Source organism: Hyperoodon ampullatus (genome assembly GCF_949752795.1).
Source record: "Hyperoodon ampullatus genome assembly, chromosome: 6".
In the NCBI taxonomy this organism is placed as follows: domain Eukaryota; kingdom Metazoa; phylum Chordata; class Mammalia; order Artiodactyla; family Ziphiidae; genus Hyperoodon; species Hyperoodon ampullatus.
The window spans coordinates 9,115,519-9,257,808 of NC_136919.1; the positions used below are offsets into that span (position 1 = coordinate 9,115,519).

The window sequence follows — 142,290 nt, forward strand, 5'->3', positions numbered from 1 at the left end:
GTCGCTATGCTTGTCCCTCTGTTTACAAAGAAACCAAGGCTTGGAGTGGTTAAGTGACTTGCCCCAGGTCACATGGCCGGCAACTGGCAGAGCTGGGACTGGAACTCGACATCATCGCACTTACCCCCATTCTCTGAAGCTTGATGGGATGGGATACCCTCAGAGCCCCAGGCCCCCACCAGATCAGTTGCCCCCCATTGGTAGGCCACAGGGATTGAAAGGATCAGAATGAAATACTGACCCTTGAATCTGGGGCTCCCAACTGTGACCTGCATCCCCTGTTCTGGAAGCATCCACAAGGACCAGCACACACTGAGAGTGGAGCTGGATCTTGCACTGGTGAGGGAGCCCCCCCTTTATGTGCCTGGGGAACGAGGCTTCTCTGGGTACTGAAGGAGGGGTGGAGAAGGGGCCAGGCGGGACTGTGGGGGGTGCCTTGCAGTCCTCTATTCAGCCCTGCGCTCCTCCCTCTGGGCTCAGGGAGGGTTGATTCCCCAGCAGCTAGGGCACTGAGGATAAGAAGACTCCCTGAGCCTCAGTTTCCTTATCAGTAAAATGGAGGTAGTGCCAGTAGCTGCCTCCTAGGTGAGTGTGAGGAATCAGTGAGACGGACAGACAAGGCTGGAAGTCGCTGAAGCAAGGGCTCAAGGAAAGGCTGCCATTTCCCCCCTCCCACCTCCCCTTGTTTTCCTCCTCCTTTGTCTCTGTCACTGACCCAGCTCTGGTTCAATTCGCAACTTTGCCATTTCCTAGCTGTGTGGCCTCGGGAAGGTTCCTTAACATCTCTGAGCCTACTTTTCTGTTCTGTAAGATGGGAATGCTGAGAAATGCATGGTATCATCCTTGTAAAGCGCTCACACAGGGCCTGGTGCACAGAAGCCTCCCAGAAGGAGAGTTTCTTCCCTCCTTCCTTCTCTGGCCATGATCTGAAGCCTGCCCCCATCTCTGCATTGTTTCTTGAGCCTAACTGATGCTTCAGCTGTCACCTGCCTGACTCCCGGTCGCCACCTCGTGGCCTGATGGGTGACTGCAGGTTCAGAAGCAAAATTCAAACTAGTTTCTGGTCTGTGCTGGGGATTTAAATAGCAAAGCACCCCAAGGGAGGTAAGGAGTGAAAGTGGGGTGCTGCACACAGAAAGGCGCCTGGATGTTCCGTGCAGACAGGAGATGAACGAGGGGCCCCCTGCCACTGGGCCCGTTCTTGCTAGATTCTGTGCTGAGAACTTCCTGCACTTCATTGCAGATTTGGCTCCGATTTGAATCCGAGTTTTTCAAATGAAGAAACGGGCTTCTGGGACCATGGTGGGGTACCTCAAGGGCTCCAAGGAATTGAAAATGTACGTTTTTGGTACATTTTTGTAACCTAGGGAGCGGATACAGAGGTTTTTATTATTCCTCTTTAGGCCACAAATAGGTACTTTACATATATTCCTCTCTATTATTCAAAATCTCACAGTGTGCTCACTTTATTCTCAGCTAAATCAGAGTATGGGATGTGTCAGTTGTCCTGTCACTGCCAAGGGCCTGACACCTGGCATGCCCAGTGTGGGCATCTCACCTCCTGCTGTCTCTGGCCTTTGGACCCTGAATTTAACCTGGGTGTGCCCCGCCTCATTGGTCCTCCGAGGCTCCAACCTCTGAGCACTTGTTCTGGCTGTTCCCTCCTCCAGGAGGCTTCCCCCGATTTCCCAGGCACAGCTGATGAACCCCCCCTCCCCCAGCTTTGAGTCCTTTGTGCTTGTCTCGCAGCTCCTTCTTAGCTCTTCCCAGGCAGGCAGGGTCCTGGGAGGGTCTGCCATGCAAGGGATGAAGACCAAAAGGGATGAGCAATCCGGGGGCTGTCTCCATTCTCCATTCAAGCCCCAGGGGTTGCCCTGCAGTCAAAGCCATAATAGAGCCCCCTGTCCATCCGTCAGTGCCCGGGGTCAAGGTCTGCCTGGCGTGGGGTCTGGGACACTCAGAGGCCAAAAGGGGGCATCTGAGGCAGAGCGGCCCTGGCCAGCAGGACAGGAGGAACAGCAGAGAGCAGAGTGTTCACTGTCAAGTGGACATTACAATTGTTTTCGCCCCACGGGGCTTCAAGGAGAAAGTGGAACGAGACATGCAAGGCTTAGCACAGCGTGGGGTGCACGGTGAGCATCCCTGAAGGCTGCTCCCAGAGGCAATGGGTGGAACCCCTCAGCCACCTAATTCTCTGCCTCAGTGCCCATCGAAACTTCCAGCAGGTTAGCCATGGGTGAGCAGGCCAACTGCATTGCCTCAGCCCAGGGGGCGCCCCTCTCATCACAGTGGGGGACTGCAGGGCTGTATGCAGCCACCCTCCTTCAGATCATCCTCCTAATGCCTGTTGGACCGCCCATCTAACCGCACATGCATCAGGTGGATTCGTATTCCACGTAGCTGCTGCAGAGACCTCACCTTCTCCAATCCAGCCTCACAGCCCGCAGTTTTTCTCAGGGAAGAATATGTGCCCTATTCCATGTAGCTGCTGCAGAGACCTCACCTTCTCCAATCCAGCCTCACAGCCCGCAGTTTTCTCAGGGAAGGCAGCAGTGGTGAACTCCAGAGGCAGGACCAGGCCGGGCCTCAGACTCTCGAAGACAAGTTTTGTAGGGTGGGCTCAGAGTCACGTTCCTCTCCTGGGACCACCCCTCTTCTCAACTCCCACAGAACCGTGATCTAGACCCTCTCCAACCCCAGTTTTCTGGGAGGAATCACCCTGGAGCAAGATACTTCTCTCCAAGCCTCAGTTTTCTCATCTTTGCAATGGGATAAGAGCTGTTCTTAGTTGTTGTGAGGGTCAGTGAGCTAAAGTCTGTGACTGGCAGTGGCAGGGACTTGGTTACTATTGGTCCTCTGGAAAGAGGGGCCTGGAGGGAGACCTTCTCCCACACCCTCTCTTGTCTCCGTACTCGGCCTACATTTCCTCCCCCTCCCCTGACTTCACTTTCTGGGCTGGGGGGAGAAGACAGGCAGGAGAGTGGGGAGCAGTGGATTAGCTCAGCCCCTCCCCTCCACCCCCCCCAAACATTTTTTAGTGACAGAATTTTGTCGGCAAGAGAGCTGGCAGCCCACTGCTGGGAGTGGGGTGGGGGGTTTGAGCTGGGAGGCTCCTCTCTCAGAAGCCTAGGCCTGGGGCTTGGTTGGAGGACCCAGTTTAGTCCTGCCTCTGTGCTGTGCAGGCTAGGCCAAGTGACTTAATTTCTCTGAGCCTCAGTGAGGCCACTCTGAAGGTAGGAGAGAGTTTCCTTGCTCCATGGGCCCCTGGGCCTGACCTTGAAGGACCAGGATGCAGGGCCAGAGAGTGTGGGCTTAGGGAGGCATCCGAGGTGGTGTTGAGGCCATGGGTTTACAGCTAAACCTGGTTTTGAGCCCTGGTTCCTCTGCCTCTTATTGGCTTTGTCATATTGAACTGGTCATTTCCTCCTTCTGAGCCTTGGGTTTCCCTTCTGAAATATGGGACCTTGACATCTGCCTCTCGGGGGTGCGTGGGGTGCGAAGAAAGCGATGAATGGAAGGGCCTCACCCAGAAGCCCCTGGGGCTGGGAGTCACCTGAGGCTGCAGGAGAGAGTGGGGTGGAGCTGCCCCCAGGGGCGCTGGTGCCCCTGATGCACAACCAGGTAGATATGTGCAATGATACACCCAGGTGTGGTTGTGCAAATGGCTTCACTGACACACGGACACAAGTCTGAGACACCCAACTCCATACACAGATCTAGACAGCCAGCTGCACACCATAAACCAATACGTGCAGACTCCCAGCTTCCTACACAATCTACCCAGGCAAACTGATCCACAGAGCTATTTCCATAGACACATGGGCACGCACGCGCACACACTGATACTCCCCAGGGTACTCTGAGGAAACTTGAGACCTCAAGGAACTTACTTTGAGAACCACATTCCTTGAGTCTCTGCCATCTCCACACCCCCGGCCCCAGCCCCACCCCATCTCCCCTGGATCCCAGGGCCATGTCCAGCCTCGAGTCCTCAGGATTCCTCAGGATTTGGCCTCAGCTTCATTCTCCCTGTCACATTCCCCTGGGTGAGCTCGCCCACCTTGTGCCTCAGTGACCATCCACCTGGTTGTTGAACACCTGGATACTCAGATCTGGTCCTTCTGAGGCTCAGCCCTGTCCAGGACACCTCTTGGATGCCCCAGAGACCCTCAGCTCCACGTGCCCCAGATCAGAGTGCTCAAGGGACCCTATCACAGTGATCCAGGAACCTAGATGTTGCCCTCACTCCCCTCTCACCAGTATCTCCGGGATCTGCCCCCTTCTTTCTCCCCAATTTTACCACACTAGTCAAAGCCATCGTCATCTGTCACCTGACCCAGCTGACCCCAGTCTCCAGTCCATCTGACCTAACTGGATCTATTCTCCACTCAGCATCAGGACCCTGGATGGTCTGGCCTTGCCTCCAGCCTCACTGCTTCTCCCCCAGCCCCAAACTTAGCTATTCTTGCAGTTTAAGAGACTCACAAGATTTTGCCAGCCCCTGAGTTTCTGCACAAGCCTGGAGTGCTCACAGACAGTCCTCCCCATTCAGTGCCCCCATGCTGGCTAACTTCCCATCTCAGCTTAATATGTAGCTTCTTCCAGGAAGCCTTCCATGATGCTCCGCCCCTCCAGATGAGGTTGGGTACTCCTATAACAAGGCTGCACTGTACCTCAACTGAGTTCACATCACACTGTCTACCTCCCTGAGGCAGGGACCAAGCCCCAGTTCTCAGCCTAGTGGCTGGCACTTAAGGGGTCCTTCATATTGGATGGTTGAATGAATGAATGTGTTGGGGAAAGGGATGGAGTGGGATGGGAGGGATGCATTTGTTTCAAGGATGGAGATGGGTTGGGGTTGGGATAGGACAAGGTTGGGGAGATGACAGTCACGGATGGGACAAGGGAATGTGTTCGGCTAGACCAGAGACCCCAGGCTCTCCCTTCCTGACCTGCTGTCCCTGGTGGCCATTGAGAAATCTGCTGACATCTCATGCAGGACTGGCTCAGGCCCCGCACAGCCTCCCCCCAAGGAGAGGCACCACAGGCGTGTACAGGTTGGTTTATTTACAAATATACTGATGTCTCATCTTTTTTTGTTGTTTCCATTTCCTGCATTTGGGGGAAGAGGCGGAAGGTGAGAGTGGAGGGCAGGGCTGGGTGGTGAGGTGGTCAACGCGAATAAATAATTTAACAATGACAAGTTATTAAATAAAATGTGTCTGGGGATGGCGGGTGGACAGTGAGAGTCTGTACAAGGAGAACAGCAATGGCCAGTGGCCCGGTCCCCACACCTGGCTGGGCTGAGCTCCCGTGGGACCCTGGAGGGGGCGGGGCACAGCAGAGCGGCCCATTGGAAATGGCACCGTCCAAGGGCCAAACGTTGGAGGGTCCCTCCTGCCCCCCTGGCCCCCAAGAGGCATGTCTACGAGGGTGGGTCTGTGAACCTTCACGTGTGTCTGGGTGTGAGTGTGTCTGTGTGCGTGCCTGTGAGCGTGGACCCCCTTCCCTGTGGGGCACAGTGAGCCCAGAGCTGCAGGTTCTCCCAGATGGGAGATGAGGTTCTCACCCCAGGTGGTGCCCAGAGCTGAGGCTGGGCCCAGGCAGGGGTCAGCCAGTTCTCCTTCCCCCAAACCTCACTGCTAGGGCCCTGCTCATCTGGACGTGGTGGACCCCCCTACCTCATCCTCTCCAGGAAGCCTCCCAAGATGCCCAGCCCACTAGCACTGGCCCCTCCTCTATGGGCTCTGCTGAGCCCACGGTCTGACCCTTAGAACTATAGCGTCCTTCTGTGTGGCCTCCCTGGAAGGCTCCATGGGGTAGGTGGTAACACTCGCTGTGTTACCTGGGGCATAGTCCTTCCTCTCTCTGAGCCTCAACTTCCCCAAAGGGAAATAGGACTCACCTTTTCTCCAGCACACCCCCTGCCCACCTCTCACTTTCTCCCTCTTCCTCCAGAGACCAGACTGTCACCTCCCCCTTCCCTTGGGCTTCCCACCCAGGCACCATGTGATGGTGAGCCCGTATCACGGCAGGGGCGGGGGTGGTCCTGGCTACTCACGCCCCCCACCTCAGGTCAAGGCTGCACTTCCTACGCGAAGTGGTTAGAGCCTGGCCATCTCAGCTAGGCCCAGACCCCAGCAAGCCTGCTTGGTTCTGCGTGCTTCTGCTGGGTGACCTTCTCTGAGCCTCAGGTTCCTCATCTGAGAAATGGATCCCCAACAATGTCCAGACAGGCTTGGGGCGGAATGTGTATGCCTCTCCTCCTAGGAGAGAGCCCCTCAAGGCGGGGGGGGCCTACATCTTGTGCATCTGTGTCCCCACACCTAGTCCAGGGCCGGGCAGAGTGGGCATCAGAGCCTGGAGGCAGCGAGCTGCAGTACAGCGAAGGTGCTGCCTAAACTAGCTGATGGGGCATCTTTGGCACGAGGGGCTGAGGTCCCTCTTCCTTTACAACCTGTGGGTCATCAGCATGGGTGTCCTGTACCAGCTCCTGGCAAGGAGCAGTGTAATGGCAGAGGCAAAGCCCAGGTTGGAGTTGGGGTTTATGAAGCCCCAGAATGGCAATTTTACCAAGACAAATCATGCCCCCTGACCTGGAGGTCATTCACCAGACACAGAGAATGAGAAGCTGGCATGGCGTCCCTATTCTCTGCTCCAGCTCTGTCCCTGACTAGTTGAGAGAGGCTTTGTCCCTGCCCCTCTCCTGGCCCACATTTTCCAGCTGCAGAATAAGGGGTGGACTAGTTGACCCATTCCTGAGGTTCCTTCCAACTTAAAGAGTCTGAGAGAGAAGAGCCAGGCCTACTGGTGGGGGAAAACATCTACCCCTGGACCTGCCCCAGTGCCCCTGGCATGATTCGACTGTGTGGACATAAGAGGAGAAAGGGGACCATCTCTCAAGAAACCAGAGTGGCTGCCTAAGGGACAAGTGGTGACCCAGGACCAAGAGATGGCACAGAACCTAGGTGGGCTGAGACTGCAGAAGGACTCAGGACATCAACTAAGACCCTATGCAAGTTCTGTGTAGAACAAGAAGAGCCCAGAAGGGCCAGGCTGGCTGCTGGGGCCTGAGGGCTGACTCTGAGCCGCATCTCCGCTCTGACAGCTCTGCCATGGTGAAGAGCGTGGCAAGACGTGAGTGCAGAAGCCCAGGAGGGGCGGGGAGGTTGGCTTAGGATACTCTGGATGGACTGAGGTCTCCCCAGAGGACAGAGAAGCAAAACCACAGAGGTTGTTGGTGAACTTTGAGGATCCCAGGAAGGGCCAGACAGAGGGGCCCTTCTCCAGACGGGTGGAGAGACACCCGTCATCCCATCAGCTCAAAGGCTGGACCAGGCAGACTTCTGCAGCCTAGGGCTCAGTGTTAGAATGGAAAGCAGAGCCATGAGCACTGGCTGAGGACACAGTGGCCTCCAGGGGCCAGCAAGGGGTCACTGAGAACAGGGCCCATCAGCCTGGCCTCACTTCCTCTTTTGACAGGGTTAGTAGTTGGGTAGATTGGGGGCAGAGGTTGATACAGTGTATCTGGCTCTTAGCAGGGCGTTTGACAAAATGGTCCACATGCCTTGGGTGAGACACACAGGGCCAACTCCTTACCTCGGCAGATGTGCTGAGGAGGGAGAACAAACCAGTGGTCACAGAGTTGGGCTGCAGAGAAACTCCACAGGCTGGAATGAATCAAATAAGAGGAAACGTAACAAGAAAAAAGTCAAGGTCCTTCACTGGATCTCCAGGGACCAATAAGTGCCCCCTCCACACACACAGAGAAGAGAGTTGTGGCTTAGCTGTCACACATGTGTCAGGGTCAGGGGCTCTGGTTACAAAAGGGCAGGGTGAGTTTCCAAGGTTATGTGCCCTAAACCATTCACTGGGTCTCAGGCCACATTAACAGAGGCAGGGTGCCTAAAGTGGGGGAGGTGATTGACCTGCTCACTTTGGCTGGCTGATGACAGTGGGAAGACTGGGTTATATCTGTTCCATACCTTTAGAGGGAAAGCTGCAGCCAGGCTGGGCGGTACAGTTTAAAAGGAAGAGCTGGAGAAGCTGGAAAAGCCTGGCTTTGAGAAGCGAGGACTCGGGGCTGAATAGGGCAGAGGTGAAATCAGCAGAAAAGGCATCTGACTTGGGGCCCGATGAAGTCACTGGAGGTATGCGAGGAGAGGCAGAAGTGGCTTGGGCAGGAACCAAACATCCTATGGAGTGCCAAGTGGGTGACTTTTGAGATGCTTTTCCCCCTGGAGGTTCTGCTGTTTGGTCTGATTCTACATGGTTCTCGGCCTCTGTCTCTGCCCAGGCAGCCCCCGTCTGGGCAGAGGCTAAGACACATCTGTGTCCACGTGCTTCAAGCTCACCTTAGCCTCCTCGCTTCCTCCCTCCCCTCCTATTGCTGTCAGAGGGGCTCCCTGCCCCTGTCTGGCCGCTTCCCCCTTCCTGACAGGGCAGGGCTGACCCGCAGAGGCCTGTCTGTCTCTTTCAGCATGTCTGTGTATCTGTGTGCGTTTCCGCATGGGTGTGCCTTTAAGTGTGTGCGTTTGCATGTACGTCTCCATCCCTTTGAGTCAGCCTGGGCTCAACCTACCCGTCCCTGGTCCCGCCAGGATTGCCCCTCAGGGCAGAGCTGTGGTGGGCTTGGCCAGGCTCTTCCCTACTCCTGCTCCAGGCTCCAGCTGGAAGGGGTGATCCTAGGCTGGCGGGCCTGCCCTCAGAGGCGGGGGAGGTGGGCACAGTGCAGGGCACAGGTACACACGCTTCTCACACCATCGTCTGGGGGCATGCACGGGGGCCCTGCCTCGACCTAGGCCCATGCCATGGAGGTGGCCTGGACAGAGAGAGGACATTTAAAAAAATAGAGAGAATTTAAGCTTCCCATAAAAGAGATGGGGAGGGGGAAGGAGGCGACGGAGGCCGAGGTGGGGCTGGGAGATGAGTGGCTGTCCGAGAGCTCTGGGTCCCTGGGGGTGACAGTCTCTGTGGACAGGACACAGCCCCTGCCCAGGCTGTTCCCGTCTGCCTGTCTGGCTGTGCCCAGTGGGCACTTTAGCCAGGCCCAGTTGGCCGAGGGGAGGGCACCGTATGGCTGTCTGTAGAGTCTGTGCGGGTGGCGGGGCAGCCTCTGCGGCCTGCAGTCCCACCCCAGGGCCCTTGCCCAAGCGTCCGTGCGGCCTGGCTGGCTCTCAGGAGGCGAAGTAGGAACTCTGCATGGAGTAGAGCCTGTCGATGGGGTTCCCCACGCGGGCCTGCAGGGAGCCCACATCCGAGGAGCCGAGGAAGCAGTCGCTGAGGCTGGTTAAGGAGGTATCACTGTCGATGTCGTGGAAGATTGAGTCGTTCCCTGGGGGGCAGAGGCGGTGTCAGCACCGGGGTACAGGCTGGGGCTCCTGGGGGCCCTGTTGGCCCTACAGGCAGTGTGGCTGGAGGTGAGGGAGGGACAGGATGACCTGCCGATGGTGCCCAACCAGAGGGGTTGGGGGCTGTGGGTGAGGTCTCCAGGGCGCCCCCTTCCGGTCAGGAGGAGGCAGGTGGGCTGTGTCGGAAGGGTCTGCCGGGGGGCCTGGGGCGGGAGGTGGCTTTTTCGGCCCCAGGCCTGCCAGGTCGGGCAGGGGGCAGGGGCCGTGCTGGGGCAGCAGGGGGCCGGGCAGCTTACCATAGGGGTTCATGTGGTCACCTGGCATTTGGGGCGGCGTGAGGCCCTGCTGGAAGGGGTCGCTGCTGCCGTAGGGGCTCTGCTCCATGGCCACGATCTGCTGCTGCGGCGGGGCCAGCGGCGTGTAGGAGGCCATCATGCCCTCCATGCGACTCGACAGGACCTCTGGGGACAGAGCACGCCCTCACTGACTGGCCCTGCCTGCCCTGTCCTGGAGACCTCACAGATGTACCCCAGGAGTCCCATGACCTCCCTCACGACCCCCCAGTCCAGGCTGCCCACTGCGGTCTCTCTGACCTCCTCCTTCCCAGCCCTGCCCCTGCTGAGGTTGCCCGTGGCCTTCTAGGGTCACTGAGCCTACATATCTGACCCCCCAGTCCACCAACCTTCCCCAGACACACAGTCCAGCGTCTCTTCCAGAAACAGCCCTCCCTCCCCACCTCCTCCCTTCCTCCTACGGCCCTGCCCTCCGGGAGCTCCCAGCCTGGGGATGACAGAGGCTTCCAGTGTGCAGCCAGTACTGATTCGACAACATCTGGGTGCAGTGAGTGCCCTGCATCTGGGAGCATCAAGGTGGAGCCCGCACCCCGGCCAACAAGGCTCAGGGAAGGAAGGCTTCCTGGAGGAAGGGGCCCACCACCTCCATGCGACTTAAACAACCAGCAGAGGTTCAACCAGCCGAGCAGGGGGCAGGCATGCCAGGCTGAAGGGCAGCAAAGGCAGAGAAGAGAGAAACTGCGCTGTGGGAGCAAAGAGCCCAGTCCATGGGGATGGAGCGTGAGGACCAGAGAAGGTCGTGCCTGGGGAGAGAGATGGTTCCTTGGGGACCCGAGCTGAGTGGGGGCTCCCCTGAGGCTGTAGGAAGCCAGTGGAGGGTCTTAGCTGTGGAGGGACGGTGGAGAAAGGCTGGGAGGGTGGAGGCTGGAGGAGGAGACCATTGGGAGGGGTTGGGGTCCGTATTAACGCAGATGCGGGAAAGACTAAGAGGGGCATGAGGGACATGGGACAAGAAACCACTGCCTGATTTGGTGACTGAGCAGATGCAGTGCGTGTAGGACAGGACGGGGGAGGTGACTCCTGGGTTCCTGGTGTGGGTACTGGGTGGGTGGTAGTGCCATTTGCTGAGACAGGGTAGGGGAGCTGTAGGGGGTGTTTTGTGCATGTGGCAGCAGGGGCAGCGGTATGAAGTGCAGTATGGGCTGTGATGAGCTCGAGGGGACCGTGGAACATTCCTGGGGAGGCTGCATCCAGGGGGCAGCTGGGAACACTGGAGAGTGAGACACAGCTTGGGAGCAGGCTGGGAGACCTGAGGCTGTGGCTGCAGCCCCGGAAGGCTGGGCCATCTCGGGAGAGGGGGCAGAGAGAGAAGACAGGAAGAGCTGGGCTCTGAGGCCACGGCCTTGAAGCCCAAGATCCAGCCTGGGACACTGGTCTGGCCCCAGAGTTCTGAGTAGAAGGGGCTGCCCATCAATCCCTTGGCATCTGCCTCAGAGACCCCAGCTCACCTGGGAGCAGGCAGCTGAGGCCCCTCCGCCAGTTTGGCAGACTCAGGGAGCTCCCAGTGCCCTCCCTTCAAGACCTAGAAGGCTCCATGTCCCCATGGGGCCGGGGAGGCCAGCCCCAGCCCAAGCTGTGGAAACAGCATCTGGGCAAAGCCCAGTCCACCCTGGACCCCTCAACACTTTCAGACTTTCTCTGGAGACTTCTGCTGAATTCTACTGTGGGCAGTAGGGTGTATGGTCATGTTAAAAGCACAGGCTTAGGAGCCCTACACTCCGGGCTGAAGCCTGGCTGTGCCCCTTACTAGCTGAATGATCCCAACAAGTCCCTTAGTCTCCCTGAGCCTCAGTCTCCTCATCTGTGAGATGGGATGTAACGATGCCCTTCCTCTCAGGGATCTGTGAGAATTAAGTGAGACGGAGCGTGCGGAACCGTGAGAACAGTGCCTGGCACACTGCATCACTGTTTGAATATGGAAATTCTGCCACCCCTCTGGGCCGCCCACCCTGCCATCTCCCCTCCTGTGTCCCACGGCCCCCACTGCCTCTCGCCTTTACTGATCTCAGCAGGTTCCAAGGCAGCAGCTCCCTGAGCTCTGATCGCCTTGGCGGGAGGTTTCTTGGGAGTCTAGTTACGGAGACTGAGCCCCAGCCCGGGCCGCCCTGCTCACCTTGGCCCAGCCGCTGGGAGTTCTGCTGCTCCTGTTGCTGCTGGTGCCGCCGTGCCAGCTTCTTCATCTGCAGGAGACACAGTGTGTGCCAGTCTCCGCCTCCAGCCCCCCTTCATTCCCACGCCACCCTCATCAGGCCCCTGGTCTTCTGCCTGCACCCCCTCCCCATCCCACCCCCGTCCAGCGGGGTGGCAGGTGCCTGTACTCACCTTCGCTCTTTGGTTCTGAAACCAGACCTGGACCACACGCACGCTGAGGCCCGTCTCTGCCGCCAGCGTCTCTCGGACCTGCCCATAGAGAAGGAGACAGGTCAGGCCTGGGGGTGGGGGCAGCAGCTGGGAGGCAGCAGGTTTGGGGGGATGGGCGGGGAAGGCGGGGACGCCCAGCGCCCAGCAGGGGCAGAAGGGGTGGTGTCTGGAAAGGCAGCGCGTGCGGGGCTGTCAGCCTCCACCCCACCCCAGGCGCCCCTCACCTTCCGGCAGGGCTTGGAAGAGACCTCGAAGGAGGCCTTGAAGGCCCTTCGCTGCTGCGTCGTGAGGATGGTCCGGGGTCGTTTGGGCCTCCGCGGGTCCTTCCCGTCGTCCCCACTGCCCTTACTCTGGCTGCCCTGTCCCTTGGCCGGCTTCATGTCCCCATCTTCGTCCTCGCTCTTCACTGTGGGGGACACACCCCAGCCTGTCAGCCTCGTATCCTCAGGCAACTTGCTACCTGATGGGATCCCATCACCTCCTGCTAACACCTGCCACGACTCCCCAGTGCCCTCAGGGTAAAGACCGCCCCCTTCCCCCAGCCCACAGGCCCTGCCTATCTAGTCTCTCATCTCCCATCCGGGTCCTGTATGTCCCCTTCCTCAGCACACACTCCTCACTTTCTTATCTTGGACCCCCAGGGAGACCTGAACCAAGGCCCCCAGACCTGCTCTGCTGACAACACACAGGCAGACACACACAGGAAGGCACCCTGGTGAGCAGGCAGAGACACACAAGCACACATGCATTGCACACTCAGATGCGCACACGTTCAGAATGGCAGAGATACAGGCCCACGTGGGGACAGGTATGGGCACTGCAGAAGCACGCAGGTGTACACATGTGGCTGGACACACTGGAGGGAGCACAGGATGCTCACTTGTGGCCGATCTGCTGTCCTCATCAGGCCCATGGCCCGCCTGAGGAGAGATGCTGGCATCTGTGTTCATTCTGGCCCTGGGCTTCCCCTGACCCATCTTGCCTGGGACCCACCTTGTCCTGCTGGCCTCTGGTGCCTGGAAGACCCCAGCCCAGCATGTCAGCCTTTGGGAAAACCAGTTTCCATGGCACTAGCCCAGCACTAGCTGGGCCTCACGGCCCAGAGAGAAGGCTACCAGGAGCCTGCTTCCTTGGAGCTTCCAGGGACTAAGAACTGATGGGCAAAGACACACACTCCAGACGTTCTCACACAGGAGTACCTGTGACCATGACATGTGCAAGCGGACACACACACACGTAGAGGTGCATGCTCACAAGCAGGGACATACAGACATGCACACATCTGAACAGACACACACACCTGCATGCAGAAGCATGTGTATTCACCTGGAGGCACACCCACACCCACTTCCAAGCCCGAGTTGTGGGTCTCAGAGATGCCAGCCCCAGACAGATAGCAGAGCCTCCCTCCCACCCCCCATGCCTTCTGCTGACCCCAAGTCTGAACTGGTCTCCTTTCTCCTAGACCATCTTCCTCTGAGCATGAGCCCCTGTGGAGGGGACCTCCCTCCGAGAACCCCTCCCTAGGCTTGGCGTGAACGTGCCAGTGGCACCTGGCTGGCCTCTTCTCTCCCACAGGAGCCCAGGCAGCCTGGCCGCTGTGGTGCCCTGCCCAGGGATGGACAGAGGTACAGGTGGTGGGAGCTCACACCTCCTCCAAAGGCTCTGGCAGGGACAGCGTTCCTTTGTGTGGGCAGGTCCTGTGACCATGGGCTGCAGGTTCCCCACAAGGCCCGGCGGATCAGGGCGCCTCCTCCCCATGCCCCCTGCTCCAGGCCATCTTCGCCACCCCCAGGAATGGCACGGTGCCAGCCTGCTCCCTGACGTTTCCCCCTTAAGACTTGTTCCCAGCTGGCCCTGCCCCTCCTGCCAGGAGGGCTCCAAATTGGTGAAGTCTTCTGGGGGCTGGAGCAGGGTAGAGGGGAGGCTTCACCCCGGGAAATGGAGTCTCTCCCTCCACCACCGAGGGCCCCAGTCTCCCCATGCAGCGGGGAAAAAGGGAATAGCTTGGGGCTGCTGCTCCCCACTGCTGAAGGCTCTGGGGGGCGATGCAGAAAGGCTGCATCAGATCAGACACACCTGCAGCCTGCAGACCCGGTGCTGGGAGAGACCCCTGGGATGCTGTGCTGTCACGGGGCGGGGCGGGGCACAGCAAGGATAAGAGCGGGGGGAGGGGGGTGGGCCAGAGAGCAGGGGGTGTGCCAGCATGTGTGTGCAAGCTACAGGACATGTAAGCACGTGGATGAACGTGTGCAGCCACATGCATAAGCATTGACTGCGTGAGTGTGCTGGGGCGTGCGTGCACATGTTGTTTACATGGGTGTGGGCTTCTGCATGCTTGGGCATATAAGCACATGTCTACACACGGACACGTGTCTGTGTATTTACACTTCTGGGCATGGGTATCCACACATGCATTTTATGTGCTTGTGTGTGTGCATCTGTGATCACATGCACCTACACCTGTGTGTGATAGTGTCCAGGTACATTCGTGTGCCTGTGGGGCTGTGCACACGTGTCTGTGTGCACCCCACGTGTGCACGTGTGTACTGGACCCATCAGTGCGCGTGCGTATCGGATGTGGGTGCAGTGTCTGTGTACAGTGCAGGTCCTGGGGTCACGAGCGGGCTTCTCCTGCAGGGGCGGCTCTCCCCACCGCCTGCCCCAGCTCCAGGCGCAGCTCACCGGAGTCGGACTCGTCGGGGCTCACGGAGCTGAGCAGGTCCTTCTCCTTCTCGTAGTCACCCTTGCACAGTAGCTGGCCCTCCTTGAGCACAAACTCGTCGCCCTTGCGTAGCTGCCGCTCACACACGCAGCAGCAGAAGCAGCCCAGGTGGTACACGCACTCCAGCGCCCGCATCACAAACTCAGTGGGGGCGATCTTCTCCATGCAGCCGCTGCACTTGGCCGCGAAGAGCCTGCAGGTGCAGAGTGGGTGCATTGGCTGGGCTCAGGGGTCCCTCCCAGAGGCACTGCCCACAAAGCACCTCTTCCTCCCGCCACGCTGACCCTCCAGCCCAAGTGGGAGAGGCCCTCCCTGGGCACAGAGCCAGACAGTGGGAGCCTTACCCCCTTGGCTCACAGGGCCCTGGCGGCCTCACGGTGGGCACTGGGCAACCTGCCCGGAGATGCCTTCTCCTGGGAGCATCAGCTCAGGGTCGTTCCCGCTCATAGACACAGTGGCCACTAGAGGGCAGAGTGCAGGTTCAGCCTCTGCCTTCCCTGGGAGCCAGGTGGGCCCCTGCCCTGAGGGGAAGGCCAAGCAGCCCACAGGTCCCAGCTACCCTTGCTCTAGCACCGGCTCTCCTCCTCTCTGCCCCTGCCTCTCCCCCACATCCAAGCAATCCCCAGCCTTGCCCAACCCATCACCCAGCCTGGGTCCCTCCTCTCCTGCCTGAGGGCTGCCCCAGTGCCCTCCCTCGGTTCCTGGCCTCTCCAACCCCTTCAACTCACCCTCCAGGATGACAGCCAGAAGGATCTGTCTAAAACACACATCTGATCGTGCTGCTTCCCTGCTCCAGACTCTTCCATGGCTCCCTAGTGCCCTCGGAGAACCTTCAAGTTCCTGAGTCTGGCACTCAGGCCCTTCACGGTCCTGCCTCTTCTCTTACCACTCTGCTCCCCGAGGCTTCGGCCCCATGGAACAGCCTGCAGTCTCTCCAGAGCACCATCAGCTTGGCTCTTCAACATGTTCTGGCCCTTGCCTTGGCTACCACCTGCTTATCCCTCATCTTAGCTTAGGAATCTGAGTACGTATGGTGTACCAGCCGTTCTTCTAAGCACTCTGCATGCAGAAATGCATTTCATCCTTGGAACAACCCTATGAGGCAGGAAATATTAATCCCATTTTAGAGATAAGGAAGCTGAGGTGCTGGGAGGCAGAGGTCATGTGCTCAGGGTCACGTGGGTAGTAAATGATGGAGCCGGCTCTGTTTCCGGGCCTGATCCAGTCCCTCCATGACAGGGAGGATCCATCTTCCATCTCCGGAGACAAAGCTGGGGGTGGGGGCGGGGGTCTTCGTGACTCCGGCGAGTGCGCAGAAAGAGTCTGAGCAGCAGGGCCCCGCCTCTGCCTGCACCTACTGACCGCTCCTCCCGGCCCCCGATCCCTGTCACGTGCCCTGCTCTGTGGGAACAACACTTTGATGGAAAAATTTATGAAGAATCAAATTATTGCTGCTGGGAGGGAATTAAAACCATTTTTCATTCCCCACGTCCCCGGGCCACGTCTGCGGGCGCCACCTGGGGAGCACTATGCACATCCCATCCCTCTTTATGGCCCGCCATCACAGGCACAGATTACAGCTGCAATTCTCTACTAATCGGTTCTGGAACAGAAATGGCCATAAATGCAGGGCTCTCGGCCTGCCTCCCTTCCCGAGGCTGCCATCAGCACCGCCCACGGCAAGCTGGTGGGACGCAGTGGGCAGGGCCATTCCAAGCTCTGCCTGCTGCCCTGGCACTGGCCAGGGCACTCAAATTGGGGACACCCCAGCAACCCCTGCCATCCACCTCTAGTCTACCCAGCAGGCTCCTACTCATCCTGCAATGCCCAACTCCAATGCCACCTCCTCTGGGAAGCCTTCTTTGATGCCCCAGTCTGGGGGAGGTGGCATCCTCTATGCTTATCTCAGGCCTCAGTTCCCTCTACTATAAAATGGGGATGTCAACAGGACCTCCCTCAAAGGGCTGTTGTCAGGATTCAATGATACTGAGCATTTAACTCAACGAATGAGTACGACATCAGAGTGATGGCACATGGCCCTGTCAGCTCCCAGTTCTACAGAGGTCCACCTGATCCTCAAGGAGGCCTCAGTGTTTGAAAAGGCCATGAGTGAAGGCTTGCGGGGGGTGGTGCAGAGGCTCAGGCAGACAGGGCCCCACTGGTCCACACATGCCTTCACAACGGTATATGAGATGGATGCAGCTCCAATTTGGCCCTTTGGCTGGAGACCTTTGTTCAGGGTGCAACCCACTCAACTGTCCATGTACCCTAAGCAGAGGCCCTTAGGAACCTGGCTGGCCCTCCAAGTCTGCCAAGGGGCTAGGGGAGGGGCCAGGTTTGCAGAACCTGCTGCTCCGACGTGGAGGACACGTCTGCCTTGCCCCTCTCCTTGCCTTCTTGTCCCTCTCCCCACACTCTACCTCCTGACCTGGCGGCCCCACTAAGGGCTGCAGCCTGGCCTCTGTGGCCCACGGGTGGACAGGCAATGGCTGCATCTCTGTGTCACCATGTCAGGGCCAGGGCCCCAGGCTGGGTTGGCACACCTTGGGCGGTTCCCAGAGAGGAGGCCCTCTTAGTCTGTGGGAGGGGGCAGCAGGGGGGAGGGGTGTGTGACCCGCATTAGCAGGCGCTGCCACCATGCAGGCTTCGTTCAGAACAGCCCCGCTAATGCCTTGGCAGCAGGGGGTCGATTGCTACTTTCTCCAAACTCATCAACACAATCTATTATTAATACTTCTCCAAAGCCTCCGTGCCGCCATTACGCAGGCAGCGTCAGCCACTCGGGGCATCATCTGTTATCTAGATTGCAAAAACTCGGGAAATAAAACAAACTGCACACTTTATAAACAGAATGTGCCATCCGTTTGGTCTCCAAGCATCTCTCCACCCAATAAAACATCAGGGTGGGGGGGATGCATGAAATACTCGCTCCCGATTATGGGGCTGCCTTTGTCTACTGTGCCAGGGTACCAACTGCATGTGTGGGAGGCGCTGGGGTGCCAGCGGGGTGCCCTCCTCTCTGCGAGCCCCCCACTCCCCCCTTCGATCCCTCCCACCATGAAGGATCAGTGGAACCAGCCATTGAGAAGCAGCCCCAGCTACAGGCGGGTGGCACTGGAATCAGATGGACTCGGGTTCAATGCCTGTTTCCACCACTTGCTGGTTTGTGACTGAGCGAGTAATTTCCTCTCTCAAAGCTCACTTATCTGTATAATGGGCTCAGCAACACTGCCTGTTTCTCAGTGTGAAAATGCAGTGAGTTGTCAGGATAAAGCTGTGAGCACAGAGGGAGTGATTGGGGACCGGGGCGGGCCTCTCCGTGAATGCTGCCCAGAAGCTGCAAATACTGACCAGAGATGTAGAGTTGCTCAAGCTGAAAAGCTCCGGGCCACCCGGCCTCCCTTCCCCTCCTGCCCCAGAGATGCTCCAGAGCCTGACGTGAAAGGCCCGGAAAGCATCAAGGGCACTGGATTTGGAGCCCTGGTCCTGCTCTCCATCCTCACCGGCTCTGTGACCCTGGGCACGTCTGAACCTCACTTTCCTCATCTGTAAGATAGGGACAACAGTCCCCACTCCCCAGCTGGCCTGGGGATTCCAGATGGGTGTGCTGCTGCTTCCCACACTTGGGCTGGGAGGCCAGGACGGGGGTCAGGGGACGATGGGGTGCTGTGGGGCAGTTCCGAAGCTCTGGCCCAGGGGGGAGCTCCCTGTGGCTTTCCCTCTAGCTGCCCCGCCCTCTCAGTGCCAATCCCCCTGCCCTGGATCCTTCCCTGGCTCCTTCCCCAACCCAGAAGCTCCAAATCTAGATGGCAGCTTCGTGACCACAACACAGACACACAGGCTTGCTGGCAATCCACACAACCCCCTCCCCATTTTTCATGTAAACCGCCGACCCTTTTCTCTCACGCTGTGCCTACAACCTAGAACGCCATTCTCCCTCTCCCAGCCTCTGCCTGGCAAATATCTGCTTATGAAGGATTTAGCTTGGGCATCCCTTCCTCCAGGAAGCCCCCTTCTCCTCTCCACTCTCAGATACTTCTCCTGAGGACTGCACTTTACGTATTTCCAGGTGCACCTTCCCCATGGTCACCTCTTGTGTCTTCAGTGCTGAGCCTAAGTCCCTGTACACACTCAGGTGAGCAGTGAATGTCGGCTGGATGAATGCTGAACCATCCAATATAGCCCTGTTCAGCCCGTGAGGCAGGGCAAGTCAGTCCCCACCCCCAGGCTGGTCTGTGGGAGCCTCACCCACCTGCCCTGGGGAGACAGGACCACCTGGGAGGGGAGCTGTGTGTGGGGCAGGAGGCTAAAGCAGGCAGCCTGGGGTTCCCTTCTGGCTTCATAACTTTTCCCTGTGTGACTTTGTTCAAGATAGTGAGCCTCCATTTCTTCATCTGTAAAATGAGAATGATGGTACCTACCTGTGGGGCTGTTGGGAGAGCTGAGTGCATGTAAAGCCCTCGGCCCTGTGCTGGCATGAAGGAGGCATCCCACAAGAGCTGGCTTCTGCCTTTCTCTTGTTCCACGTGAGTCCGACATGCTTTCATTGATTATCCTCGCTGGGGTCTCCCAGGGGTCCCTGGGAGCAGCCTTCTTGATGCAGGTCCCAACCATTCCCCCTTCTCATGACCACCCTGGGTTCTGGATCCATCCTTCTAGCTTCTGTCTGGCCTGGGCTGGACAGAGCACTCCTGGCTCAATTCTCTGTCTGTCTCATTAATAACATGGAGCTCAGTTAACATCTAACTGCATCACCCCATTAAGTCCTCACAGAACCCTAAAAGGAAGATGTTTCCATCTCCGTTTCACAGATGAGCACAGGACGATGCAGAGGGCAGGTTCAAGGTCACACGGCAGCATCACCATATACTCCCTCCCTGCTCTGTGCGTCCAAATGTTTCTTTGTTCATCAGTTACCCTGGCCCTTTGCTCTGAGTATCATGCCCACATCTGTCTGCCCTCAAGGCTCTGAACACCCTGAGTTCTTATTACTTGGCATAAGCCCAGCACCCAGTTTCTTCAACCAAACTGAACATCTCCCCCTCCCCCAGGATCATCTGTGATTGCAGATTAAGAAATTCCCTTTTTCGGGATGTCCTTCCCTTAAAGAGTCCCAGGCTACGACAACATGTCTCCATCTCCTTTGAGTTTTTATTGGCTTATTTATTTAATGCTCAATTTATTAAACTCATAAAGCTAATAAACAAAACTCAGAAAGCCAATTTTTTCGGGAGCATTTGAACATGGATTACAAAACTGATTAATTAATTTCTATTAAACCATTGACACCTGCAGTGATACATGCAGTACAGCTGATTCTTTTACCTCTGATAAAACTGGTTTCCTAACATCCCGGGGCCCCTCCAGCCTCTCCTCACGGGTTTTCATCCCCAGATCTTGGAGTCCACACGGCACTCATTAGGCTTGGAATCCTGGCTCTGTCACTTCCTTGCACTGGAACCTTACACAAGTCCCCTCTCCTCTCTGAGCCTCAGTGACCCCATCTGTCCAGTGGGGATGATGGCCTGGGCGCATCCCCCCAGGCTCAACGCGTGGTGGTCATGATCACTGTCATCATCTCTCCAAGACTTCCCAGCACCAGTTCACTATCCTTGCTGAGTAGAAGCTCCTCGGCCTCCTCCTCCTCACTGTACTGCCATTCCCAGACCCCCATCACTGTACTTTACAGTTTATGTAGCCCCTTGCTGGGTTCTCAGTCCAAGAGCTCCCAACAGTTCTAGGATAAGCCCAAAGATCTAATCATGGCATTCAAGGCCCCACTCTACCCGTCACACCGGGCCTGAGATGCTCTGCTACAGCTGCCATGCTTCTCATTGTTCCCTGAACACAGCAAGTCCCTTCCTGCCTCCTTAGCACCTAAAATTCCATCTGACTCTACGACCTATCTTCTCAACCCCTTCCCTTCACTTCTCGTTGAACTCCTCTTCATCCTTCAAGACCCAATTCAAGTGTCACCTCCTCTGTGAAGCCTTCCCTGATACCCACAGATCCAGATACTTGTGTGTCTGAAGCCCCCACTGACTTAGAAATAAGGAACTGGGTCTAATTCAATCCCCTACCCTTTGCTCTGGCATTGAGTTGGTGGTTAGTGACTATTTGTTGAGTGAATGAATAACCTTGGGAGAAATGAAATGGGCAGGCAGGTAGGACAATAGAATATTGGCTAACCTGCTTCTGGGGGGTCTTAGAACACTACCAGCTAACAAGATAAGTGAACTTGCCCTCCCGTGCCCCCTCCACAGCTAAACAACCCGGAGTCCAGTGTCCCAATTTTTTATCAACGAAGTTCTATACATCACTCCTGTTGGGCTGGGAGTCCTGCAGTAACACCCCCAACATCCGCACTGCACTGTCATCCATAGTTCACAGGGAAAGCCCTGGGAGTGCCAAGTTGGTATAAAATGACTTCCCTGACCTTTAAGTGATCGGGCCAGGCCTGGACACCTGACTCAAGGTGGGCCAACTAGACCCTCTGTCCTGTGTCTCTTCCTTCTCCTGCTCATTCAAGGGCCCTTTTAACACCCCCACACACCCCCATCCTCGTCCTCAGAGGTGTGGCTTTCCACATCTCCAACACCAGCTATGTGGCCTTGGGTCATTCACATCCCTTCTTTGAGCCTCAGTTTCCTCTTCTGTAAAATGGGGGTGTTAATCCTTCCCTCACCTGGTGATGTGAGAAGGCCTAGTCCAGAGGGCATCTCGGCAGGTGTGTGCTCCCTCTCGCTCCCCAGTCTAAGTCTCACGTGGTGCCCAGTGCAGGCTCTGGAACCTTCTCTTCTGCACCTCCAATTTCAAGTCTGAAGCCCCCATCACATCGTTGGGTCTGAGTTCTCCCTGTGGTATGAGCTTCTGTGAGACTCTCTCCGAGGGCCACACTGGGGACCAGGGAGATTCTGGTCCTGGTTTCCCTTAGGGCCTCTCCAGGCCCAAGTCCCACAGTTCCTGGAAACACTCCCTCCAAGGGGACCACGAGGCTTGGCACCTGGAACTGAAGGCCCTCTGTCCCCACTGTCCACACCTTCACGGATTCACCCAGCAAACACCCAAGGAGTCTGACTCTGTGCCAGGCTCATGCAAGATGTTTGGGGAACAGAGTCAGATCATATCTCGCCCCATGGGAGCTGGCATAACGTGACATGTGCTTTGATGGGGTACACTCAGCAGGCTGGGGTGGGCATAGAAAGGCATGATAGTCAATCTGGAGGAGAGCTGGGGACTTCCTGGAAAAGGTGACATGACACAGAGTTAAAAGAACTTGGTCCTGGAGGCAGAAAGAATGGTCTGAAGAGTCTCTAGCTCTGCCACTTACCAGCTGCCTGACCTTGGGGCCAGCCAGCCACCTCTACTCTCTGAACCTGTTTTCCAGTCTGAAAACTCGGACCACAATCCCCACCTAACAGGTGATCATGGTCCCATGTTTGCCCTCTCTGTGCCACACCTCCACAGGCTGGCGTGGGAGCCCAGGATGGAATGGCCGCAGAGCACTAGGACAGGCCCCCATATAGTAAGCGCTCAGGAGGTGGCTCGTATTAGTATGGCTCCTGGGACTGTGGCGTCTATGACGATGCTGGCTGAGAGATGAGCTGGAGTTCACAGGAGCCGAGGGGACAGGACTCCAGACACTCTTGGGGGGCCAGCTGCTGCTGCTGGAGGCTGCCTGTCACTTGCAGGAGCTGATGCGGTGAAAGCAGGCAGAGGGAGCTGCCCGGCCGTCTCCCTCCCCGACTCGTTGACATCTCCCCCACGTGCCTGCCGCGTCCTTATCATTCCGCGCGTAGCTGGTTTTTATTTTGAGACAAAAAGGGGCCTGTTGATGGGGATCCAACTCAAACCAGCTGCAAACATCTGCTTTGATGCGGCGGCGGCGGCGGGCCAGGCGGGCGGCGGCGGGAGCCGCAGGCGGGGGCCCCGGTGCGCGCGCGTCAATCACGCGGCTGGAATGCTTGGCGTGGCCGGTCGCTGGGACCGGCGGCCGCCGGCGCGCGGGCCTCTCCGCAACCTAGCCGCGCCGGGGCCGGGCCTGCCGTGAGGGCTGCCCCGGCGCTTCCTGCGGGCGCACAGACCCAGCTGTGCGGGGCCGCTGGCTCCAAGGCCCTTTGATCCCGGCCCGGGGCGCTGTCGGGAGCCCGCAGCCGGGGCTCGAGGTCACGGGCCTGGGGCAGGGAGGGACAAGCCCAGCTGGGAGCCCGGGGTACCATCCAGGGGCCAGCCTGGCCAGGCAGGCACACATTCGGTGATTCCACACACATTTATTTGGCACCTACTACGTACCAGGCACTGTCTGGAGGCTGGGGATAGAGCAGTGAGTCAAATGGACAGTATCTCCCAACCCCACCCCCCCAGCTTCCAATCGAAAGGGTGAGGGACAGGCAACAGATAGACAGATCTCTAGCAGACAGAGTGTAACAAATGGTGACAATGATGAATAATAAAGAGGCAAAGAAGAGCGACGGGGCGGGGCAGGGTGTGCGTGCGTGCGTGCGTGCGTGCGTGCGTGTGTGTGTGACCAGGAGATTTAGAAAGGTCAGAGGCCTTAGTGAGATATCCGGGGAAAAGGGGTTCCCAGCAGAGCGAACAGAAAGCGCAAAGGTCCTGAGGCCCGAGTGTATCTGGGGTGTTGGAGGAAAGACAAGGAGACCCATGTGGCTGGAGCAGATGAGCAACAGGGGAAGGGGCCAGGAGGTGCAGGTAGAAGGGGGGGGCAGGTCACGTGGGGTTTTGGACGGAGGGTTTTGAGCAGAGGCGGGGTGTGATCTGATTTGCATTTTAACCAGGTTCCTCAGGCAGCTGTGTGGGGGCCCAGAGATACTTTGGGAGTTTATCTCAATAATCCAGGCAAAAGATAATGTCGGCTTAGACCAGGGAAGGTGCTGAGAAGTCACCCTACCTGGGACGCATTCTGAAGGTAGACAGGGACACGAGAGGATGTGAGAAAAAGGACAGAGGCACAGTTGAGTCCAAGATTTGGGGGCCTGAACAACTGGAAGGATGGAGTTGCCACTAAATGAAATGGAGACCGAGGCGAGGTGGGGGAGGGGAGAGTCGGGAGTGCAGTTCAGGACATGTTACATCTGAGCTGAATTCTAACAGCCATGTGGATGTGTCCAGAGGGCAGTTGCATGTACGAGTCTGGTGTTCAGAGAGAGGCCCTGGGCTGGAGACACTGGGAGCTGCCAGGATGGAGACATACACGCTCACACACATACACACTCCTACAGAGGGAGTTATACGTGGCTTGGCACCTGATAACTAGTCTCTCACCTTTGGGGCTCTGACCCCTGGGGTTGTAGGGGCAAGGCCCAGACTCTGCCTCAGGAGTTTCTTTTCCATTTGGGGATATTGGGGCTTCTCCGGGGACCAGACCTCTCTTGGTGACATCAGGGAGAGACAATCAATGGTGAAGGGCAGGTGGAAGGTGGAGCATCATGTCCCTCTGATCATCCCCCACCTGCCTCTTCCTGCCCTCCAGCCGGGGCCTACATGCAGCAGAGGTCTGTGTGCTCCAGGCCAGGCCCCAAGCTAAGGGCTTTACCTGTATTATTTCATTAACCCTTGGGTTGACGCTCTTCCCTCTTTTTTCTGCCCTTCCCTGGTGAATTCCATTCATCTGATAATTTATTCACTCATCCATCAACATTCACTGAGCACCTACTATGAGCCAGGCCCTATGCCTTCTCTTCCCACCTGCTCTTCAAACCCCTCTGAGCTGATCCTAGGTTCCCTTCCCCCATTCTCACTGAGTCACCAGCTCCAGGTTGCCAAATCCAGCAGCCATTATTATTATTATTATTTTTTAATTTTCTATGTTTGATTTTATTTTATTATTTTTTAGAAACATCAATTTTTATTATTTTTTAACATCTTTATTGGAGTATAACTGCTTTACAATGGTGTGTTAGTTTCTGCTGTATAACAAAGTGAATCAGCTATACATATACATACATCCCCATATCTCCTCCCTCTTGCATCTCCCTCCTACCCTCCCTATCCCACCCCTCTGGGTGGCCACAAAGCACCGAGTTGATCTCCCTGTGCTATGCAGCTGCTTCCCACTAGCTACCTATTTTACACTTGGTAGTATATATAAGTCCATGCCACTCTCTCACGTCATCCCAGCTTACCCTTCCCCCTCCCCGTGTCCTCAAGTCCATTCTCTATGTCTGCGTTTTTATTCCTGTCCCAGCAGCCATTATTATTGTTATTATTACTTACTAGATTTATTAAGTGTTTCCTACATACCAGGCCCTGTGCCTTATTTGCACACATACTCCTCCCCCATAAGACCCCTTAGAGACAGGCTCTGGCACTCTTTTCCTAAGAGAGGAAAGTGGTGCTTGGAGAGGGTAACACAACCGCTCAGAACTGTCAGAGCTGGGACGGAAGCTGGGACGTCGGGCTCCAGAGCACACCCTCCCAGCCTCGCCTCCTGGCTTCCTGGACCTCCCTGGGCTTGAAGCCCTCTCTTGCCTCAACCTCATCCTCCCTGCCCGCCACGTGGAATGACTCTGCACTTGCTCCGTTCTTTAGCTTAGCGCTGTGGGCCCATGACCTGGGCTGGGCCTGGGGGTGCCGAAGGTACAGATATGAGGGGCTGAAAACACAGGTGCAAGATAAGAAACCCCACACACCACAAGATGTAGAGGCCTTTGGATTTCTCTCCAGGGTCCTGAGTGGCCAGAATAGGCCAGGCCCAAGGCTGCGGCCTAGGAAGGGCTGGGTGATCCAGGACAGGGCCTGAGGAAGTGTAAGGTCAGTGGGGTGGGGGAGGAGGACTGACTTCCTGGAGGAGGGGGCTATAAAGAGTGTAAATAACTGAAAGGGGCAAGTGCTGGCTGGGATGCGAACAGGAGTGTGTCCAGTCCCAGTGTCTGGGCTCTGGGGAGGCAGGGGCAGAGGAGCAGAGAGACCGTTCTGGGAGGGAGGGGTTGGATAAAAGCGAAGCCATGAAGAAAATGGAGGCCATTTTCAGGGTTAGGGAGACAGTGGGTCAGAAAGGTTGGAGCTTAGGTGAGAAAGGAGAAGGGTCAAGCCAGAGGCCTTGAATGTTGGGCTAAAGAAGACAGACAGGTCAGGTTTCTTTTGTTTCCATCTGCTCATCCATCCATCCATCCATCCACACACACACCCAGGCACCGATGCACGCATGTCTCCATCCACCTACCTGCTGGGCTATCCACCCGTCTCCCACCCATCCACCCTTCTCAGCCATCCATCCAACCATCCATACATACCATCCATCCATCCAACGTATACTTAGGCACTTGCTCTGTGCCAAATCCTGTGCCATGATTCCTCCTCTTGAAAGCAGAAACTGCCTTTCAAGGCTTACTGGAAGGCTTGTTGATTCTGTAAGCATTTACCTAACACCCACCATGACCAAGTGCTGTGCTAAGTGACGAGGGATCAATGGGGAACAAGACACAGGGTCACTTCCTCTCAGTGAGCCCCTGGTGTAATGGGGAACAAGATATTCCAGGGGAAAGAGGTCTCAGAAGGAGATATCCAGGGCACCACAGAGCCTAACAGCTGACCTCACTGATGTTTTGGCCCCATCATTCTGACCCCAAGGATTCTGGACTCCCTATACATAGACCACAGCATTTTAATTAGGGTTATAACAACACTGATAAACTCCCTTTGAGCAAGTGTCTTCTGGAACAAACTCCATTAAAGCAATTTAATTTTTTGATCAATTTTCTTTCTAGTGCAGTTAAATAATTTACAACTTTTTCCATTTCCATTTTTATTTTACTAAAATTATTTTCATTGAGATAAACTATTTCCCATGAAAAATTTTTGATAAAAGATTTGCTCCATTGTCAGGTTTGTGCCTGTATTGTATCTTACTGATTATCAGGATTTGACTCTTCGGTTAATTTGTAGCCAGTGACACATTTTACCATGAGCAGTTTCACTGCTGTCAGTTGCATTTTGTACTGCTCAATTTACCAAGTTAAATTTACCCCCAGGCTCAGGTGGTTTTTAATGTTAGCAACAAAATCACCAAAGTTGATGACCACAAATTTTACCAGGCAGCCAATGAAAACATGCTCAGGGTCAAAACCACAGGTCAAGACAGCCTTGTGGTATCTTATGTTGGGTGCGAAATGTCCAGCTTCAGCTGGGACCCCATAGACTGAGTGTGCTCTTTCTTACTCAGTGATCTCTCCCCTGACACCTCCCTCTCCCGCTTATAACCCCCAGGTTCTGGTGGCTGCTTCTCTACACTCTGGTCATGAGCCTGAGTTTGTCAAAACAGCCCTTAAAGCTGGCACCCAGCAGCCCACTGCTCAGCACAGTCCTCCATGGGCAAGAAGATTCGTCTGCTCCCTTATTCCCTACTGTATACTCCTCTTAAAGCAGCCAGAGATAACATTGTTAGCCCAGTCACTGAGGGCTTCACTGCCCAGTCTCACGAGATCCGGACCAACCCCCACCCCCCACCGCCCCCGCCTCCCAGATGCCGCGCGCGCACACACACGGACACACAGACACATACACACACACACCTGTACTCTTGCTGTCCAGTTTCTGAACCGCACACTGGCATACATTCCCACTGTCACACTCACAGGAACCATACCAGCCCTGTGCTCATAGCTTCACAGGCGGGGGCTTCACCAGTGCCTCATGACCCCCCTCGGAGGCAGGAGTCCCTTCCTTACAAGGTCACTCAGCTGGTTTAGTAGAGGGAGGGCCCCATCCCATGCCAGCCTGGCTAGTAAAGCCGCCTCTCTCCTGCCTTCCTGGAGATTAAGAAGCTGCCTGGGGACTGGGGAGCAAATGCCCCAGACCTGCTCTTGGCCAGTGGCCTGTGTCCGGCTGACACTGCAGGGACACAGCCATAGTGCATGGGCAGAACACGTCCCCCAGCTGAGGGGCCTGAGACACGACAACCCGAGAAGTGGGTGCAGGAGCAGAGTGGACTCCAGGCCCGGGGGAGGCCGGGGGGAAATGCTGGAGGAGGAGGCCCTCAGAGGAGTGGGTGGCATTTATTCCCTCCCCGCGGCCCGGGCCCTTGCCAGGGAGTAAAAAGAGGCTCTGGGAGACCGCCTCCCCGGGTCTCTGCGCTCGGGCCCTGCGGGAGGGTCCGGGCCTGGGCCCCGCCGCGCACCGCGCTCCGGCCCCGCAGCCAGGCCGCCCGTTTAGTAGGTAACTGATCGCCCCGTGCCCCGCCCCAGCAGCCCGCAGCCCGCCCGAGCCGCTTAATCACCGCCCGCCCGGCCGCATTAGCATAGTAATGGCCTTTAAATTGAGCCTCTTTGTTTTTTAATTAAGCTCCCAGCAGGTACAGAGAAGAGCGATTATTGAGGAAGCTGCCAGCGCTAATCGCCCGCAGTCATTTGACAATTAAAAAGCGCCCGGCTTTAACCCTTTCCCTGCGCCCACAGCAGTTCCCTCGGCATTTATCCAGCGCCGACTGTGTGCGCGCCTTCCCCGTGGGACCCCCCCGGCCCCGCCCCTAGAACTCGGAGGGACCCCTGCCAAGCCTCGATTTTGCTAAGGAGCAAACTGAGGCGCAGAGAGGGCGGGTAATTTCCCCAAGACACACAGCTCAGCTTGAGCGTGGAGAGCGGGGCTGGCAGACCGGGTGCGAGAGAGAGAAATCCAGCTGCCTGGGTTTTGCGCCTGGCACTGCCCTCTGTTCGGTGCCCGGGCGCCTTGTGAGTCAGGTGGGCAAAATCCTCCTGCTTTAAGGCCCAGGTGGGCACCTACCAACCTCCATGGCAACAGCCCTCTCCTTGGAATGCACAGGACATCCTCTCCCGTTGCTAGTTCACCCATTCCCCAAATACCGATGTGGTGTTTACTGTGTGCAAGGTGCAGTGCTGGGCACTGGCGACAGCTGTGGACAAGGCAGAAGTGGGCTCTGCCCACATGGCCCTACAAGCCGAGAAGGGAGACAAGCGAATAGGAAGATATCGCAATGGTTCATTAGCCAGCCCAAGCTGGGGGGGCGCATCAGAGAAGCCCACTCTCCTGAAGACAGAGGTTTGAGACAGAGAGGAAGGAGAATCAGCCAGGTGAGGATGGCAAGCGATGGACAGTCCAGGCAGCAGAGGAAACAGTGCGTGCAAAGGCCCAGAGACGGGACCAGCATTAACCAGAAATAAAAGCTGCGGAGATGCGTGTGTGGCAGGGGACAAGAGGCGGCTGCAGAGTAGCAGGAACAAGCTGAAGTGCGCAGGGTCTCGCAGACCATCTACTTTTTAAACTGAGGGTGTTTTAAAAATAATTGGACGTATCTTTGAATAGGTAGTGCACTGCATGGTCTAATATTCAAATGTAAAGAAGGCTGTTTGCTGCTCTCTCCTCTACCCTGTCCCTAGTCCGTAGCCATGCAGATCCCCTCCCCAGAGACCAGCCAAGTCTTCCATTCAAGCCGCCTTCCTGAGATAGCCCATACACAAGCCCGAGTAGGTCCATTATTCCCCTCCCTCGACTTTTTTTTTTTTTTTTTTTAATGAGGACTGGTCGGGGGGTTTGTCCAATTTTTCTTTTTTTTTTTTTTTACGCAAACACTACCTTACACACTGTTCTTGTGTCCCGCCCACCCCTCCCCCGCCCTCCTGCATGACTGCTGGAGAGGACTCCCCGTCTTGGCCTGGAGCACCTCCTTATACAGCTGCTCGCTACTCTATTGTATGAACAAACCCTAATTTATTTAACCCGTGCCCTGTTGATGGCCTTGCGGGCCATTTAAAGGATTTTTGTCTTAATCTCAAGAGCCATGGGAAGCCATTGAAATGTTTTAAGTGGGGAGTGGTTGGAGCGATTTACATGTTTAGAAGATCATTTTGGCTGCTGAGTAGGGACCCAGGGTAGGGGGGAGTGCAGAGTGGGAGCAGGGAGATCAGCTAAGAGGATCACTGTCGGTGCCCTGCCAGTGAGAGGTGCGGGGAGTCCCGGCCAGGGGTGCAGGAGTGCGAGAAGGGGGCAGGTTACCGAGAGCGATGTAAGGCGTGAGATGGACTGGGCTCTGGGCTGGGTGGGGGGAGCCCTGGGTGGCTCCCTCGACCTGACCCTGTCCGATGCCTGGTGAATGGAAGAGCCAAGACCGGGATGGGGACAGGTAGTGGTGGACAGGGACGGCGTGGAGACCCCAGGTCCGAAGTTACCCTGGTCTCATTGCACCGACAGCCAGCACAGCGTCTGATTCATCACTGGGTCGGGGATCTCCCCGCTCCGGATCTGAGCCCGGCTCCCCGACAACCAGCCTCAATCCCCATCTCTGCCTGCTCTCCCTTTAGAGGGGCCTGCGGCTGGTGGCCCTGAACCCCTCCTTCATCCACGCCACGCTGAGGCTGTGTTTCTGGAGACAGGGCAGCCCCGAGAAAGCCTGGCAGCTGGCTTTTTAATAAAGGTAGAGGAGGCTCCTTAGAGCATGGATGTGGGGGTGAGGAGAAGGGCTCTGGACAGATTCTGCCCCTGGTCACCACTGGGGAGGGCACACCTCCTCTGCCCCTCGCTCCCTGGCGGGAGTGGGGCGTAGACTCTCCACGCCCTGGAGCCCCCTAACCTTGTCCCTGACAGAGCAAGAGGTGTCCTCCCAGAGAGGAGCTGTGGTAGGGGCAGCCAGGACCACCCTCTGCCCCCTTGAACCCCACGGAAGGAGGCAGGGAGCACTGCAGGCAGCGAGGGGTTAACAGTAGGCCCACCCCCATCTATCAGCCAGCATCTCCCAAACAGACGGACAGACAAGGCAGCTGTCCAAACAGGCCTGTGTACCTGGCCACAGCCGCAGAGAGGACAGGGCAGTGGCTGTTTACTCTGCTTCCCTCCCCCATCACAGTCACACACACACACACACACACACACACACACACACACACACACACACACACACGGCCTTGCAAGGCATTTGCAATCTGCCCTTGGGGATGCGCCCTCCACCCCCTGCCCACCACCCGGGAGAAGATTCCTAAACGTTCAACTCTGAGAAAAGGATGTCCTTGCTCAGGGCTGGGGAGTGGGGGGGAGCTCCAGGAGTTGGTGACTGAAATGGCTGATTGGCCCAGATGGGCCACAGTCACCCGAGGCCCCGCAGAGCTCACTCCCAGGTGCCCACTCTCCGTCCAGGGGACTCCCGGCAATGCTCCCCGATGCCCACTTTCTGCCAAGAGCAGAAGCTGAGTGTCTCAGAATCTGGAGACCTGGTGAAGCTGGTGTGTCTGGGGAATCACCTTCTCAGACCACCTCCTGGGAATATGTCTGCCCAGGGCTCCCAAGGGGGACTCTCCAGGCTTCCTGGGCCCCATTCCAGGCCTGCCCTCTGCCCTGTTCCTCACAGCTCCCAGGCAGCTCCAGTTCAGCGTCCCCACCAACCAGAACGCCTCAGATGCCTCAGGGGAAGCTGACCTCACTGACTGACCTCCAGACTGGTGTCTCCATATCCCTGAGACCACCAACAGCCGCCCTGCACCTCTGCCTGAGCAACGCCTGGGTCCTCCCTCTCCCTCGCCACCTGTACCCACATTTGACTCACCATCAGGCTCCTATGTGGCTCTCGATCTGACCCTCCCGTCTGGTGGTGAGCTGTTTAGGGGACCTGGGTGTGTTAGGTGCCCACAGTGCCCGGCCACCAGCATGCCGCACCCTCCCCCTTCCTCTGCTGGTGGTCCCACTCACTCTCCCAGGTCCCCTCAAATGCCTTTTCCCTTGCGAGGTGCCCCCACAGGGTCAGGCTCTCCCCCTGCCCCAGCACCAAGAGCACTGTGTACTGAGCACCTGCTGCGTGCCTGGCCCTGGGCTGAGCTCATGCATTATCTCTCATTTCCTCCCAACCCTGTAAGGCAGGGGAAATGACCACCCATTTCACAGATGAGTAAACTGAGGCTCAGAGAGGCACTGTGCCTTGTGCCAAGCCTCGCAGCTACAAAGTGTCAGAGCCCCAAATAAGACAGAAGGTCGGTGTATGATTTGGCAAAGAACAAAAAGAGCTGCTTGCTTGGTATGTGAGCAGAGTTCCTGGCACTGTGCCTGGCACAGGCTGGCAGTGGGAAGTGCACAACTCTGACCAAGTCCCTGTTGCAAGGCGCCCCATGGGTCTGTGGACCTCATCACGTCAGGCCATCGCTGGACTCGCAGCTGGCATTGCTGGGGGGGGAGGGGTGTGTGATAAAAACAAACGCTCCCGCTTACCCAGCGCTCTCGGTGTCCTGCTTTATGGAGGCCACCGAGGCTCGGAGAGGGAAGCTCTTGTCTGGCCTCATCTTGCCGAACACGGTGCAACCAGGATTCTGTCTCGGGCTGTGTACACCCCTCCCCACCCCCGGAGGCCAGGCCCTGGATCCCTCCTCGGCACCCCACCCAGTGTGACATCTTTACGGCACATGCTGGGCCTGCGAAGGCCTGGATGGGGTGAGGAGGAGGCAGGACACCTCTCAAGTAACGGATTGTAAATTCCTAGGCCCGGGCTTTCCACCCCTAACAACCTCCTCCCGGGGCTCACAGCGCCTGTCCCTTCGCAGCCAATTTAAATGAGGGGTCCCAGACCCTGGGCGTAAAGCATTCCAGACTCGGGAGAGGGGGCAACTATTGTTTCTCTAAGAAAAAATAAAATAGAATAAAATCAACTGGGTCTCTGCAGCTTCTAATCACTCTCACATGTGCTGCATGGCTCCTGCCGAGGACAGCCCTCTACAGTGTGTGAGTCCCTCGGGGGCACAAACCCTGCTCCTCCCCAGAGCATGTGAGGAAGGCCCCAGATCCCCATTATACAGTGGAAGAAACTGAGGCTGGGGGAGGGAACAGAGAGCGACCGTGCCCTGATCACCCACTCACAAAGCGGACAAGGGGACATCTTGCTTGAGGTCACCAGCCAGCACGTAGACGAGCCAGGACCTCCTCAGGCCGACAGGCCCCATGGGATTTGAATCCCCACCCTTCAGACTCCAGAGCTGGAGGCCTTTGCCCTGCTCAGCATGGTTTCCCCACACGAGCGTCGTTGCCCCCTTGGAAGGGGCCTGGTCCCTACAGCCCTACCCTGGACAGGTCCCTGCACAGCCTGCAGCTGGGGCCTAAGAGCATCAAGGCTGGTTTTTAATAAGGAGGATGAATTTTCTTGGAAGCCCAGGCTCTGGAGGAGGGGGCAGCAGAGGCTGCGACCGAGGCTGTCTCTGCCCTTCTGGTGGGAGAGCAGCGGCGGCCTGGCTGCTGGGGGCTTGGGCTGTGGGGGACCGCCGCCCCGGGCCTGGAGGGAGCTGGCTCTGCGCGGCCTGAGCTCTCTCCCCGCGTAAGCCCACAGGATATTACACTGCCTTTGTGTGCCGGGTGACCCAGCTGCTGGTTATTGAAAAATTCCACCGCTCGGCACAGGGCAGGCCCGCTGACCCCTCATCCCGGGACTCGCCTATCTTTCAAAAGATACGGGATTAGAGCACCAGACCCGACCTGGAGCAAAGCCCCGTCTGGGGTGTCTGTGTTTTCGTGGCCTCTCGGGATACTGGCTGGAGTGGGCTCTTGGCGCAGGATTTAATTAGTTGGAATCAGCCTGTGATTACTGCGGCGACTATTTACCCAGCCACTCTGCAGTCTGAGCCCCGCTCGGAACAAAGATGGGCCCCTCGGCCCCACTGGCCAGGCCAGGGGCCCCAGCTGAGCCCAGGCCCAGCTGCGGGGAGGGGAGGGCCATGGGCCTGGCCACCAGGCCTTCCGCTGGCACACCTCATTTAGCTGATATTTGTGGGCTTTCTCAATGCAAAACATCTAAGTGAAGCTTTTAAAAAATTAAAACGCATCTCAAGAAATTTATGGTCGACTTCCGAGCCTGGTCCCCCTACCCCCGCCCCGCTCACAGCCCGGCAGCAGTGGTGGAGCAGAGTCGGGTTTACTGGGATGGGATGGAATCCTGCCCACTCGCAGGTGAGCTGGGCCTGGACGTGTGCCCGGGATGTCCGGCTCTGCGAGTGTTGGGGCGGTGCCCTGGCCCTGAGCTTCCGTCGCCCCCAACTCTGCCACCTGGGTGCCCCCTGGCTGTGCGTCTGTCTGTCCTGCACTCCCCACCAGGCAACCACTGTGCTAGCAGCGAGCTTAGTCAGGGAGAAGAGGTCTACGTGTACACAAGTCTCGTGTGAGCCCGCCTTCCACCACGGAACACAGGACTCCACACGTACACACGCCTCCCTGTACGCACTCGTGCGTGCACGCCTGGGTTGCATGCACCAATAGTCTACAGCCCCCCAAATCCACCTACCCAAGCCTGCCAATACGGATGTGTATGTTGGCACTACATAGGCACACATCCATACACACTCATGTACGGCCACTCACACCCACCTGAACATCTGTATTTGCCCCACCTTGCTGTTCATGCCTGCATATACACACGAGTGCCTGTGCCGCCGTGCACACACATACTGTCCGCACATATTCACATACACAGAGACGTGCCTCCTTTTATGACTGCACGTGTGCATAACTACATCTACAGGCTGATCTCTGAGCATGCTCACACGTTCTACCGCTGTGCATAACCACGGACGCATGTACATTCCTACTGGCAGAGACACTGTGTAGGCGTGTCTAGCCATGGGAGGCCATTGGGGCTGTTTCAGGGGTCTGCCCTTAGAGGGGTGTCACCCACATTTGCTCCAGTGACTGCTCTGGGGGACACAGTTCTGCTGGCCTCCGTTCTGGGAGGTTGAGGCACAGGCCAGAGGTACTCTTGGGAATTCAGATTTGGGAGACCTCCCAGTGCCAGGTTTCTGCAGAAGCTGCCATGTTGGGGTCCCTGTCAGTCAGGCAGCTCCTGCCTGCAGCTGTCATCAATCTCGGGCCCGGGGAGCCCTGCCCTCAGCCTCCTCTGCAGGCATCCTCCCTCTCACCTGCCTCCCTCACCTCTGCCAGGGTCACTGTGGCTCCTGTCCTGCCTCGTGGTCCTGGGGGTTTTCGGGGGGGGAGCATCCTGGGGGAAGGGAAGTGGGCTATCTCGTTTCCAAGGGCCTTTGGGCTCCCTTTCTGCCCTGCCCTAGATACAACTGACCTCCTAGCCCCAGTGCCACATGGCCTCATAAGTACATACACACACACAGGGACACTTGTAACACATGTATACCTATGGACACACATGTGGACACACAGTCACACACACCTAAGGTGACTAGAATGTCATCTACTTACACAGGGAAACCTGAGGGCACATACAAAGGTATACACAGGCACCTGCAGATACACAGTGTGCACAAACACACACAGAGCACACAAAAACCCAAGCATACACTAACACACAAGAACTTAAGAGATGCTGGACAAAACAAGGACACAAATCGACACATGAAAACAAAGACACATAGGCCCACACAGGTGGCAAGGGACACACCTAGACATACAGGTATACACGCACACACGCGCGTGTGCACATACACACACACACAAACTATAGACCCAAGTGAAGCTCTTTTTCAGAAGAAAACGTCTAGGAAGGTTTGGCTCTCCTAAAAGTAGCCACAGGGTTAATGCTGGGTGGGGTAGGAGGCCCAGGCTGAGAGGGAAGAGGCCAGCCCACGGCCGCAGCCAAGGCTGGTTGGTGGCTAGTTCAGGGCCCCCAGCTTGCTGACTGCCTCTCCTCCCGAGCTGCAGTCTTCCCCGGGGCCTCACACCCTTGCTAGCCGTCCATCCCGGTTTCTGCCCTCTTGGCCCAGCCTTGCTCAGGCCTCCCTGCCCTCCATCCAGCTCCCCTTGGCCTCACCCCATGTCAGATACATGAGCTCCCAGCCCTCAGCTGGACCCCGCTCTGCTTCCCTGCTGCTCCTTGCACAGACTGTCCCCTCTCCACCTCCACTCCTGCCCGCTGACTCCCTGGAATGCCCGCCCATCTTCTCTGCTGTTCGAGCCTCACTCTTGCTCCCCAGTCCTCCCCTCAGGCTGCAGGGCCAGGGCCACCCAGTGCCCAAGGTGTCCAGAGAGCCCCTTGGCTGGACTGGACCCCAGGCCTGTCACCGTCTCTGTGTCCTTTTTTTTTTTTTTTTTTGCGGTACGCGGGCCTCTCACTGTTGTGGCCTCTCCCATTGCGGAGCACAGCCTCCGGACACGCAGGCTCAGCGGCCATGGCTCACGGGCCCAGCCGCTCCACGGCATGTGGGATCTTCCCGGACCGGGGCACGAACCCGTGTCCCCTGCATCGGCAGGTGGACTCTCAACCACTGCGCCACCAAGGAAGCCCTCTGTGTCCATTTCTAAATGGCAAATAAATCTGACTGCATCTCGGTTTTTTACCCAACAAAGCCTCCATGGTGGTTTAAGAAAGGAGGAAAAATGCAAACACTTACCCCACTCTGTGGGTAAAGGGAACCAGTTCCCCTGGGGCTCCTGGCTCTGTTTAAGTATCACTCCTTGATAAGCGCCACCCCAGGAGGGCCGGGGTGAGAGTAGGGGGCACAGAGCGGGGAGGGGGCTCCTTTGGAGTCTGTAGGATGTGGATTCATCTAAGCTCTGTGACCCTGGGCTCATGACTTCACCTCCAGAGGCTCAGTTTCCTTCTCCGTAAAACGGGAGGTTATCACCTGCCTTCGCAGGGTTCTGGTGAAGAAACAAGGAGAGGGTGAGTGCTGAGGGCCCAGGGTGGTGCTCAGGAAGTGGCTCCCACACCCCCTCCAAGGCCTGAGCACCTCAATACTGAGGTCCCTGTGGGCCCCTGGCCTAAGAGTCCCTGTCCCCGAGCCGCAAACTCCCATCCCTGGCCAGCCAGGCTCTGAGGAGACTGTCCACACCCACTGCTACCTCAGCCTTACCTGCATCCTTCCCCACGCAACCTGGTTTCAGCTTTCTCCACTTGCCCCAAACTACCATTCAGCTGAAAACACACAACACCTTCCAGACCTAAGGGCCTTATTGATTCATTCATTCATTCACTCATTCATTCCTTTAACCACCCAATGTTTAGTGAGCAGCTTCTATGTGCCAGGACTATGCAACGGGCTTGACAGCCTCCTCTGCCATTTACACATTTCGCCATCCCTTTCTTCTGGTAACTATGAAGGCACATGGTCTTGGTTTCCCCCCACATATTTGCAGGTTCCTGGTTCGCCACCTGCTCTTAAATGCTAGGACCCCTAGGTCTCTGTCCCTTTATGACTTCGATTGTCACTTTGATGCCAAATGCCCTCAAGCCACCACCTCCAGTTCTGCAGCACTGATCCCTCCTTCAGGCACCCCCTTCCTCCCCTGAGCTCGCCCACCTGCTTCCTGGGCTGCTGAGAGTAGATGCCCCCAGGGCAGCACCACCCAATGTGTTTACACCCCAGTTCCCATCATGCGGCACATGTGCACAAAGATATATGTACCAGGATGTTTGCTGATGTATTGTGTGTGTGACAGTGAAGCACTGGCTACAGCCCAAAGGGCTGTCAGTGGGGGAAATGGGTTAATAAATCAAAGCTCACCCATTCCCTGGACTGTTATGTCGTGGTTACAAAGACAGAGGTCAATCCACATGCACTGCCATGGGCAGATGTCCTCAGCACGTTGCTAAGTGGAGCAGACAAGTGCAGAGCAGAGCAGCACAGAGAAAAGACGGATTCCTAAAAAGGAAAGCCAACTGCATGTGCACAGGACATGCTTGCAGAACATGCTCGCACACATGGAGGAAAGGTCTGGAATGTTCCCCAGCCGTCGCTGACCGCCTCTGAGAAGGGGGTGGGGGAAGGGATGAGGACTGTCCCATTCTGCTTGACTTACCTCTGCTTGGTCTGGATTTATTAAACAAGCAACAAAGACTTTTATAATATAAAGAAGAAAGAACGTGCCGCAACCCAATTCATTCTTCTCCCTAAGCTCGGTTCATCTGCCCAGCTCTCCTAGAGGTGACACTCACACCCGGGCTGAGGTCCAGGACCCCGCGACCTGGGTCCACTCCGCTTCCTATTCTGCCCACGTGGCACCTCTGTGGACCCCTGTCCCTGTACACCCGCCCTGCCAGCCCGTACACTGGCCTCCTGGACCTCTCTGCCTCCTCCTGGCTCTTTGGGAATGAAAGTCAAACGGTGTCACGCTGCTCAGACGTCCTCAGAGCCCCTCCCCTGGGCAGCCCGCAGTCTGAGTGTGCCTCCGAAGTCCTCCTCGGCCAGCCCGAGCTCTCCATCCACGCTCTGAATCCATGAAGCACCCAGAGCGGTGCCAGCGCAGAGGACAGGCCGGACACCTGAGCTGTGGTCCTCATGATCGCGGCCACTTGGACAACTTCTCTTCCCCACTTCCCTCTTCCTTTTGCTGTTTCTTTCTTTGCCGTCAGTTTTCTGCCCTCTCCCTCCCTCACGGCCTCTCCTTCCTCTTTTTAGGAGTGGATCTGAGGCTCCAGCTGCACAAAGGCGAGCTCTCCCTGATCTGGCTCCACTCACTTGATCGGCCTCACTCTCGTGGCTACTGCGCACTCTGAAATTCTTCCTGGTCCACCTCTCTGCCTTTGCTTCCCCCATCCCTCCTCCTGACCTGCCCAGGGCCCCCTCCAGGGCTGTTGGTTGAATGCTTTCTGTCCTTCAGGGCTATTCAATGGGCACTTCCTCCAGGGAGCCTGCCCGCACCCCTGGCATCCTCCTTCGGGCTACCGTAACACCCTGGGACCCTGCAAGGTGGGGAGCCGAGCAGCCAGACCTGGGTTCAGATCTGACTTCTCAAACCTCAGTTTTCCCATCTGTAAAATAGGGCAAATACAGCAGCTACCCTCACGGGTTGTCAGGGGGATTCCTGAGCTCCGGGGCACAGCACCTCGGCCCAGGGCCGGCTCAGGCGCCCCACACAGGGCAGCTCCAATGGAGATGCTTCCTCTCCTCCCATCTCTGTTTCACAGGCACAACACTGCAGCCTCTCAATGCAGGGCTCCTTCTGGGTTTTGGTCAGCGTTTGCATTAACACTGGAGACAATGGTGCAGCCCTCAGGGAGGGCCCACGCCCCGCCTTTTGGGTGTGTGAAGGTCTCTGTGCAGGGGACACAGCTGAGATGCCCCAGGCTGGCATGAGCTGGCCCCGCCGAGGAGGTGGGCTGCTGGGGGCAGGTGGGGGGGCAGCTGGTGCCTGATCTGTTCAAAGGCCAGCGATTCTCCACGCCTGTGAGGGGCGAGGTTGGGGGCGGTGTCAGGCAGGCCTGCTCCTCCTGAACACACACCACCTGGGGAGGGGGTGGGCCAGATCAGAGACTCGGCGACCCCGCCCTTGCAGCCCAGCACGGGGAGCACCGGAGGGGCCTCTGTTTCTCTGGGAAAGAGGGGCTGCCCCCCTTCTCCAGACGGCCCTCCTGGAGCAGCCCCACTGCCGCTGCCGGAGGCCGCACCGCCCTGAGCTGGGCGAGCCTTTCTTGCCAACACTCAGTAAATACTCAGTACCGCACTAAGGCAATAAATAGTCATTTTAAGGAAACCGAGACTCAATTTAGCCACCAGAGTCAGGAGCAGCAGTTAGCAGGGCTGCGGAATGTCACCGCACAGCTGGCAGCTCCCCCGCCAACCACGTGGCCCCAGCTCCAGGGGGACCCGAACAATGGGCTGTGCCAGGCTGCACCACCCCTCCCCCCAAATCAGGTTACCCTGCCAGGGGGTGGGGTGGGGGTGTGGCATCGAGGACGGGGACTGGGTTCAGGCAGCAGCTCCCTGAGCTGGAAGGAGGCAGGGGGGCCTGGTGGGAATAGCCCACCCCCAGCTGGGGATGATGATAATAACACAGGAGCAACACTGAAAGCATCGCCACTGAGTGGGCCCCTGCTCAGTGCCAAGCACCCTGCTAAGCACTGTACATGCATCATTTTATTGAATGCTTCATCCCCTCTAATAAGGTAGAGACCTTTATCCCCATTTCACAGGTAAGAGAAATCGAGGCTCAGAAAGGTGAATTACTTTGGTCAAGGACAGGAAAGATTCTGCACAACTCGTGCATTTATTAAGCACCTAGTATAGGCCACGTCACACGTTCTGTCTCGTGACACATCCCCATTCTACAGGCAAGGGAAGTGAGGCTCCAAGAGGGGAAGGGGCCGGGAGGTGACGCGGCTCGGCTCCCCCTCGATGGCCCCTTGGCCTGGTCCAGAGAAGGAGGAGCGTGCTGCCCCCCATTCTGGGCCCGTCCATCTGATCAGGTTGGGGAGTGCGCTGGGCTGAGTGGGGGATTTGGGGGGCCGGGGCCTGTGACATGGTTTCCAGAGTTATGCGGACAAAACAAACAAGGCTCCTCTGTGAAGCACTAGGGGATTTGTGTTCATTGCCATGGAAACCACACAGAGCATGCGGGGGAGGGGAGCCTGGCGGGTGCTCTAAGACCCCCACAGCCTCAGACCTGGGGCCAGCTGTGGGTGGCCCGGAGGCCGCTGGTGGCAAATGAGAGGTGGCTGCACAGGTGTCTCTTCTGCCTGGTGTCTCCCTGGACTGGGGTGGGAGGCAAGACCCTGGTACAAGGTTCAGGCCAGGTTCTGTGGGAGCTGCTGGTACAGGAGGGCAGAGGAGCCCCATCAGTCAGGACGTGCCAAAAATACCAGGAGAGAGAAGAGCAGCAACTCCTACCCATCCGGCTAAAAACAGTCCCACGCTGGGAGGCAGAGAGGCCGGGAGGGGCATTCCCCACAGATGGCCTGGCCCACTGCCCCTGAGCTGTGGGTGGCCTGGTCTGGGATGAGCCCATTTCATGGGCAGGGCAACCGAGGCCAAGGCCAGGGCCAGGGCCCTAGCACGCTGTCTCAGAAAAGGCTCTCTCAACAGTGACCATCGGTTCTGTGCCAGGCAATGCCTGGCAGGTGATGTGCAGGTCTGGTTTCATCCAAAACAGATTGGGATGATGATGATAATAATAGCTGCAGTCGTTACCATTTATCGCACATTCATTACCTGCCAGGCACCACTCTAAACATCTCGTTTCTTTCATCTCATTTTAGAAACGAGGAAAGGATTATCATTATCCGCACTTTACAGAAGAGGCAGCTGACGCTCACAAAGATACCTTGCAAAAGGCACACAGCTCTGGGTAGTGACACAGCTGGGATTTGAACCCAAGTCTCTCTGACTTCAGAGTTGTTAAGCCTTAGGTTGTTCCCTTGAGGTCACCGAGGCTCAGAGAGGGGCAATCACCTGCCCCAGGTCACACGGCCACAGAGCCAGGACTGGAGCCCGGGGTTTTCTGCCTCCCAGGTCCAGGTCCCTCTCCAGGTCCCACGCGGGTCACCACAGCTGACCCCGTCCTCCTTGCCAGCAGCGTGTGGACTGTGCCTGTTTGTTCTTCCCGCTTGGCAGCCCTGCCCCCACCCGAGCCTCCTCCGTCTGTCTCTCTGAGCTGAAGACACCAGCCTCCCTGCCTGTCCGCTGTGGCACAGCCCCGCCCAGAGGAAGGCCAGGCCAGGGCCTGGGGCTGCCCTGTCTAGACACTTCTCGAAACTCGGGGCCTAGCCTGGCTGGGCCCAGCAACAATGGGCCCTCTGTGCCCAGCTCAGGGCCTGCTCCAACAGGCTGCCCACCGGCTCCCAGCCCAGCCCCACACACTTCCGCAGTACCTCCCCAGGCCCCTGTGCTCACCCCAGGCATCCTTCCCCCTGAGGGCAGGGCGTGGGAGTCGCATGCAGCTAGATCAGGGAACTGGTTCTGCAGAATTCCCAGGGCTGTGCTCCCAGGCTGGGAGCCAGGAGGTTTCCAGGGACAGGCTCCAGGCCAGCTGCCCTGCACAGGCTGGGACATTTCGGTCCCTGTCACGACCCTCAAGCCAAGAGGCTCCTGGCCCCACTTTACAGCTAGGGAGAGTGAGGCTGAAGGGAATTTCCCTGGCGAGGGTCACTGGGAACTATAAATAAATGAACGTTTCCTGGGCAGGTATGGTCATAACTATTATTATTAGGCTCCCATGCACTGAGCAATCACTCATGCCAGGCCCCCTGCTAAGCACTGCACATGGGCCATGTCTCTCGGTCAGCACAGTCTCAGAGCACAAGGTACCATATTAACCCCATTTGTACAGACAAGGAAAACCCAAGCTGGGAGAAGTAAAGTGACTCTCGTAAGGCCATGCAGCTGGCAAGTGAGAGACGGGCCGTGGTACCCAGGTCTGTCTGACTGCAGCCTTCTTTAACCGGCAAGGTGCTGGGGGTAGGAGCCTGAGGGGGGAGGGGGCCCTACCGGCCCACGGGTGCCCTCTGTGCCCAGTGGGCCTAGCACTGGGAGAGGCCTGTCTCTAGCCGTTCTGCCTCCACAATCCCCGCATTGTTGATTCATTAGGTAATTTCCCTGGAAGCACCAGCTGTTCGGAGGGTGGGAAGATGAGTGATTGATGCGGCTGGGGGCTGCGAGGGCCACTGGGCCGGGGGCGCTGCAGGCCTGCCCGGGGAGGGCAAAGGTCGCGCCTGGCCAGGTGTCCTCCTCCCGGCTGTGATGGCCACACCTTGCAGGGACCCCTCTGAGGATAGTGAGGGGCAGGCCAGCCCCTCCCACCGGGGCCTGGCATCTCCAGGTGCCTGCTCAGGGCTGGGCCACAGCCACACCACAGGCTGGGGGACGGGGAGGGGCAGGCAGGGACCCCACGGGGCCCCACAGAGCCCCAGGCTCCGGCGGCCCAGCTGAGCTGGGGCGGCTGGGGCGGAGGGAGGGCCTCCCTCTGCTACGGCTCCTCTGAGGGCTGCCTCTCCATGGCCTGCGGGCTGGCCCATTAAACCTGCTCCGCTGCCCAATAAACAGACAGCAACCATGTGCTGCGGCTCAGCTTCAGTGCCCCCCACGCGCCAGCCCTCCGCCCACCACCCGGAGCAGCTGCCCTGGACATGTCTGCCTGCCTCGTCCTGGGCTGCCCTGCTTGGAACCCGCCCTGGCCCTGCCAGCGCTCCTGGCAAGAAGCCAATGGAACTGCAGAGGCGGCCCTGCATTGGGGCGTCCACACTGGCCTCAGAGGTCACTCTGCGTGGGGTGTCTACACTGGCTGCAGAGGCCACTCAGGGTTAGTGTATCTACACTGGCCTCAGAGGTTGTCCGGCGTGGAGAAGTTTTTCTACTCTTCTTCCCTGGGCTACCTCGTTCCCATCTTAGATCTTAGATCTTGCTGTTTCAGGGACCCCTTCTGTGGGGTCCCTTGACTGGTTCACCTGCTCCGACTCTGCAGCAGCTGCCTGTGTCGTCCCCCATCACGACACCCACCAAAGGCCCCGACTCTGCCTGTTTCATTGTTTGTGTCCCCATCCCAACCCAAGAACCACAGCAGGCATGGACCGCAGCTGGCCTGGCCACAGCCGCAGCCCCGGCCCACACATGAGATGCTCAGGGAAGACGTGTTGGACTGAAGGAAGGACAGGATAGGCAGATAAATCCATTAAGCAAAGATTGCCCGAATGTTCACACGAGGCTGGAAATCACTCTGACCTCTTGTATTTCAAGCGCTGCTATGGTGCTGTGTTCTAGGCTTTGGTACAAGCGCTTTACAAATAATATTAACCCAGTTAATATTGTTACTACCCTATTTAGAGATGAGAAAACTGAGGCACAGAGAGGTTAAGTAACTTGCCCAAAGGCTCACAGTGGTCAAGCTGGGGTTTGACCCAGGCCACCTGGCTCCAGAGTCCACGTTAATCGCTTTATTATTAAACTGGCCTCAGAAATCCCTTCTTGGGCAGCTCCAAGAGGGTCTACACTGACCACAGAAGGCTCATATTGCCTTGGCCACACCAGGACAACCTCTAAGGTTAGTGGAGATGCTCACACATAGGACAGCCTCTGAAGCTAGTGTAGACCACCCCACATAAGACAACCTCTGAGGCCAGTGTAGACACCCACCCCCAGGACCGTCTCTGACGTCAGGCCAGTGTCTGCAGCCAGATGACTGAGCAGGACCCCTGCCCTGACCTGAACATGGAGGAAGCTGGGTGGGCAAGGGCCGGCCCTGCTCGGGCGGGGAGGACGGCTAGGAGCCTGCAGGCCTAGCCAGTCCCTGGCCCAGCTGGGGCACAGGAGGGCCTCCTGGGGGCGGCGTGAAATTGCCATTCGTTACTGAGGGGCTGCTGCTGGAGGGAGCCTTCCGGGCCCAGCTGGGAGGGGTCAGTGGGCGCCCCTGGACATGTTCCGCCCAGGCCTGGGACCCTCCTCACCACCTGCCACCAGAGCACTGGTGGCCAGCACAGGAACCAGACAGGCCTGGGGCATGAGTCGCCTGAACCTGTCATGCTCTGCAGGGGTAGGGGGTCCATTCAGGCCTGTGACAGGGCCCTTCTGGGGCCAGACAAAAGGCACCAATGAGCTCCCAGCAACAGAGAGTAAGGAGTGTGAGTGTGTGTGTGTGTGTGTGTGTGTGTGTGTGTGAGAGAGAGAGAGAGAGAGAGAGAGAGTCTGCATGTGTTTGCATGCATCCGTGTGTGTGTGTATGTGTGTATCTGTGGGAGCGTGTCTGTGGGTGTATGAGGAAGATGGGGCCCTGACAAACCCACCCTAACACCCCGGCCCCAGCCCCAGGAAAGCACAGCCCCTCAGCTCCCTGAAAGGCCCAGCCCAGCCCCAGGTCCAGCTGGCCCTGTCCCATAGCAGGGCCTCTGGGTGTCTCCGGCTGCCAGTACAGACTTCCCACCCCTGTCAGGAAGTCCTCGAGCCCCACCCCGCAAACGAGGCCTGAGAGAGGCGGGGGCTCTCCCGACTGGGGTGCCTGGCCTTTACTGCTGCAATTAATGCAAATGACTTTCCAAGGTTTTGGCTTGATAATTTGATTATTTGTTCGGCATTTATCTTAAGCAAAGTGGATGACAAATAACTGCAAACTAATGTGATAAAAACCATTTATAAAGCTGCCTTGTTCGGGGGCCTTCCCCTAACTATTTATGACAAGGTAATAATGCTGCCGCGTGCGTCCGCCTGACTTTAAATTGGTTACTTAGAGGCATGATGGATGAGGGGCGAGGCCTCCTTCTTCTGAGGAGAGCTCCTGATTTCTGATCTCGTTTTTGAGGATAATGAATTATATCTAATTAGTCCTTCCCAAATCTAATCAGGAGGTGGGAATTTGGACCAGAGGGAGGGGGCTGGCAGGCAGCAGGGAGGGCAGAGGGTCAGCAGGCAGGGTGCCCCGAGGCCCCTGGAGGCCTGGCTGCCTGCGGGAGGGGGCAGGGAGGCTGCCTTGCTTCCAGCCCGCTCCCCTTGCCAGGGCCAAAAGGATCTAGAGCTGACAAGTCCCGCCCTGGCTGCAGACCCTCCCCCCACCAGCCCTCCAGCCGCAAACTCCAAACCTGGCATGTGGTGCCCTTTGCAGGCTCAACCCCTCCTGCCCCACTGGCCTCACTTCTCACCCCTCCCCCGACTCCTACAACCCTGCCACCACTCTCCCCAAAGACAGTCCTTATTCACGCCTCCTTGACCTTTGCACTCACTCTGCCCTCTGCATCTAGGACTCTGCAACAATGTTATCACATCCTGTAGCCCCTCTTCTGAGAGGATTTCTCCCATCCCACTGCTACTTCCCCCAAGCAAAGCCCCAAGGCCTGGTGTTCATCCCTTCACTAACTGTTAGCCCACGCTGGACCCTGATACTAAATGAAGGTGGCACCCCTTCTTCCGGCCAGACCAGGTGAACAAAGTACAAGATAGATTTCAGTCTCCTACTCACCCCCTTGGCTGGGTGCCCTTGTGCAGTGAACAACCTATACAACAGTTCATCAACAGCCTTAGGTGCTCTCACAAAACTGGGAGCTCCCTTGCTTATCTTTGTATGTTCCATGCCTAATACGGTGGCTGGCCCACAGCATGTCCTCGCTAACTGCTTGCTGAATGGATGAATGCATCAAGATCCTCCCACTTCCAAAATTCTGGCTCAGGAGCTGCAGGGTATCCACGCCCCTGTGCAAGTGGCAAGGGCTCCACGATGAGGACGCCCTGCCGCCCTCCCTCATGAGACTTCTGGGATCCAAAGCCCATGGGTCTCTCCCTCTCTCACGGCCCCCACCCCTGCCCACTGCAGGCAGGCAGCCCCTGGAAACGAGTCATTGTTCGGTGGCAGACTTACACATACAAGCAGAGTTCTCTCTGCAGAGAACTAAAAGTATGGTCAGATTCCCAAGCACGCTTTGCCTCTTTTGTGCATTTTGTGTGTCATACAAAAATACCTGCCCAGGCTTTAAAAATGCTCTCCAGTGTTTGTTTTTGTTTTTGTTTTTGCGGTACGTGGGCCTCTCACTGTTGTGGCCTCTCCCGTTGCGGAGCACAGGCTCTGGACGCGCAGGCTCAATGGCCATGGCTCACGGGCCCAGCCGCTCCGGGGCATGTGGGATCTTCCCGGACCGGGGCACGAACCCGTGTCCTCTGCATCGGCAGGCGGACTCTCAACCACTGCGCCACCAGGGAAGCCCCAGTGTTTTTAACGTACTACCATGTTCGTGTTCTTTAACATCATTATTTTCCTTCCCAACCAGACAGTCTTTTGTCCACTTTGTCAAGCTGGTGATGTCTACCTTTGTGAGAAGGCTGTTTCTTCTTACTAGTAGTAGTGCTTTTATTTTGACCATTTCCCGCTTGTTTCACTTTTTTTTATTTTTTACGGTACGCGGGCCTCCCACTGTTGTGGCCTCTCCTGTTGTGGAGCACAGGCTCCGGACGCGCAGGCTCAGCGGCCATGGCTCACGGGCCCAGCTGCTCCGCGGCATGTGGGATCTTCCCAGACCAGGGCATGAACCCGTGTCCCCTGCATCGGCAGGCAGACTCCCAACCACTGCGCCACCAGGGAAGCCCTTGTTTTACTTTTTTAAAAGCTCAGAATGAAATGTAATAAAATAGTCCCCCCCAAAATGCGTGCACATTGCTTAAAAGGTGGCCATGGGGCCAGGTGAGTGGCTGAGAGGTGGCCAGTGCCACCTCACAAGAGTGAGATTCCTTCTTTCATGGCGTGACGGGCAAGAGCCGGATCCAGGATGGAGGGCGGTTTGGGGTACCTGTGCACGCCATCTCTCAATGTGGCCACACCAAAGTGTAAGGTCAGAAGGTCTGATGTCTCTCCAACTCAAGTGGTTCTCCACCAGGGGCGATCTGCTGCCCCCCCGGGGGACATCGGCGATGCCGGGAGGCATTTTTGATTGCCATGGCTGGGGGTGTGGTGCTAGTGGCATCTTGTGGGTAGCGGCTGGGATGCTGCTGAACTTCGACAATGCACAGGACAGCTCCCCGCAACAAAGAGCAATACAGCCCAGGGTGAGATAGGCTGCGGTCTAACCGTGGTCTCGACTCTCGCCAGAGAGCTCAGCACTAACAAGCTGAGGGCAGGGAGACCTCCACCCTCCTGTTAGGCTCCTAAGCCCTACCTGCCCCCAGGTCCCTCGAGTTCCCTGAAGCATCACATCCCTTCCTTCCCCGGCGTATAACCCTCAGAAAGGCCTTCTCCAAGCGGCTTCCTCGCCCTTCATCTTGTCTGTCTGAAACTATGAGCTGGGGGGAGATGGTCTCCGCTGGAGATCCTGTTCAATATTTCACTTCATCAAAGGTTTAATGGGAGCCTCTGATGGGCAGGCACAAGGCAAGGGCTGGGGATTTGACACCTGCCCATTTTCCATTCTTCATATAAGACACCTGCAAAAAATGAATTTGGTAACAGGAATACAAAAATCTCTCCCAATGAACTCATCAGCCTTCAGTGGTCAGACCAGGGGGATTCTCTACTCCATCCTATTTCCCCTTCTGTCTTGGCTGCTGGGATGCTCAGAGCTCAGTGGAATCCTGGTCTCGGGAAAGTATCCGCTTGGGTGCTTGATTTACTTCCCCTGCACTCTCCAGGGAGTTGAGCCACTGCTTTTGTTTCCAGAATCTGGGAAGCTGGCTCACAGCCTTTGAGGAAGTAGCAGGTGAGAATCATAAACGAAGCAGCACAGCCCCGTCCCTGAGCAGAGGAGCCAGTCACTGTGTAGATCGCTCACCCCTCGGTGTCACATTCAATGACCAAGCAGCAGCACAGACCTTGCGGCTACGCTAAAAACCAGGGATTGCACACTTTGAAATGGTGAATTTTATGTGATGCGAATTAGATCTAAAACAAAACAAAACGGCAGCAATATATTCCCATTTCCCACCGAGGCTTAGAGAAGTGACGTGATTTGCCCAAGTTTGATTCAGTCATTTAACAAAGCTTTTTTGAGCAGCTACTGCTCTGGGTACTAGGGATACACACATCGGTAAACAAAATAGCAAAACCGCTCCCTCCATGCTGCCTCCGCTGTGGAGAGCTTCTCAGCTAGTAGGGAGCAAAGCCAGGATTCCCATCTGGTACACCCGTCATCCTGGAGCACCCCCCCTTCCTATCTGCCTGTCCACCCTCCTGGGACAGAATTCCCCTGCACTGGGCAGGTGACCCCCAACTTCTGGCGCCCTGGGCAGCCCCCTCAGCCCCACCCATCACTGCCCCCATCTTGCTTGTCCCTGTCAAGAGAACCAGCTGGGTGTCTGGGGCAGTGAGGACACTGAGACCTTCCCGTCAGTGGAGGCCACCGCAGGAGGGCTGCAGGGCAGGGCTGGCAGGGTCCTCAGGGCTGAGCTGAGGACAGCCTCCTGGCTTTGGCCCCAGGCCAGGGCACCTTTGGGGGCCTCCAAAAAGTTAACTATCCCACGACAAAAGCACAGCTTTATCCCATTCACGCCCACTGCTTCCCTGGCTCCTCCTGGGCACTGCACACAGAAGGTATTATCGTAACCCACCATTTCACAGGAAGGGACACCATTTCACAGGGTGAAGGGACTTGTCCAGGGTCACACAGCAGGCAAAAACAGACCCAGGACTGTGTGTCACAACTGCCCCTACGCCCTACTCTTCCCACTGGCCCGCCCTGTTCCCTGTGGCAAGCTCCCCGCCTGGCATGCAGAAGGCACTCAGTAATGATTCCTTTATTTCCTTCTCCAGAGCCAGCCGCTCAGGTCTTGGCACTCAGGTCACAGGAGAGAAGACAGAGGTCACAGGGGCAAGGCCCTATTCTGCAACATGCAGCTATGGTTTGGCAAGAGCGAGTCTCTCCCTCCACTGGCTCCGACCCCCGGCTGTCTGTCCCCACCTGGGCACCTACCATCCACCCACCCGTCCACTGATCATTCATGCAAACTTGATTCGGGTGCCTGCTCCCAGCCATGCAGACACCAGGCTCTCGGCGCTGAACCAGACACAGTCTCTGCCTTCAAGTTATTTGCCGTCTCTGGGGAAGACCAGTGAGTAAACATCACGACAGTACGTAGGATGGGGGCCAGGGTGGGGGAAGCACAGAGGGCTGCGGGAGCCCAGCCAAGGGGCAGCGAAGCCAGGCAGAGTGCTGGGGAAGGCCCCCAGGATGCGGCACTCCAGCTGAAACCTGCAGGAGGGGCAGAGTCACCCAAGAGAAGGAGGCAGCCATGCGCGCTGGGCCCCAGCAGAGGGGATGGCTTGGCAGGGTGGCATCCCGGGGGCCCACCCCCACCCCGTAAGTAGCTCAGAATGACGGGAATACAGAGTGAAAGAGAGTGGGGGCTGGGAGGCGGGCAGGGCAGAGCTAGCCACGTGCTCCATGGTCTCATCCTAACAGTGGAGCTGTGGGACCTCTGAGGTACGCGGTGATGGGGCTGGTGCTGTGTTTGAGAAGGAGGGCCCGGTTACAGCTACCACTGTGGGTGGCTGGGCAGGGCCCAGACTGGAGGAGGAGAGCCCAGGCCCAACGGAGACATGAGCCAGTGATGGGAGAGTGAAGAGAAGGGGAGAGTTCCAGAAATGACTGGCGTTACGCGATGCCCAGGCCTTGATGATTGGATGCACAGGGTGAGCAGAGACGAGGGGTACCAAGACAATACGCTGATTTTCAGCTTGGGAGCCTGGCAGATAGAAGTGCCATTTTCTAAAAGTAAACAAAACAATAAACCCCAGTGGGGTAGGGAGATGGGTGTGGCTATAAAAGGACAACAGGAGAGAACCTTGTGATAGAACCAGTCTGTACCGCATCTGAGGTGGTGGATACAGGAATCTACACAAGTGGTAAAATTGCGAAGAACACACTCAAATGCACATAACATGGGAAATCTGAATTGAATTGATGTCAATATCCTAGTTGTGATATTGTACTTTAGTTGCGTAAGATGTTACCATTGGAGAAACTGAGTAAAGGGTACAGGGGCTATCTCTGGATTATTTCCTACAACTGCACGTGATTCTACAATTATCTCAAAATAAAAAATTAATTTAAAAACATCTACCCGAAAAAAACACCAGGGAAGCAGGGGTTTGGGACAGCGGATGGGTCTCATGCTAAGTCAACTCCTAGCACACAAAAAACCCAGCCCCACGGCACCCTAGGGCCCACTGCTCTGTTCCAGCCTTTGGGCACCCTGGACCTGTAGCTGGTTTCCCTCTGCGGCCTTCCCTGGCCCTGGGCTGGACCAGTTCCCCTCACCTGATTTGGCCTCACCCTCGGGTTCTTTCTTCTCCGTAAACATCCCCAGGACCTTACCTCAGCATCACGCCCCTCCCCACTCATCCTGTCCCTGCCGGACCATGAGTGACCTGTGACGCCACTTACCTACCCATCCCCTGCTTCCCACAGGAAGGTGCAGACAGGCGAGGACCAGCATCACCAGAGAAGCTCGATCCCAGGCACAGATGTGAGGCCCTTCCTTCGGTCCTCTGCGCAGAGCATGTCTGCTCCGTGCCCACCCACGTGCACAAAGTCACGCACAGGTGGAGATGTGCACGGAACCGGCATGGCCACGTGCACACACGGAGACAGACACAGGGGGCACGCAGACCTGCGCACGCAGAGACCGTGAATGTGCGGATCCCGGGGACACGTGCACCCTGGAGCCCCAGACCCGCCCAGGCTGCCTCCCCCACGCCCACCTGCAGGAAGGTTTCCCTGCCAGGTGCAGCTCTCACGCCCCAAACAAATCCCAGCTGATAAGGACACTGCCTTTGAACCGGAGCCCTCCCCTCGGCTTCGATCAGATAAGCACACGGGGAAGAAAGAGAAAATCCCGGCTCTTTCTCCTCCTCAGGTTCCTGCCGCGCTGCTGCTCCGCAAAGGGGCTGCCTGCGGGCCCTGCCCACCCCCCCTCAATCATGCCGCGGATCACAGGCCCGGTGACAGGCCGCTCCTCCGGTTTGGGTTTCAATCCGGGGGAGCTGCAGCCTCAGGCAGCCTAGCTGGGGCCCCTACACCTGCGTCTGATGGGCCACTGGGGGCCTCTGTGTAGGGACCCCGCCTCAAGGGTCCTGGCTCGTGGGGAGCCCCAGGCCTCAGGCGCCCTGGCTTGTGGTTTTTGTTTTTCGTCTCAAGAACCCTGGTTTATAGGATTCCCCTGTTTTGTGGGGTCCCCTAGGCGCACACCTTGGTTTCTGCAGTTTCCCATTCAAACTAGATTGTGGGCCCCCTCTAAGACCCTGGCTTGTAGGTCCCCACCGCACCCCCAAGGGCGCTGGTCTGCAGGATCTGCGGGTGCACACCTTGGCTTGTTAAGCCCTCAGCTCAGGGCCTGGCTTTGCAGATCCTCATTTCAGAGACCCTGGGGACATGGTCCTGTTCTCTGAGGCTCTAATCTCTGAGCGCTCCATCTTTCAGAATCTGGGTCTTCAGGATCCCGTTCCCCCTCCCTGCAGAGCCAGGCACTGAGACCCAGGAGGCCTCGGGAGAGGAAACTGGGACCTGGGGGAGAGGGGTCAGGCGGGCAGGTTAAAGGGGCAGCGTTCCCACGGCCCTGCCTGGGGCTGAGGCATAATTAGAGGTCTCAGGTGTGTGTGTTGTGAGGCGGGGCTGGGCTCGAAAGGCCTTCATGTTGTTTATCTTTCACAAAGACCCCCACCAGGGGGCCACTGTCCCCCTTGAGACGACTCTGCATCTCAGCTCCGGCTGCCCCCAGTTCCCTGCATTCCTTCCCCTCGCCTTGCACCTGCCAGCTGCCAGGAGGACAGCGGCGCTTCAGGGTTCCAGGGACCTGCATGGGGTCCGGTGGCCGACAGGCCAGGCTGCCCTGGAGCCCAGGGCGGGTCGGAACTCTCTCCCGATCCTCCCAGCCCTCCTTCCAGGTGCCTCCCCCAGCTCAGCTGACTCGACAGAAAGCCCCGTGATTTACTTATGCCCAGGAGCTGCCTCTGCCCAGGATGCAGTTGGAGGAGGAGCCATTCAGGCCCAGGGAGGAGAGGGAGACGGGGGGACGGGGGGACGGGGGGACGGGGGGACGGGGGGACGGGGAGATGGCGGAGAGGGAAAAGGAAAGTGGGGGGAGGAGAGAGAGAGAAACACACACGGAGTGAGAGGGGAGCAGGCCTGTCTCCACCCTGGAGCCCCTTCCAGGCCCCTGTCTCCAAGCCCCCCACATCCGACTGCATCCTTCCCCATCACTGCCTCATCTGGGTCTTAGCAGACCCAATTACTTATAATAAACAATTCCGTTTATCTTTATCAGAATCATTATCTAAATTGGCTACATGACACATACTGTTCTCTAAGTGCGCCCCGGGGAGGAGGGGCCATAAAAGCTGGGTTCTGCACTCCGTAATTATCCCTCTATGGGCCATAAACCATTACACTGGTGTTTAAAATAGGTATGGCGAGCAGTTTCCCAGCCCGCCGAGGGCCGCCCAGGGCACCCACGAAAAGGATGCGCTGGAAGTTTTGCTGCGGCCACAACTTCCAGCTGCACGGCAGCTCCTAACAGGGCTCCCGCAAGGCCGGCCACGCTGTCCTGGGGACCCAAGGGTGTGAGGGGCCAGGCCCAAGCGCTGGGCAGCGAGCAGCCAGCCAGGAGGCTGCGCGGCAGGGCCGTCTCGGGCTCCCCCGCTGCCCTCCTGGCATAATGAATGTTCTCCCTCCAGGACCGCTGGCCCTCTCTCCCCCGCCACTGCTGACTTGGGTTTTCCTCACTGTTTGCAGAAGCACCTCTACCGCCCGTGGGGCTGGTCTCCCCCTCACCGTCCCCAGGGAGGCCCACGTCAGCATCTCGCTCGTGATTAAAACAAAACACTGGGCGGCCCCCTCGGAGCCCGCCTGCCTTTCAGCTGACCGGTCAGAGCTGCGGCTCTGGCCTTGTCTTCCCAGAGGCCTCTGCTCCCTCTGGCCTCTAGGAGGGCTGACCAGGGTCTGCACCCCCACACATGGTCCAGACGCCTGGCAGACAGGTTCTGTGCTTGACCTGCCAGGACAAGCCGCCCTGACACTTGGGCAGAGCACAAAGCGCCTCATCTGAGGCCTCCGATGCCTGGCCCTCATGGAGGCTCAGAGGTGGTCAGACAAGAGCTCCCGGTCTGTGGGCCAACAGGGACAAAATGATGCTGTAAGAGATGCGCTCCTGGTGGGCCTCTGCCTGGGCACATGGGGAGAGGATGGACGGGGGTTCACCAGGCTGAGAAGAGGAAGAAAGAACAGTCTCGTGAGCAGGCAGAGCTGGTGCAATTCTTTAGAGGCAAGAATGAAACTGACATTTGATAACAGTTTAAAAAAAAAAAAGTTGTGCCTAGAACGGTGGTTCTCAAAGTGAGGTTCCCTAGGACAGTGGCCTCAGCCTGGAGGCCTGGAATCTTATTAGAAATGCAAATTTGCAGGCTCCACCCCAGAGGTATTGAATCAGAAACACTGTTTAGTTTAACAAACTAGTTTGTTGGTAGTTTGTACCAGTTGTAGTTTGTGGTTATTTTAACAAGCCCTGGGAGGGGGGCGGTGGCGGGGGGTTCTGACGCCTGCTCAGGTTTGAGACCCCTGGTGCTAGAGCATACACAGGAGAGGAGTTGGGAGGATGCAGGCAGATACAGCAGGTGAAGGCCTCTAGGAGGTTCCCAGAAGGTCTTGAATCCCTGGAAGGGTATTGGAGAGCGTGGAAGGTTTTTAAGCAAGGGAGTGATAAAGTCAGATCAACATTTTAAAAAGTGCACTGACTTCGGGGTGGGGGCAGCAGCAGGCAGGCAGGCAGGGAGGCCAGGAAGAGGCTGAGGCAATGGTTCCAGGGAAGAAGGATGGGAAGGCCTGGGTTGGGGATGGCCAAGGGGACAGAGAGAAGGGAAGAGCTTTGAGTGACAGTCAACGGGTCAAACAGCCAGGATGTAGGAGGTGAGGGAGAAGGAGGCATCAAGGAATCTGACCTAAGTACCCGGAGGATGACAGGTGCCTCTCACCAGGATGGGAAAGAGGGTTTGATGGGTGGCGGTGGGGACCACGACTTCAAGATCCGTGGTGTCTCAGGGACCTGCAGAGCCCTCATGTGAGGAAGTCAAGAAGTCTCCACCCATCCAGGTGGAGCTCTGGGTCGGGAAGTTGCTGATGTGCAGAAAGGGTTGGAAGTCATGGCCTCCCTCCACCTAATGACTTTTGGTCCTTATAGTCACAGCCTCCCCGGTCCTGGTGACCTCATGGTCCTGGGAAGCCCCACTGCTCACTCCCAAGGCCTCCACTGGCAGCTCAGCATCTCTCCACCTGAGTCTAGCCTCACCTTCAGTAGGCGAGTCATCCACCTATGCATCTGTCCACCCATCTGGCCACCTGGCTCGCTGAGCCACCACTCTGCCCACTTCTGGGCTCCTGGCTTCACGTTCATTATTTTTCCCACACTCCCTAAGCGAGGGATGATGAACACCAGTTTGCAGATGAGAAAACGAAGACTGAGAGAGGCCAAGTCACCTGCCCAAGGTAACACAGCCAACAAGTGAGAGGAGTTGAGATCTGAACCCAAGTCCTGCCCCCATCTCCCCATCAAGATGGCACCTGTGTTCTTCCCCAGCAGCAGAGCTGCAGCCCTGGCTGGTTCTCCCAGGGGAGGAAGCAGCTAGTGCCCATGGCAGTGGGCAGACCCGAGGGGCTGGGACCCGCCTCCGAGGGAGGCCCAGGAGTCTCGAGGCCTCCTTAATGTGCCCATAAGTCATTCCTGGGGTTCGCTAATGTTCCTGGCTATTACTGCTGAGCACAGCTAAGCAAACTACAAAATATTCCTCTGACTCAACAATCAATTTCCATATTGTTATAAATGGAGTCCATGCCTACCGCCACGGTTCATTTTTCTTCAAGGGCCTTTCTTTTCCCCCCTTCCTTCTCTTTACCCAGTACAGTGAGGAAGTCATTACCGAGTGTTATGAGTTTCACAATGTGCTGAAAAAATAAAAATGTATACCACATCGCATCAGGGCCACATGCTGGAAAGCTGCCTTTCCCATCACCCAAGGAGCTGCCAGGGTCAGGAGAGCAAGAGGGGGAGGACAGAGATGACAGCTCCCTGGAGGCAGCAGGATGGAGGGTAGGGGGCAGATATCGGATCTCCGGGGAGAGAAGTCTGTGTCCCCATGAGCTCACGCAGTCCTTTCCCAGCACTGCCCTGGGGTGGCTGCTCCGAAGGACGCAGGGTGGGCTTGTGAGGCTGGGCCTGGGGTTGTGTGAGACCTCTGGGCTTCCCCAAGAGGCTGGCATCCTCATGCACGGGCAGAGGCTTCAGAGTCCTGAGCAGGTGCCCCAAGCCCTGAGCCTCCTCTTGGTGTGGCTTCCTGAGGGGATCAGTCAGGTCATGGATCCCCCCAACCAAGGCATGCCAGCACTTCAGCCCCCTGGAGCCACTGATCAGTCCCCGGACCAGGCAGAAGCCACTCTGTATCTGTGGGTGTTTGGCTTTCCCCACAGGTCCATCTGGTGGTCCCCTACTCTCCCAATCCACGGCCACCTCCACTTGTGCATCTGTGCAAAGCTGCTGCACAAGGATGTTCACCATGGCAGTGTGTGTAATAGTGAAAATCAGATGCAAAGCCCTTGTTTATCGTTAGGGGCTGGTTAAAGGAACTCCGGGCCAGAGCTCAGTGAAGACGGGGCACCAACAGGAAAGGAACTGCCCAGTAAGTGAAGAATGCAAGTTGCCAAAGAGTAAGTACGTGCAGCACAATTCCATTCTGTCCCAAAGTAGCGCATGTAGAACTGAACATAACTGTGTAGAACAATGTCGGGAGGAATGGGTCCCACCTCTAAGGGAGTTTATCTCCAAGGGGAGGGGGCAGGAGGTGGGGAGAGAGCTTTTCCTTCTTTGTTTAGACATTTTATATTTGAATTTTTCCTAGCCATGTATTGCTTTGGTAATAATAATGTTAAAAGGATATTTGTTCAAAAGAGTATTAAGTCCATTAGGTTCCTCTTACCTAAGACCTTCCCTGACCCACCAAAGCGAAATGTGTTTGTCCTTCCTTTTAGCAAACCCCAAACCTTGACTCAGGTGCTATCGGGGCACTTATCACAGTCTGTGTCCCCCCCCTTTAAACTGTGACTTTGTTCAATTCACCTCAGCAACTGCATAGCCAGCATGAGGTGTGAGCGTGCCCCCCCTGCCCCCCACCAAGGGTAGGGACCTTGCCTGTAGTGTCCCGGCACTAGGGCAGGGTCTGGCACAGGGGAGGAGCTCAAGAAGTATGTGTGGACCAGACCAAGAGTTTGATTCTGGGATCACTGGCTCTAAGAGCCGGAATCTGCTCATCTCCCAGAAATGGACCCCAGCAGCCAAGGGGCTTGTCCTAACAGATGTCCACACTGGCCCTGGACTCATGGGACTGGGGTCCGCTGAACCTAATCACCTGTTTCCCCCACTGGGCTGTGAGTCCATGAGGGTAGGCTCTGTGTGTAGGTTTCACTGCCATGTCTTCATTTGTCTAACACGGGGTCTGGTATGGAGTGGACTCTCAGTAAGTATTAGATGGATGGATGGGTGGGTGGATTCATGGATGGATGGAAGGATGTGTGGACAGAGGACAGATAGACAGATAGATGGGTAGATAGATAGGTGGGTGTGTGGACGGATGAACAGATGGATGGGTGAATAAATGAATGGGTGGACAGATGGATGGATGGCTAGATGGATAGGTGGGTGGATGGATGGACGGACAGATGAACAGATGGATGGGTAAACAAATGGATGGGTGGGTGGTTAGATGGATGGGTGGGTGGTTAGATGGATAGGTGGGTGGGGTGGATGGATAAATGAGATAAGAGGGGTCAGCATACCTCCCTGCTTTCCTAGGCACTCAGACATTCCTCTTGCCATCCACACTCTACTCTGGGGCATCACCCCATATCACAGGGGAGAAAACTGAGGGTCTCTTCCTCTTTTTAAGAGGAAGAATAGAGTTTAGCCCGATGTTTTGCCACGGTCACACTGCCAAGAAGCCAGGAATCTCTGGCCTCAAATGAGAAGAACTGAGCCAAGATTGTAACACTCTCCCATGGGTCAATAATCCACTCAGGAAATACTTAGTGAATGCGTACCAGGCTCCAGGGACTGTACTAAGTGTGCAGAACAGGCCAGGGCAGGCCCTCCCCTCACGGCGCTCCCACCCCAGAGCTACAGTGTTTCCCTAAAGCTCCTCTCGCACTGGCACACCCTCTCTGAAGCAGTTGGGGTGCCGTTGCTCCCTTGCTCAAAACCCCTCTGGACTCTACAGTCAACTCCAACTCTTAACCATGGACCTGAGAATTCTGAGGACAAGCCCACTTCCCCTCGAGCTCCACTTGGAGCCATCCTCCACCAGCATCACCCCGTCCTCCCTTCCTGTGGCTCAAGGGCCCTAGGGAGCCGATCGTCCACCCTTCAGCCTTGTGCGCACCATCTCTGAGTTAAAGGGTCTACGTAATTTTGCCTTCTCCATGGATCTCCTGGGCCGCCCCGTATGCTTGTGTAGGTTGTTCACTGAACGAGGCGCTCCTCAGAGCGGGGAGTGGGTTGAAATTCAGTCTGTGCTCTGCTTGCCAGGCATGTACCATGTGGGGACGGCTGGGTTAGACATGGTTCTGCTTCCTGCTGGGCCACAGGGCATTGCTCAAGCACAGCAGGGATCACCCTGGGTTTGGTACCACCAGTGTCCATATCTGTCTCCCCTATCAGACTGGGGGCTCCCCGAGGACAGGGTCCAGGTCTGAGTCCTCCCTGTGTCCCCCCTGCAAGGCCAACTGGGCCCAGAGGAGGTGCCGATGAGGGGTCTGCCTAGGGCCAGGTGCCGAGTTCTGGAGCGAGGTGCCCGCTGGGTGGGGAGGGGGTGTGCCTATTTGAGAGGTGGGCTCCCTGGACTGAGGAAGGCTCTTCACTGGGACCTCCGGGGGGTGGGGGTGACCCAGCCACGTGAACACAAATCGGGAGCGAGCCGGAAGAATGCAGCGAGGGCAATGCCTGCTGCCGCTGGGGCCAGGTGGGCTGGGAGGGCAGGAGAAGCCCCCGGGGCCCCGTCCCTGACAGCTCTTGTCAGGGATTCTGAGGAACTCAACGTAACTGCCGAAAGGGCCTGTCTTGCTCCAGAGACTCCCAAGAGAAACCTGCCCATCTCCACCTGACTCAGGAAGGTGCACCCAGGAACCGCCCTCAGCGCAGACATGGAGCCCGGCTGAGTGTGCACCTAAGTCTCCCGGCAAAGGCACCCTGCATGGTGGGTAGTAGTCAAACGAAGCTCAGGAAAGGAAGCTGAGGCTCAGGGAGGGGCAGGCACTCGCCCCAGGTCCCACAGCCAGGAAGTGGCAGGGTAGGATTCTCACTCAGTTCAGCTGGAGGGCAAAGCCACTGTCCCTCCCGCCCTGTCGCAGCGAGGGCCCTACCCTGCCCATGTCACAACACAGTTCCCAGATGCAGGTGGCAGAAACAGGGAGCTTCCAAAGTAAGGAATAACTGATCCCCAGAGATGGCTGTCCTGAGGCTGTCCTGAGGTTCCCCCCATCCCAGGGAAGGGGACAGCCAACAAGGCCCAAGCAAGTGATTTAGGGGAGGGGACTAGGCAGGGTGGGGGCAGTTAACATCTCTCCCTCGCTTTCTGTGCCTGGCCCCACCATCCTCTGTCCCTCAGTAAGCTTAAATGCTGACTTGGGAGGAGCCTTCCAGTCAATCAATAGCTCACCCAACAAACAGGTTTTTCAAAACCCGCAGCTTATAGATTTCTCTCCCCATCTCATTCTTTAAACCTGACAGCTGCTGAGCTGATGGGGGACGCCCTCCAGCCGGGAAACCAATTCTGCAGATGCCCTGCTGGCGGGGCTCATGACACCGAAGGCCTGGGGAGGCCCATGCAGGCCCAAAAGCCGGCGGCCCGGTTACCTGGCAGGGTGAGATGGTCCCCACCTGGCCTCCAGATGGCCCTTTATTGGCCCAGCCTCCTCGCCCCTCAGCTGCTGGGGCAGAGGAACTGGCCTGACCTGGTGGGAATGTGGGTAGTGTGTCCGGTGGTTACATCTCCAGCTTGGGAGTCAGCCAGACCTGCTTTCAGGCCCCAGTTCTGCTCCTTCCTGGCTGTAAGACCTTGGCAAGTCACTTGACCTTTAGGCAAGTGGACATAAAAGTGGTACCTATCTCATCGGGCTATCGTGACAATCCCATGAGAAAACACAGTGGCTGGAAGGCAGCAAGTGTACACAGTATTGTTTTTAGCTAATCCCAGGAGCCCTTTGCCTACCAACAAGCACTAGGGAAAGATATGGGAGCCCAGTGATACACCTTGAGATGCCTTGGCCCTGACCCCTGGAAAAGTGCTTCATTGATAGGTGACTATAGATCCCAGGCTGCCTGGGAGGGTCCTGATGTATATCCGTGGCCTCAGCATAATTTTTTTTTTTTTTTTTTTTTTTTTTTTTTTTGCGGTATGCGGGCCTCACACTGTTGTGGCCTCTCCCGTTGCGGAGCACAGGCTCCGGACGCGCAGGCTCAGTGGCCATGGCTCACGGGCCCAGCCGCTCCGCGGCATGTGGGATCTTCCCGGACCGGGGCACGAACCCGTGTCCCCTGCATCGGCAGGCGGACTCTCAACCACTGCGCCACCAGGGAAGTCCCCAGCATAATTATTAATAACATCCCCTTTCACTCTGAAAGTGTCCTGGTTTGGACAATGAATGGCTTGGTCACCTAAGTTTTGATTTGCTTCACCGGGTCGGGGACAAACAAGATGTCACTAAATCTTGTCAACAATCCAGGAGTAGGAGTTGTGCTCCCCAGGGACAGAGTAGGCAATTGAGGTTCAGAAAGGGTGTGTGATTTGCTCAAGGGCCACAGCGGGGAAGCGAGTGCGCTAGGCTCACGCTGAGCTGTGGTCTGTGTGGCCCCACTGAACTGCACTGCCTGCATTCATCCGTTCCCCTGGGATCTACTGAGATGCAGGTGAAGGCTCAAGGATCAAAAGTTGGTGCTCCTGGGGGCAGACAGAGGTCTTGGGACCCCGGTTCCTCCTGCAGCCGTCTCCACACAGCTCCTCAGCCCTCCACAGGCGGGTTACAGAGAGCACATCCAGCTACCTGGAGAGCTCCCCCCAGCCATGCACACAAGTCAGCCTGACCCAGGATAACAAGCTGTGAAGATCTTATCGGGCCCCTGATGGCGGACGCTGATGCTAGCAGGTTATCCCCCCCTGCCCACCGTGGCCGCAGCCTCCTCCCAGGCTGGGGAATCCTGTTTTCTTCCCTAAGTGGAACATCAGATTACTCAGGTCTGATTTCACTGCTGATTGGGTCTGGGAAGGGAGGAGTCCACTTAACACCCGGACAGCTCTCAGGACAGGGTGAGGCCAAAGAGGGCTGCTTATCCATCACCTGCTGACAGTGCCCCTGTCCACACTTGGAGCCAACAGAGTTTCAATCCATTTTCCCTTCCACCCCAGGGTGGGAGTTGCTGGGTGAGCAGGAAGCCAGTTTGTTTTAAACCTCCAGCCTGGGCAGGGGAGTTATCTGAGATGGCCCACAGAAGTGTTCCTTCCCCTTGTTTCCTTCTTTTATTCATTCATTCAACAGACCCTCCCCAGTGTCTGTGCTATAATGGGAGACTCTCCCTCCAGGTTATGCCAGGGCAGCAGGGGACAGTGGCAAAGCCATGTGATGAGGCCTGAGGCACTGCAGAGGCTGCCTGGGGCATGACCCGAGCTGGGTCATGCAGGCTGAGCGGAGTTTGCCTGGTGAGAGAAGGGGAAAGCTATTTGGTGGAGAGGACATTGTGGACAGGGGCACAGAGGCATGAAAGGGAGTTGAGTGTCCAGGGAAAGTGAGACTTGGAGGTGAGAACTGGACATCCGGGGTGGGGCTGAGGGGCTGACGATGGGACCTGAGGGGTATGTGGCAAGAAAACTAGGAAAACCTTGGTATCTGGCATCCAGACCAAAATCTCTCCTGAAGGTGCCAGGAGATCTTAGAACGGCTGGAAGGAGAGGTCAAGAGTATGGGCTCTGGGCCTTCACTTGTCCATTCATGCATTTGTTCAACAGTCCTTCTGGGATCTGAGGGGTGCCAAGCCCTGTTACAGCAGCAGACAGACTATGAGCAGGACAGACCCAGCCCTTGCCCTGTCAGGCCTCTGAGGCTGGCTGGGGACACATACATAAACACAATTAGGTGGCAGGAGACACAAAAGAAAGCTATGGAATAATATAATTGTTCTAATTGGAAGGGATGTTGAGGGAAAGCTTTGAGTCACACTAGGCCCCTAGCAGGAATGTGTCCTCTCTGATCCTCAGTTTCCTCATCTGTAAAATGGGGATAACCATGGTCCCTGCTTCATGGAGTTGTGGGGGAATGTGTGAGAAGTGCTAGCCCAGGGCCTGGCCTGGAGTAGGGACTCATGAGTGTTAGCTCTTACTGTAACTGCTCACATTTAAGTGGCCAAGAAGCTGGCGGGGCTGGCATTGTGGACAGCAGCCATGCAGAAGATGGACTGGACACAGCAGAAACCTGGGGGAGGTGGCAGGGTTAGAATCCCCCAGGAGGATGGGAAGGACAGCCATTCCTTTCCAAAAGGTACAGAATTCTCCCCAAGACAGAACCCACCCACTGTGCCTAAGCCAGCAGCCCTGTGGATTATGGGGGTAGCCTGGCCCAGGGACAGAAACTAGGGTCAGCTGTGCTGAGGAGGATGAGCAGGAGGGAGGAGGGCCCCAGCTAGGGGGTGACATCTCTCCCGGCACAGACATGCCCAGCCTGGCCCTGGGAAGAACATACTATCAGGCACGTGGTCAAGAGCAGCGCCTCTGAAGCGACACACACCTGGGTTCCTGTTCTGGCCCTGCCATCACTGTGGCCTCAGGCAGGTGTTATGAAACTCTCAGAGCCTCAGTCTATGCCTCTGTGAAACGGGGATAACAATGGTACCTGCGCTTCCTGAGGATGCGATGAGATGATGTATGCAAAGTGCTCAGCGTGCTGTTCGGCACACAGTGGGTGTCCAGTAAAGCACAGCCGGATTAGTTCTGCATCTCCACACAACTGGACTCCAGGTCCCCTTGTGCTCCAGGAAAGGGCACCTTCCAAACCAGAACTTGGAGTCTGCAGGCTGCAGGGAGCCTGGACAGACCCTCCCTTGGAAGGCCTGAGGATGAGCTCCCTCCTTGCTCTCTGGGCCAGGCTGCCTGGCCTGCCCAGTGGAGCCTGGGAACCCAGGACATGGGAACTTAGTCTACCTGCCTTGGACCATTTTCCCTGCTCACTTCCAGGCATGCCACTTGGAAGAACTTCCCGAGCTTTTCTGGACTCTTTTTCCCCAGAAGATGTTTTAGAAAATCTAGGGCATTTGCTGGTAGACCAGCCCAAGCTGTCCTGCTACAGGCGGGCAGCTCCCAGCAGTAGGCTCTCCCAGTGTCCTCCATGGCTGTACCCCACTAACCAAGGGCAGAAGGCCCCTCCTGCCCAGAGCTCAGCCTGTGGACTCACTGTCAGGAAAGAAAGTGGCTCAGCTCACGGGGGCTGCCCCAAGGAGGTGAGGGTCCTCCACCTTGCTCCGTGGACCTCGGCTTCCTCTCTGCTCTAGTCCAGCCTTGAAAAGAACCAGCACGGCCTCCAGGAACCCAGGTCTGAGCTATGGAGCAGCCAGGGCCTGCCCTGGCCATGCGCCCATGCTTAGCCTTCCCAAGGAGGCCAGGAAGGAGAGGTGCAGGCAGGGGCCGAAGTGGGGACTACCCTGACCTGAGACTTGGAACTTGACACATTTGGTGAATGTGGCTGAGGCCCCACAAGAACTTGTCACACAGATGACAGGCAGGTCACAAAGTCACCCCTGGTCTCAAAGGCCCAGGACTGGTACAGCCCGTGCCCTCAGATACAGGCCACAAAAACTGGTGGCAGTGGTAGGGCTGGCCTCCCTGACTCTGCAGCTGCTCACAACTGGACAGGGCAGTGACCTAAAGCCACTCAGAGAGGTCTTGTGACAAAGCCTACAGGCCATGGGGCTCAGGGCAGCGGGAGCAAAGGACTGCGTGCTGGGCCCTCTGCCTGAGCCCTGGGCGCCACCAAGAGCTCCCCTACGTCTGAGCCCCAGCTCCCCACACCAGCCATCAGAGGTCACCACCCCGAGGCGGGCAGGCACCTGGGCTCCACGGCTCCAAGGGACATCTCCCTTCAACGGACACATCCCTAAACATATACAGGGTGTGTTCTTTTCTCTTTTTTCTATACATTGGACTCTAAATCTGGGCCATCCCACCACCCGCATTAACTGCGTTAAGAGGAATTATAAAAAGAAATCAAATTTCCCATAGCATTTGAACGTCATTAAAATGCCAAACAATAAACTACCAGGCTGCAAATTAGATCAGTGGAAATATCAAACACATTGAGGTATAAAATCCATAATTGCATTTAGTGGCAGCCATCCCTGGAGAGGCCCTGCTAAAGATCATCACAGCCCCACATATGAGAAGCTATTGACAGAAGAATAAAAATCGACAGGCCAACCAAATAAACCGCACAGGCTTCATTAAATATTCAGCAACGGAAATTTGACTATCCTGGACCTCTCCCCTTGGTCCCATCCTGAGCCCTTCCCTGCCCAGCTGGGGGCTCAGCCCCTGGCCCGCCCCAGATACCGACAGCTTGTGCAGGCAGGACCAGAGGAGGGGTCAAGTGAGGGTGGTCAGAAGCGGGCTGAGGCTACAGCAATAATGGGGAGGCTCCACCAGGATTATTATTGTTGGGCAGGTGTTATTAGCTTTCACCCTGGAGTAGGTGTCCCTCCCCCACCCCGCCACCAAGTCTTTAATTAGGTCATTACAGGGGTAATTTCCAGGGAGGTTTTAACTCCTTAGGAGCTGAAGAGCCTCCAGCCTGAGCCACATGCCCAGCGGGGTTTAGGGCTTGGCCCTCCGGGTGGGTAAGAGTGGGGGACGGTCCCTGAATCCGGGGCAAGGCTTTGCTGGGGGCCCTCGGAGGATCGGGTTCACCTGCCCTCCCTCCCCCGCAACAGAGGAGCCTCCGTTGCCCAAACCTGGTGGGCCGGCCCCGGATTCTGTGGGACCCTCATCGGGCAAAGCGGGACCCCAGCCCCGCTGGGCTCCAGCCCACGGGGACCCTGCCCTCCGCAGGGCGGCTCCGGGCTCTGGCCCCCGCTCCGCCCAGCCGGCCCTTTGCTCTCCCCTAGCGCCCCTCCTGGTTCTCTCCTCTCCACTTCTCTTTTCCAACCACCTCTCCCTTCCCCTCCTCTCCTCCCGGCCTCCCCTAGTCCCTTCCTCTCCTCATTCCTTTCCTCTCCAAGGATCCTCCCCACTCTCCTTCCCCTCCCCTCCCCTCTCTCCTCCCCGGATCTCTCCCCTCCCCTCGCACCTAGGGGCCCCCTGCCATGTATAATGCATGCGGTGGAAGTACCCAATAGGATTAGGCACCTCCGCCCGTCTTTGCGGAGAGAAAGTTTATGTAAATGACTGATGACAGCGCTATTGTGTGAGGAATATCAATGGAGTAATTACAGTTACATCGGGCGCCCGCGCCGCCGGCCCGTGTTAATTTTTCACCGTCTCCCCCGGGAGAGATCGGAGCGCGCTCCGAAGAGCACAGCTAATAATGGGAGCTCGGAGCCGCCGCTGCGCCACGCGCCCTGAGGTCTTTCTGAGCAGACTGCTAAGCACTGGCTGTCTCCCCGGAGAGCCGAGAACAGAGATAAAATGATTAAAAACTGCCAAGCGGGCCTGGCAATCACTCGCTCCGCTGTCAGCCCCAGACAAGACAAATCTCTGCGATTTTTCTCTTCCCTCCTCTCCCTTTGTGAGCCCCTGAGCTGGGACGTGGGGGGCCGGGTGGGGTCAGGGTCACCTCCCTGGGGTGGCCGGGCTGCCGCTGGGGCAGTGGCAGCGGTGGGAGGGCCCTGGCCTCCGGGCCGGGGGTGGGTACTGGGAGCCCTGGAGGCTCAGCCACTCGCCCCATGGGCCCAGCGGCTGGCTCCGCTCGCTCCTCCCGGGATACTCGGTCAGGGCACACCTGTCAGGGCACACCTGTTGGGGGCCATGGGCTGGGGCACACCTGTGAGGACACACACCAGTTGGGGCACATCCACTGGAGTGCACCTGCCGTGACCCACCTGCCAGGGACACCAGCAGGGGCTCACCTGGGCTGGGGGCTCCTTGGGCTTCCAGGCACCTGCCCCCTGCCCCGGCACTGTGCCGTTTGACCCCTTTCCGTGTGTTTCCAGGCCCTGAGGCCCCAGCCTGGGCACCCTGATGAGGCTCTTTGACCATAGACCCAAAGTAGACCCCCGGGGAAGGGCCATGGAAGAGGAAGGGGGAGTGTCTGTCTCCGCCCAGGGTCTGGGTCTGACCTCTGGGGAGGGTGTCCGGGTAGCCACACCTTTGGGCTGGGGGCTAAGCCTGGGCCCAGCACATGAGAAGAGAGGAGGGAGAGAGGAGGGAGAGAGGAGGAGGAGGAGGAGGAGGAGGAGGAGGAAGGGGCCTGAGAAGAGCTGCCGACTATTCCCAGCTGGGAAGGGAGTGAGGAGGGCAACCGCCTGGGAAGGGAGTGAGGAGGGCAACCACCTGCCCGCTGCCGGCAGCCCCAGAGCACCATCCGTCATCACACCCCACCCTCCACCCTCCTGACCATGACAAAAGTGAGAGGAAATTCTTGCCAAAACCTGGGCTGGGCTCTTAGAGCTGTGGCCATGGACGTCACAGACCAGGAGGGGCCATCTGCTGCTCCACCCATCACACCCAACCCCGTGTCCAAACACACACAGACACACACACACACACACACACACGCAGTGCCCTCACTGACGTGTGTACGCCCTCCCCGTGTCCTGCCATATCAGCCCGCTGTGGCCAACACCCACACCTACACACGGCATCCCCCCATGTAACATGTGCACACACCACCCGCCATGGAATTACCCATGTCCCCCCCCCCCACACACACACGGAGACACACTCGTGGCAGCATGCCCTCCCACGCTGACACACACAGACACAGGCAGACAGGTACAAACATGCATGTGCACCCTGAAACCTGAGCTCAATGACACGGTGACGGGTAGGCACACTCTGTCACGGGCACAGAGGACGATGTGCAGGCACACAGCACGCCCAGGCGCACAGTAGCACGTGCAGGGACACACACACACACACACACACACACACACGCGTGCGCGCGGTGTCCCTCCCCACTGCCTGCCCGCCGTATGCACTGGCATTCAAATGTAGGAGAATAAGCCAGGGTCCCCAAGGAGGCTCAGAGCTTGCCTCTCCAGATGCTGCCTGTTCCAGAGCGCTGCGCCCACCGCCCGCCACCCGCCTGCCATCAGCTCAGCCGCAGGGAGCCAGGCAGGTACTGTGGCGATCAAACTGCTCGGGACAATTTACAGCAGCGATAACCCCTTGATAGATGACATGGCACTAAAGCTAAGCAGAGGCGGAGCTGACAGCCTCTGGCCAGGGATGGGGTGTCAAGACCAGGTGGTATCTACCCAGGCTGGGCCGGTCCCACCAACTGGCCCAAGGCTGTCTGGGGCTCTCCCAGACAGCACAGCTGGACAGAGAGCTGCCACCTCACAAGCTGCCGTGTGGGCACATACACAAAGAGCCTTGAAAACACACAGGGACGTATCACCATCACTGTCGGACTCACACAGATGAATGCCAGGTACATGCACACACAGACGTGGATGCCTGGTGCCTACTGACACGTGTCACCACATATTCACCGAGTCCCCCTCATGGAGCTCAGGTCTCTTGACACCCACGCAGATGCCCATGCCCATCTGTGCTTACAGCCATCTGCATTCAGGTGTGCACACCTGAACATGGCCTTACAGGGCCCCCTCCCTATGTCCACAGCTTCCTCTCGGGCCTCACCCTGCTCCCCCTGCAAACCACGCAGCCATCAGAGTGAATTTCCTCATTCAAATCTGACCATGACACTGCCCTCTTAGAATCCTTCCATGGCTTCCAGTGGCCCCCCGAGTAAAGGCCAGACTCCTAGCACGGCCTTTAACACCCTGTGTGATCTGACCTCTCCCTGTGCCCCCAGCACGGCCCACCTCCGGGCCCTGGCGCATGCTATTCTCCCTGCCCAAAAGCTGCTCCCCTCCCCCCTTTACCTGGATAATCCCTCTGCTCTCAGTGTAGACAGCTCTTCCTCCAGGAAGCCCTCCTCCACACCCCCTAGTCTGGGAGAGAAGCCCTGTCTCCAGGGTCTACAATGTCCCACTCTTCCTCCACCAGAGCCTTTACCAAGCTTCTCGTGCCCCGCACCCATTCCTGGGCCGAAGGAGTGAAATGCCTCCCACTGTCCACCACCGAAGGGCTGGCAGCCCACAGGGCAGGTGCTGGCTCAGACTGCCTGGGTTCAAATCAGGCCTTGGGCTCTCCTCCCCTCCTTTCAGGGGGAAGCAGCAACCCACCGCACCAAGCGGTACAGCCCCCAGGCCTGAGTCCAAACCACCCACTTCCCAGCTGGGTGACCTCAGAGCAGCCACTTAAAACCCTCTGAGCTCCAGTTTCCTCAGCTGTAACTTCAGAGACTTTTATTATCATTATTATTGTTATTACTGTTACTATTATTACTTTAAAAATAGCAGTTACCATTTCTTCATTTGCTGAAAATCCTGATTTGGGTTTTTAGATTGCCTAATTTATAGGTAAAGAAATGGCAGTTAAACGGCAGAAAGGAATGCAACCAAGATCAGGACCACCAGGCTCTGAAACACACACTTATTCTTTTGAAGCTCCAAGGTTTTGTTTTGTTTTGTTTTGTTTTTGCGGTCCGCGGGCCTCTCACTGTTGTGGCCTCTCCCGTTGCGGAGCACAGGCTCCGGACGCGCAGGCTCAGCGGCCATGGCTCACGGGCCCAGCCGCTCTGCAGCACGTGGGATCTTCCCGGACTGGGGCATGAACCCGTGTCCCCTGCATCGGCAGGCGGACTCTCAACCACTGCGCCACCAGGGAAGCCCCCTCCAAGGCTTTGATGGGGTCATGTCATCAGCAGTGTGTACAGAGTTATTAGTACGGTCGGGGCTTGCCAACCTCTCTGCCTCTGCCCAAAGCAGTCCCCTCAGCCTGGAGTGCCCTCACCCCAGCATCTCCTCTGATTGCAAGTGGGTTTTCAAAAACTTCTTGTGTCCACCTCCGCCTGTACCTGCTCCCAATCTCGCCAGTCCCAAGAGTCCACACACCCTCGTCTGTGTATGAGCCCCAGGATGTCGTGCCTGTTCCGCATGTGACATGACAGGCGTGGGCAATGAGTGAGCGGATGACAAGCAGTTGACTAAAAGGGGAGTGGAAGGGATGGGGGAGGGGCAGAGGCTGGAGTCAGACCTGGTTGTGATGCCACCGTGTGGTCTTGGGCAAGTTGCCCACCACTTCTGGGCCTCAGTCTCTTTACCTGTAAAATGGGAATAATAATCACACCTACCTCTCAGATGTGTCATTGGGCTTCATAGGGTACATATGATAAGCTTAGCCAGAGTCTTGCATGTAGCAGGTGCTAGACTTTGAACCAAATCAGCCAAACTGCACTCACTAATCTGAGGGGAGGACAGCCAGGGACAGAGCAGGAAGGGAAGGGGAGGGAGGGGATCCTGTGCTTCACCAAGAAGGCCACGGCCTTCCACGCCTCCAGGCCTTGGCCCTCACCATTCACTGGGCCTGGAAAGCCTCCCTCCTGCCTCTCCCAGCTCTGTCCAAATGTCCCCTGCTTAGTAAAGGCTTTCCCATCTCTCCAGGTAGCATTCCTCCAGGTGCCCCATCCCTAAGGACCCTCCCCTTACCACAGCCCTCCACTCACAGGATCATCCTCAGCATCCCTGCCTTTCCCTGCCTGGCTCTGTCCCCTGTGAGGCTGGAGCTCCAGCAAGGTCTGGACCAGTTGAGTCACCTCTGTTCCCTGTGCAGGGGTGGGGGTGGGAGCAGAGATGGGGGCTGGCCCCGAGGAGGTGGGAGGGAGGGGAGAAAAGGAGCTAAGTCAGTCTCTGGAGGGCTCAGAGGGGGTAGACTGGCCTTCCTGTGGTTTGTTTTGTTAGAATTCTTACTAATAACAAAAATAAAATGACCACCACAACAACAGCTGTAAGGAAAGATTTCTCTTCTTTGCTCTATTTTTTTTTTTTTTTTTTTGAGTGATGAGCTTTGTGCTGAGCACTTCACATCCTCTTACGGTTAATCTTTCCAACAACCTGGAGAGGAGGAAAAGTTGCACCCATTTTATAGGTAAGGAAACTGAGATTCAGAAAGGTCAAAGGACTCATCCAAGACAGCACTGTCATGGCATTAGGGAGGGCCTGGAGCCTGGCCCTCTGGGGTGCTAATTAAAGGGGCTGCTGTAGTAGGTGGACAACTGAAAAATGTCATGGGAACAGTCCCTGAGCACCTACTATGTGCCAGGCCTTCTCCTGGCATCTGTACTTGTCTTCCCTTGGTTGGACCCCACTCCACTCAGTTCCCCAGGGCCTGTCTGGCTGGGTCTCCTCCATGCTGTCTGCCCCCTGGATCATGAACTCCCCAAGGACAAGGCTTGCATCTGTCTTGCTCCCCAGGCCTTCCCAGTGCCCACGCGGGCCTGGCATGGAAGGGGCTCCACTTATGATTCTGGAATGCCATCTGTGAAGACTGGACCATCCAGGCCTCTTGACAGAGTCTGGTCACCACTGGGCAAGGAGGCTTTCCTGGTCTTGTGGTCCACCACGGAGCTTTCTGGATGCCCCCTCACAGCCTGTCCTGCCAGAGTCAGCTGCTTCTCCCCTGAGTTCCCCTGCGCTCCCCATCCCCAGGCACACCGGGCTGTGATGATCCTGCTCACCTTGGGTTCATGGTGTCAGCCCAGCCCTGCCTGGAGCAGGGGTCCTTCCAGTTGGATGCAGGGGGTGGGCTGGGCTTCCTTCTACTCTCCTCCTCTTCCCCAAATACTCACTGAGCATTTGCTTTCCTGGGATATCACAAACAGGAGCCACAGGGGGATCAGACATCTCAGAGGCCAAACGGTGGAGAGATTGAGCTAAGCTGTGTGGCTTTGGACAGCTGACTTCCCCTTTCTGTGCCTCAGTTTCCACATCTCTGAAATGGGAATAGTAACAGACCCTGCCTCATAGACTTGTATGGGTTTAATGAAATAATTCAACTCCTTAACTCAGTGCCTATGCAGTGTAAAGAAATAAAACCTAAAGCCCTTCACCTCTATCACGCTGCTCTGATTGTGTGCAAAGAGAACCACACTGGGAGCAGACCGCCCTCTAGGAAGAGGGGAAAGGGAAGGGCTCTGCCTACTTCCTGTCTCCTGGAGGGCACAACCTACACCCTGGGGTTCCAGGGAGAGGGGAAGAACCCTGGCCCAGCCAGAGCCCCTAGGATGGGTCAGGTGTCCTCCCAGTCCTCCTCCAGATCCACACTTGCTGCCATCCCACCACCATTTAGAGTCACCCACTGATGCCACTCCACACCAGGCAACAGGCCAGGCCGCAGGGAGGCTGCATGCATCGAGATGACAGACAACCACAGCTCATTCACTCACTTGGTAGACAGACACGGAGCACCTCTCCAGTACCAGGCCCTGTGCCAGGCTTGGGGGTACCTGGGGCAGAGGTTCTCAGACCCCAGTGTGCACAGGCAACCCCAGGGACCAGCTGGCAACGCAGAGTCACAGGCTTCACCCTGAGAGTTGGAGTAGGAATCTGCATGTTTAACAAGCACTGCAAGACAGACCCAAGCTCCCCTCCAAGGGGAGTGGGGTGGGATGGAGAGAGCCAGGGAGACTCTGTGACACTGGTGACTCCTGTGCTAGGCCTTCAGAGGACTTCTCCAGAAGAAGATAGGATGATAGAGGCCAGGGACACATCCTGCAACAACCGGTACAGCCTGAGTAAGACCTAGATGTGGACAAGTGTCTGAGATGTGTGGGAACAGCAGGTGAGCTGGTGGCTGAGGTCAGAGAATGAGAGAAGAGGCAGGGCCTGACTGAGGAAGGCTTTGAAAGCCAAGCTGAGAGCCAGCAGGAAGAAGCCCTCTGAGAACAAGCCTCGGGCCAACGGTAGAGAAGGAGGTCTCCTTAATTCCCATAGGCCTGGTTCTAGCTTGAGCCCTCCCAGGCCTCAATTCCAAGAGCCCAGAGCCTGAGACTTGGGGACTGGGACTAGCTACATAATTTGCAAAGCCCAGCGCAAAATGAAAACCCAGGGCACTTGTTCAAAACATATGAAGAATTTCAAGAGGGCGACAGCAGAGCATTAAACCGAGTGCAAAGCCTTCCTAAGTGGAGGACCTGGTTAACTTGCCCACGAAGCTGGACCTGGCCAGGACCCAGCCAAGTGGCTCATCCTTGCTGTGTCCAGCCCAGAGTGCTCAGAACCTGGGGGTTCCAGTCACCCCAGCTCCAAGCCCCAGGCCCCTCTGACTCTCCCTTTGCCCACCCCCGCTCGGCCCTCAGAGCTGCCTCCTCAAGTTGGCTTGAACCTGTCCCCGCTCTAGTCCCCTCCACTGCCCTCGCCTCCCAGGTGGCAGCAGCCTCCCCCTGCCTGTCTCCAGTCTCCAATCCTGTGCACACGCTGCCAGTGTCATCTCCATAAAGTGCCTCTCCAATCCTGTCACTCCCCTGTCCAATAACCTTCAATGGCTCCCTCCTGCCCACAGGATAAAATCCAAACCCTGTTGCATAGCTACTGGTCCCCGCCCCACTCTGCAGCCCCAAGTCCCAGCAGCCCCCGGGAAGTCCCTCTAGTCAGACTCACTGTCTCAGCCCACTTTTCTCGGCCCACCAATTTAACCCCTAATATTCCTGCTACCAGTGCCCCCGCCTGGAATGCCCTCTCCAAATCCTCCTTGGCACCAGCCTCACACCTCACAGGCACCTGCCCAGGGTAACGCTGTACACAGACCCTTGCTGTCTTGCATGATTAACCAGACCCCTGCTCATTTCCCTTCTCGATAACAAAAACAGCTCACATCTACCAGGACGGCTCTTCGCATGCATCATCTCATTTAATACAACAACCGTAGAAGCTAGGCTTTTTGATTATCCCTGGTTTAGCAACAAGAGAACAGGCTCAGAGAAGCTGAGGAACTCAGCTAGAGTTCACAGCTAAAAGAAGGGTCACACAGCTAGAAAAAGGCTGAGCCTGGAATCCAGCCGAGTCAGTCTAGCCACGAGCTAGTCCCCTGTACTTTCTTCCAATACTAACTGAGCACCTACGACGTGCCATGCCCTGTTCTAGCCGAGGCATGGTGCACGCAATGAACTCTGGCAAAGAGACTGCCTGACACATATATCCATAGCCAGATGCCTGTTCAGACCCAACACAAAGGACTATGGGAGCATCAGTAACAATATCAGCAAGAGCCACACACATAACCTGAGGACGTTTCACCTGCTTTTGCCTTTAAAATCTCATCATTACCCTAAGGCAGGTGCTTGGTCCTCAATAGACTTTGAGGGAACTGAGGCACAGACAGGGAAAGCACCTAACCCAACGTCACACAGCCAGTAAGTGGCAGAGCCTAGATCAAACTCTGAACCCTGAAGCTCCAAAGCACTGGCATCTTTTCTCTGTCTACTTGGCTAAGAATCTGGTTAAGTTCTCGGCCTCCCAAGGAATCAGTTCTGGGGTCACAAAATCAGAGAAGAGGCCAACATTTCCAGGCACAGGGACTGTGCTGACATGATTTCTGCTTACCTCTGCCCCCACCCCCAGGACACCCATTGAGCCCAGGAGCTCTCTGAGGGCAGGGTAGGTCTGCCCCATCCTGGCCCAGCTTAGCCAGGACCTGGCTGAGCAACTAAAAGGCCCCTAGCTGGGTTCCTGGTAACTAGCTGCCCAGGTGCACCGTCTCTTACCTAATACCCCTCCTGACTTCCTGCCACTGAGCAGTCACCAAACACGGCATGTGGTTGATTCCGTGACACTCCCTGTGCCCCAGGGCAAGATGTTTCCTTTTATAAGTTATTATTATTATTATTACTATCATTACGGTTATTTTAGTTTAAATCTTTGATGTTCGGGGAGGTGTTTCTCTGCAGAAGCAGAGCATGTCTGTGGGAGGATGGCACCTCAATGACTGGCTTGAACTGTTGCCACGTGGGACGGCTGGACCAGTGGGCGGCCTGCTCCATCCTCCTCCAGGGGTCTGTGCTGCTCACTAATCAGGCTGACATCCCACAGGGAGGCTGCCGCCCTGCCCGCCCCTCCGGCTCCAGGCCTGCCGACTGGAACCAGACCTGGAGGGGTGGGCGGGCAGGGACAAGTGGGAGGGGGCCGGGCCCTCACCGCAGGCCCCTTTGCAGTTCAAAGTGACAGGCTCAGGCGGCTGTCCCCTTCAAAGGGCAGACAGAGCCTGCCCAGAGCTGCTGTACCGGCAGCCCAAGCCCAGAAGGCAGGACAGGAGTAAAGGCAGCCCTGGGAGAGCTGGCAGGGATCCCATCCATGGGCTGGGCCTGCTCCCGTGTCCCCCTGCCTAGAGCGGGAGGGCACACCCTGGCCGGCTGTATCTTGCAGTGTGACACAGGGAAAAGCACCTTCCCTCTGGGAACCGCCCTGCTGTCACTGTGTATTTGCAAAGCACTCAGAAGGCACTCGGGGACGGTCATGCATGATGCTGACAATGCTGACGATGAAGACGGTGAGTCAGAGTCTCTCTGAGAAACACTGCCTCAAAGCCGGCACACCAGAGAGTGATTCTCATCAGCTGCTCACTAGCTGTGTGACCCAGGGCAGGTCACTTAAGTTCTCTGTGCCCTGGTTTCCCCATCTGCAAGGGGAGGCTAGGATGGGATGATGCCATGCCCTCTCAGCATGAGGCAGGTCACAGACATGCTTCTCCCATGATGGCCAAAATATGCCCCACCTACTGCCAGGACAGTTGTTCAGCCCAAGTGAGACCCACCAAGAAGGTTGGTCCCAGTGCTCCCCCCAGCCCGGGCCCCTCAGGGCTGAGGAGCAGTCAAGTCTTGGCACCTACAGATGCTGGCTACATGCTGGTGCAGCTCCCCACTGGCTATGTGACCCTGGGTATGTGGTTTCACCTCTCTGAGCCCCAGTTCTGTCACCTGGAAATCTGGGTAAACAATAGAGCTTTTAAGAATTCTCACTAAGATCTGGGGTGCCAAGGGCTTAGCCCTGAGCCTAGACATAACATATGGCCAGGATAGATGGTAGCTCTTATTGCTACCTGAAGCTGCGTGACCTTGGGGAAAATTGTTGCACCTCTCAGGTCAAGGTTGTGAAATGGGAAATGATGATAAGAATACCTGCCACAGGGCAGTGAGAAGAGTCAATGAGCTGATCCCCCTGAAACCTTTACCACAGGCAGCATGCTCTGAACACTGGCCTTTGATTATGAAGCATCCATTCAACAAATAACATTTAGCCTGGTGCCAGGCCACCACCAGGGCACAGAATGCAGCAAGGGGCCAGAATCTGCCTCCCAAAGGATTGCTGAAAGTTTTCTCCTGACAGAATGTCTGGGCTCCAATCCCAGTTCCACTTGCTAGCTGTGTGACCTTGGGCAAGTTACTCAACTCCTCGGTGCCTCTTGCCTTATCTGAAAATGAAAATAATAACAGCACCCCTGTCATATCTCTGGAAAGAATGTGAGGGGCTTAAAACAGCACCTGACGAACCACAGCCCCTCAACAAGCATCAGCTGTGATTATTACTGTTGCTGCTGCTATTGTGTGCTGTCTGGGCTGGGCCTGCCCATCAGCAAGCCCCCTGCAGCCAGGCCCCCTTCTGCAGCTCACAAACTTGGGAAGTGTTAGCTCCTGAGAGGAGCTCCGAGTACCCTGCAGAACAGATGCTTCTGTGGGCTTCCTCCCTGGTCTGTTTCCCCAGCAGCTGGAACACTTAGGAAAAAAAGCTCCCAGCCTGCTGGGCTTGTCAAAGCAGGGCCAGATTTACTAGAACCAGGCTTGGACGGTAATTTTGCGGTCATAACAACTATTTTCTTTACATGCTGCTATAGAAAGGGGAACCCCCGGCTTTAGAAAAAAAAAAAAAAAAAACCTAATTGAAGACACCATCGAGCGTAAATATGCTGGAGTTTTTAATAAAAACATGATGGAAGAAAACATTCAAAGCTCAATAATCAGAAGCAATTTGCGTTGTGAGGGGAGATGTGTCATTCCCCCCCCCACCCTTGGCTGTGCTCAGCGCGGGACTGGCTCTGGGGCTGGCAACTTTAGACCTATGGCAAAAATAATGAACAGCAGTGAGGCTCGGAGATAGCCTGAAAAATATCCTGGAAAAGAAAAACATATGCCAAAGAGTGTGGTGCAAAAGTCATATTTCATGCCTGACTTTAGAGAATGTTAATAAGGATTAGAACCATACTCCAACAGAACAACTATCAGTCAAGGCGGGTAATTAATTTTGCTTCAGATCTCTGCTTGGGAAAATGAAAGCGGTAAGTGTTACTTCACAGCATAGAGATCCCACCGCACTAGAACAACTCAAAGAACTTCCAAAGCTGTGTCCTGATCCCAGCTGAAAGAAACCTGGCTGTCGCTGACAGTCTCTCCTGATCTGTTGCGGTGTAGATTTGGGGATCTTTTCCGAATTGTAACAATATCAAACTCTTTTTTAATTTCAGGATTGGTTAATAAATATGATTAAGATAACACGTCCCAAACCACATGTCCTCTGTTCGGCCTCCAACATGTGGAGGACAGATGTGTCTTCCGTGCACAGATGACCCAGTCGGCTGCTCCCCCAAGGCAGGGACCCTTGGAGACGGAGCCCTGAGAGGTCCTGGCAGCCCAGTGGCCCTCTGTGGCCCTGGCCAGGCTGCTGGCCTCCCTATGACCTGCTGTAGAGAAGAAGGGCCAAGCCCAGGGGGTCTGGGAGTCTGACACTAAGAGGATGGAGAGGTGGTGGGATGGGGCGCTGTGCTCACCTGGCTCTTGTCCCTCAGCGTCCCAATTGAGAAGATAAAATTCCCAAACCCACATGCTATACAGAAAGCTCGCAGAATCATTTCATCATGGAGGCCTGTTACCCCGCTCAAGAACCAGAATCAGAGGACCTTCCCCTCTCAGTGACCTCAGCCCAGGGGGACAGACTAGGTCACTGATAAAGTCAGAGTCTGGAAGAGGGTTCTAGAAAGAATTGTGGAGTTGCCACATAGACTCCTAACCTGGCAGAGGGCAGATTGAGGTTCCTGCTTCTGTTCTGCTACAACTAGGATTTTGGGCAAGTCCTGGCTACACCTGGGCCTCACTTTTCCCATTTCTACAAGGATCTTGAAGAGGCCTTCAGCTGGGACATTCTAAACCAGCCCAAGGTCCTGGTGGTGGGTGTGGCCCTGGTCCTCCGAGGTCCCTGCAGGACAAGGAGAAAGCCAGGTCCTGGAGACCAGGGCAGGGAAGCCGGGGCATACTGCTATACACAGCAGGACTCCAGCTCTGGGGGTGGGAGGCAGCAGGCTCAGAGCCAAGGCTGGTGTGGGTAAGCACCTCTCCCACCCCAACCAAACAGGGCCCTGTCCCCAGAGCAAGGGTCTGGGCCAAGGTGGGAGTGAGCCTCTGTCTTAGCTTTCCCTTGGAGCTAGGAGGGAGGAAGGAGTTAGCCCAGGCCAGGCAGAAGGGCTAAGGGTGCAGAGAGAGGAAGGGCATTCTACCTTAGTGGTAGAATGAATGAATGAGTGAATGAATGTCAGAGAGAGAAGAGGGCTTCCCAAACCCATCATAGCAGGCAGGCAGAAGATGGCACCTCCTGGAGAGGAAAAAGGCTACTAATGGTCCCTTGGGGAGGGGCACTATGACCTGGGTGAGCCCCAGCTGCTGCAGGGCAGGGGTGGGGTAAATTCTGGCCTCCTGGCAGAGGCGGGAGGGTCTCCTTTCAAGATCACTCCGTTCTCCGAGGCTACTCAGGAGGTCAGGCTCCACCTGAGCTGGATGGGGTCAGGACTGCCTGGTGGAAGAACTCTGTCACTGGCCGCCTGGCCTTCTTTCAGCTGGGGCCCACTGGCCATTGACTGCTGCGTTTCTGGCCCCCTATTACCGCTCAGGCCTTGGCCTCCCTGTAAGACCCCAGGCCTCTCCCCTGCCGAGGAGCCCAGGCTAGCGGGCAGACGCTGCGAGCCCAAGGCTGGCCCGGCCCGGTTGATATGAACCATCTGCGTTGTCTTAGGCCGCCCCTCTGCCCACTGTCCCTCTGAACTCGGCCGGTTCCCGCGGGCCTTTTGATGCCTCGCAGGGTCACAGACCCCCGCACACAAATCACCGCCGCGGGGCTGGGGGTGGGGCGGAGGCGCTGAAACCTAATCCGCAAAGTTTGCTCTGCTGCCGCCGGCTCGCTCCTTCCCTCCTTCACTCGACCGCCAACCCCCCTTTCCAAACAAGGCTTATTTTTCTTGCCAAAAAAAAAAGTTGGTATCAAGTGTTTGGAGGGAGAAAGTCTCTCCCCCGCCTGCCCCCGGCCTGGAAGGAAGGGCCAGAGATGCTGGCTGAGCCCGGGACTGCGGAGGGGGCTCCGGGAGAGCACGGGCGGGAGGTGAGCTCCGGGTTCCCAGGTCCGTTGGTCCCCTTCCCAGCTCCGGCGGGTCTCCATGCCCTGCTTAAGAGCCTCAGACCCTACTGTTTTTGACCCTGCCCTGTTCCCCTGGCTGTCCCCTGCCCAGACGGGGCTCCCTCCTTGGGGCTCTCTGTCCCAGAGTGGCCAGAGAGGGAAGCATCACTTCCTGCCCCTTCTCCCTTCCCATAAAATAGCCCTTGCCTGTCGCTTTTACGAGGTAACACCCTGCTCTCAGCCCGATCCTCCCCACGCCCGGAGCCTGGGCTCGAGAGGGAGGAGACTGCGTGCAGTCAGGCATCTCCGGAGCGCTCCCAGGGCGCACTGGGGTCCCCGGGAGGCTGCCCCGGAGCATAGCCTAAGAGCTTTAAAAGGAGGCCAAGGAGTCGGGTGTATTAAAGACAAATTCCTACGAAGTCCCCCCTCCAGCTCCGTGGACTCTGGGGCTTTGGGTGTGAGATCCTAGAAGCCGGGCGGGAGGTCGCCGGCCTGGTCCTCTGGAGGGGGTAGCGGAGCCCTGGGGGTGCGCGGGTTTCATTTGCTGGGTGTTGGTTTTGCTTTTGGTTTTTTCAGCCTGTGCAGCGACCCGGAGTCGTGCGCGGCGGCTTCTCGACACCCGCGTCTTCCCACGGTGCCCGGAGGCGAGTGCCAGCAACAAAGGTGCGCGCCTGCGGCGCCCGCTGTGGGACTGGAGTTCTAGTTGTCGGAGCTGGCAGCCAGGGCTCGGGCAGGGAGGCGACGTTGAGGGCCTGGTTGGTGGACCTGCCTGGATCTGGGCGGCCCGAGCGCCGCAGAAAAGATCTGCACACTGTGGGACAGGGGTGGCGGTGGCGGCGGCGGCGGTGGCGAGAATAGAGGCGCCACTGGCCCAGCAGAGAAGCAGGTTTCTGCAGGGGTTGAACAAAGGAATTCGCCCTCGAAGAAAGGGGCCCAGCGAGCGGCCGGGAATGGTCAACTCGCAGGAGTACCAGCATGGCGACAGCAGTCCCAGGGATCCAACGAAATCCGCCCCGCGGAGGAGCCCAGCCTGGCATCTCCATTCGACCTCTCCCTGCTTCTCAGTCCTGCTTTACTGGGGATGGTGGGTGTGCACTACCCAGTGCCACTTTTCCTGGGAAAAGGGGTCAGATGGGGCCTGTGCCCTCCGTCAGCGGAGGCAAAAAATCCCACCAACCTGTATCCTCTGTATCCTGAGTCCTCTGCCCCATTTTCCAGAAGCTGACAATTGAGGCTCCCCCAAAGCAATCCCTTCCCCCACCTTTGGTGCAATGCCTGGCGGGCCCGGGAAACCCAAGCGCGATGGGAAATGAAAGGCACGGGGCGGGGTGGGGGGGGCCCAGGGTTAGAGCCCCCCTCCTCCCTGCGCCCTCGGAAGGGGTGGAGGGGACACGGTTGTAAGGTGCTCGGCTTCTTTTCTCTGCTTGACATGAATAAGGGGATTAGGACGGCAAGTTTCCGTCGTTCACTCCGTCGGACAAAGGGCCCCGCGGTTTGAGCGGCGCAGCCTCTGATTAAACGACAGAGCCCTGTCACTCAGCACCATCCTAGGTACTTGTGTTCGTGACATAATCTTATTAGAAGATAAAACCGGCGAAATCCTTTTCATAATGAAAAGTTACATTTAATGGCTGGACTCGCCCCCCACTCCCTCCCCGGACCCTGCTCGCCTCCCCCCGTTGCTGTTGGATATGGCTCGCCTGTAATTGGCATTTAAAGCACCAAGTCCGGGAGAAAAACGGGGTTTAGGGTTTTTGTAATCCCCCTAAACTGTCTTTGTTCGAAATCTCCACAGATACAAGTCTGTTAAGAGTAAATATTTGTGGATTGATACAACCCCATTTCCCCCCTGCAAACCGAATCTGAAAAAAAATCCGCCCTCCCGCCGTGGTGCGGCGGGGGCGCCGGAGGGAGGGGGCTGGGTCGGCCCCAGTGTCCGCGCCGGGAACTCGGCTCTCCGGGCGCCTCGCCGCCTCCAGGAGCTGAGGGACTTTGCACATTTCTCAGGCGGGAAAAAGGTCTTAGACTCTTTTTTTCAATTTTCTATTCCCTCGATAAACAAACCTCCCGATCTCGCCGCTTTGGGGCCTGCCCGAGGGGGTCGATCGCAGGGCTTGGGGAGGGGCGAGGGCTTTGCTCAATTCCGAATGAAAATGCGAACTCTCTCCGCCAGCCTAGCTCCCTTCCAGAGGGTTTAAGTGGCTCGGAGGCAACTCCTGGGCCGCGGGAGGCCCCGCCCTGCAGAGCTCCCTGAGTCCAGCCCAGGAGAACACCCGCAGCCGCCAAGGGCCCCCGCAACGACAAAGAGCCCGAAGGCTGCCGCGGGGGCCCCGGGCTCCTGGCTCCAGCCCAGCCCGTCCCGGGATCGGATTCCTTCATAAATCAGCGGCTGGGTGAAAGGGCTGCGCTTTAGAAAGGGCAGGACCGTGTGCGCGTATTAGAGCTCCTGGTTCCCAAATCCGGGCTAAACCCCTGGTGACACCGAAATTCATCAACCGCCGCTGGCGCCCGCGGCTCGGCCAAGGAGCCCGGGAGCCAAGGAGCCTGTGCACGGCGCTGCCCCACTCGGGGGTAAAGGAGAACGAAGAGCAGGAACCCTCCGAGAGGTGGGCCTGGAGGAGAACGCGGGTGGAGACCGCTGAGAGCCCTCCCGCCCGCGCGCCAGAGGGAGGACGCTGAAGGAAGCTCCCCGCCCGGAGAAAGGCAGTTATTCTGACCTTTCTCCTTCTCTGGCAAGGACTGGCCTTACTGGGGGCGTTCCGGCGGGAAAAGGGCAGTGACCCACCCACCCCCACCCCCTGCACACACACCCCCACCCACCTTCCACGCTCCAGGGAGAATCACGACTGTCCAAAGTGGGAATCTGGGGCTTCCGGAAGATCAGGAGTGAGGCGGGTGGCTCCCATCCGCTTTGGGAGTTAGACCCGCTGGGGGGGAGAATCTGCTACAGGAGTAACTTCGGATCTGAGGGAAGTGACTTAACTCCCTCAGCCTGGGTTTGCTCACCTATACATGGAGCTAGAGCAAAAAAGGTCAGTGCACATCCAGGCACTGGAGAAACACCCATTCCTTTCCTTCTAGCTGCACTGCTGTGGCCTGCCCCTCTGGGGTTGGTGAGGCTCTGCTCTGCCAGTTCACATCTACACCGGCCACGCTCAAGAATCTGTTGGGGAAAATTGGGGACTTACGTGCCTCAGGAGTAACGGGGGCCCATCCACAGGATGCTGACTGCCTCCCTCCAAGGACCAGTTTCTGACAGCCAGACCGGCCCCATTCCTTTTGCAAGGAAAAAATTCAAAAACACCAGCCCAGACCCGGATGAGGAGCAAGAGGGTGGGCAAGGCTGCTCCAGGAGGCCTGTTTAGGAGGCTACACTCTCTGGGCCTCCCACTCAGGGCAGACAATGCATTCCTGCCAGGCAGGGAGCCTCCGGCTTACTTCCCAGGCAGGCAGGAAGGAAACATACATTGACTGAATGCCGAACGAAGCCTGGCATCTTTGGGTTTGTTTCACTTTCCTCTGAGCAACCCTGTGAGATTTGAATTATCACCCCTATTACACAGAGAAAGAAACTGAAGCTTGGGAAGAGGCACCAGCTTTCCTAAGTGTCCTTGGCCTGTTTCACTGGGAGCCAGAGACATTTTCGATCCAGATCTGTAACTGCAATCTTGCTGTTTCCTTTGAGAAAGTGTGCCCCACTCAGAGGGCCCTCCTTTTAGAGGAGGTGGCCCCAGAGCACCGTGGTCCTCTCCATCTCCACAGGCTTGGGCAACTCCAGGCCTGGGCGGGTGCCCACACCCAGGCAGCCCAGCAACTATGGCAATTCAGGAGTCACATGACGACAGTCACTGAGTCCTGGAGGACAGCAGGAGGCGGGAGGGGGGGGAATGGCAGTCACACCCAGCTCATCTGGACAGTGCTGCCCTTCCGCTCTCCCCATCATCGCTGCTGCAGCACCAGCAGAGGCACCTGGGGGTGGGGAGGCACCCCTGGCAGCACAGTGTTCCAGCATGCTCACTCAGCTTCCTGCACCTAGCCAGCTGCTCGGTGGTCTCCTGACTCCTGTCGGCCCTGATGGGCGCCTCTGTTGCTCTGGGCAGCCTTCAGGACCCTCCCCGCTGGCAACCAGCTCACAGTTCCCGAGGAAACCTCTTACAGCACGGCCGGCTAGGAAGCAGCAAACATCTTTGTTTCTTCTGGAACCAGATTCCAGGAACCGGGTTTTTCACCCCAGTTCACCAAGTGCCAGGCCAGCCAGGTGCTCCGCCATCAGCCGGCACACTTGGTCCAGGTCTGGGCCTGGCTCCCAGTTGTGACAAAGCCCCTCCCCCCAGACCCCTATACTCCCCCACCTCCCTTCAGGGCTCCAGGGTCCACCAGGCAGGTCCAGCAGCTGCCAGTCAAGAAGCTGAACAGAAATGGATACAATATTGCCCCAGGAATAACAAAGGAAGGGCCCACACAGAAATTTATTTGTACTGATCAGGCCAGGGAAAGGTAAAGGGCAGCGAAGAAGAGCTGTCAGCCAGGCCTGAAACTCAAGAAAGTTGCCATTCGGAGCACAGTGGCCCCTTATACCCCTCCACTGCCAACACTGCAGTAGTTAAAGCAAACACAGGCCCTTCACTGCCCTGTCAGTTACACCTTCCCCCCAAAATTACACAAACTTTGAAAGATTTTTCTGAGAGAAGATGGATGCTTCAGGCGACTTGAGGTCAAGGCTAGGCTGTTTAAAGTACATTATTAACAAATAAACATTTACTGCACACACAAAAAAAAAAAGAGAGAAAAAAAAAAGAGAAAAACTCTACAGGCCACCGGGGAACCAAATCATGTTGCTTTTGGCTTCAAATGACAGGAGACATTTATGACATGAATGGAGAACACCAGCCGGTTGATGAAATGGCAAACGTCTGCCACTTTGCTTCCTCTGCCTTCGTGAATCAACTTTTTCAAATATGGTTTTCAGCCTTGCCTTCCCCTCAATACCACTGCCTCCCCACTTCTGACTGCAGTGGCAATAAATATATATAATTTTGGTTTTGCTCTCTGCTGCCATCAGCACAGAATCTGGGGGTTGGAGAGGGCTGGGTCAGCCAGAGAGCCAAGGGCCTTGGGTCCTCCTGCACCCTCAACTGACTGACAGCTCACAGGAACTCCTTGGATGAGTGGACCATCCCTCTCTTCTTCCCTCCCCTGAAGCTGGGGCCTGACTGTGGTGTCCAACAAATTGGAAGTTATAACTCACGTCATTGAGAGTATCCTCCATCTCTCCGCCTAACTAATGCCAAAGTAGGACTGGGTGGTTATGAGTGTGTGTGTGTGTGTGTGTGTGTGTTTTCCCTTTTCTGTTTTAAAAACCTCACAGCTGCAGGGTAGAGGAAGTTCCGTGGGGAAGCACTGCCAGCTTTCATGGACCAAAAATACCTCCTTGGGCTGCAGGAGCCTTCTGACTGCCCAGGCTGGTGTCTCTCACCTGAAAAACATACAAATCCTTGGATCTCTCCCTCACACACCCCCTCTTCTGACTCTCCCCTGCAGCCTCGGAGATGTCGATTGAGCTTTATTTTCTGTCATTTGAGTCACAAAAACAAATGAGCATGAACAGTTTTCCAAATATTAAATTATACTATTGTGTGCTTTTCCAAGTTATATGCAGACCAGGGAGATTCCAATTGTTCCCCAGTGGAAAGATCTTCGCTTTAGTCCAACCTCCACCCCCCAAGGAGAAACAGGTCAGCACACCAGGCCCACCCTGCTGCCTGCCTTTCCTGCAAATGCACAGTGGGCATTTGTTTTCACTCATGTAATCAGAAGCTTTTCTGCCTCTCTAGAAGTGCAGGAGAGGATACTGGATCCCATGAAGTGTGAAACATTTAATGAAACCTCCCCACCCCCACCCAGGTACCTTGTGTAATCCTCACAACCACCCTGAGAAATTATATCATCACCCCCACTTTGCTGATGGAGAACATGGGGCTCAGAGATGGGCAGCCACTTGGCTAAGTTCACACAGCTACTGAGTGCTGGGGCTGGGAGGTGAACCCAGGTCTGTCTCACACTGTCCCACTCAGGAAAAGGGAATGGTTTTCTCAGGGTATCCCTCATCTTCCCTGCACGGAGGCTTATGGCAAGCCTAGCATGCCAGCTGCCCCTCTCTTTGGCATGGAACCCATGGGCAGTTTGGTGTGTGGCCTTGGAGACAAGGCATTCCTTGCCACGCTGATGGTGATAAACTAACAACAATAATTTCCAGAGTATTAACAACATGCCAGGCAAGATGCCAGGTCCTTTGGGGCATGTTATCTCCAATCCTTATAAGAATACTTTCCCCCGGGGTGGCTACATCCCCCATTTTACAGAAGAGGCTCAGGTAGGTGTCAAGGCTCTGTGGTCCTAAGCCTGGCTCCAATGGACAGACAGGAGGGAGCTGAGGGTCACCAATCACATACCCCAGAGGAGATCCTCACAGCCTGCTTTCCCCACTCGAGAAAAACCCAGCAAACAAATTAGGCTATACCAGCCCAGAGCCTAGGGAATACAGGGTGAGCCGGGAGTCAGCTGTGAATAATGCCTCTGTTCAGCAGCGGAGAACTGCAGCCTCAGGAAGGCCTTTGGTTACCCTTCAGCCTACAGCCAAGGTACTGGGGTTAAATGCAGAGGTGCCCTCCCAGGAGCCAGAGGGTCCCCAGACTTGGGCTGGCAGAGTGAGCCTTTCAGCCCTTAGATCTCCAGGACGAGCACTACGGAGGCCTTTTAACAAGGGAAAGCGCTGGCTCTTCCTTCCAAGGACATCCACTTCCAGGACAGGCCCTCTGGCCCAGGCTGTGGGCAGGGGTGTCTGCAGCTCTGAATTGGTCTGATGGGGGCCATGCCAGCTGGGGTACCCACTGGTGGAGGGGATGCTGCTGGTAACTGGCACCCTACAGCAGGGCCTAAGGGAGGTCTCCCAAACTGGGAGAAGCAGCAGCCAGAAAAGACTGGGGCCTGACTATGCTCTACCCGAGCGCCACACCCGCTGCTCCGAGGAGAGGTGAGCCTCCCAGGAAGGCCTTTCCCGGTGTAAACACTTCCCAGGAAAGGAATGTGCTGGGAAGAGCGGGGTTGGGCCACTGGAGCCGCAGCCAGCTGGGGTAAATTTAAAAGAAAAAAAAAAAAAAATCACCCCAGGACTCAGACGGCTTTTTGTGAAACTCAATCAAAGCTTCGCTGCCCCACTCCTGCTGCAGTGGGCGCATCCTACCTGGGCAGGCGAGGCCCAGGGGACTGGCGCGGGCTCAGCGGCGGAGAGGCGAGGCCGCCCGGGAAGGCCCGGTGGCAGAAGCGCGCCGCCAGCCCGGGACGCCGAGGTAGGCGCAGGGCGCACGCAGGCTCCGGCTCGCACACCGACGAGGCTCAGGTCGTCAGATCTGGGAGCTGTCTTACAAGCGATTAGGCTCCATTTTGTGACAGATTTTTGGACTCTCCACCGACCCTCCCCCCCTTCCGGAGCCTCCTCCCGGAATTCGCCACCTCCTCGGGATAAAAAGATAGAAACCCTTTCCAGACAAGCGACAGACGGCAAGAAAAGAGAGTTACATAATTCTATTTGGCCAAGCGGCAAAGAAAAAAAAAATGAGGAGGGGAATTTATGTTGTCATTTTTTTAAAATGCGTTCTCCGGTGAAGGAAGGAGAGAGGTGTTCGTGATTTTGCATTTGGAGGCCGCGTTTCCTCCCGGTTTGTAACCGGGTTTTCTGTCCGAGAAGGAGCTCGGGCTGCCGAGGGGCCCGAGGCTCAGGCACAGGAGAACTATCCGATGATTTTTTTTTTCCTCTGAAGGAGCCCCCGAAAAACACGTACTGAGAAAAAGGAGACTTCGAGTTATGCGTGAAAATGCACAAATGCCGTGGTGGCCTGCGCTCCGCTTTGCAGGTCCAGGACGTGCGGGTGGATTTTATCAAATGCTATTAAATGCGCCGAACGTCAATTAATCACCCCTGTGGTGCATAAAATAACGCTGTGCCTCTGGGTCTGTGTCCCGGATCTTTAAAACAAATCGAAAGGAGGAAGAGGCGCTTAATAAAAATAGCAATCTCCTTCCAAGGACCGAGCCCGGCAACTCCTATCGAGACGAAGAAACATTTTTCAAAAGTTATGGCGGGGGTGTGTGTTAATTTCCCAATACCGCTGACGCACAGACTCCACAAAATTGAGAAGGCACGTTTCTGCGCCCACTTGCCTGGATTCTCGTCTGAAAAGCATTTACGCACAGATGCAATAAATATGCATCTGCGATCCTCAAAGAAAAAAATAAATCGTGAAATACATTTTTACTGTGCAAAGAACATCGCTTCCCAGTGAGCCCCCGCCTGCGTCTCTGCGTTGGCTCTCCCAGAGAAAAGCTGATGCGAGATCCGACTGGGTATTTGTCCCCAGAATTGTCTTGATAACAACAATCCCCCTTCAGCCCCCAACTGGCCAGCCTAGTGCAGATACCTAATTGGCATTATTGGAAGAAGGAGGGGGGGCGAAAGAGGAAGGCACCGTGAGAGGCATGAATAATGCCCGCCTGCTGCCCTCAGGACCTAGACTTGAGCTGGAGATTCGCCCTGAACCAAAATTCACCCGCAGGCACACCCCTAACTGCACTGAGGGAGAAAGCTCTTAGGCGCCTTTTTTTTCATTTTTAAACAAACATACTTTCGGCAAAGCAATAGCTGTTTAATGTTTAATTGTTTTGTAAAATGAGGGAGTTGGCCATTCAGCTTTAAGGGATCATCCAGCTCAAAATTTGTGACTTTACAGTTCTGTGCTCTGAAGAACCAGGGGGCATCCTCGCCTTGTTTTAAGGGAAAGCTCTGTAAGTGACTGAGGGGTGGGGAGGAGAGAGTGAGCAGATATGTACAAGAGGTTGGAAAGAGTCTTTACAAAATGTAAAAAAAATTTTTTTTCAAAAAGTTGCGCAAATGATTCGGAGGCCCATTTCCAGTTTCCTGGGCCTCCGGCCCGCACGTGTTAAGTGATCCAGGCTGAGCTGTGCGGGGAGTGGCACTGCCACAACCGCGCTCGGGGTCAGGCAAACAGAGCAAGGCGAGGGGTGCAGGACAGCAGGATGTGTGTGGACTTGAGGCCGGTGAGCCCTGCTGAGGGGCCAGCCCCAAGCCTCCGATCACATCTACCCCAAACTACTTTCATCACTTTATGCTGCTGTACGCCTGTCTGTGGCTGAGCTGACCGGTGGCCTCACTTTCTCCTGGAAGTAGAATCATATCAGTCCGGGGCACAGCACAAACACGATCCATGGCAGTGTGCCTAACCTGGGGTGGTCCAGAGGCGGAGGTTTCTGGGACCACAGAAGAGCTGACTCTGAACAGGGTCCCAATTCCTGCTCTCACTGTCCCCCAGCTGGCAGGAAGAGCAAGGCAGAAAAAGCAGCTCCTGCTGGATCCCCAGACCAGGGGAGCATAGTCAGAATAGGTGCTAGCGTAGGGCTCACACAGAGACTTCTGAAGTAGAACCCGATGCCCTCTCAAGGGCTCTGGTCTGCAGTCCCACCTATTTCCAGGTCTCAGCCAAGCTGCTCCACTTCCCATCAGGGCCTGGATTTAGGGACAGTCCCTGGGCAGAGCAGGTAGGCTGCACTTACTACCAAGCACTGGCAGCCCAGCCTTTTCCCAGAGGCTTGGGCACACACAGCCCCCTCTGAGGCCCAAACCACTCGAGCAGCCTACCCACCCTATAGCCCGATCTGAAACGGTTTTCTGGGCTTTGCTAGAAAGTTCTCACAGGCACCCACTTGTCTCCAAATTGCTGCCCTGGGCATCCCCGCACTCCTCTTCCTCGTGTTGCTCCTCTCTGCCTCCCTCTTAACCACACTGTCAGGCACAAAACTCAGAGGGTCAAAAGAAAAAAAAAAAACAAAACCTGGATCTACTCTTATCTGCCAGGAGTCCCCTGCCAGACAAACCCACAGTCTCAGCTAAAAGCAAAAGTCAGTAGGTAGGGCTCAGCCCACAGTTTCTGGCCTCAACGCTGAGGCTTGGGCTGCGCCAGGGCGGAGCAAGCCATCCCTCCCCAACACATACACATAGCAAGAAAGAAGGGCTGCTGGGGAAGGCTGACTTGGTCAGTTCCTCACCCCGTGGGGAACCCAAGTTGTGGTTTCCCACCTCTTAAGGTCCTCCTCCTAGACAGCTTCTCCAGCCAACAATAATTATACGAGCAAAATTCCCGCATGGAACGGTTTGGGGAGAATGCACACCCTTTTCTCTCCATCAGGGACTGAAAGTGCAGCAGGGAGCCTGGCAGGAAGGGGGCATCCCTGGCTGCTTGGGCACTTCAGCACCCCGCCATTCCACCTCCTTGCTTCAAGAATCCCAAACCAACATAAACCCTGCCTTTGGGCTGGGGAAGCACACCGCCAGTGCCCGACTCCCTAAAGCACTGCTTTCGTTTGAAGATCAATTCTCGGTCCCCAATGCAGGCCTCAATGAAGCCAGCCCCTGTCCCACGACTGCAGCATCGTATCCCCCACTCGGCCCAGCGCAGGTTTCACAGACAAAGGATGGCAATAAGGGCTGCCGGAGGGTCCCGGCCACCCCACCAGTGTTGGCCGGGCTGGGACGGCTCTGCCCTGCCGGGAGACGCGCAACCCGCGGAGTTCTCGGAGCTGACGGGCCCAGCGGCGCGCAGGGCCGGCGGCTGGGCGGGCGCAGGCCCGACATGGCAAGGGGTGGCCGGGCTGGAGTGCCGTGCGGCTGCGGGAAAGGAGAAGGACGCGAGGCGCTTACTGTTGGTAGTCTTGTTTGCAGTACAGTTTCCGATCCCGGAAGTAGCAGCTGGTGGTGAGGGCTTGCTGACACGCCGCGCACTGCAAACACTCCTCGTGCCAGGACGACTCGTTGACTCGCATCAGGAAGCGGTCGGAGATGGGCCGCTGGCAGCCCTCGCAGACGGCGGGATGCGGGCAGTCGGAGCCTGCAGCGCACAGGGCGAGAGCCGGGCCGTCAGCGCCGACCAGCCCGGCCCAGCGTCCCGATCGCGCGGTGCCCGCAGCTCCGGCCCCAAAGGCGAAGGCAGCCCAGGACCGCCGTCCGCCGCCTGCGCTTCCCCGGCCGCCGCGCCAGGGGCCGGGCAGCCTCAGCTAGTTCGTCCCAGTCGGCGGACTCCGCCGCGGAGAGGCCGCGGGCCTGGAGCCTCGGCTCGGCGCTGCGCGCTCCCCTTCTCCGGAGATCCAGCGCTTGGTGATAATACATATGAGAACGAGCACGGCGCGGGGCAGCCGGCTGGGACCGAGACAGGAGAGGTGAGGCTTAGGCGCCCGCTGGCTGACACGCCCCACGGTGGCGTTCGTTGTCTTCTCTCCTTCATCTCCCCAGAATCTGTTTAGCTGACCCAGGGAACATTTCCCTCTTAGAGACTCCCTCTCCCTAAGTGACCTGGCACCACTCTCAAGCTTGCCAAGGTGACTACCTGAGTCCTCCATCACCCCTGCCACCCGCCTCCTACCTCTCGCCCGGAGTGGCAGCTCTGGAACTGAGGCCCGGTGAGGATGGGGGGTGGCGGCTAGAGCTGTCCTGTCCTCGCTCCTCCTAGGTGGTGTCCCTGCATACCTCTGTCCCCTCAGGATGCCTGTCTAGGAGTGCCTGCCTGTTGACCCTCTGGTGATCACTCCAGGAGTTTTCTCTCTGTGTCCCCCACGCCCCCATGTTCTGCAAACCACTGTCTTTATCCGTTGGCCTGGACCCCTGTGTCCACCTCGGGACGAGGCCCCTGTCCCCTGCCCGTGACCACTCGGGCGTTCCGAAACCCGCACTCACCCAGCAGCACCCCCAGAGTGGCGGGCCCGGGTCGCAGGGCATGCTCCTCCATCTTGATGCCGTCCAACATCTTAGCGCAGTCCGTCTGCCCGCGGGGGAAGCACCTCTCCAGCGATTCGGGACCTGTTGCTATATCCATGGGACGCGGGGCGCGCTGCGGGCCCCGCCGGCCAGGGTGCTCGCCCGCCCGCCCGCCTGCCGGCACGCCGCCGCCGCGGCGGCCCGGGAGCCGGAGAGGCGAGGCCCCCGCGGGTTGGGGGCTGCGGCTGGGACCGCCGGCTGCCCCCGGCGAGCACGGAGCGGCGACGCGCTGGCCCCGGGCCCCGGCGTCGTGCGGGCGGGCCGGGGCGGCTGCAGTCCGCGCCGCGCTCTCCCGAGCACTCGTAGCCACGCGCGCCGGCTCCTCTGTCACCTGCTTGTCAGCCCCGGAGCCGGGCTGCAGCGGCGGCGGCAGACGGAGCCGCGGGGAGGAGACGACGGCGGCGGCGGCGGCGGCGGCGGCGGGCGGGGGAGGGGGTGAGGGGGTGCAGGGGCGGCCCCGCGGGCTGAGGGGGGGCGCTGGTGGCGCTGCGGGGTCCCGGGCGGGGCGCAGCTGGCCGCAGGATTCCAGGCGCGCTCCCCGAACTACTCTAGTGCCATAGTGCGCCCGAGGAGCCGCTCGGTTTAGAGCTGGAGCTGGCGGCGGAGGGATACTCCGGCCGGGTGCCGCCTCACCCCTCCTCAAACTTCCTGACATTTGAACTCATTGGTGCGCCTCGTATCCCTGCGCCGGGATGAGCCGGAGGCTCCACGTCAAATAGTGCCGTCGCTGCCCCCCCGTCCCCCGCGGGAGGGCTCCCCGCGCCCCCGGCTTGCTCCCCGCGCCGTGCCCGACCCCGAGTGCGGGCCCGGGCGCCCCGGCCAGGCCGAGCGCCCCGCTGGCCCCTCACAGAAGTTTGGGTCGCCTTCGAAACAAATCCTTCAGCCCCACCCCCTTGAAAAACTGATTTGGGAGTTGGGGAATGAAGGCTTTCTTTTTTTCTTTCTCGATTTCTTTATTATTAATATTTTGTAAAGCTTCAGCGCTAAGAGGAGTGGCCCTGAGCGAGGCCAGACTGCACGGACGGCGGGGAGCGCAGCGGCTCCACCAGGGGACGGCGCCGGCCGGGAGTGGCCGCCCAGGGACCCCGACTGTCGGCCGAGGTAGGTCGCACCAGGCTGAGTTGGCGTCCCCCGGGTGGCGGCGCCTTCCCGGAGCCGGTTTGGTCTGTGGAGAGGGCTGGCTGCCGGGACTGAGGGACGGGGACTGGCAGGAGGGGAGGGCTGCTGGCTCAGGATTTGCCAAAGTCCTGGCCCGGGGAGAGGGGGATTTGGCTCCAGATTTGGGGTGTGGGTCCGGGAAAGCGTCAGGCGTGGCAGAGATTGGGTGGAGAGGTGAGCGAAGATCCCGGAAGAGCCCCGGGATCAAGGATGGGAACACTGGGAAGGCAAGAAAGGTGAGGCCCGGTTTCAGGCGACCTAGAGTTTAGAGAATGATTAGGTGTGAGAAAGGGATCGCGGGTACGAGTGGGGCAATGGACGAGAACCTGGCCTCACAGGATTGGGAGTGAGGACCATGGGTAGAGAGTGGTGGCTCGAGGGTCGCGGACTGAAGGCCCTGGAAGATGTGCGTTGGGCTGCTCGAAGGAAACCGGACTGATCGCTGGGATAGGCGACCTTTGGTGGCGGAGGGACCCTGCCGGGGTCGGTAGGCCGTGCCCGGCAGGGACAGGGCTCTGGCCAGCCTGGGTAGCGTGGGCCTCGGCACTGGGGAACGAAAGGCCGGAGAGACCGAGCGGCCGAGTCCAGCGCCCGCCGGGCCTGGCACCCATCGGGCCAGGCACCCGCGCAGGGTGCGCAGGCCGCTGCGTCGGCTGCAGTGCACCGCGCCCGGGCCGGCTGTGTCTTCGGCCTCCGGGGTCCCCATGGAGTCGCGGCTCGCCCCGAGGCAGGAGCAGATTGACCCTGCGAGCCGCTGCGGGGCAGCCCGGGCCCCTCCCGGAGCGGAGCATTGGCGCGGAGCGGGGCGGGGGCGGAGGGCAAGGGAGGCGGGTCCTCTGACCCCGCTGGAGGCGAGAGGGCGGATCGGATTTGGAGCCTGCGGGAGGCTTGGTCAGAAGTGGCCCCCTGTGCCGCGGGGCCCCGCGGAGGGGCCCGGCTTTGTGGAGGATTAGAAGCTCCCGCCCCAGCCCAGTACCTGCGTGTGTGTCGTTGGTTATCTGTGTGTGTCTGTGCATATGGATGCTCCCGCCTCTGAGGCTCTTCCATGTCTATGCACCCGTGTCTCTGTGCACACACAATTTTTCTGCGTCCCTGCGACTGTCTGGGCTCCGAGTGGCTCCGAGTGTGTGAATCTGTGTCTCCTGCATCCGTGTGTGTGTTTGGATGTGAATCTGCTGGGCCTTACATACCTCCATCTCTTCCGTGTTTTTGTAGGTCTTTGTCTGTGTCCCTGTGTCTGTCACTCTATGCGGGTGCCACGGTCTTTATATGTCTTTCATCCTCCGTATTGTGTCTGGGATCCTTTTCTGTTTATGTGTCTTCGTGTCACCTTTGTGTGTCTTTGTGTACTTCCGAGTTTCCGAATGATTCTGTGTGCTCGTGTGTCCCACAGTTTTTTTTGTGTGTGAGTGTGTCTTTGTGTCTCCGTGTATTTCTTGATTTCTTGGCGTCTTTGTATCCAGGACGGTGATAGGTAGTTGTGGAGTTTCTCTCACACGCCCTTGGTCCCCTGTCCTTGCGCAGCCTGGAAACCCCAGGCCTTGAGCTCCCGAGGCTGGGCCTGGGCCTGGGCCTGGGCCGCCCGCTCCGGGCATCTGGGACGGGGGCGCGACAGCTGCCGGGAGAAGCCAGGCGGACGAGGCTCGGGCGCGCAGAGCCGGGCGGCGCAGAGCCCGGCGCAGGGCTGGCGGACCGATCGGGGGCATTCTGCCCTCTGCTGGCAGCGCTACGTTCTTGCACTCGCTGTCGGGCGACTGCCTGCAGGCGAGAGGGTCCATGTTCCAGGTCCAGATCGATCCTCTCTTCTCCTTCAGAGCGCAGTTAGGAATCCTCTTCCATCGATTAGGAATCCTATTCCATCACAGGCCCTGCAGACCCACCCCAGACTCCAAATTCCCGGTACAGCGTTCCCTCCCCCTGCCCCTGTTTCCCACTCCCCACCTTCCGTATGCCGGGCCTCTTCTCCACACTTCTCTTCTCCCCTTTGGCGGAATGGGGGCCTCTGTGGCCCGGCCTCTGAGGCTTCTCTGACTCCCTGGCTGGCGTTCAGAGTCGTCGAGACTGCCCAGGGTCGCATTCCCAGGCCGCCCAAAGGCCAGGTCTCCAGGCAGAAGGACGTGCAGGCGGCCCCCTCGGATGCCGCGGCTCATCTGGTCTGGGGCGCACAGAATCTTGGCATGTCACCCCGTGCCCCTGCCGGCGTCACAGCCCACACCACCAGGGCCTACATCAGGAGGGCCAAGGCAGGTGCTCAGAGCTGCCCGCAGCTGCCGAGGTCGGGTCTGGACCCAGGCAGCTGGCCTCTCTCTGTGGTCTGGAAGTGGGGCTGCTCAGGCCACGAACCTGGGTTCCCGGCTCCTCGTCCTCCCCGCTCACTGTGCATTAATCCCCCCACCCACCCCGACTCTGCATCAACCCATAGGTCCTGTTCCTTGCCCTCTGTCCTGGCTCCCCGGTCCCTCATTCCCCCAGCTGAGTCGGCGGCGTCCCAGCTCCTTCGCACACGCGCTCAGACGCCCCAGGTCTCTTTCAAGCACAATCGTGGCTCCTGCGCCTCCCGACTGCTTCCCCTGCTGAAAACGTGGCAGACTGAATGGTAGAAACAGGGCCTAGGCCCGAAGTCGGGTACTGCCCATAGGCGGCGAATGGCATCTTGCTGCGCCCGACGGGAGCCGGTGCGGTCCAGGACCTGCCGATTCCCCCGGGCAACCCCCGGCGCTCCGGCCGATACGGGATTCTCTCTGGCTCGGACTGAAGCGTCGGAAACAGCTTCAGATTTTCTCCACCTAAGGAAAGACCGAGTCGGCTGTTTGGAATCACTTGGGAAGAAGCAAGATCTGAGATGGAGACTCTAGGGCGGGAGTCAGCTCCCCCAATTCTGCAGACGCCCCATCTCCACTGTGCCTCCTCGCTCCTTTCCGTAGGGCTTTGCACTCCCGAAGCCTGCCTTCGCTACCAGCGGCCCACAGGCACGGCCCTAGGACCCCCCTCTACCCCCAGCGGAGGCCTGTCCGTCCTCCCTGGAGCGGTGCTTCTGACCAGAGCCAGCCGCGGGGTCCCCTCCCAGTTTACAACCCCAGCTAGAAGTGAGAATCCTGGGCAGGGGTGGAGTACAGGGAGCTGCCCAGCCGAGTGCTGTGCAGCGCGTGAAGGCGCGGGCGCTGAGCTGCAGGGATCCGCGATTCCACCCTGCCAGCAGGGAGAGTTGGGGCTGCCAGAGCACCCAGACCCGTCCCGCGCTGCCCGCCCACCACTGGCCCTGGGGATCCTCAGATCCGCGGGAGGGACCCAGGCTGGACCAGAGCCGCCCCCAGCCAAGGCCCGGGCTGGGGGCTGCTATTCCCAGGTCGTAGCCGGGCTCCGGAGACCTGCGTGCTCAGGAAGTGGAGCCGGCCGGCCGGCACTGGAAGAGGGCGGGTGTCCCGGCCTTTGGAGCCAGTGGTGACCACCCTTGTCTCCTTGGATCTCGGCTGTACTTGACCCCAGGACACATGGGTCAAAGGCTCAGTCCCCTTCTCAGCTAGCAGAGAGATGGATGTGTGTGATAAGTAATCCGGTCACCTTCCCACAGCCCAGGGAAAAGTGTCTGTGGTCTTCCTGTGTCTGTGGAGAGCTCAGAGATCCTGAGCCCTGTGGAGGTCCACAGAGAGGAATGACTGGGGAGGTCCAAGCTGGGGTCCCTCTGACTCAGGACTGGGAGCAGGTTCTCACTCTCCCATCTGGAGTTTTCTAGGCTGAGGTGGCAGGGAACATGAGTTTAGTCGGAGCTTGCTGATGAGGCCCGGTGTGTGTGGCTCTGAGGCTGTGTGCTGATGTGTGTCTGTATGCAACGTTGGGACCGCCCAGCTCCAGCAAAGTCCTTCTGCCCTCTCTGCAGCCTAGCCCCACCCTCAACCAGCTGGTGGGGTCTCTGGCCACAGACTCATGACTTCTCAGCACAAGGTCTGGGTCATTAGTCATGGGATTTCTCCCTGGTGGGTCAGGAGATCAGGCTCCCTCAGATCCAAAGGCTGCTTTGAGCCCTCAGGGCTAGCGAGGGACAGTGCCCTGGCCAGGTGGCTCAGGGCTAAGGTCTTTCACTGGCCAGGCAGTGGTTAGAAGTGGGGTCAAGAGCAGTTGTCAGGGAATCACCCAGATCTGGTTCAGGACCTCTGGAAAGTCCTGCCCTCTCTCTCTACCACAACTTTCTTGTCTGTAAAGTGGGCATAATAGCATGTATTCCCACAGGGTTGTTGAATGAAATTCAAGTGCTCACCACAGTGCCTGGCACTTAGCAAGTCTCTACTCAAATACTGGCTGAAAGAGAGTCCCCAGGACTTAGGGAAATCACAGCTGCCTCCTCCCCCCGCCAACCAGGACCTGAGGGGAACCAGACACATGCTGAGCTCAGCAATCTCTCTTCCTTTAGGGCAGGTGAAACTCAGGTCCAGGCAGCTGTGGGCTGGGCACAGGAGACCCCCCAGGCTGTGCCCAGACAGCCAGCACAGACAGTCTCAGCCTTCACTACTTGCTCGGGCTGTGGAGCCCAGGCTGGGATTTTTTGGAAGGCAACAAAATTAAGGGCCTCAGCCAATGCATCAAAACTGTATGTGTGGGACTCTCAAGGTGCTATTTATATTTATTTCTTAAAAGGCACTTTCCTCAAGAATCTTTGCATTTCTTGCCAAATGGATGGGTTGGGTTATTTCAGCAGCCCACCTAGAACCAGGGGCTTCCCCGACAGAGGACCTGAACCAGAACAAAGAAAAAGCCAAGGACCATATTTGGAGCCATAAAGCCCCCATTAGGACACTAAGAATAACTCGCAGAAAGACATTTTATATGAATTGGACACAAATTCACAAAAGCAAGAAAGTTCATTCGTCTCCACCCTGAGGGTCCATGGCTGGGGAAGGGGACTGGGTGTGATATGGGGGTGAGCGCCCATCCTATTTGATCTTTATCTTAAATCCACTTCAAAAGCTGGGGATCAGCAGAGTTGGAGGTTTGCCTCTTCCTGTAATTATTTGATGTCTAGTAAAGTTTTTATGAGTGTCTGTGCAAATAAATGCATTTGATGTGCATTTGTTTTGGCTAGTGCTGCTTTATATAGGAGGCGTGTGCGTCTTCCGTTGGTCCTCTGAAAAGAATGAGAGTGAAAATAAAAATAAAATCAAGATATCCGGCCCAGGCAGAGGGGCGGAGCCGAGGCAGTCGCACTGCAGACCAACACCCCTCTGACAAGGGCTCGTGGGCACCGGGATGCTGCCAAATGAGTTTGCAGCCTTTGGGTTTCCTGTTTAGAGTTGCTCAGGGCTGGGAGGTGGGCTTGGTGAAACACAGATTCTAGGAAGGCTTTTTTTGGAAACAGAACTCTGCCTGCCTTTTGATTACTGTCCTCTGGGTATCCTTGGTGAAGAAAAATGAATAATCAACAAGGGTGAGTTTGGGGGGTGTCACGTTATCATTTAAGTGGCAGGGTAAACCTACTTCTCTGGAATTTGAGCTCAGCAGGATCTGGTGGCGCGGCAGGTTGAACGGAGATATGGCTCCCAGCCCTCTCCGGACAAGGCGGCCGGGGTGGGACAGGATAGGTGCTCCTCCTGTGTGGCTCGGGAAAGTAGGGGTGCTCCCTAAGGGCCAGGAGCCAATCCAGGGTGTCAGGGGCTAGGAGCACCCATGCCCGTCTCACGTGTCCACCTGGCACCCAGGATGCAGCCTGCAGGTGCATTCAGTTTAGCCCATGCTGGCTTGTCTCTCCTCCCAGCACTGCAGTCCTGATTTATTTGTTCTAAAATTATTTTAGCATTTTATTGAAGTATGATATACATATAGAGAAGTGCACAGTGCATAAATTTACAAAGGGGACACAGTGATGCCCCCAACACCCCATCAAGAGAGAGAATGTTCTGGCTCCCCAGAATCTCTCCTCATCCCCCCCACCCCCAGGCACTACCTATCCCTTCTTTCAAGGAAACCACTATCTGGTTTCTAACACCATACATGAGTTTCATCTGTTTTTGAATTTTATATAAGCAGAATCATAGAGTATATGTGTCTTACCATACTTTAATCATGAGATTTTGCATGAAAATATGGATTTTTCTCCTGAAACATCAGAGGTCTGATTATCTTGGACCCTTATTCCAGCAGGGTGTTGATAATCCGGAGCTGAATTGTGCCCTTCCTCCCTCCCCCCAGTTAACCCCCACTCCCACCCTGCTCCAGGCAGGACACCTGCCCTCTTCAGTGTCTGGCTTGGTGACTCCTGCTGTAAACCTATGGCTTCTCCCCTGACCTTCAACCCCTCCCCAAAAGGAATTAACTGTGTGTACACTGGGAAAGTACATCCAGAATCTTCTCTTATCTCAGTCCCTTCATCTACATCCAGTACCCTCTGAGGTAGAAATCATGAGACCTTTTAACAGGTGAGGAAATCAGCACCTCAGAGAGGTGAAGTCACTTGCCTGGGGTCACACAGCATTGTAAGTGTCAGATCCTGGATTCAAACCTGGATTGGCCAGACCCCAAACCTCAGGCTCTTGTCACCTCCCCACATGGCTCCCCTGGGCATCCAGACCCAGGCGTGAACAATCCCCTTCTGCCTCCTTCTAGCAGGGAGGAAGCTGGACTTTTTCCAAAGGAAACGCTGGGAAACACAAAACCCAAAACAGAAAACAGGGCAGGGATGGTTCCCAGGCCCCGGCAGCCTAACCTCGGGTGATGCAAGTCTAGTCTGGGACGGGCTGGTCTGGACTGGTGCAGCCTCCCCAGATGCAGCAAGGGAGGGTGGCATCGTGCCAGTCACTGAATATCCACCATGTGCCAGGCGCTTCCTGTATGTCATCCCCAAATGTTCACAAGGTGCCTATGAAGTTGGTATTATTATTTAGCCCCACTGTACAGATGAGAAAACTGAGGTTCAAAGAGGTCAGTGTCTTGCCTTGGACCACAAATGTATGAGTGGTATGTCTTTGCTCTGTACCACATTGGCTCAGTCTTCTTATTGGAGCCCCCTCCACTCTCCTGTTATGATGAGGGTGCAGCCAGGTGCTTCCTCTTGGGTGCTCAAAGATTCTGGAGTCTGGCTGGCATGGCTTGGGCCTTAGTTTCAGGAGCCACGTGATAGTTCATAGGGCCTCAGTTTCTTCATCGGGAAAGTGGGGATAATATTACTACTTTTCATGACTATTTGGGGGTTCAACGACGTCCGTGGGCTTTTGAATCTGGAAGAATTAGCAGTGGTCTGTTAGAGGGGGCAGGAGGGTCACTGGATATGCAAAGGTCCTGAGGCAGGAGAGAACTTGATCCATTGGAAGCCTGTGTGGCTGGGTCAGAGGAAGGATGTGGCTGCAGGTGTGGGCAGGAGCCTGACCACAGCACGTTACAGGTCACAACGAGGAGTGTGGACTTGAACCTGAGGGCAGTAGGGAGCCATGGGAGGGTTTAAACAGCATCGTGCCACGGTCATGTTTGTTTTTTAGGAAGATCTCTCTGGCTGCGATGAGGGGTGAGACCATAGGCAGGAGGCCAAGTGATAAGGCCTTTGGGTTTCAATATCCCTTTTGTATGGAATGAGGTTGGGCGGTCCGCAGAACAGACCTTATCCTCTAATTTCCCATAGAGGTTGTGTTTCCAGATTCAGGGTTTCATGTTACACAGAGTTATTCTGTCTGGAATGTGTCCCCCAAGCAACCCCGCTGGACCCTCTGTGGAAGGAGGGGCTCTTCTGAATGCAAGATGCACGTTTATGCAAAAAAGTAGAGCATCGCAGTCCCGGGGCTTGGCAGTGTCTGTCCCTGAAACAGTCCAGCAACCAACAGATGGAACAGCGTTTAGGAGTTGGGACAGGCTGCAAACATCAATAATAACAATGACAGTAATGATGACAACAATTAACCTTTATTGATGACTTACCATACCAGGCCTTTGTGCAGTCTCTAACATCTGGGATCTCATGGAGTCCTAAAATAAGCCTGTGAGTTAGCTGGCACTGAGACCCATTGTACAGATGAGGAAAGTGAGGCCCAGTGTGGGGAAGTGCCTTGCTCATGGTTACTGAGGGGCAGAACCAGGCTGCCACCTGTGGGTGCTGGGCCACCTCAGAAGGGAGGCAAGCTGGCGTGTTGTTGAACTTTCTGGGATCCAGACAGCCCTGCAACTGTTCCCAGTGCACAGAAAAGCCAGAAAATTCCAACCCAGCACCCTGGCCTCCATCTACACTTCAGCCCACACAATCTGCCCTGCAAAGTTATTCTCCATGGAAGAACTTGGTAATTCAGGCTTTTCCAAACCCAGGAGAAGCTTCCAAGTCTAGACTCCTCCCAATGGCCTCTAAGGCCTCTTGGCCCATGTCCACCTCCCTGGCCTCATCCCTACCTCCTTCCCCTCCAGGCTGCACTACATGCCAAGTGTACTGGCCTTATTTCAGCTTCTCAAGCAGCTCCTACTCTCTCCTGCCTGCAGGCTCTGAACAGGCTGTTCCCTTTGCCTGGCAGGCTTTCTCCACTCTCTATTCCTAGCTTACTCCTATTCATCCTTTCTGTCTCAGTGTAAATGTCACCACCTCCCAGGAGGCTTCCTTCACTCCCTATACTAGCTTAGGTCTACCTCTTATATGTTTTCAGCAACGTGTGTTTCTCCATCATGGTGAGATGGGTTATCTGTCTTCCTCACCCTTCTCCCGTCCCCGTGTGGTCTCAGGAAGGAGTGATGGGGAGCACATCCTCAGTGTCAAGGCAGTGAAGGGGATCTGTAAGACGGGGAGGGGACAAGTGCCCTCGAAATATAACACGGTCCACATTGCGCTTGCTCGGTGGTTGGAGCTATGCGTCTCCCCTGTAGACCAGCTGAGGACTCAAGGCAAGAAATGACTTCTCACAGCACGAGATGAGTCTGATTTCTTATGAGCATCCCATTCCGTCCCCCCTTCGCTGCCTTCCCTTCTCCGGGGGAGCGCTAAGAATGGGGAAGAAGAAAGCTTGGACTCACAGCCCATGCTGGAGAAGATGCAAATGGAGACTTGGGCCTGCTAGATTCTAGGGGAGGGTAGAATGATCTGGGGAAACTGAGGCAGCAGGGTCTTGGGGATGGGGGAGGAGCTAAGGGGCCTGGGGGTGGGAGATGGCAGAGGGTGAGGAAAGGAGAGGCTGTTCTCTGTTTCTGGGGATTTTTTTTTTTTTAATTTTTAAAGATTGAGGTATAGTTGACATACCTGGGGATTCTTGATGGCAACCATAGAGGCAACTCCTGGAGGCGCTGTGGTGTCTCACACAGAGCAAGCGGACAAGAAGAGGTAGCGGGGAGCTTGGTCCCCATCATAAGCCCCCAGTGCATGGTGGTGACCGTCAGGGCTCCAACCGTAAGGCCTCAAGCCCTTGTCTGCCACCCCTGAGTGGAGGCCAGATTCCCAAGGAAGGAGGTCATTGTGTGGGCAATTGGAAGGTGACAGCCCTGAGGGGACCCCGCAAAAGGAAACCTGTGTTTTCAGGGTGTTAGGGCATGGGAGCAATTTTAAAAATCTGTTTTCAACCATTTCTTTGAGAAGCCCATTTCTTTTTAATAAAAGAACATTAAGAAGTACAACACAAGGAAGAGCCTTTTATTTATTTTTATTTATTTATTTTAACATCTTTATTGGAGTATAATTGCTTTATAGTGTTGTGTTAGTTTCTGCTGTATAACAAGGTGAATCAGCTGTGTGTATACATATATCCCCATATCCCCTCCCTCTTGCACCTCCCTCACACCCAAACAAGAGCCTTTTAGACAATAAATGTTTTCTGCATTGAGGAAGTGCCCCTTCGGGGGGACGGAAGGCTTCATGGGAGTCTTAGGGCCCTGAGCTCTGAGTTCTAGGTTGTGTGGGAGCCCAGAACAGTCCAGGCTGCCCAAGGAGAGCCAGACCGGGGGACCGTGGTGATGGGAGATGATTCCATTATGCCCTGAACATATGAGGAGGGATGGAGAACACCCTGCATTTGCCTAACAAGAAGATATTCCCAAATGTTTTTGGCCAATTTGAGTATAGAAACTCAAGACAAAGAAACTGTCAAATGCCTACTTAAAATATTAATTTTATGAGTTGGGTATTACCTGCAAAATTATCATAACAATTTTTTTTTTATTTTATTTTGCGGTACGCAGGCTTCTCACTGTTGTGGCCTCTCCCCTTGCGGAGCACAGGCTCCGGACACGCAGGCCCAGCGGCCATGGCTCACGGGCCCAGCCGCTCTGCGGCATGTGGGATCTTCCTGGACCGGGGCACGAACCCATGTCCCCTGCATCGGCAGGCGGACTCTCAACCACTGCGCCACCAGGGAAGCCCTAACAATTTTTATTATTATAATTTTGGATGTTTATAACAGTAACCTGACAAATGGGTTAAAAGGAGATAATAAATATAAATATTGTTTTTTTCTTGCAGTTTCAGACAAACAGTTTAGTTTCAGACTCTTCACTTCCATTTCTTCCTTTTTTTATTATTGTTTTTAATTGTGATGAAATCCACATAACATAAAATTTACCATCTTAACTATTTTTAAGTGTACAGTGGCATTAAGTATATTCACACTGGTTGTACAGCCGTCACCCATTTCCAGAACTCCTGTCATCTTGCAAAAGCCAGGACACGGAAGCAACATAAATGTCCATCGACAGATGAATGGATAAAGAAGATGTGGTACATATATACAATGGAGTATTACTCAGCCATAACAAGGAACGAAATTGGGTCATTTGTAGAGTCGTGGATGGACCTAGCGTCTGTCATACAGAGTGAAGTAAGTCAGAAAGAGAAAAACAAATATATATTAACGCGTATATGTGGAATCTAGAAAAATGGTACTGATGAACCTATTTGCAGGACAGGAATAGAGGCGCAGACATAGAGAACGGACGTGTGGACATGGGTGGGGGAAGTGGGGGTGGGATGTACTGGGAGATTGGGACTGACATATATACACTACCATGTGTAAAACAGATAGCCAGCGGGAACCTGCTGTGTAGTGCAGGGAGCTCAGCTCGGTGCTCCGTGGTGACCTAGGGGTGTGGGATGCAGGGGTAGGAGGGAGGTCCAAGAGGGAGGGGATGTATGTGTACGTATAGCTGATTCACTTTGTCGTACAGCAGAAACTAACACAACATTGTAAAGCAACTATACTCCAATTAAAAAAAAAAACTGAAACTCTGTCCCCAGTAAACAATAACTTCCTATTCTCTCCTTCCCTGACCCCCTAGCAACCACCATTCAACTTTCTGTCTCTATGAAGTTGACTACTCTAGGTATCTTACTTAGGTGTAATCATACGTATTTGTCCATCTGTGACAGCTTATTTCACTTAACATAATGTCCTTGAGGTTCATCTGTGTTACAGCATGTGTCAGAAATTCCTTCTTTTTAAAGACTGAATAGTATTCCATTGTACATATATACCACATTTTGTTTATCCATTTATCTGTCAGTGGACACTTGAGTTGCTTCCACCCCTTGGCTATGGTGAATAATGTGGCTATGAACATGAGTAGACAAATATCTCTTCAAATCCCCGCTTTCAGTTCTTTTGGGTGTATACCCAGAATTCAATTTGCTGGATCATATGGTGATTCTATTTTAATTGTTTTGAGGAAGGGCCATACTGTTTTCCACAGTGGCTGCACCATTTTACACTTCCACCAACAGTGCACCAGCATTCCAATTTCTCCACCTCCTCTGTTTTTTGATAGTAGTATCCTAATGGATGTGACGTGGTGTCATCGTAGTTTTCATTTACACGTCCCCAATGAATAGTGATGCTAAGCATTTTTTTAAAAATATTTATTTATTTATATTATTTTTGGCTGCATCGGGTCTTAGTTGCGGCACATGGGCTCTTTGTTGCAGTGTGCGGGCTTCTCTTTGGTTGTGGCATGTGGGCTCAGTAGTTGTGGCCCACAGGCTTAGTTGCCCCGTGACATCTGGGATCTTAGTTCCCCGACCAGGGATCGAACCCATGTCCCCTGCATTGGAAGGCTGGTTCTTAACCACTGGACCACCAGGGAAGTCCCAGATGCTAAGCATTTTTCCTTTGCTTATTCGACATTTGTATACCTTCTTTGGAGAAATGTCTATCAAGTCTTCGCCTCATGTTTGGTGGGGTTTTGGGTTATTTTGTTTTTTTTAATTTTTTGTGTATTTATTTATTTATTTATTTTTGGCTGCATTGGGTCTTCGTTTCTGCATGCAGGGTTTCTGTAGTTGCAGCGAGCATGGGCTACACTTTGTTGAGGTGCGCGGGCTTCTCATTGCGGTGGCTCCTCCTGTTGCGGAGCATGGGCTCTAGGTGCGCAGGCTTCAGTAATTGTGGCTCATGGCTCTAGAGCACAGGCTCAGTAGTTGGGGCGCACGGACTTAGTTGCTCCGTGGCATGTGGGATCTTCCCGGACCTGGGATTGAACCCATGTCCCCTGCATTGGCAGGTGGATTCTTAACCACTGTGCCACCAGGGAAGACCTGGGGTTTTTGGTTGTTGTTGAGTTATAGGAGTTCTTTATATATTCTGGATATTAACCTCTTATCAACTCTATGATTTGCAAATATTTCTCCCATACAGTGGGTTGTATTTTCACTCTGTTGATCATGTCCTTTAATGCACAGAAATTTTCAATTTTGAGGTCCAGTTTATCTATTTTTGCTTTCGTTGCCTGTGCTTCACCTGCATTTGTGAAGCTGTGTCCTTTGTCATTAGAAGGCACTTTTTAAAATGTTCAGCATCGGGCTTCCCTGGTGGCACAGTGGTTGAGAGTCCACCTGCTGATGCAGGGGACACGGGTTCGTGCCCCGGCCCGGGAGGATCCCACATGCCGCAGAGCAGCTGGGCCCGTGAGCCATGGTCGCTGAGCCTGCGCGTCCGGAGCCTGTGCTCCGCAACGGGAGAGGCCACAACAGTGAGAGGCCCGCATACTGCAAAAAAATAAAATAAAATAAAATAAATAAAATTTAAAATGTTCAGCATCACTTTCCAGAGCACCTCTCTCCACTTCTCTCTAAGTTGTTTGACACACAAATTCATGCTTAGTGTGGTAGTTATCCCAGCCACAAATACCACTTTGCCACACATTATGGCAGTGGGCTATACTTATTCTCCTTGTAGGTACACATTCATAATCTGCAGAGCTTCTATATTGCATCATAAAGTGAGTTGTAAAAGGCTTGTTTGCAACAGTGTGCAACCCCTGTGTGTGCCAGGCCACACTCCCAGGAGAAATTCTAAAGCTACACGAAATTACTTTATCTCTTTTAGCCCATTTGTCAGCTTACTGCGATTAACATCCAAAATGAGCACCGAGTGAGGTCATTTCAGGCTAATGCGTCTTCCCCAAACAGTGTTCTGTTGGTCAAATGAAATAATTGAGAGAATGTCCCATAATACAACATGCTTTGGAAAGAGGCAAATATAAGGAATAATTTTGGGGGGGGAAGCTCTACTTCCTATTCTAGCTGTAGAATAATTAATATAAAATAATAACAATAATAATAGCAGCAGAAATAATCACCATTTATTGGGATCCACTCCAGCCTGGCAATGAGCTCATTGCTTCACACACATTCTCACTGAATGCACACACCAGCCTTACGAGGAAGATGCTCATGTTGTTCCCCATCTACAGATGGGGAAATTGAGGCACAGGCAGTTGAAGACACACACTGGGAGAGCTGGGATTTGAACCTGTGTCTTTCAGAGCCCAGGCTCTTAATCACTACATGTTTCTGCTTTTATCTACCTGGTTTATGCCAGGCTGTGAGCGCCTGGCACTGGTGTGACCCAGAGAGGAACTTGCCCAGGTGGTAGTGGGGGTTAAAATCCTCCTACTTCGCTCAAGCAAAGTTGGCTGCAGGGCTGGAGCCCCCACCCAGCTTGGTTCCTTCTGCCTGGTGGTTGGTAGTGGTTCACAGGGTGCAGGCTGATACGGGGAGGGGGCATCACAGGCGGCCCCTCCTGACCTCTGCTCAGGCAGGTTAGAAGCAACTCACCAGCAGTCACTTGGAAGGAAAAGGGGAAGAAAGTTACCAGTCAGGTCAAATTTTTTTTTTTTTTTTTTGCGGTACACGGGCCTCTCACCCTTGTGGCCTTTCCCGTTGCAGAGCACAGGCTCTGGACGCGCAGGCTCAGCGGCCATGGCTCACAGGCCCAGCCGCTCCACGGCGTGTGGGATCTTCCGGGACCAGGGCACGAACCTGCGTCCCCTGCATCGGCAGGTGGACTCTCAACCACTGCGCCACCAGGGAAGCCCTATTTTTTTTTTTAATTTATTTATTTTTGGCTGCTTTGGGTCTTCGTTGCTGCGTCGGGCTTTCTCTAGCTGCAGCGAGCAGGGGCTACTCTTCGTTGCAGTGCGCGGGCTTCTCATTGCGGTGGCTTCTCTTGTTGCGGAGCATGGGCTCTAGGCGCCTGGGCCTCAGTTATTGTGGCAGATGGGCCCAGTTGCTCCGCGGCATGTGGGATCTTCCCAGACCAGGGCTCGAACCCGTGTCCCCTGCATTGGCAGGCGGATTCTTAACCACTGCACCACCAGGGAAGCCCAGTCAGGTCAATTTTACACAAAGAGGTGACAACATAAAAACATCAGAGGCACAAGAGACCCTGAGTTGCCTCTGGCTTTGTTAAAAGGAGCTTATATTTTTATTTTTGGTAAGCTTTTTTTTTATTATTATGGAAAATTTCAAACATATATAAAAGTAGAGAGAATAATATACCTATCACCCAGCTTCAACAATTATAACTCATGCACAATCTTGTTTCATCTACATTCCACCCCAATTCCTCTATCCCAATGGATTATTTTGAAGCAAATCCCAGACACTCTGACATCTCAACTGTAGCTATTTTAGCTGTATCTTTCTAAAAATTAAGAAAATCTTTTTTAAAAAAGAAGGCTGGGCTTCCCTGGTGGTGCAGTGGTTGAGAATCTGCCTGCCAATGCAGGGGACACGGGTTCGAGTCCTGGTCTGGGAAGATCCCACGGATGTCCGTGGATGCCGTGGAGCAACTAGGCCCGTGAGCCACTACTGAGCCTGCGCGTCTGGAGCCTGTGCTCCGCAACAAGAGAGGCCGTGACAGTGAGAGGCCCGTGCACCACAATGAAGAGTGGCCCCCGCTCACCGCAACTAGAGAAAGCCCTCGCACAGAAACGAAGACCCAACACAGCTAAAAATAAATAAATAAATAAATAAATAAATAAATAAATTTATTTAAACAAAAAAGAAGGCTATAGCCATAATACCATTATCACAGCTGGAGAAATTATTATCATCACACATATCTAGTCATTGTTTACATTTCTTTGATGGTCTCATAAATGTTTTTTGTACCTTGTAAAAAAGTCCATATGTGTCCCTTAAGTCCCTTTTAACCTATAATCCCCTCCCCCCCCACCTCTCTGCCCTTGTCATTTATTTGTTGAAGGAACCTGGTTGTTTGTCCTGTAGAGTTTTCCTCAATCTGGATTGTATTCCTGTGAATTCCTTTAACATGTTCTTCTGTCCTCTGTATTTCCTGTAATTAGATTTAAGGCTTGATGAGATTCAGGTTTGAGTTTTGGCCACAATACTTCACAGGAGGTATCCTGTCCTTCCATCAGGAGGCCCATAATGTCTTGTGATCCTCTTTTTGTGAGGTTAGCAGTCATTGATGTTCATTGCCCAAGTTCATTCTTTCATTGGGGATTGCAAAGTGATGATATTCTAATTCTGTCTTCCTTCTTCATTTATTAGCTGGAATACTTGTAAAAGCGAAATTTCTCTTCTTCAACTCTTTAGTTACCCCAAGGTACAGTACAATATCCTTCATACATACAATACAGATAGTACAAAGACTTGATTCTTTAATAGTTCTCAAATACTGAGTTGGTTTCCTGACATCCTTGGAGTTATTTTTTATTGAGTTATTATTATTAATTTTTTAGTATCATTATGAACATAGGGATTTAATGTTATTTGGTGTGTTTCAATCCCCTGCAATTATTATTCTTATTGATACCCAAATGATGCCACAAGACCAGAGTGAACTCTTTGGGTTGGCTCCTGCAGCCTTTTGACCTCAGTAGGCTTTGATAACTTCCTTGCTTTCTGGAATAGCAAGATGCCCAGGTTTGTCTTGAACATTTTCTGCCCCAGACGTGGAATCAGCCATTTCTTCAAGGATCCCTGGTTTCTTTGAGTGGGAAGTGGTATTTAGAGACCACAATTAAGGTTTAAGTGATGCTTATTGCCATTGGGTTTGTCATTGTTTCTGGGCATTTTCAGTGGACAGAGCTAGGAAATACATTTGTTTTTTTAAAGATAGACTATATCATGAGTCATAACTACCAAAACTTGGAAGCAACAAAGATGTCCTTCAGAAGGTGAATGGATAAACAAACTAGTATATCCACACAATGGAATGCTATTCAGTGGTAAAAAGAAATGAGGTATCAAGCAATGAAAAGAAAGACATAAAGGAGCCTTAAATGCATGTTGCTAGGTGGGAGAAGTCAATCTGAAAAGGATACATATTGTATGATTCCAACTATACGATATTCTGAAAAAGGCAAGACTCTGGAGACAGATCCGTGGTTGCCAGGAGTTGGGGTGGGTGGGTGGGAGGGGTGAATAGGCAGAACACGGGATTTTTAGGGCACGGAAACTATTCTGTATGATACTACAATGGTGGATACATGTCATTATATGTTTGTCACAACCCTTAAAATGTGCAGCACCTAGACTGAATCCTAATATCAACTATGGGCCTTGGGTCATAATTATATATCAGTATTAGCTCATCAGTTGTAACAAGTGTACTCCACTAATGCAAGATGTTAAATAATGGGGGAAATTGGGGAGGCGGAGATGAAGGGGTATATGGGAACTCTTGGTACTTTCTATTCAATTTTTCTGTAACCCTAAAACTGCTGAAAAAATGAAGTCTGTTAATTTATTTTCAAAATATGAGTTCAATTGACATTTATAATTTAAATTCAGGGCTATAGTGTTCTTACATAGTCTCATCCGTCTTCCATCCGCATATCCTTTCTCCCATGCTGTGTGTCCTTTCTTCCCAGTTCCCAGTGAAAGATACACCCATTTGCTAAGTCCTACTCCACATAATACTCTCCGATGAGACTACCAATACCACCAAAAATGCAATTATTGATTTTTTTCTTTTGCAGTTTATTTATTTTTGCTTTGCCTTTAGGGAATATCTTACTAGGGATGGACAGTCAAGACTGCTGTGTTTTAGTCACTTGGAGGAATTCCTCTCCATGTATTTATCACCAACTTGCCATAAGTTAGCTTTTTGTTTGTTTGTTTTCCTTGTGTTATTTGGAATTTCTTTTCCAAACGTTTAACATGTTTAAAATGTGGTTATGTAGCATATTTGCCTGGTTTCCAACTCAGGGCCACAAATCATGGAATATTACAAGTAGTCTAGCTTCTGTCTCTGCTCCTCTACCCTGTTCCCTTCCTCTCCTGTTAGATAACTTTTGCTGCTTCAAATTTTTAGTTTAGCCTTTCATTTTATTTATTTCTTAATGTATATTTATTTATTTAATTTTATTTTTGGCTGCATCGGGTCTTAGTTGGGGCACGCGGGATCTTCGTTGCGGCATGCGGGCTTCTCTCTAGTTGAGACGCACAGGCTCAGTAGTGGTGCCGCATGGGCTCAGTAGCTGTGTCACACGGGCTTAGTTGCCCTGCAGCACGTGGGATCTTAGTTCCCCGACCAGGGATCGAACCCACGTCCCCTGCATTGGAAGGTGGATTCTTAACCACTGGACCATCAGGGAAGTCCCTATCCTTTCATTTTAAAATGTAATGCCTCCTCTTTTCTTAGATAAATAAGAGTATAGTCTACACACTCTTCTCCAAATTTTAAACCAAATTTCTTTCTAGTCAAGCTCCAAATACTGGCAGAGGAAGGCCTGACCCCAGACTTTGTACACCGTCAGAATCCACCCAATTTGAAATACATTATTTCTGTTCTTTGTTGAGGGCCTACTGCTATTTCCAGGTTTGTGTAAAAAGATTTCTGTGTGTTAGTTGAGCCTTCAAACAATCCCATGAGGTAGGTATTATTCCCCTATTTTGCAGAAGTGGAAACTGGAACTTAACGAACTGGGATTTGAACTCCGGTCTCCCTGATTTCACCCATTTGTTCATAAGTATTTCCGAAGCTCCTAACTCTGTTTCAGACCCCATCCCAGGTACTGGGATACAGAGATGAACCAGGCAGGGTCCTATCCTCATGGGGCTCGCATCTAGGCGATCATTCATGTCTGAGCATCTGTTCATCTGTTGGTCCACCACTGCACAGGGAACGCCTCAAGGGAATCTGTCTGATCCACTCGAAGTGAGAGCCCCGCACAGCAGAAACCAGTGGATGTTTGTTGAATGAATAAATAAATAAATGAAGAAAGAAGGTTGAAAGAAGAACAAAGCTTGTGGTTATAATGGAAGTCTTATGCCTCTTATACTCAGAAACCTTTGTTAAAAATTTAATAACTTTTAAATTATGGATGTAATGCACCTCATTATAGAAAATTTGGAAACTATAGAAAAGCGCAAATGAGAAAATAAAAATAATCCATAATACTAGCCTCCAAAGTTAGTCTTTTTGTGTATTCTTTTGGTCTTTTTTATGTATGAATATCTTTTTTTAAGATACAATATTTGGATCTTGCTATATATCTATATCTATATATAGATAGATCTGTAGTTTGCATTTAAAAAACTCACTAACGATGTATCATGAACATTTTCCTATTCGAATATCTTTTCAAACCTAAGTGTCTCCTTAGAGGTTGGATTTATTTTCACCAGTGACTACATCCTTTACCATATAAAATAATTATAAACTCAAGACTGAGGTTAAGTCATAATGGGAAGCATATTTAGCAGGTTTCTAGGCAGCGCACTGGGCCTCAGCCATGACCATACAATCTTTCCCCAGCAGACGCCCAGGGAAATGCCTTGAGAATGTCAGCTGGAGGCATCAGCCTTACTTGGCTCCTTTAATACTCGGAGTTATATTATCAGCACATTCACTTTCTACAGTTCTGATCTCTGCAGGTACCACTAAAATTCTCTCTTGGCTACAGAGGAAGTGTATACAGGCATCAGAGTGTGATTAAAGGCTGTCTCTGGAGTCAGACTCACCCTAAGCCCGGCTCCACATGAGATGGCTGTGCGATCTCGGCAAGGAAATTCACCTCTCTTGGCTTCAGTTCCCTCATCTGTAACACAGAGCAGCACCTGCTCGCACCTCCACTGGCGGTCACGGGGACAATAGCACAATGGCTGGCACATGATAAGTCACCAATAAATATCAGATATTATAACTTGTGTTTGGAGCGTTTTCTCTTCTATCCAAGTGGCATTTGCCATTCTCTGGTGTGAGGGTTGCTCTTGACAACTTGTCTTGATAGAAAGATATGAAGCAACTGGATGACCAACCATCTTAGAAGGAAGCATTGGACACGAGGGTCTCAGGTGTGCCCTGACCCCACCCTGACCTTAAGCAGTCAGGCATCCTAAACACATTGACAGGGGATTATGATTTTATTTTGTTTCTAAATTCATCAAAATACTACATAAGTAATCACAGAAGCCAATATCACACAGTAACGAAGTTTCTGGTCTTTGGAGCTAGACAATGAAGGTTCAAATCTCTGCCTCCTTACTTACTATCTGTATCATTATGAACAAACTCTTCCCCATCTCTGAGCTGCAGCTTCCTCATTAGTAAGTTGGAGATAACTGCAGTGGACAGCTTTTCCCCCTCCCGTCCAGCATCCATTACCCTGCTTTTGCTGTTGCTTTGGGAGAACCAATTCTCTCCTACCCTGAACTATGATTTCACTCCCTGGCTCTGTGATTGGGGCATGTGACCTGGGCTTACGCCAGTCAGTGCACCCATCACCTGACCACAGAGATTGGTTGGTGGGTGGTCATGTGACCCACACCAGTCCAATGGAGTACCCCTTAGGGCCTTTGAAAACCCCTTCTTTTCCATAGCCTTGCAGTTGTGAGGGTGTGACTGGCTCCTGCTTCAAAGCCATCTTGCTCCCAAATGGGAACATGCTCCAGGGGAATAGAGTCAAGAGAAACCAGTTGTGGACAAATTTTGAACCCCTGCTTGAAGCCCAATCATGATTTTCCATTGACACAAGTGAATTAATCCTCTTTCTTTGCTTAAACCAGTTTGAATTGGGTATTCAAACTGGGTATTCTGTCACTTTCAACTGAAAGAATCCTGTCTCCCAGAATTGTTATAAGGGTTAGATAAGGAAACATATAGAAAGCCCTCAGTGCAGGACTTGGAACAAAGTATGTGCTTAATAAATGGTAGTTATTTATATTGTTGTCATTATAACTTTGTAGAAAAGCAAGAAAATCAAATAAAAAATATCAGGGAAAACAGTGCACATTATTCCTAATTTCACCTCTTAGGGATAATCAGGTAAATATTTTGAAATATTCTTCTTCCAGACATTTTCATATATATATATATATATATATATATTCATAAAAACCAAAATGGGATTATTCTCTAATACTGTATTATAACCTATTTCACTCAGAAAGCAAACACATCACAAAGATATATCTGCACAGCACAGTCGTTCATAACAGCGGCATAGCATTCTATGTTTTTGTTGAATATTCAGATTATCTCCAAGTTATTTTTGTATTAATGATGTTGTGATGGCATTTTCTATCATCTGTCAATCGATCTGTATCTTGATGCATTTCATAATTTTCTAATCAGTTTCTAAGACTAGGATTGCAGAGTCAAAGAGTTTCACAGATTTAAAAACCTACCTTGTAATTTTTATTGGAATGTTTAGTTTTTGAATAAAACACATGTCTTGGTCTTTTCAGGATGCTATAACAGAATACCAGAGTCCGAGTGGCTTATAAACAACAGAAATTTATTTCTTACAGTTCTGGAGGCTAAGAAGTCCAAGATCAGCGGATTTGGTGCCTGGTGAGGACCCTCTTCCTGAGTCATAGACACCTGTGTCCTCAGGTGGTGGAAGGGCTGAGAGAGCTCTCTGGGGTCTCTCCTCTATAGACACTAATCCCATCCGTGAGGATGGAGCCCTCATGACCTAATCACCTCCCAAAGGCCCTACCTCCAAATACCATCACATTGGGGATTAGGCTTCAACCTTGAATTTGGGTGGGGATACAAACATTTAGCCTGTAGCAATATTATCAAACATTTAAATGTCTTTTCCAGATGGCAGGGATCCCAATTCTGTGGGCTCCAAATCTTCTCTGCATCAGACACTTTTACAGGTCTGATGTCATGAGTTCTCATGACTCCCCTGGAGGGGAGGGACGGTGATCTCCATAACTCTGACTGCATCAGCCTAGGATGACAGGAAGCAGGATCTTGCTAGCTCTGAGCATCAGCCTCTTCACTCAGGAGACCTAGCGCCTTGCAGGGCCCCGTTCTTCTTGGTGTTTCAGGGAGACCCCAAGGGGTGTAGAATGTGCACCCACAGGTAAGTCCTGGCTGTCATTTTACTTCGAAAGGAAAATATAGAATTGATTTATTTGCAGATGACATGATCATCCATGTAGAAAAATCCAATGTAATCTACAAAACTGCTAAAACTAATTATTGAGATATAATTCACGCAAGTCCTGGTTGTCATTTGACAATTCCTTCACCCTCCCTCACCTCCTGTGCCATCGCCCTGTGAACAAACTTCACCACCGTGGCCACTGGCCACACAGAGACACTCCTCCCCGTGGACTTCATGTGCGCTGATGACCTTGGAAGGGAAAGGGAGGTCATTCCTCTGGCTTTTGTTTGGTTAGGGGAATGCGCAGCAGCACTGCCTGGGCGCACAAAGGGGCAGAGTTTAGTGAAGTGAGGCTTTCTTCCGCACAGTTCTTTTTCTCCCCAGGGAGCAGTCAGGAGAGCTGTGTCCACGTGGGTGCTGAACCGCACTGCCACCCACAGTGGTCACGTCCTGCCCACGCCCCGCTCTGTTCCTCAGGCCCTGGGCTCAGTCTGGCTCTTTTCCTCTCCCAGGGGCCCACTGCTCCTCCCCGGCACTCTGCTCCCATGTTCCCCCAGGCTGTCACATGTCACACGTCCGAACCCACAGTGGGTGAGCTTCACATCCACCCCAGGATGCTGCTGGGTCCTCGGTGGGCGCAGTAGCTGCTGAGCAGAAGCGTGTTGCTGAGCTTCGATGTGGCTGCGCCTCCCCCCAAGTCGGAGGGTCCGTTCCCGTGGTGCAGATGCAGAGATGGTGGTTCACAGAGAGGACCGTACCTGCCCAAGTTCTCGCCTCAAGTTATGGTGGAGCCAGAATTTGTGCCATTTTCTCTCTGATGCCGAGTTCTGTGCTAGTTCTGACGTGTCCTCCAGGACCGGCCATTTCCCGCCAGCTTCTGAAACCCACGAGGGGAGAGGCTCTGAGCCGGGAGGAGGGTAGGTGAAGGGATGTGAGAAGCGTGAATGGCATGGCGCTCTGCGCGAGGGTAACTGGGCAGCTTCTCCCGTCCACATCCCTGGACTGTGGTCCCACACACTCGGTCCCCAGGGCCACCTGTGGGAACCTTCTCTTCCTCAAATCCTACTACCAGACCCAGCTTTCTGCCCCTGGGGCTCCTGGGTTCGGGGGCCCCTCACCTGCCTGAGCCCTGGGTGGTGTTGGGATGGGGTCGGGCGGGAGGGAGGCTGGGTGTTGACAGGCAGCTGGGCTCACCGGCTGTGGGCCTGGCCTCTCCCCGCGCCCTTCCTCCCCATCCCAGCTGGCTCCGAAAGGGAAGCGGGGTGGGGGCAACTTCACAGGGAAACTTTTGTTCTTGCCCAGAACAGACACAGGCTGGGGACCGAGCTTCCCCTTGGCTGCCACGGAGACCGGGGCCACTTGAGTTCATGTTTATTTTCACAGTGTGGATTCCATGGAGATAATCGGCCCTGACAGGGCAGCCCTGGAAGAGGGCTCGGGACTCTGTGGAGTGCCTACTATGTGCTAGGCCGGGAGCCAATGAAATCCTAACCCCCAGAGATCCGATGCTGAATCACACTTGACTGAGGAGGAGGCTGCCAAGGTACAGAGAGGGGAAGCCACTTGCCCAAGGTCACACAGCAGGTTAGCAGAGTGCTGGAAGGGGAGGCCACATGCTCCCCCGGGCTCTTCCTACTTTATGCCTGAGTTACTGGCAAAGCATCTCAGCCTCCCTGGGGCTTCACGGAAGAGACACTGCCAAGTGTTCCCCACAGGCCGGGGTCCGTGAAGCAAGATGGTTAAGAGTGTGGACATCTCTTCCAAGGGGCTCCAATCCAAGCCGAGGCCTCGGGCAAGCAGTGTTCTCTGAGCCCTAGTCTCCTCCTCTGTGCAATGGGACTAATGACAGCGTCCGTCTCGTCAGAACCGTGCAGCTTGATGAGGGGTGAGAACTCAGTAATAACCATTGTGAATGTTATTGTAATATTATTACCGCTAGTCTTCCATCTCACCCAGTGCTACACCCTCAGGCTCACCGTGGGCCCAGGAGTCTCCTACAAGATGTGTCAATGCTGTTCCCGAGTGGAAGCTTCTCCTGCCGAGGCCATGAGGGGCGTGAGGGGGTGCTGACCTGTGTGCGAATCCCGGCTGCTTGTCATCCCTGGGAGCAGACCAGGGAGTTCACAAGGAATCAACCCCAGCCCCTCCCCGGTTGGGCCGGCGCCCCTCGCCCTGCCGCATCCTCCTCACGGGACCGCTGGACCACCCATCCCCTGGCCCAGGCCCTCCCCCAAATGCACCCTCGCCGTTATTTAAATTTTTTTCTGAATTTACTTTTCCCACCACTTCATTTCATTCCTGAAATACACCTCAAAGCCCCAGATAGACCCAACTCACCAGGCCAGTCATGAGTCCGCCAGTAAGACCGGCATCCGATGTGTGAGGACCCGAGGAAACAGCCGAATCAAAAACCAAACATGGAACCAATAAAATCTTTAACCTGACACTACAAACTTCCCACAGACTTCAGAGAAATACCTCGAGAAGTGCACGACCTTTTAGTTTCTCCCCAAGGCTACCACCTCCTCCAGCGGGGTCTTTCTAAAATACAGATTTGACCTTGTCACTTCCCGGCTTCAGAACCCTTCGATGGCTCCTCATTATTTATTATTCTTATTCGCTTGCATTTATCGAGGTCCTCTGCTTGCTGGGTCCTGTGCTGAATGCCTTTCATGCATTTGTTCCCATGGGGCAGGGACTGTTGCTATCCTGGTCTCAGGGAAGAGGGAGCAGCGGTGCGGGGGGACCGCAGGGTCACGAAGCTGGTGAGTGGCGGAGCGGGGATGCAAACTCAGGTCAGCCTGCGTCCAGAGCCGGGGCCTCTCCAGCTCTCTGCGGCCCTGCTGGAGGCCTCAGCCCGCCCTTGACGAGCTCCCCAGCCTGGTGTCCGGCCGCTTTTCCCTCCGCCCTCGCTGGGTTGACCCTTCCGTTCATGACTTATGTCACTCAGTCTCAGTGTGGGAACCACACTCCCAGCTTGGGCTCCAGACCTCAGCCTTGGTCTTCTCCACAGGGACCTCCTTGTCTCCAGTCAAGGAGACAAGTCAGCCCCTGTGACTTGAACTCCTGAATCGCCAGCGCTCTTCAACTGCCCCATTTTGAGATAACAGCCCTTCCTTGACCTTGAGGCTCCTGCTAGCTACCACCGTCTATCTCGTTTTCCATCTCCTGCCAAGCTTTTAAAAGCCCAGTGTATGGCCCCCCATATGCCCGCCTCCTCACCCCCACCCACCCCTCAGCTCTTTGCACTCTGCTCCCAAGTCTCCCCTGAAATGGCTCTGGGTGAGGCCACCTCTGACCCCTGGGTCATCTCGTCCACTTGTCCAGCTTCTGGGCTTCATCTTACCTCCTCCTTACCCTCTCTCTCCTCTGGTTCACCACCTTCTGGCTGCTTCTTCTCCAGCTACTTCTTGGCAACTCTTCCTTTGCCCCCTGTCCTGAATGTTGGTGCACCCACAGCTCTTCTTGCATGGACCACCCTCCCTGGGGGAACTCAGCCACCGCGACCACAGGGGTGAAGTCCAAACCTGCACCCCAGCTCCGGCTTCTCTCCTGACCCACAGAGCCAACCGCCTCCTGGTGTCCTGGTGTCTTCGCTGGGACACCCTTCTGGCCCCGCAGACTCAGCACATCCGCATCGGAACACCTAATGAGACTTCCTCTTGGGCTGCCCATCTCGGGGACATCGCCGTCAGCCTCCAACCAGGCGTGAGCATGCTGTAGACTCCTCCCTCTTCTCCTCTGTGCTTCACTCCTGCTCCGAGTGGGGCACCAGGTCCTATCACTTCTACCTTCTGTACATCCTCTGTTCCCCCTCCTCCGCATCCCCCGGCCCACCGCCCTCGTGCAGGCCACCATGTTCTCTTGCCTTCTCGCTGGCCTCCCATCTCCAGCCCTGCTCGTCTAAACTCTTCTCCCTACTGTACAGAGAGCCACCTCTCTCAAAGGCAAATTTGATCGTTATGTCCCTTCAGTGGTTCCCCGTTGTTCTTGCAATAAAACCCACCTCAGTAAAACCCACCATGGCCCCCGCCAGCCTCTCTGTCCTACTTTCTTGTTGGGGCATCTTGGGTCAGCCCACGACCCTCTCTTGCCAGTCTCCCAAGCTCAGTATCAGCACGAACTGCGTGCAGATCCCCATCACTGGGGGCTTTGCTGCCTCCATGCTTTTATATGCGCCGTTCCTTCTGTCTTGAACACCCTTCCTCTCTGATCCTCCAGGCAAACTACTGTTCCTTTTCAAGTCTTGGCTCAGATGCCACCTGCCTTTGACTCCCCTGGAAGTCTCAGGTGCCCCTTCTCCTATGGTCCTACTGGAGCTTATACAGGCACCATGAAAGTGAGTATTTGTTGTATTGTAAGAGTCTTGTTACCTCTGTCCGGCTCCCTCACCCCCACCCCCACTGGATGGGGAGTTTCCTGAGGGTTGGGCTCAGGTAAACTTTAACTCTGGGCCTCTAGTGCTCAGCCTAGGGTCCAGCATGGAGACGGAGCTCAACGCGTATTTATTGGATTGCCTCCAATTCAGAAAAGGAAAGAAAAGAAGAGAAAAGAAAAAAGGAAAGAAAAGAAAAAGAAAAAGTCGACTGGAAGTTTGGAAGGTTACCTGGGTGGGGCTTGGAGGACCAATAGCCAAAGGCTAGTGAATTGGGGTTTCCAGCCTGAGTCAAACCTGGGGGGGTCTCTTGGGCTGTGTAATCCAACATCCCCCCAACACACATCTCAGGGTGTGGCGAGTCCTGCAAACTCTGGGGCTAGAACTGGGCTTCCAGCTTCCTGGATGAGACCTGCCCCGGCTCTTGGAGCCAAACACATGTGACTTTAAACTTCCGTCCATCTTCCCAGCTGTGTGACCTTGGGCAAGTCCCTTCACCTCCTCCAAACCTGTCCCCCCTCTTGCAGCTCGATGGTAATCTCCACAGGGCTGCATGGATTCAATGAGGTGATCTCAGTAGGGCAGCTAAGCTAGTGCCGGACCTAGTGGGTGCTCAGGGAATGTTTTCTCACGTGGTCATGCAGACTTGGGGGCCTCCCTGGTGACACTGCCACCCCCTACCCCCTGGGGAGACCTGGCCTGACAGAGGGTAACGATCAGTAATGTGCCAGGCACCGTGCTTGGTGCCCTACTGCATTATCCCATACCATCCTCTCCATTTACCAATGAGGAACCTCAGGTTCAGAGAGGTCAGGCTACTTGCCCAAGGTCACACAGCCAGTGAGTGACACCGGGATTTGAAATCAGGATGACTTCTTAATGGCTGATCTGGTCTGTGTGTCCCGCCAGGCCAGGCTCGCCCAGACGGCTCCTGGTCCTGGACAGGCCCAGGTTCCCTTGAAGCTCTCCCAGCCAGGCAGGCTCTTCCCATTCCCCCCGCCTCCCCTCTGCCCACCACTAGATCTGTTTAAACTAGCTGAGCAGGGTGAGGTGGGGAGGCCGCGGAGAAGGTACAGAGATGTTTGTTTTCCTTGGGGGTTTATATCAACATTGGTCTTGACATTTCGCCTGTTATTATGTGTGGTTCTTTAGAGGGTGAAATAATATTTTCTTTTGCTTGAGAAAAGGACAAAGTTCAGACAGAGCTCTTGGCCCCAAATGGATTTTCCTCCTTCTCTGCTTTCCATGTGCCATAGCTACTCCGAGTTCCTTGGAGCCATCGCTGCAGGCAGACATCCTCCCTGGCCGCAGGTATCCTCAGCAAGCTGTGCATGCGCCCGGGTGCTGCAGACTCGCTCTGTGCTGTAACTACCGTCCGTTTGCTGGGGATGCAGTGTGTGGGCTGCACCTGGTGTTGCCCCCATGTGCACACGTGTGTGCCACGGGCTCTGTCTGCATCCTCCAAATTTGTTCTCCTTTCCTTAGACACACGTGGCGAGCTGCATTGGTACACACACCATGCTGTGTGCCGTCACCACCTTGGACATACCCCAGGGTTGGTGCACACAGGTGGCACTCATGGTGTACACTGCGGACTGTTGGTGACTCCCAGACATGACTGGGTGTCTGGAGATACAGACGTTCTCCTCGATGTGAGGAGAAAACCCCCAAGCTCCAGACTCAGCCTGGGCGCTGAGTTGTATGTGGGTCCCCTCAGGGGGTGGAGGCCTCTGTGTGCTCTGGATCTGTTCCCTTCAGGTAATGATGAGCCCAGCCACCGGATGGCCATAACCCCGGATTAGCTTGCTAGGGCTGCTGTAAAACAGAACCACAAACTGGGGGGCTTAAAATATCCAAAATTTATTCTCTCACAGTTTCCGGAAGCCCAAGGTCTGAAATCACGGTGTCTGCACAGTTGGTTCCTTCTACAGCCCTGGGAAGCATCTGTTCCAGCCTCTCTCCCGGCGTGTGGGCTGGTCATGATTCTTGGTGTTCCTTGGCTTGTAGCTGTATCACTCTGATCTCAGCCTCTGTCTCCACATGGCCTTCTCCCCGTGGGGGTCTCCTCGGTGTGCGTCTGAATGTCCCCCTCCTTTCTCTTATAAAGACACTAGTCATTGGATTTTGGTCCCACCCTAATTCAGTGTGACCTCATCTTAGCTTAACTAATTACATCTGCAAAGACCTTATTTCCAAATAAATTCACAGGCTGAGATTCCAGTTGGACATGAATTGGTGGGGGGGAACTATTCAACCTAGCACAGCCCCCATTCCTTGAGCTCTTTTTGCAAAGAACTGAGTTAAACCCTATTATACATTATCTCACTTAATCCTCCTGCAACCTACAGAGATGGGCGTGGTCTTCCCCATTTTATAGTCGAGGCAGCTGAGGCTCGGAAGGGGAACTTCACTTGCCCAAGGATACACAGCCAGTCAGAGGGGGTCCAGGCTTCAGCCCCAGGTCTGCTGGGGCCACGCTGCCCTGTGCAGCAGGGACAGTTCCATACACACCCTGCATCCTCAACTCAGGGTTTCTCAACCAAGCTCTACGGACATTTGGGACTGATTCATTCTTCATGTGAAGGGCTGTCCTTGCTCTGGAGGATTAAACATACTGGCTTCTACCCACTAGATGCCAGTAGCACCCTCCTTCCAGCTGTGACCACCCAAAATGCCCCCTGACATTGCCAAACGTGCCCTGGAAGGGTGGTTAATTTTGCCCTTGGTAGAGAAACCCTGCTGTAGACCCTGCATCCTCTGGTGAGGATGTGCTTGCTCTGTGTGAGTGGATCGGGACTTGCCTCTTAGGTCTGACAATGAGGTTCAGGGTCCTAGGTGGGAAGAATAATGAAGACAGTGCCTATGTCAGGGGCTCCTGCACGCGGTGTCTTGCTTCGTCTCCACCCCAACCCCTGAGGAAGCCCCCCCGGGAGGCTGGTGAAATCAGGGATGCTCAGTTCTTTTAGTACCTTTGCCATTTTGCAAAAGGAAGTCCATGTCATCAGCTCTCCCAGGCTGCTCTCTGAGGCATTGGCGATACTTCCTAATATCCCAGTTGACTTAGAAGCTCAAGGCCATCAAGGCTCCAGGGGAGGATTATCTGTCCCCGAAACTGTTCCAAATGCTCTCTGACTGGTGGATTTCAATACTTGCTTCTTTGTTGACTTTTATCACCTTCAAGGGCAAGGTCCTCTCTGGGTGGATCCAGAAGGTAACATCCTATTTTTCAGAAGAGCAGCGTCTTCTCTCCCCAGGATGAAGACCTATCAGCTTACCAGGTATTCTGTTCTAAATATGCCTGACCCAGCTGATGCATGCGGAGTCCTGGCTTTTCAGTCTAATGTGCTCAAAGAGAAGCAGTCAGACTTGCTCGGGGTCATTTCTTTCAACCAAGCACCAAGTATGCACCAGGCCCAGTTTCAGGTGTTGGAGAGGGAACCCCATGGAGCCTGCAGTCTAGCTGGGCAGAGAGGAAAACACAAGTCAAACAAACAAACACAGTCGTCAGAGCATAAAAGATGCTGAGACGGGGGAACCAGGGGCTGGGAACGGGCCGCCAGGGAGGGACTCTGTCTTAGTCTGGGCTCCCCAGAAAGCAGGGCCTGAGACAAGGCATCCGTGCAAGTACTTTATGGGGAGCGCGATCCCAGGGAGGATTGAGGGATGCAGAATGAATCGGGGAGGAGGGAGAGTCAGTGTGAGGGCCTGTCATCAAGCTGGCCTGTGCTATCTGGGGACAGTGTCTGCTCAAATCCATAGGACAAGTGGCAAGATGGGGGAAGGGGTTGTCCACCACACCAGTCCCCCATTGCTCAAAGGTTTATCCCATTTGCTGGTCACTGGTTTGCCCCACTGGGCATTATCTCTTCCTGAACGGTTGGGTTGCAAATGTGTGGGCTCCAAGTGGGTTTCCACCATGCAATGTGCAGGGAGAAACCCCAAGGCAGGGGGTGAGCTGAGGGTCGCCCAGCCTGAGTGAGGCATTGTCCTACTGCCCCTATGCATACGAAGTGTTCAACGGTGTCCAGACAGCATGTCCAAGGAGGTGACATTTGAGCTGGGACCTGAGATGAGAATGAACCAGCCTTGTGCCTGACCCTCTGAGCCACCTGTGAGGAAACCTTCCAGAAAGAACGTGTGGTTGTGGCTTTTATGGGTTGTGTCTTGACCTTTGGGGAGACCTTGGGCCAAGCCTCATAAGCCTAGCTGGCTTTCTAATGCCTACGCAGAACCAACTCTGGGTCCGGCAGAGTTAGCGCCAGTAGGGAGTGCCTCCTGGGAAGTTAGAAAAGATGTCCGGTGGCATAAACCAGGGGTTGGAACCTTCGTGTTTGATGATAATTGTTGATACTTTGGTTGCTCTGGAGCAGTTTTGCAGGGCTGTCCGGTCGAATACATAAAATATATGCAATTAAAAATTTTCTAGGAGTCATATTAAAATAGAAACAGGTGAAATTAATTTCAATAAAGTATTATTTAATCCAAGATATCCAAAATGTTATTATTTCAACATATAGTCGATATAAAAATAAATGAGATAGTTTATATTATTTCATTCGTATATGTGTTCACAACCTGGTGTGTATTTTATACTAGCTGCCGGTGTCATTGGTACTGGCTGGACTTCAAGTGCTCAGTGGCTACATGGGGCTACGGGCTAGTGTTGGACAGCACAGCTCTAGAGGTTAGAAATATATTTTTTTGTGTGTTTTCAGATGATGTGTTTCCATTATCACAAACTGGAGGACTTTTAGTGGACAACTGGCCCATCGGAAATCACTGGCCCAGGAGTCAACAGCCGAGGTTAAGGTTAGGATAAAGATTAAACAAGATAATTCATGTAAAGTGCTTAGCGGAATGACTGGCGAGGAATATGTACCTGATAAACTTTAACCGAGATAAAGTTATTTACAAAAGTGAATTTGGGTTTGCTCTAATGCACAGAAAGAGGAGGATTAAAACCTCCCGGTTCAATGTCACTGAGCAGAGATTTTTATCCCAGAGATATTTCAGACTGGGCTGCCCAGGGTCGTCCACTGGGAAATAGAGGGTGGATTCAAACTTGGGCCTGATTCCAGGTTGTGGACATTGCGCCATTTGCCCTGATGTCAGAGACTGCAGGCAGACCACCGTCACTGGCCTGATGGGTCCCAGGACTCTCAAAGCACTCAGAGCCCACCTCCTTGGTTCCTCCCTACCCCCATGCCTACCTGCGGGCTCTGCCCACCTGGCCCAGCCTCTGCTTTGCACCACTCACTCCTGCCCCTCTGGGTGGTCAGATCCCAAGCCCTGCAGTGCCAGGAGCTGCTCTCCCTGTGCCTGTGCTGGGGGGGAGGGGGTGACAGCCCCTCTGCCCTGATGCACCGCCCGAGTTGCCCAAGCTGCCCGCACTCAGTGGCATTTCTGCAACCACTGTAAATTGTCACTCACCGCACAGCCCCATCCTCCGCTGCACCCACGTGCTGCCCTCAGTGCATGAAGTTAAAGGTCAACCTCCTCCCCACCCAGCTGGGTCCTTCCACGACCTTCCCCATCTCTACACAGGGAATTCCTTCCTGCCTCTGACTCCGGCCAGAAACCTGACTCTTCTCTCTCACCGCCTCCCAATCCACTCCATCGGGACACCTCCTCAGCCCTCCCTTCTACCCTGGGTTCCAACACTGCCTCATGCCCCTGGGCGGGTGCCCCGGGGACGCCTCTAAGTCTTACCCTCTAGTTGGGTCCTTCATACACCATCATTCCCAGTAGAGCCATGGAGATGGCAGAGGATCATATGCCAATTCAACGAGGTCCTACTGTGTGCCAGGCCCTCACTGGCTCCTAACATTGACCCTGGGATGCAGGTCCCACCATCGACCCATCCACACCTGGGCCCCTGAGAGCTGAACAACTTGCCGATGGCCCCCAGCAAGCGCCAAGTGGAGCTGGGTGTTGACCCGGCTGCCTGGTGCCAACACCTGTAGTGCAGAAAGGTTGCAGGAGTAGGGGGACTTTGGGCTGATGTCTGCAGTTCGGGGGCTACCGCAGGATCTGCATGCCTCTGTGTCCCTAGAGCCACCTGCGGGCCACCTAGGATGCCGTGTAAACAGGAGGCTGGGTCGGGTGGAAGTACATTCAGTTCGTCCAGGTTCTTGTAGATGCTTCCAGGGACTCAGCTTTGCAGAGGCTTCCTCCATGCCCTACCAGCCCCTCCCTTGGGGTTCCATCTGCTTCTGAATCGTGGGGCTGCAGGAGCTCAGGGGAGTCCCACACGGTGGGCAGCCCTGTGCGCTTGGGGTCTGGATTTCCCCTCCTACCACATAGAGACATGGACCCCTCGGAGTGTGGGTGCTGTCACCAGGCAAGGGCATGGCCAGAGCTGTGGGGACACAGGGACAGCAGGGATCACACAGTGGCCAGGGATGCAGGGGACAGTTAGCAGTAGGCTCACCCCTGAATGGTGGGAGTGAGTCTCACCTAGACAGAGTCAGGGACACAGTGGACTGTGGTGGAGACACGGCGGTGTGGACAGGGCTCTGGGGGGAGCCTGGCCCAGAGCTGTCCCCAGCCCTCCCCTCCCCGCCCCCCTCAGGTCCCTCAGCCCTCCCCACGCACCCCACCCCTGCCCTTCCCGGTCCAGCCCAGCCGCTGCCACTGTCTGACGTGTCTTTGAAATCTTATCTCTCATCTTGTTCTCCGTTTCCTCCCTGTCCAGGCCTCATCTGTCTCCTGCCTCCCATCCACCCCCCACCTGCTTCCCATCTGTGGCCCCTCCCCCTCCCAGCCCGAGGGCCTCAGCCTCTGTCCTGTCCTGTCCTGTCAGCCCATCCCTGCCCCTCCAGGGGCAGATTTCAGCACTGTGGGTTAGGACCCTGCCCACTGCTTCCTGTGTGCCCTGAGCTGCATACCCCAAGCCCATTCGCTGGTCCTCCTTCCTTCTACTGGGGATGCAGCTACAGTCCCCAGGCCGGCCGTGATCCAGCCTTCGGGCCCCTGAGGCTCCCCAGTCAACCCCTCCAGCTCCTGGGGCCCCTTGCTCCTCTGAGCTTTGCCTGGATCGCATGACTCAGAGCGGCCTGGGGTTCTGCTTCACTTCAGTCTGTGACCTCCTCAGGGTGGGGCCAACTCCACCCTGCATCCTTTACAGATGAGGCTTGGTGAGCAGGTGTGCTGTCTCCGGTTCTTCACAAGTCTAGCTCTGTTCCATCCTTCAGGACTCATCCCCAATGTCACCTCTTCAGCCAGGCTGCCCTGACAACTTGATCTAACGTGGCTCCCTCCGCCGCCCCGGCCCACCCAACCTCCATCCCTGCACCCTGATTTCATTTCCTTTGGGAGTTCAGCTTCTACTTTACAGAGGAAACAGATAGGAGCCAAGGGCATCTAACAGTGGGCCAATCTGAGTGCCCACAGTGCCCCGGGGGCCCCAGCAGAGCCCTCCAGCTTCCTGCTCCCAACCAAAGCCAGGCTTCTCTGGCTCTGTCCCTATCCCAGGGGTCCCAGCTACCTCTGGGAGTCTCCATCCTGTGGAATCAAACTCGGAGTGTAGACCCAGCCTGCCTGGATTCAAATCCCAGCCCCACGACCTAGCAGCTGAAGTTCATTAGCTCTGGTCTGCATTTCTGCACCTGTAAGCTGCTGAGGAGGAGGAGGAGGTGCCTATCCCAGGACTGTTGGACATAAGGATTAGACACCCTTGCAGGTGTCATGGGCCCACTGGCAGCAAAAATACAGGAGTAAATTGTGTACTTGAACATAAAGAGCCCCTTCACTGGTGATCAATGATAATCACAATTGACAATCATTTCGCTGTCACGATCCCGGTCCTTCCCAAGTGCTCTGAAACCAAATCTCTCTGAGTCCTCTCAACACACTTGGAGGTGTGGACTCTTACTCCCAGCTTCCAGACGAACCAACCAGGATGCAAAGGGCAGAGACCCCCAGGTCACCCCTGAGTATGCAGGAGGTGGGAAATGCAGGCCAACAGTGGGAACTTGGGGGCTGTCAGATACTGGGTCTGACCTGGCTCTGCCCCTGGTGACCTGGGGCAAGACATGCTCCCTCTCAGCCTTTGCTTGTCCATCTGTAAAATGGGGACAATGACACATTGAGAATTCAGTGACTTCTATGGGCTTACTCAATGATCAATTAGTGAATGGCGTCTGACAATAGAACTCAGCTGGGGTTTGCCCCAGACCTGTTGACCCTGACCCTGAGCCTTCCCACTCCAAGGCCTGGCCTTCCAGGAACGAATGCGGCCCCTTTCTGCTCTGCCAGGGACCCCCCCCAGGCATCTGAAACTACCTGTGCACGACCACACGTTCTGGGAGGTGAGTCTACAGTCCCATTTGGAAGCAATTGGGGCCCAAGTCTCTTGGGCCTGGAGTCCATGTTTAACTTATTTGAGGCATTTGTATCTTCAAAGGCGAAACCTAAACGTGGAAGGGAGGGTAACGGGTGTTTTGCTGTTCATTCAGATTGTGCTCCTCTGAAGTGTATCGCTGGCTGACATCTCAATTGCTGCATGGCACAGGCCTGTCTGGGTGGGCTGTGAGCTCCCAGGCATGAGCCTGCCACTTCCCTGAACATTCCATGGCTCCCACTGTCCACAGGGACCAGCCAGGTGCCTCAGCCAGAGGACAGCTGTGGAGCCCAGAGACCCGGGCCCCTTCCTGGTTGTGGGACCCGGGGCTACTGCATAGCCACTCTGAGCCTCAGTTTCCTCCCCTGGAAAATGGAGAAAATGTTCTCTACTTTACAGGTTTGCCCAGAACTGAGTGATTTCCTGGGATGTGGGACTTTTAAGTGATCAAGCCTGGAAAGTTCCAGGCAAACCAGAACAAGTTGGTCACTTACAGGGTTGTATGTGGATGAAAAGAGAAAATGCATGAAAAGTGCTAAGCATGGTGCTTGGAGAAAAGCAGCGATGGCAGAGGCCCTGTGTGCACTGCACTTCACAGTTTACACAGCCCTTTCTTTCTATTTCACAAGTCTCCCAATGATCCTGCTTATTCTCCTGACTTTAAAGGTAAGAAAACTGAGGCTGAGAAAACTGGCAACGTATCTGGGGTCAGATGGGGTAGAGACGGGACCTGCTAGGGTGAATGACTAAGTTCCATGGATAGAGTAACAGCCCTGCCCCCCACCATCTGGAGGGCTGCATGGCATGGGACAGTCATGTTCAATAGATAATGTTTTCCTGGGCAGTGGAGATGGGAGCCCAGGGTCTGCCAGTCATAGCCACAGCCACAAGGGAAGCCCTTTCCTCTGCTCTCACTATCTTTCCTCAGGGAGGTGAGGATTGGAAGGATGGATAGAGTTGACTCAGAGTGGGAGGGAGCTGTGATTCTGGAAAAGAGTGAGACTCTCAGCTCTGCTGCTGACAGGCGCTGGTCCACAAACTCTCACTCATTCAAGCCCCCTCTGCTGCCACCGAACTCTGTGCCTTTGGGCAAGCTACTTTATCTCCTGGGCCTCGATTTCCTCACCTGTAAATGGGGAGTAATCACAGTACCTACTGAGCAGGATTTTTCTAAGGACTCAATGCAGTGATTTATAAAAGAGCTCTGGAAAGTGCCTAGCAAACATTAGCTAACAATAAGATTATAATGATTCAAAATAATACAATTCACAAAATGTTTTCCCCTCCAGGATCCCATTGAGTCCTCACAACAGCACAGTTTTGAGGAGTAGCTGTGATTCTCCCCATTTTCCAGATGGGGAAACTGAGGCCTGGGTTGGGGGCAGAAGTTGCCCAAAGCTACACAGGAAGTGGGGGAGCGGGGCTGGGAAGCCAGGCTGACTGGACCAGACAAGCAGCAGAGCCCATCCCGTCTCCATGCCTGACAGCTTTTCGGCCCGTGGCCCTTCTGACCCTGCCTCCGAATGGACTTTTGTTCTCCTGTCTCCAGGAGAGTCCACCAGCTCCATTACCCGGCCTTTTTCCTTTTTTTTTTTCCTTTTTGTTGTACTTCTCACTAGTGGAAGTCAACTTATTGTTTTTCTTGTTGTTATCCATTTCTCCCACAAGAATGTCAGTTCCAAGAGGGCAGGGTCTTTGTCTTTTATGTTCACTGCAAAATCCCAGTGCCTGGCACAAAGCGGGCCTTCAGTAAACAGCTATCGAATGATTCGGTTATCTTCTAATTATTAGAAAAACAAACGAAGCTTGGCGTTCCGCAGCGCCACCTGTGATGCAGTGCCCTATTCAAGCCAGCAGATGGCAGCAGAGAACAAGTTACCTGATGGGTGGAGCCCAGGTGAAGGGCACAGGTTTGACCTTAGAGGAGAGCCTGTGTGTGTGTGTGTGTGTGTGTGTGTGTGTGTGTGTGTGTGTGTGTGTGTGTGTGTGTGTGTGTGTGTGTGTGTGTGTGTGTGTGTGTGTGTGTGTGTGTGTGTGTGTGTGTGTGTGTGTGTGTGTGTGTGTTTTGTATGTGCCTTCTAGATCCCAACTGCACAGAAGGAAGCTTTTTCCAATAACATAATAACAGCTATCACTGATTAACTACAAAAGCAGTTCGTGCCCAGTGCCACCTGTGCAAGATCTCGTTGAATTCTCATTATAGCCCTATTTTTAACCTCATTCTCAGGGAAAGAAACTGAGGTGCAATAATATGCCCCAGGTCACAGCCGGGGGTGTCCAGGACCAGGAGACCAGGAGCCTTTCCTCAACCACTGTCATATAAGACCTCTGAGCTTCAGCTGCCCCTCAGCAGACTCAGTGGGCCACCCCACCAGGAAATGGGTTCCCCATCACTGGAGGTGTGCAAGCTGTGCTGGATAAGCACCGAACAGAGAGGGTGTGGGGCACCAGATGCCCAAAGCCACTCCTGGCCAGGAAGGACCTGCTGTATAATTTTCAGGGCCTGGTGCAAAATGAAAATGGAGAGCCCTCTGCTCAAAAAGTGAGAATTTCAAGACAGTCAGAGCATCAAGCCAAGCGTGGGGCCCTTCTAAGTATGAGGTTCTGTGTCACTGCACAAGTTGCATGCCCAGGGAGCCAGGGGTCTGGGTAAGGCCTATGAGGGACATGTCTCAGGAGCCCCTGGGATGTCACCAGCCCAGCTCTGCAGGAGTCCAGGGAAAAGTCCTCCTTAGCGTGTTTCTTCTCGTAAGGCAGGACCCTACATCCCTGCACCTTTTATCTTCCTCCCCTGGCTGTGATTTATCTCCATGTGAAGGGCTGGGGCCTCAGAGGCACAAGTCCCGTTTGATGGTCCATGAATCTTTCCTGTCTGGATCCTCTGGCCACTCTCTGCACTGCTGGGTGGACCCACTACTTCCTTTCTGCCAGGTGTGGATTAGGAAGCCATAAAACAAGGAACCCAAACTCCTGGCCAGGAGAGCACACACATGGGTTTCAGATGCGCTGGCCGGCTGGCAGGAGATGGATGGGGGCTGTGGGACTTGAGCCCCAGAGGGGGACCGCTTCCCTTGGAGGCCACCATTTCCAGTCCCCTTTCCCATGGGGAGGGGACTTCCTGGCCAAGCCTGGGGCCAGAGCTGGTCAGGGCCACTCCCAGAAAAGACTCTGGCTGAAGCCACAGCTAGAGGTGGTCCTGGTGGGGCAGGGAGTAAGGGAGCCCGGGCTGAGCTGAGCATGAGGGCCCTGGTAGAGCTCGGGTAGGAAGAGCTGAGCACCACTATGTGCTGGGCACTTAATACATGTTGTTCTCGTGTTTCGCGAGGTTGCTCCCTTCAGAATAGTGTGGATGAGGAGCCCGAGGCTCCAAGAGGTGAGGCCACTTGCTAAGGTCACACAGCCAGGAAGTGATGGGGTTAGGATTTGAACCCTGGTAAATAGATAACAAAGCTCTATCCCAAAGAGAAATTTTAAAACCATAATATTTGCAAAGCATATTATTTATTACTTATTTCTTGAATGTTATCTGTTTAAAAAAATTAGGTTGGAAAGGCATGTGGAACAAAATTGAAAAGTTGTATAAGATAACTTTGAGGGTTATGCCTTCATCTCCCCTCTCCATTGTCCCTAACACCTCCCCTTCCCCCCCGCCCCTGCTTTCAATTCTTTTGAGTATTTACCCAGAAGTGGAATTGCTGGATCATACAGCAATTCTATTTTTAATTTTTTGAGGAACTGCCATAATATTTTCCACAGTGGCTCTACCATTTTACATTCCCACCACAGTATATAAGGGTCCCAATTTCTCCACATCCTCGCCGACACTTGTTATTTATTTATTTTCATAATAGCCATCTTAATGGTATGAAGAGGTATCTCGTAGTTTTGATTTGCATTTCCCTAATGATCAATGATGTTGAGCATCTTTTCATGTGCTTATTGGCCATTTGTATCTTTTCTTTGGAGAAATTTCTATTTAAGTCTTTTGCCCATTTTTGAATTGGCTTGTTTGTTTGTTGTTGTTGTTGTTGACTTTTAGGAGTTCTCTATATATCCTGGATATTAATCCTTTATCAGATATTTGATTTACAAATATTTCCTCCCATGCTGTGGGTTGCCTTTTTACTCTCTTGATGGTGTCTTTTTTTGTGTGTGTGGTACATGGACCTCTCACAGTTGTGGCCTCTCCCGTTGTGGAGCACAGGCTCCAGACACGCAGGCTCAGCGGCCATGGCTCACGGGCCCAGCCGCTCCGCGGCATGTGGCATCCTCCTGGACTGGGACACAAACCCGCGTCCCCTGCATCGGCAGGCGGACTCTCAACCGCTGCGCCACCAGGGAAGCCCGATGGTGTCTTTTGATGCACAAAAAAATTTAATTTTGATGGAGTTCAATTTGTCTATTCTTTTTCTTTTGTTGTCTGTGCCTTTGATGTCATAGCCAAAAAATCATTGCCAAATGTTGTGAAGCTTTTGTCCTATGTTTTCTTCTAAGAGTTTTATAGTTTTTGATTTTATGTTTAGGTCATGGATCTATTTTGAGTTAATTTTTATATATGGTGTTAGGTAAGTGTCTAACTTCATTCTTTTGCATGTGGGTATCCAATTTTTCCAGGACCATTTGTTGAAAAGACTGTCTCTTCTCCACTGACTACTCTTGACATTCTTGTCAAACATCATTTGACCATACATGTGAGGATTTATTTCTGGACTTTATATTCTATTGAACTTGTCTGTATTTATGCCAGTACAAAACTGTTTTCATGCATGTAACTTTGTAGTAAGTTTTGAAATCAGGAAGTGTGAATCCAACTTTGTTCTTCTTTGTCAGAATTGTTTTGGTTATTTGGGGTCCCTTGAGGTTCCATGTGAATTTTAGGATGAGGTTTTTTTAACTTTTGAAAAAAAAATCATTGAGATTTTGGTAGGGATTGTGTTAAGCATATAGATTGTCTTGGGTAGTATTAATATCTTAGAAATATTAATTCTTCCAATCCATGAACATGGGATGTCTTTCCATTTATTTGTCTTCTTTAATTTCTTTTCAGAAATGCATTGCAGTTTTTATTGTGCAAGTCTTTTACCTCCTTGGTCAGGTTAATTCCTAAGTATTTTATTATTTTAATTTTTATTTTTTGGCTGCGCCACGCAGCTTGTGGGATCTTAGTTCCCCTACCAGGGACTGAACCTGGGTCACCAAAGGGAAAGCGCTGAGTCCTAACCACTGGACCGCCAGGGAATTCCCAGTATTTTATTCTTTTTGATGCTGTTGTACATGAAACGGTTTTCTTAATTTTCTTTTCAGGTTGTTCATTGTTAGTGTACAGAAATGCAACTGATTTTTGTGTGTTTACTTTGTATCCTGCTACTTTGCTGAATTTGTTTATTAGTTGTATGGAGGATTTTTGTGGAATTTTAGGGTTTTCTACATATAAGATTATATTGTCTGTGAGCAGACACAATTTTTCTTCTTTATTTTCAGTGGGATGCCTTCTATTTCTTTTTCTTCCCTAATTGCTCTGGTTAGGACTTCCAGTAATATGTTGAACAGAAGTGGCAAAAGCAAGCTTCCTTGTCTTTTTCCTATCTTAGAGGAAAAGCTTCCAATCTTTCACCACTGAGTATGATGTTTGCTGTGGGTTTTTCATATATGGCTTTTATTATGTTGAAGTAGTTACCTTCTATTCCTAGTTTCTTGGGTGGTTTTTTTTTTTAATCATAAAAGAATATTGAATTTTGTCAAATGCTTTTCCTGCATCAATTGAGAGGACTGTGTTTTTTGTTTTGTTTTGTTTCATTTTTGATCATGTGTTTTTTTTCCCTTCATTTTGTTAATGTGATATATTACATTGATCAATTTTCATATGTTGAACTATCCTTGCATTCCAGGAATAAATCCCACTTGGTCATGGAGTATAATCCTTCAAATATGTGGTGCAGCACATTTTGCACCCGAGGTTCAATATCATAGATGTGCTTGCCTGTTTAATATCGATCTCCTCCCATTATGTTGAGCTCACCAAAGGCAGGGACCAGGTTGGTCTGTTTCCCCAGCACCATGCACAAGGCTTGGCACAGAGTAAGAGCTCACTAAATACTCAGTGAATGAATGAGCAAACAGGAAAATGACAAAGAAATTACCCTAAAGAGATAACAGTATTGGATTACAGGTGATTTCAGTTTTCTTTTTATACTCTTCTTTTGTACGTGTTTATCCTGATTTTATTATATAATCAGGTAAAAATCAAATATACATTATTTTAATGATAGAATGAGAGACTACTCTGGGTACCCAGAGGGGACAGGATTGAAAGGCATAAAATCAGAGCAGGAACCCTGATAAGGAGGCTGCTGGGATGTCCACGTGTGGGGTGATGTTGGGGGCTATACAGTGGGTGATGGGGGCCAAAGCCTCAGGCTCCTCATCTGGATAATCAGGCTAATAGTCACCCCTGTACTTAAAATACAAAGTTCAGGTAAAAACAAACATCATTTACTGAGGCTCATTCCATGCCCTTCACTGTCCTATCTAAAGCCCCCATTCCCACTTGAAGATCATTATCTTCACTTTCTAGGTGGGAAAACGGAGGCAGGGATCCATCCAAATCCTAGCTCAGTCATAATGACCCACAGTAAGTTGTTTCTGAGCCTCAGTTTTCCTATCTGTGTAAGGGGAATAACAATAGCCTCTACTTCTTGGGATGCTGTGTGTGGTCAGTAGGATTGTGCTCTTAAAGCCTATAGCTTACTTTCCAGGATGGGCCAGCTTATGTGAGCTGCCCATCACCACCATGACCAATGAGGTGAAGTTACCCTCCTAGGGTCACACAGCAAACCAGTGGCCCAGCCGGGATTCAGACCAGTTTTCTCTGACCCCAGAGCCCAACTCCTTCCAGTTTCTGGTGTGAGGGGCTCCTGTGCTTGGTAAGAGCTCTGGATGGCAGGTGCCTGTCTGGAGTGTAGTAGAGCTGAGTGTGAGGGGGCCTGTCCAGAGCATCTCCGTGGTGGTACAGCGTGGACAGGAGAGGGGTCAGGGAATCTGGCCCCATGAGGGATTTCTCCACGCGTCCAGTGCAGCAAGAGGTTTCCCAGCAGCCGATGCACCATTAATGGGCCTCCTTTCATCACAATAGCCCGTGATAACAGACAGATTTAATTAAAAAGAACACACATCCTCCTCTGCAGGGCGGCTGCAGCCAGGGTATAGGGCCTGCAATTAAAATTTAGCTCTATAAACTCAGCACACAGGCGAGGGTGCCCAGAGCTCCCGGGTTTTCTAAAAGGAACAGCCCCGCCCCCACATGCCCATGTTATTTATCGCGTTAATTTTGTCCTCTGGCCACAGTGTGAACCAACTCTGAGCCCCGAGCCCCGACCCTGACTTGCCTCTAGCTCCCAGGCTGTGCCAGGCACACGCTTGCCTCCTTAGGGGAGGAGCAAGACGGAGAACGCCAGCTTGAAAAGCGGAAGACCAGGCAGGACTCTCCCTGGCTTTGTGCTATTGGGCAAGTGACCCACTCCACCCAGATCGTCTGTTTCTGCACCAAGAAGCTGAAGCTGCCCCCTGAGGCTGGGTGAGGCCTGGATGAGACAATGAGGAAGGCCGCTGGGCACACAGTGACCGCTCAGCAAAGGCTGGCTGTTAACACTGTCCATGTTGTGACACAAGTGGTGGGGGCTTCTGCATGGAGCCCAGGAGGCCTTGGTGACAGGGAGGCTGAGATGGCTGGGGAGGCCCAGGCTGGACATTCAGGGTCCTAGATGCAGCAATTAAGAGTGGAGACTTGGCAGTCACAAGGGTTCAGGTTCAAATTCTGGTTCTGCCACTTCCTAGTTGTGTGGACCTGGGTGAGTGACTCTCCCCTGAGGCTCTGTTTTCTCATCTGTAAAATGGGAATGATGATAGAGCCTTCCTTTTAGGGCTGCAGACTGAGGAATCCACAGTCAGATACTACACCTGTCACCAGGTAAAAGGCATGGGCTTGGGTGCTCTGGCCCGTGAGGATGGCTTTTAAAGCTGAGCGGAGGGGTTGCCCATGCCTGGTTTTCTGGTCTGGCTCAGGGCGGTCTCCCCAGAGACCCTCAGGCCAGCAGCACCCAGCAGGTTTACACCCCAGGTGCCCGCAGCTGTCAGGCTGGGGACAAGGGCGCCCGCTTTGTGCCCAGATAGGTAGCCTGATAGCAGGGCCTGTGAGACAAAGCTATCGGAGTCGTCGACAGGATACCAAATGGGCTTCTCCGAGCAGGCGGGCGCAGAATTGCATTCAGCTCGGATTTAATTAAAAAGACTCAAATCTTTCTGATAATCCTCCCAGCAACGGCTGGAGCAGGGCCTGAAGCAGGTTTCCTGGCAACGGCGCATCCTGCAGATAAGGAACTTTGCAGGGAAGACGCAGTGAGCCCCTCGGCTGGCCCAACACCGCTGCTATCACCCTGCCCATCGCCCAGCCAGAGAGGGGTGATGAGGCCTGGGAGGCAGCTGCCGCCCCTCCCTACCCCCGCTTCTTCCCACTCTGTGTCCCCCACTCCCGCAGTGCACACTGGCGGGCTGCTCCATTCCTGGGTCTGAGCCTTTGGCCTGGCTCCACACCTGCTCCCCCATCCAGCTGCCCAGGTCTTGTCTTTCTCCTGCTGCCCGCATCCCTGGCCCGATCCCCTAGTGTGCCTTGGAGGCCGGGGCAGCCAAATATCAGCGCTTGTGGAATGGGCAGGTCTCCAGCTCTGCTTGGAGACTGAATCTGGAGGGGAAGGATGAGGCCAGGTGCTGTGTCCGCAGCAGCACCTCCCCTCCCACCTCCCAGCCTTTGCCGGTGCTGGTCCCTCTGCCCTGCCTCCTGTTCGTGGATTCTGACGTGTCCTTCAAGTCCCAGCCCACAGTGTCCCTCCCTGTCCTCCTCTGGTTACATATGAATCCCCGGCACCCAGTCCGGAGCCTGCCAGAGAACAGGGGCTCAGAGAATATCTGATATATGAATGGATGAATGAATGCATGAATGACGCAGACGAGCAACCCTGGGTTTGGAACAGGGGCTCCTATACCAGTGTTGCTTCTTACCAGGCTAGAAACCAGGCAGGCAAATGATTCGTCTTCTCTGTTTCCGCACCCACACATCAGGGGCACCCATCACTCTGCCTGGGGAAGGGGTGTGATCCCTGCCACCCCCCAGTAGGGGCCCAAGGGGCACCCACCATGTATCCGGCACTGCACAGCCCCGGCTTCGGCTCCCCCAGGCTAGACTCAGGGCTCAGCTGAGTCTTCTTCTCCCAGACCCTGCCTCACCCTGGAACCCATTACAAAATATTTTAAATTTAATTATTTAAAATAGGTAACAATTCACATGGTTCCAAGTTATATACAGACAGAACAGTGAAGTTCCCACGTCCACCCCCGCAGGGAACCACTGCCGTTAGCGTCTCAGGTATTCTTCCCGAGTTTCTTTATGCACGTATATGTTTAGATATGATTACAAGGTGCAAACAAAACAAAGCAAAAACACTGCGCACGAAGATCTCTACCTTGCTCTTTTCACTTACTACATCCTGAAGATCTTTCCATGTTGCTATGAAGGGTCCTCTCCTTTTTCCAGCTGCTTAGTATTCCACTGTGCAGATGCCTGGGTTTATTTAACCAGCCCTATGACGGACATTTTGATTATGGCCTGTGTTTCGTTATTATTAGCAAAGCTGCATGGAAGGATCTTGTACACATATCATTGGGTTGTTTGTCTGCAGAACAATTCCCAGAATAGAACTTGTTGGGTTGAAGGGTGGAATCTATCTTAACACTGCAACCTCATTCATCCATCCATCCATCCATCCATCAATAGTTTCCTACTATTCAACATCATAGCTAGCCTACTATGTGCCAGACACTAAGCAGGGCACAGAGGGCCTAGTGGTGAATGAGCCAGGCCAGATCCTTGTCCTCTTAGAGTGTAAACTTCTGCTCTACGGACGCGGCGCCTTCCACCCACCCTGCCCACTGCTGCTGGAGGGCTCCCCTCACTCAAGAACCTGCTCTGGCTCCCTGTGGCTCTGGCTCCCTGGCTCACATTCCAACTCCCAGCCTGAAGTGTGAGGTTCCCTGTCCTTTCTCATCTAGCCTGATGCGTCCTTACTTTTAGCCCAAAGCCTTCACCGTCATGGGCTTCTTTACTGCCTCTTGGGGCCTCCATCTCCGGGCAACCCAAGAGAGTAAGCCCCATGCTGGGTGGGCACCCTCACTGCTGGAGCACCTTCAGCGTGCTTGGCTGCTGTGCTGTGCTTGGAATACTGGCTCTGGGGTCACACTGCTTGGGTTCAAATCCCATCCCCATAGCCCTTGAGACCGGTGGACCTGGGCAAACCACCAAACCTCTCTGGCCTTGGTGTCCTCATCTGAAAAATGGGGACAATAGTCTGACTACTTCCAGGCTTGTGGTGAGACGGAGATAAGCCCAGGCCCCTACAGCAAGCAGGACCGAAGCAAGCTGGTGTCATGTGCTTGCTTAATCCCCACAAATACCTTCCCAGGGAGGGTATTAGCCCCACTTTACAGATGAGAAAACAGAGGCCTGGAGAGCAGAGTCGGGATTGGAATCAGCACTGTTTGGCTCTGTGATCCTTGTCCTCAACCACCAACTTCTGCGGCCTCATGGGGGTCCCTGCCAGCACAGTGACACCCACTCTGCCGACCACGGTGGACTTTCCTGCCTGGCCCTGCCTTCTGGACCCTTTGAGCCCCTTCCCCCACGCTGGGCTCTGGCTTCTCTCACTTGTTCACTCAACTCCCTCATTCAGCTGTGCCAGGCGCCGTTCTAGGTGCCCAGGATTCAGCAAGGAACAAAAGGGATGCTCAACGTGAAGGTCAGGAAGTTGGGGGGTGGGGGGACAAGCGTGCAGAGGGGGAGGGAAGCCCAGAGGAGGCAGGGTCTCCAAGGAAGGCTGGATGGGGGAGCTGACACGGGTGGAGTCGTGCCTGGAATCAGGAGGCTGGGAGGGCAGGGCTTTGTTATGGGGGGAGTGCAGCTGGGGTGCCCAGGACCCTACTGGAAAGCTTGCCTGTGCAGCGGGGGGAGCAGTGAGAGGGTGTGACTGATGGAGAAGGGAGTCAAAGGACTTTTGTTTTAAAAAGTGGAGAGATCTGAGAGGTTATAGGCCAAGGGTGCATGCAGAGCGAGAGAAGGGGCCTCTGATGAAGGCAGAGCCCAGCAGAAGGGGTTCACTGCAGGCCAGGCAGTCCCCCCAGGAGTGGGGGGGACTTCCATTTGGGGCCCTGAGATGTCAAGGGGACTTCCCACTGGAAGGCCCCCATTGCCTTGGGAAGGGGAGCTTGTTGGGCTGGGGTGATGAGAGAGGCTGGGGCGGAGGGGCCTGAGGGAGGACTGGGGGGCCTGGCGAGGTCTCCTCACTGATGCTTGGTGGACATGGGCAAAGCACAGCGGACAGGCAGCAGGACCCCCCTCTCAGGGACAGGGATGGGGAGCTGAAGCTCAGGGCGGGTCAGAGCGGGCCCCACCCTGGCTCCGGACCGCCCCCTCGTCTGTTCGTGTCTCTGACTCCCCACCAGGCTCCGAGCCTCATTCCTTCCTCATCCCCAGGGCCCAGGGCCCAGAGCTGCTCCACTACAGACCATCGCTTCCCTTCCATCCCATGGGCCTCCCTGGGCAAGGCCTTCTCCAGGGCAGGAGCCAGCAAAGAGGATCCCCAGTGGGCTTCAGAGACTTCAAACCTCTCCTTCTTCTTAATTATTAGTTATTATTCTTTCAAAGTGATGGAGGAGGAAAGGAAGGGCGGAGAGGGGCGGGGGAGGGGAGCGCTCACTCAGGGCCAGCACTGGGCTGGGTTGGGAGGGGTGATCAGAGTCCAGGGCCATGAGAAGTTGTTCCAGAGCCCCCGGGACACTTGGTGCAGGGCAGCTGCGGGCTATTTCCAGACCCCACTTGTTAATGTGGGGTGTCTCTGAATGGGCACCCAGAATTGGCTTCCATGGGTAGCAGAGTGCCAGGAGGCAAAGTGGGGGCATCCCAGACAGGGGAGCTGTACGTGCAAAGGTGCAAAGGGGCCAGGCCTATTTCAGGAAGAGTGAGAGCTTTAGTTGGGGCTTGGGGGGAATGCAATTCAAGGGAAGCAAAGTGCCATATGACTTTGGAGCTGTAAACTGAGGCCAGATCATGAGAGACCTTGAATGCAGGGGTGCCAGCAGGGCAGCGTCGTCGAGCCCTGATCTGTGGGCTGCCCCATGCCCTGGTGCCAACTGGGCTCTGGAGGCTCTAGACTAGACTGCCCTCAGCCACCTCTGGTGAGAGGGCTGGTCTGGGCTGGGACTGTGGGATGGCTGTTTTTAATAAGCTTCCAGGTGAACCTGATGCTTATTTGGGATGGAAACCAGGATGGTGGGGAAGGGATGCTGGGGAGGGGTCTTCAGTAGGTGTGCACCCGAGGCAGACGACTGTGCCAGGATGTCTGGCCCCTCCCATCTGTCTTCCATGATGTCACCAGACCTCAACCACTTGGCCCATTGACCAGCTGTCAGTCGCCCATTTTGTAGAGAAATGATTGGCTTTTATTTTTTTAATCAAAAAGGTAATGAAAGTAATAAACACAATATTTATTAAAGAAACTTTAAGGAAAAATGACAAATAGAAGAAAATAAAAATCTTTCATAATCTCATCACCGAGGGACTAGCACCATGTAAGATATTAACATGTATCTTCCAGGAACGTGTATTTTGATTTATCCAACAAATGTTTATTAAGCCCCAATTTTGTGCCAAGCAATGAGATGAAACAATGACTAAGCCAGATACAAACAAAACACACACATACACACGCACGTGCGTACGCACGCGTATTTCTTTTTTTTTCTTAAAGATGGTATCATGTTATTTGTGCTAGTTTTTGACAGCTCTGCTGTCAAAACTTGCTAATTTTTGACAGCTCTCCCACGTGAAAATGCACACACATATTTAGTATAACTTTGTTTATTTTTTTTAAATAAAAAAATCACAAGATGAAAAATTTAAAAGTACAAATAGCTATATCCCCCTTACCATCCACTGTTAACAGTTTTGGGGGGACATTTTTTCAGAATTTTTATGCACATAGAAATAAATATATGTTTTTTTTCTCATAACTATAAACATGCTAAAAATACTGTTTGGCACTTGCTTACTTACTTATTTACCCATAGTCTTGGAGATGGTTCCACATCTACACACAAAGATCTCCCTCATTCTTTTTAATGCTGCTTAGGATGGATGTGCAACAATTTATCTGTCTCCTAGACTTTTAGCTGTATCTAGTTTTCACATAACTTATGGTGCCTCCTTGAATGCTCGTGTATGGAAGTTATCTCACTATCTTCCTGACAAAGTCCTGGAAGCAGAAATGCTGGGTAAAACGTTACGTATATTTTAAAGGCTGTCAATATTTGCTGCCTCTTTAAGAAGGCTGACCAATCGGCTCTCCCTGCAGCCTCACCAGCACTGGGTATTATCATTCTTTTGAATCTTGACCAATCTGATAAACTTGACCAATCAAACATGCTATCTTGATGTTGTATTAATTTGCCTTTTTTTGAGTAGTGGTGACATTGAGTACCTTTTCTTACACATATGGACCACTTTCATTTCTTCTTTCATGAATTGTCTCTAACATATTTTTAGATTTGTGAGAGATACTTGTATGTATATGTACTTTATATGTAAATATGTTCACTTCTTTCTGTCATATCTAGCAAATATCCCTCTTCCCTCCAATTTACAGTGTGTCTTTTATATTTTGCTCATTTGGAATACTTTGCTATAACAAATATTTTGCAATTTTTTGTACTTAAATAGAGCAATGAAAAATTTTTTTGTCTTTGGAGTCAGATTAGAAAGATCTTTACTACACTCAACATTATAAAAATACTCACCAATATTTTCTTCTGGTAATTAAAAAATGAATTCCCTTCTAAATCTATCTGGAATTTATTTTCACTTAAGGTAGAGCTCTAACTTTATTTTTTTCTCAATGGTTCATTAGACATTAGGTCTCCAGGTCATTTATTAAAAATCCCATTATTTCCTTATTGATTTGCATTGTCTTTTGCTGTAGTTAATTCTTATTGTCTTTGGATCTATCTCACTGACATGCTTGTCTCTTCCTCTGCCAGTCTCTCCCTGATTTAGTTACTGTAGTTTTATAATATGCTTTGTAATCTTACAAGCAAACCCTCCTCATTAACCTTTCTTTTCAGAACTTTCTTGGTGATTCTAATACGTTTGTATATCCAGATGAACTTTAGAATCATTTAATTTGAAAAATAAAATTCCATTGACTTTTGTTTGTATTTGTGTTAAATTTGTAGATTACTTCAGAGAAGATAGGCATTTTATAGATTTTTATAGCACTCTATCTTCCTATCCCATAAAATGCCTTGTCTCCCTGTTATTTAAAAGTTCTTCTATGTCTCTCAATAAAGTTTTAAATTTTTATTTGTATAGGTCCTATACATTTTTGGTTATGCTTATTTCTAGGCATTTGGTACCTTTTTATGGTTTTTATAAATGGGATTTTTTCCATTATATATTCTAACTGCTTGCTAATGAAATATAGAAAATTCATTTCTTTCTAATTATCTAACTACTAGCTTTTTTACCAAGCTCTCTTTTTAGTTCTAATAATTTTTTATTTGATTGTCTTGGATTTTATAGGCAAACAGCATCTTCATTTGAAAATGGTGATGCTTTCTTTTCCAATATTTTTACTTCCTCTTAGCTCACTGGTATGTCATGATTATTTGGAGTGGGTGGGTCTGTGGTCTGGGAATCACCAGTAACCTCAGATGTGGCTTAGTCTGCTGAGCACCACTTTCAATACCTGGAGGGGACCATGAAGAGAAGGGTATGTAAGTGTGTATCTGTGTCACTAAGACAAAAGGAGGAGGACCCCTGGACAACGTTGTAGCTTAGCTGCCATCACAGGTACCCTTGTCAGCAACCTGGGCTGGCTCATCTGTCTGCTGCTGGCATTTCACTCCTAAGTACAAAGTCTGCATAATATTTAAATGTGCATATGTAATGGGCTACTTAAGTAGTTTTTCCTGGTGTTGACCATGTATTCTTGGACCTTCATTCCTGGAATAGATGCTATTTAATTACAGTGTATTAGACTTTTAATGTTCTACCAGATTCCCTTTGATAGTGTTTGATTTCCCATTTTCCCATCAATATTTCAGATGAGATTGGTCTATTGGGCTTATGGCACTGTCTTTCCTGGGTTATGGCATTAGATTTTTGACTGCTTCAGAGAATTATAAGTGAAACTTTACATCTTTTCCTATTATAAGAAAAGCTTTTCATCTTTTCCCATTCTTGGGAAAGTATGAATTGCATGTGAATTATATATTTTTTTGTGAGAGCTCATAAAACCATCTGGGCCTGGTGCCATTTTAGTGTCATCTTTCTAAAACTGAAATTTGCCTGTGCCATATGCTTTCAATAATTTTTCATTGATCACAGGATAAAGCACAAATCCTTTAACCTGACATTCAAGGTAGAGTATGATTGAACTCTGCACCAACTCTCACCACTCTCCCTCCCTCTCTTATATTCTGGCCACATCTAACTTCTGGAAATTCCCCAGACCCTAGAGCAGGAGATTCAAGAGGATAGGAACAGGCTTGTTTTGTTCAGTGCAGAATCTCTGGCACCCTGTAGAAGCTTCCCTTTGATAGGTATTCCTTGAACTCCTGTTGAATGGCATTCACTGTGTTAATATTGTTGTATCTTTTAGTTCACATCAACACATGTTCACTGAGCATCTCCTTTGTGCCTGGTCACATGCTGGCCCTGGGGGGAAAGAATCCTAGCCCCTGTATTCAAGGTGCTATTTGGCTAATGGGGAAACAGGTGAGTAAACACACATTATACACAGTGAGGTAATTGCAGTTGGGGGGATATGAGTGGCATTATGGGAGCATGGGGAAGGGCCATCCAACCCAACCCAGGAAGATAGATCCAAGAGGCTTCCTGGAGGAGGTGGCCCTGGAATTAATCTTACATGATGAGGAGAAGTGGGGACAGGTCATTCCATGCTAAGGGGATATAGTGAGCCAAGATCCAGAAGGAAGAACAAGCACAACTCTGTTATCTCTTCTCAGGATGATTGTAGTTGCCTCCTAGCATGTCATGTCACTCTTCTGCTGAAAATCCACAAATGGCTTTTTAAGACTTTTTCCAAAGTCCTTTGTGTGAGCAAGGCCTGATGTGATCTGGCCCCTGTGCTTCTCTGAATTTACCTGATCACTCTGTTCCAACCACTGCTGTTCCTTGGAGAGCCCAAACAGTACCAACTCAGGGCCTCTGCACTGCCTGTTCCCTCTGCCTAGAGACTCACACCTTCACTCTCCCTGGGTCTCTGCCCAAATGTCACCAACTGGTGAGGCTGTCCTCGACCCCTGTATAAAACAACAGCCCTCTCAGTTATTCTCTGTCCTTACATTGCTTTATTTTCTTCCAAGCTAGTAAAGCCACCTGATATTATACACACACATACATATATATGTATACATACACACACATTTTATGCTATATGTATGTGTATATCATAATATATGATATGCTATATACATATGATTTTTAACTTTTTTTTCGCCTGTTAGAATGGGAGTTTCGGGAGAACAGGGAGTTTGTCTTGTTCACTCTTGTGGCCCCAGTACTCAGAACACCATCTAGAAGAATGTGCCCAATCAATACAAGCAGTTTGGCATTGCTGGTAGCAGAACACACCTGAGGGGTGAAGTGGGAGGTGTGGCTGGGAGCCAGTAGATAGCAGGAGCAGGCTGGGGAGTGGGGCAAGCCTCGGGTGATGGCAAGGAGCTTGGACCTTCTTCTGAGTGAATCAGGAGCCAGGCAAGGGTAATGAGTGGTTGGATTTATGCCTGGGGATGGTCACGCTGCCTGTTGGGAGGGGTGTGGCGTGGAAGGAGTGAGACTGGCAAGTTACCCCAGTGCAGGTAAGGGGTAGGGGTGAAGGGTTGGTTCAGGGGGAGGGAGGCAGGGAGAAGGCGAGACTGATGATGCCTTGCCCCTCACTGAGCTGGGGAGTCCCAGAGGGGAGATTCTGTTCTGGGGGTGTCAAGTCCAAGGGGCTCTTGGGCAACCTAGTGGAGGTGTCTGGGAAGCTGGGGCCAGGTGGGTCTAGAACTCAGGAGAGAGGCCTGGGCTGAACAGAGGTTTTGGGCTTGGAACAAGGGGAACATGACATCATTGTTGTCATCCTCCCCACTCAATCTTCGTCTAAGTGAACTTTAATTGAGCACTTAGTATGTACCAGGCACTGTGCTCAGAGTGATTTCTTTATTGACTCTTCTCTATAATCCAGTGGTGTGCTGGTACAGGTCTCCCAACCAGCTCTCTGGAGAAAAATCGTACAAACCCTAATTTGTAGAGTTTGCCAATTTCCATGATGTCAATACTTCAACCATGGTTGATTTCAAGCGACTGATGGGATGTTATGGGAGGTGGAATTTGAAGAGATGGGCAGTGGCACAGCATCATGTGGAATTTCCACCACAGATACAATAGACTCAGACAACCTCCAGGGCATCCATGAGAGTAAAATGAAGTAATTTTATAGGAATTGACAGGTTTGGAGTATTTATTACCTTTAATTTTA

General features: G+C 54.4%; 1 protein-coding gene across 2 annotated transcripts; it reads right to left on the bottom strand.

Annotated features, from left to right (window-relative positions):
• Positions 1 to 9,176: 9,176 nt before the first annotated feature.
• On the bottom strand, positions 9,177 to 89,304 carry LMX1B (LIM homeobox transcription factor 1 beta; the record flags this gene model as incomplete). 2 transcript variants are annotated; one of them, XM_079706101.1, is made up of 8 exons in its annotated part: positions 9,177 to 9,334; positions 9,668 to 9,811; positions 11,817 to 11,883; positions 12,026 to 12,103; positions 12,289 to 12,470; positions 14,750 to 14,982; positions 88,137 to 88,323; positions 89,166 to 89,304. In XM_079706101.1, 8 exons carry the CDS (start codon positions 89,302 to 89,304, stop codon positions 9,177 to 9,179), a joined length of 1,188 nt encoding a protein of 395 aa, XP_079562227.1. The 2 variants fall into 2 exon arrangements, with proteins under 2 accessions (XP_079562227.1, XP_079562226.1); XM_079706100.1 differs by having other exon boundaries at positions 9,647 to 9,811.
• Between the last annotated feature and the right edge of the window lie 52,986 nt (positions 89,305 to 142,290).